The following is a 144,179-nucleotide window of genomic DNA, read 5'->3' as shown; positions in this document are numbered from 1 at the left end:
TTCAACTAATAGATGAATTTGGCAATGCACTGATCCACTTGAGCCCCAATCCTCTGATGAAATGGCTCAATGATAAAACCCTAGCCTCCATAAGCTCAATATAATCATGTGATTATCCCCATATCCATTATAGACCTCATCTCCTTGTTATGCCCTGATTGGCCCAATGCAGATGATTAGGGTTGACCAGTGGTCAAAACCCTAATCTCAAGATAGCTGATCAATCACTTGAACTTCTTGGATGATAACAAGACCATGATGATGATGATGTATCATTTCCACCAAGATGCAGACCAATCTCCTTGAGAATCAAAAACCCTAATTTGAACCACCATATCCTCAGATGATTAGTGATCCAATCCAATAAAACCCCAGCTTGCATCATGACCTCTTCATCTTCTGATCAAGACCTATGAGGATGACTTGCACCATATAACCACATGATATGCAATATGCAATAACTAATGACCTAAAAAGGCAATGCAATATGTTAAGCCAGTCCCAAGAGAGGAGGGCAAATTTTGAGGTGTTACAGCTGCCCCTATTCAATCCACTGTGAACCGGTCGATACGAATAGCCTCGGCTTTCAGATGATCAGGATGAAGAGTGATTGAATACCAAGAACAGACGAACAATTTGCACTCCGATGGGAAAATAATTAACACCGCCTATCAGAATCGGCGAAGAACACAATCTTGAAGACACATCCGTCTGGTACGGAAAAAGTCGGCCTGATCACCGAAACAACAACATCAACCTGGATACCAAAATAAATGGTAACGCAGGGATAACCTTGGCCTGAACACCACACATCCGCTGGGGATTGTCATCTCTTTTTAATGCTTTTCTTGAACCTCGAAATTTTCTTCTCTTGTCTTTTCCATTTTCTTGAACCCCGAAATTTTCTTTCGCGCAAATGATCCCCAATCACTGCATTTGAACCCCGACATCTTGTTTCCTTGTGATAATTCCGCTGACAACGTCGGAAATAACACCAATCACCACTCTGAGGGCGACATATCAGAGGGTACACCTTCCACCAGACACTGACTGATGACTGGGAAGAAACTCGACGTTTACGTGACATCGAACGATGATGTTTACAGGCACCAAAGGAAACTCGACCAGACACTTACTGATGACTGGAAGAAAACGCGACGTTTACTGGACATCGAATGATGATGTTTTACAGGCATCAAACAATGATGTTACAGGCATCAAACAATGATGTTGACAGGACATCGAACAATGATGTTGACAGGCATCAAACAAGGATGTTGACAGGACATCAAACAATGATGTTGACAGGCATCAAACAAGGATGTTGACAGGACATCAAACAATGATCGACCAGACATTAAACAATGACTGGGAAATAACTCGACGTTTACTGGACATCAAATGATGATGTTTACTGACACCAAAGAATGATGTTTACAGGCATCAAACAATGATGTTGACAGGACATCGAACAATGATGTTGACAGGCATCAAACAATGATCGACCAGACATTAAACAATGACTGGGAAATAACTCGACGTTTACTGGACATCGAATGATGATGTTTACTGACACCAAAGAAAACTCGACCAGACACTTACTAATGACTGGGAAATACTGTTGCTCCAAACTCACAATGCTGAACTCCTCGGAGTATCGTCTTCACTGTCCGGTAAAACCAAATCTCAAGCGGTAACCACGGCTCGAGTCGCGCTGATCGCGTAACATTTCTATCTCTGTCCGACGGAAAAGTTTCCTCCAGCATCGCACTACTGGGGAATATTGCTGATCTGACGTCATGATGCTAAACCCATCAGAGTAACATCTTCCAACTTCTGTCGAAACCACCTCTCAAACAATAACCACAGCTTGAGACTAGCCTATGCTTGCAATATGATGCATGATTGATTTTTCTGCGTAATGCTCCATAACTATGGAAATGCTACGCGATTTATTTTTCTATGCAACATGCTATGCTTATTTTACATGATGAATGCATAAAAAGCGTCCCCCTCAAGGGATTCTGCTGGGGAGCACGAGACACTCCGTTGAGGAACTCGTCAATTCTCCGATCTCCACCCCGCTGGGGAATAGCACTGCTGCTGCTGGGAAAAGGTAACCCTTGCTAGGGAAAGCCTCCTTTGCACCCGATCCACCTGGGAATTGCTGGGGGATAAGAACCACCAACACCCTGTGGGGATACCTCGATCCTTGACTTGCCGAGGATATACATCCCAACTCTGCTTGAGAAACCCTCACAGATACCTAGCGACTTCACTGGGGAAATGCTCACAGATAGCTCCACTGGGAAACAGCAACCTCCAGACCTGGCGACTGGAGAAGCATCGATCTGACACCTGCTGGGAATAACCATCCTAACCCTGCTAGGGAAACGAATGCTACTCCGCTGGGGACGACCCATCCAATCCATACGTAGGATACACTGCTGGAGATATATTTCATTGAAACCCGCTCCACTCGGGGATAGCAACCTTCGGGCCTGACTGCTGAGGAAACACCGTTTTCAACCTGCCGGGGATAACCATCCTGACTCGGCTAGGGGAACCATAGACCTTGGATCTGCTGGGGAGTTAGTCCTCCCAACTCTGCTTGGGGACTTAGCTGGGGAAATGAGAAAAGTTGGTACAGAACACCCGTCGACTCATCGAACCATGGTATCCACCTCCCAATCTCGTATCGGCTTTCCACTTTTGAGAACTCCCAGACTCGTCTGGACCTTTTCTGCTCCATCATCTTGTATTCTCAATCGCTCCGCGCTCGACGGAGAGCGAACTCCTGGGACTTGTACAGAAATTTCAATTTTCCGACTTTGAAGAGTCTTCTTGATTAATTCCAAGGATCGTCGTACGTCTCGACGTATTCTCATCGCTTCTCTACCCATTCATTCGTCCCTGATTGGACCCTGCGGGAAATTTCTACAGACTTTCCAGTCTTCCGATTTTGAAGAGTCTTCTTGATTATCATTCAAGGATCGGCGTACGTCTCAACGTCTCTTCGTCATTCCTTCATACATTCGTCCCTGATTGAACTCCCACGGGGATTTGTTTTGTCAAAAGCTTCCACATCACAACCTGCAAGTGAGTGAAAATACCTAACAGTACCTGCAAAAGAGATCGTTAGATAAAACCGTGCCCCAGGCGTGTCAAGATTTCAACACTTGGGTCACTCAACCTTCCGAATAAGATTTCAAGCTTTCAATCTTATAAACATGCATTGGAAGGGACCTGTATGTCTAAAAATGCAAAATTCTTTATCAAAAATATCTGGATGTTTTTTCCATCAAAGCGGTAGTGAAAAACAAAAACAAAATTATTTGACTGAATATGCATTTTATTGATTGAAAAGTGTGTGGCTCAAATGAGCAATACAAAGGAAGCAATTCCTGAAAAGAGGCAATCGCGCACAAAAGGAAAAATCTATCCTAATGGCAATGTGAAACCCGTGATCTCATCGAGTTCCAACTCGGTTACACCCCATATGTCCTCAGACTCTCCATGCTTTCTGCCTTCTGAACAAGACGCTTCTGACTGATCCCAACCGGGTATTATCCATGATGCTTTAACCAAAGCGCAAACGATCATGCGGGACGCAGTTGTTCGTTTCAATCCCTCCTTTGCCTGGACCGCCCTTTCGGGTTTTCAGTCCACCGGGATACCCATTTTTGCCCAAGTCGCCTTTTCAGGTTTTCGACTTACCGGGTGTACATTTTTCTTTTTATCCCTAATTTTTGCCCGAACCTCTCTTTCTGTTTTTTGGTTCGCCGGGATGCCCATTTTTGCCTGGACTATTTTATTCTTTTCGTCCAGCGGGTCTCTTATACGAAGTATTTTTTAACTGCGTCCGCATTCACAGGGGATGGAAAATCCTCGCCATCCATGGTCGTTAACAACAAGGCTCCACCAGAGAAAACCTTCTTGACCACAAATGGAGCTTCATAATTGGGTGTCCATTTGCCCCTTCGATCGTTTTGAGGAGGAAGGATCCTTTTCAGCACCATATCACCCACGTGATATACCCGAGGTCATACTTTCCTGTCAAAAGCCCGTTTCATCCTCTGCTGGTATAACTGCCTATGACAGATGGCTGCTAGCCTCTTCTCTTCAATCAGGCTCAACTCTTCATAACAGGTCCTTACCCATTCTGCCTCTTGTAATTTGACGTCCATCAGGACTCTCAAAGAGGGAATCTGAACCTCAACCGGTAGCACTGCCTCCATTCCATACACCAATGAGAAAGGAGTTGCCCCAGTAGATGTATCGAAGATCGATACCCAGGATACAAGCTTCATACTCAATCACACCATCGGTGCCTTCAAGCGTTATTCGGGCAGCAAAAGCTTATTCACCTTAACCTCCCCCATCAGACATCAGAATCCGTTCGGATTCAGGGTCAGGCCCCTCCTCCGGGATCGGTTACTCTCAATCTTTCGATCAGAGCACCTCGAGATGTCCTCATCAGGGAACTCAAACTTCCTCGGTTGATAATCCTCTACGGGCTGTTGGGCGAGGTAATCAGACAATACACTCCCCTCAATTGCTTTCTGAGAGCATCACAAATCAGTCAATATTCTTTTGCACTCTTGCAACCCGTCCGGTCACTGCTGGCTCTTTCAAAAATCTACCTGATCAGATCCATCTCGAAATCCATAAAGTGGTATGAACCAGCATATACTGTCTCAGCCGGCGAGCAGCCTATGCCAAAGTACATCAAGTTTTCTCGAACAGTGAATGTACTGTTTCACAGTCGGTAAACTTTTTGCTAAGGTAAATTGCATGCTCTTTTCGACAAGACTCGTCATGCTGCCCCAGTACACACCTCATAGACCCCTCGAGGGCTGTCAAGTACCAGATTAACAATTGCTCCTTAGGGAAACATCAGAATCAGAGGCTCCTGCAACTTATTCTTTTATTTTTTCAATGCCCCTTGGCAATCATTATTCCACCTGACCGTTTGATCTTTTTTCCCTTGAATGGGTTCCCACGTGGCTGTTAGGTGAGATGTGAACCATGACATGTAGTTCAATCTACCTAGGAGACCACGAACCTCTTTCCATCCTCGGTTCAGGTATTTCTCTTATTGTTTTTTTTTTTAAAGCAGGATCAACCTCAATTCCTCTCTTACAATGAACCCCCAACATCTTACCGGACTGCACTCTGATAGTGCACTTATCTGAATTCAACCTCAGTCTGAATTATCTCCACCGGTCAAACGACTTGCCCTGGTCTGCCAGATGCCCCTCTCCTGCTTGGGACTTTGCTATCATGTCATAGCATAGCATTCAACTTCATGATGAATCATATCATGAAACAAAGTCACCATTGCTCTCTGATACAGGCACTGGCGTTCTGCTTCTTTAGAGGACAATCTTCTCTCCATGGCAGCTTGTACACAACGACATCGGTATCCGACCCTGGCATATCCTGACCTGACCAGGCGAAGGTATCCACATGTCCCTTCAACAGGACTACCATTCTGCTCTCGACTCGCCTCTGAAGCGGCCCCAACTTTTTTCCTTCCTGACCTCGGCGGTGCTTGGAATAACAACCTCAACCCGCTCCTCGTGCGGCTGAATCACCTTCTCCTCTTGTTTTGACAACCTGGCTAATTCCAGCAAATCACAATCTTCTTCGCATTCTTCTTCGGCATGATAGATCGGTTTGTCGAAGTCATATGAGGTGTAACCAAATTGTTATCAACGAGATCCGGAGAATTATTTTTGAATTCGGAACGAGACAAATCAAAAAAAGAGAAAAATGAAAATAAACATTGCCATTCGCTGGACTTACATCGGCTTCCGAACCAAACAAACACAATCAGGATACGGACAGTCAATCGCCGGGCTTACATCCATATCCTGACACACAAGAAGATTAACAAGCAAACGCACACAAAAGAAAAAAAAGTGCCCGGAGAGACCTCGCTCAGTCTCCTGCCTACATACCTCGTCTGGAACGAGGATCAGGGCGATGTAGTTCCCCTGAAAGGGAAAGAAATTCTAGCCAGAAACCAAGGGGAGACACACTACCAGGGAGCTGTACTCGAGCCTAGTGTTATCATGCATCATTGCCCTATGTTATGGTTTCTACCTACTTGCACAACAGCAAGCTAATCCTATCCAGGAAAACAAGCATGCAAGCATCAATCAAAATAAATCAAACATTTCACATAGCACACACTATATCCAGTCAAGTGAGGCTCAAACAAGGGTGGACTGCCGAGGCAAGTCATTTGTACAAGGTAGAGTTAGCTCTTAACCTTGCTATTGAGAGGCTAAGGTGAAGCTGATGAGAGGTGAGCGAAGATTAGACTTCACAGCTCTTGTCCCTGGCCAGGGAGAGCTTCAGACAAAGGAGCGTGGGTCCAGAATGGAGGGACCCTTCTACGCTCAAGACTCTGACACAACTGTACAAAGTACAAGATCTTGGGTTTGTGTCCCAATGCGTCAACACTGTGGTGTGAGCAGAGGGACGACTCAACAGAATAGCGGGGGATAGATTGCATATCCCTTGGGTTCCGCCAATTGCCTCATAGAGGTCTTTACCTGCTTGGTACAAAAGTAAACAATCACAAACATCGCCTCTTAAGGAGGACTTCAGACAGTTGCCTGGCTAAATAACAAGCCAGGTCTTCCAGACTACATGGAGACAAGAGAGTCTACCTCAACTGGTTTATAAAACCAAGCAGCAGCAAGAAAGTTCTTAAAGAACTGTAAGCGACTAAATGTACCTGAAATCAATCAAGTATCATCAGTACTCAGACAAACCAACAGTAAACAGCAAATGTTAATCTGTACAGTCAAACACAAATTCATGCAAACAAGTGCAAGCTATGAGCCCAAGCTCAAGCATCAAACCCTACAACACCAAACAAGTTAGTTTACAACATCAAACAAACTCAAATTGCAACTTGCATTGTTCTCCTTAAGGCTTTTGCATTTCAACCTGAAAATCCAAACCAAATGTGAGAAACTAGACCACTAGGCCAAGCCTAGGGTCCAAAAGAGATGAAAAATCCAAAACAGCAAGTGAAAATTATCCAAAATCATATTCAAACAAATTAAAAACAAATGCAATTGGTCCCATGTTCATATCAATCACCATTATCATTTCATGCACAATTTAGCATCAATCATGTAATTTGCAACTTCAAATGACCAAACAGAACTATCTCAATCAAAAGCATACCAAAACAATTCAATTAATTCCACAAAAATTCACACCTAAACAGGACACATTCAATGCATAGCATGTCAATTTTCAGCTCAATTGGACAAAAGGAAGTAGGCCAATGAAAATCAAGAAGTTCAGACAATTTCAAACAAGCCAACACATGGTGTCCAAACAAACATCAACTTCCAAAAATCACAAAACAGTGTCACAACAAGATAAATGAATGGGATCAAAACCACAATGACCTGTAATGTGTCTACAATCCTCATACCAAATTTCACACTCATACAATCATTGATCAGAATTTCACAAAGCAAATGGTAACATGTGTCACACAATGTCAACAAAATGACCAAACAGAGGGAAAAATTCCAATCAATTAGAAAATGTCATCAAAACTTCCAGAAAAAATCTCATGTGATCTCAACATTCATATGTTCATTCATGTAAAATTTCAACTCAATACAACATCCCTAAGCATTTTAAATAAAATCATGAAGTTGACCTAGCTTGGTGTGACACAAATTGTCACACCTCTATTCAAAAATTTATATCTCTTCAACCAGGTATCCAAAAATCACAAACTCTACATGAAAATCACCATCAACATGTCCAGAACAAGCACAAAAAATTTCATCCATTTCTTTGAAAGTATCATCATTTCATGAAGGATATGGTAAGACATGTTCAAATGTGACACATACAATCAAACCCTAAGTCAATTAATTTTCTACACATGCAAAAATTCCACAAAAATCATGATTAAATTCTACACATCATCAGGAATATCATGAAAAAAATGTCACCAAAATTGGACAAGAAATGAGTGAATTATGAATTTTACAAGACCATGGATGAAATTGAAATAAAATAAGAAAAAGAAAATGAAATAACAAATAAATTAAATCAGGAATGGCATTTTTGTAATTTTTAAACGCCAGGCAAAAACGGCGTAGTTTCATTAATTTGGTGGCGTAACGCGATTGGCTCGGTTTTGGTGCTAAACAGGTTTTGAAAATGCAACGCGTGAGAAACGGATCAAACACCTAGAATTTCCAGAATTTGAACGTGTTCATCCGCTGTTCTTCGTTCATCATTCCAGAAACGGCCACAAGCAATTCTCAACCAAAATGAACGAACCTTATACCAATCTCTCCGTCTCTCAGCATAGGTCACGAATATGCAAACGAAATTTCCTAATTCCTACTGTACTGGACGGATCGAACACGAAAAGGTTTGACATCAAAAGTTCAAATCACAATTTCTCATCCTACACTTAACCAGATCACAAACCACGAATTGCATGTTGTTCTACGTTCAAAGATCTTTCTAAACCCTAGCTCAATTCAAGCAATGAAAGAATTTGAGGATTTACCTCTTGGAGATGACAGCTACGAATTTGCGCTTCTCAAGGTCCAATGATGCAAAACAGATGGAGATTAATGGCTAGGAAGGTGAATGAAGCAAGCAGCTTAGCTCAAAGATGCTCCAATTGGAAGAAATCTCACTTTGCCATTGATGACCTTGCTTTGAACAGTCCTTGATCTTGGAGCTTTTACCACGAATTCACCAAAACAGTTGCTCTATAAGGTTTTTGGAGAATGAATCCAAAAGGAATTGTCCAAAATGATGAAGAATTGATGAAGAAATCTTGAAAAATGCTTGATGAAATTTGAGAGGATTTTACAATTTTGGAGGGAAAGTTTGTTATGATTCTTGGAATGTGCAATGTAATTAACAAATTCTGTTACAGTTAACCATTTATAGCTCACACTAATCCATCTCTTAATCTCAATTATCCAAAACCAAGTGATTAGTGTTAATTCATTTTCAATGAAAGTCCAAAAATGACCTTGCCAAATATTGCACCATGACAGCTCATGACAGTTGGAACAAGTCACATTTTGCATTTGGAGAGTGTGGGAATTGGTTTCATGTCCATTGGCCTTGTATTGCTCAAATTCACTATCTCACACCAAAAATTCAACATAGTCCACTTGAAATTTGACTTTTTACATTGACCATTTTTGATGAATTTGGACCATACATCATGAAAGTACATGTGAAATGGGGTTTGCTCATAAAAAGATCACTCAATTTGGACATTCCATGTGAAAGTTATGCCACTTTGATTATAGGCATTTTTGGAAAATGAATGGACCATAACTTGTCAACCATACATGGGAATTCCAAGTTCTTGGACTTTTTGGAAAGGTGAGATCAAGATCTACAACTTTCATTTTGGACAAATTTTCATTTGAAGCTTTTTTGGACATGTAATTTTGTGGTGAAAAACTTTCCATTTTTGGAAACTTTCATTACAAGTCACTTTCTATTTTTGGCAATTTTTGTCCTGACTTTATTTTCTTCATTCTTGAGCTTTGACATGTCAAATGAAACTTGTTTCAACATGAATGAAGTGTATCCAACTCTCTCCCACCTCCAAATCCATAAAATCAAGCACAGTTGACCACAGTTGACTTTTTCAACTAATAGATGAATTTGGCAATGCACTGATCCACTTGAGCCCCAATCCTCTGATGAAATGGCTCAATGATAAAACCCTAGCCTCCATAAGCTCAATATAATCATGTGATTATCCCCATATCCATTATAGACCTCATCTCCTTGTTATGCCCTGATTGGCCCAATGCAGATGATTAGGGTTGACCAGTGGTCAAAACCCTAATCTCAAGATAGCTGATCAATCACTTGAACTTCTTGGATGATAACAAGACCATGATGATGATGATGTATCATTTCCACCAAGATGCAGACCAATCTCCTTGAGAATCAAAAACCCTAATTTGAACCACCATATCCTCAGATGATTAGTGATCCAATCCAATAAAACCCCAGCTTGCATCATGACCTCTTCATCTTCTGATCAAGACTTATGAGGATGACTTGCACCATATAACCACATGATATGCAATATGCAATAACTAATGGCCTAAAAAGGCAATGCAATATGTTAAGCCAGTCCCAAGAGAGGAGGGCAAATTTTGAGGTGTTACACCCGGTCTTACCGCAATGGAAGCAAGTGCCTTCCTTTGCTATGCCTCCACTAGGCTTCAAAGTAGCAATAGTGGGTTTGGATTTGGCAACTTCCTTGATTTTCCCTTTATCACCCTGCTTGGTGGGTCTTTTGTTCTGTCACTTTCCATTTCCGATCATCAGAATGGACTTCCCTTTTGACTTCAGATTCTGCTCAGCAGTTCTTAACATCGCTAGCAGTTCAGGAAGAGATTTGTCCATATCATTCATATTGAAATTTAGGACAAATTGACTGAATCTATCTGGAAACGATTGCAAGATTAAATCAGTCGCAAGTTCCTTTCCGAGGGGAAAACCCAACCTCTCAAGGTTCTCCACATACCCAATCATCTTGAGCACATGGGGACCTACAGGGGATCCCTCAGCTAACTTGCCTTGAAAATGGGATTTTGAAACTTCAAACCTTTCATGCCTTGCTTTCTCTTGATAGAGCATCTTCAAGTGTTTGATCATATCGAACGCTGCCATGTTCTCATGTTGCTTTTACAACTCTGAGTTCATGGTAGCTAGCATGAGACAAGCAGTTTCATTGGCATCATCGACATGCTTCTTATAAGCATCTCTTTCTGCCTTAGGTGCAGAACTAGGAGGTTCCTCTTCAGGAACGGGTTTCTCCAAGACATACAGCTTTCTATCATGTTTGAGGATAATCCTCAGATTTCGGTGTCAATCTAGAAAATTTGTCCCAAACAATTTTTCCTTGTCAAGGATTGATCTCAAAATGTTGTTAGAGGTGTTTGTTGTCATGGTAATCTACATGAAAATAATGAAAATATAAGTATCAATAACATATTTAATTAGGCCTTTAATTAAATATGCTCCCACTATTTTACTCGAAACAAATGACCCTCACCATTTGATTCGGAAAATCTCGTTGGAAGATTTTCTAGTGGGTCGAGATCCACATTTCACTTTGTTTTAAGTCTGCGTAGGCGGATTACACAAAACTAGGTTATTTAGGTAGGAACTCCTTCCAATTGTATCTAATACAACTCTCAAATATTTTAGTTGGGTGAATAACTCCTTATTCCAATCCATCACATGGATCATTTCCAACTCTTGCTTCTAAACATATATAATCTTATTATAATTTGTTTAGTTAAGTTTGACTCATTATTTTAGCAATTGGATATTACAATTATCCCATCGCACCTTACTAATATAGAACATGCACCTCGCGTAGGCGAGACCTACATTATCCGATACTAGTCTTGATGAGTGCTAAAACTTGGAAAGCATAAACTTAATATTTAATTTGAGGGAATTTGCAATTATTCTGATCTCACCGGCTTATTTATCATATAAATCGACTCTCACATGCATCAACATACATTCACATGCATCAACATACATAATGAAACAATTATGGCCCCTAGCGCAATTGTTCTCCTAAGCCAATGAGAGAACCTAAGCTAACCTAATAACGATCTAAGCTTCTCCAAGCAAGATCTTCAAGGTTGTGCTCCTTTGATATTGAATTCTTCTCTTTCTTCATAACATTACATTACATAAAAGAAACTCGTTTTACATACGAGGGAGTGAGATGAGAAAAGAATTTACATTAAGAGATTAAAAGAGAGGCCCGACACGCAGGTCGTATTTTAAAAACCCAAAATAAAATAAAGGAAAACTAAGGCCATAACCGATCACCACAAGACAATAATAATAAACAGATTATTATTATTATTAATTTTAATTCTTTTAATTAATTAAAACCAAATTAAATTTCGGCGACCAATCACACTACGCAGAGTTAGCCGGGGGTTCCGTTGCCCGCTCAAGGGGGCAGCGCCCCTTGCGAGGTTGTAGGGGCAGCGCCCCGCACTGAAAATATTAGTGAACAATTCATTTCAAATCGACGTCATTTTTCGCATCAACACTTGATACTTTAAGGCACAACTCTTGCGCAGTCACAACCCTAATCGCATAACTCTTTGACAACACAACCCTTGTGCCGTCATTAACCCTAATGCACCAATTTCAGACCGTCAAACACATCTCGATTGTTGATTCAGTATGATTGATCAACACGTCATTGCTTCACAATAATAATGTCGGATCAAGAAGCAAACGACCATTGATCGCTCAAACGAAAACAACCATTAAGTGTTTGAATGAACGAAATAGAAACAGTATATCATATATACCGTATTTTGCATAAGGATTACTTATATCATATATATAACTTGACCGATCTCAATTGCATAACCTATGGACGATCGATGTATCGCTGCTTCACCATACTAATGTCGGATTCCAAAGCATAGTCAACATCAATCATCCAAATCGTACACACATGATGCCAAATTTAATTACTCGTTCATTCTTTATTTCATTCTGTCTTTTAATCGTATTAATACAGAAAATACAGAAAATAAACAGCTATCAGATGCATGGTTTCGTAAGTGGCTCTGATACCACTGAAGGAGAATGGCGATCCAAAACGCAGCGGAATTTAAAATTTCTCCTTTAGTGATCCTTACGAATGGGCATGATCAATGATAGAATTATTACCTCTTGTGGCGATTGTAACCTTTGATGTAGATCTACGGAGCGATCACGAACGTTGAACGATGACAACGCCTCTACTCAGTCCACACAAATGGATTCCTTCGATCTCAGTGCTAGCTGCTACGAATGAAGGCTTTGAGTGAGTGAGTGAGAGAGAGAGAGAGAGAGAGAGAGAAACGAAATTGCAACTGCACAAATGCTTCTACACAGGGTTCTATTTATAGAACCACTTGTGTGGGATGCAAGCTAAAAATCCCACTCAAGTGTATGTGGCTCATATCTTATAATATGCCAAAATCACTTAAGCGCGTGGTACCTTACCATATTTTGTATTCTACTTAAGTACATCGTACCTTACGATGTTCTACAATTCACTTAAGGGCACCGTACATTACGGTATTCCTTAGTTACTCTATCTCTCATCAATCCGTCCTTTTGTGTGTGACCCTGTAGGTTTTCGCGGCATTGGCAATTATATTAAATCACATATTTAACATAATAAACAGTGAGCGGTATCTAGCAACACATCACTGCTACCCAAGACACAAAAATTTCATGTGATCTGACAAATCCTTTTGTGATAATACTTATATGTACAATTACCTTTTTGCCCTTATGTCTATATTGAACACAAGACATAGACCGTGTAATCCTTGTCCAGTTCAATATTGGGCCCATAGACATTTATCCTGTTACGCAGGATGGGAAAATTCCATCTAGGTCACTCATGTCCCTTAGCACGCTTCGTGGAGTACCCATCAACTATCTTTATGGTCATCCAGTTACGGACAATGTTTGATCAGCAATAAGACACTCGACTCTACATCTAAGGTCCATAGTGGTTTCAGGTCGAAGGGTGGTATACACCATTATCACCATGAGAATAACTTATGACACTTTGCATAACATTCTATATAGTATTCTCATAGTGGTTCAATCCAGTATAAATATTACTCTTAATATTCATACCTATGTTTAAGACTTGATAACTCCTTATCCATGATCCATGAGACGTGATCATCAGTCTATATACATAATAGTCTTAATACTTTAATGTTATCCCACTTCACAATAAAGCTCGATTATGGATACTTTAAGAATAATGTCCTTATGTTTAATGTGATCTCATGATTAAGTCACACTTGATACATTAAACGGACTATCTATTCTAGGGACTTTATTAGACAAACATAATAAAGAAAAAGCCTTTTATTATTAATAAATAATTCGATACAAGTACCAAAAGTATTGACCTCTAGGGCTTACACCAACACTTCATTCAACACTTCATTCTCTACTAATTCATTCTTCAAAGCTTAAAATTTGATGTTGTGAAAAATGAACAAGTATGCAAGAAAGAATTGAACAAAAACTAAAAGCATTGAAAGAAATTCTAAGCGTCAAAGAATGAGAGATGAATATTTAGTTATAGAATGCTCGAAAAATATTGATCAATGTAAGTTGTTTATTCAAATAAAACTTAAATTTTCATATTATTATTTTCTAAATCAATTTGATAGGTTATATGTTCAAATAGGGGTTAGTGAAACAAACAATCGACATTAGATATTATAAACTCAACTGTATTTTATGTCATTCTAATGTCCTCTTGACATGTTCCAAAAACTAGTTAAATGTTGCACAAAGAAAAAAGAATATCAATCTCAAACTCAATCATAACAACTAAACAACGATATATAACTTTCAAATTTTTGCTAAGTAGAACAAATAAACAACAAGAACAACAACTCAAAAACAATAATCTCAATCTCAACAAAACTACGTCAACATCAACAATAAACCTATTACGTACTTATTTCAATAAAACAACAATAACATACAACATTCAATCTCAGTCTAAACAACAATAACAACATTAAACAACAACTTAAAAACAATAATATCAATCTCTACAAAAATACAACAACATCAACAATAAACCTATTGCGTACTTATCTCAACAAAAACAACATCATATAACATTCAATCTCGGTATAAATAACAACAACAAAAATAACAACAATAACATTAAACCTCTAGAATTTACAGTCTTAACAATTAAAACAACAACATTAGTGTAATATGAGTAGTGATGTTTCACGTATAAGATATGTGAAGAATAAGTCAAAGAAATATTCTGTCTTTACATCTTACAAGTATCAAATAAGAGCCCTAAACACATATTATCTTCGTATTTCCTTTTTTTTACGAGTTGGAGAAGATATGAATATGGAGTTATGATATGACGATGAACAAGTTGATGATTGATCGGTCACCATTTTCACTATGTTTTCGTTGCTTATCCGACAAGAAACCAAGGATTTTGAGACACTGTGTACGCATTATGGTACCTTTAAAGTTAATTTTCATTCTCGTAAGTTGTTTAAGCAATTTTATTAATTGTCAGTTTTATTTTGTTTTCGTGATCTTACGCTTTGGTTGTCGTGTTTATGCCTTCCAAGTCAACGAAGAAGATCCAATGGACTTAATGCAATAAAGTGGAAAGTTTCAGCGATCGAAAAAAGAAGATTTCACAGTTTAGGAGGCCAGACACGGCCGCCCGTGTCACCTGACACGAGACGTGTCAGGAGGAAGGCCAAGAAAGAATAAGTAATGCCCAAGACAGTGGCCTGACACAGTCGCCCCTGTCAAGTCATCTGGGGCGTGTCGGCAAGGAAACCACAAGGCAGAGAGCTGACACGGCTGCTTGTGTCATCCTGACATGGCCGCCTGTGTCATCCTGACACGGTCGTGTCAACCCAAAACACTAATTTTCCAATTTTCGGGCTTTTTCACCGGGCTTGAGCTGCATGGATGTTTTGGAGATTTCCACCTTCTGCCAAGGGATTTTCACTATATTAGGAGAGTTTCTACAAGAGAAAAGATCATCTTGGAATGAGGCGAACATAAAATTTTTAGACGATCAAGGAATTCGGAGAACGGAAGGTTTTCATGAGCGGAAGCGATTGAAGATCCAAGTCATCCAATTACTTGTAATGTGTATTTTTTATCTTGAATTTGTTTTGAACAATATGAGTAGCTAAACCCCCCAATTCTAGGGGGTGTCCTTGATTTAGAGTTGTAATGACTATGACTTTACGGTTACATTTATAATATTGTTTTTACGGTAATCTTTTGATGTCTTTTAGTGCTTTCTCTTTTGGACCAATCAAGATTGTTGTATGGTTATCAATAAGACTAGAACGTCATTGATAAGGTTTTCATTAGATTACTCTACAGTAGATATCACCTAGGACTAGGGATATCCTGTATGAATCAGAGCATTCTTGATATACTAAAAGCTTAACTTCACCCTAATTGCCTATGGGCATAGAAATTAGGATAGAATGATTAAAGGTTTTCTCACCAAGGACTTGAGAGAAAATACCCTTGAGAACTGGTAGTATTTGATAGTTGTTGATGCAATAGTGACTCAGAGTTGTTACAAGGATAAATCATACACCTTCCCTGACATTGTTCCTCATACCTTGCAAACCCTTAATTTTATAGTATTATTTTCTTTTGCCTTTATTTTTATATCTGAATCTAAAAACCCCCTACTATAGTTTTTGTTTAATTGAACGATGAATTGAACTCAATATTAACTTGCAGTCCTTGAGATCTACATTAGGGGAATTTACCCTTTATTATTATAACAAGCAAAATAATACACTTGCTATTTTTCTGATCAAGTTTTTGGCGCCGTTATCGGGGACTGCCAAAATATAGAGTTTAATTTTAAGTTCAATTAAAATTTGGTTGCTCTGCAATAAAACTATTTTTCTGTCATTTATATGTTTTCATTCACTAATTTGTGTATGCGAGGAGAGCCCTCAGCAAAATTTCTTTTTGACGCAGAAATCGAGAGACACCTTCACTGGAGACGCATAAACGCTAGATTGGATTCTAAAGAAGAAGTTCCCTCTAATCACTCAGATTCAGAAAAAGAAACTATGACTGAAATTCCCCCAGTTCCACCGCCTCCACCTCCGAAAATACTCCTAGGTGACTATGGAGGTGCAAATGCATCGGGTGGTAGATTGACCATTATCAACCAACCGATAAATATGACAAATTTTCAACTGCATCCTAGCACAATCAATCAACTTGAGAGAAAATATTTCATCGGAAAGGTTAATGAAGATACCAACAAGCACCTATAGAGATTCCTGACCATGAGTACCACTTTGAAAATCGATGGTCATACTGATGAAGCAAAGAAGTTAAGAATGTTCCCGTTCACTTTATCTAAAGAGGCGGAAGAATGGTTCTACTCTCTTCCAGCTGGCAGTATTACATCATGGGAAGAGATGGAAACAACTTTCTTAAATGAGTATTTTCGAACATCAGTGTTTCTGAGAAAAAGGTATGAAATCTTGAACTTCAAACAGAAATATGGTGAGTCTTTGGGAGATACCTATAAAAGATTCAAAAGGGTCCTGGTAGCTTGCCCAACTCATAATATGGATCAGATTGAACAAATGAATATGTTTCTCAATGGGCTGAAAATAAAGACAAAACAGTTGATTGATACAGTAGTCGATGGCTCAACAAATTTCTCAACAACCATCGTTATTAAAAGGATCATTGAAGCGATAGCCACAAATGAGCATCTGGAATTATATGATAGATATACAAGAAAACCTAAAGGAGTCATTGATTTGAAAGTAGAAGCAAATAAAATTTGTTTGGAAGATACAATCGTTGCTGAAGTAGAAAAAAAATTGAAAGCGATGAATATAGGTACTCAACAGGTAGCTCAAATTCAACCTGCTCAAACCATCACTTGTGAAATCTGTAATGGACCTCACCACACTGTGTATTGCTTTGCAACTCCTCAACAAATTGAAGAGATAAAATTCTTAAAGCAGAATAACCCCTACTTCAACACTTATAATCCAGGTTGGAAGAATCATCCTAACTTCTCCTGGAAAGATCAGAAAGGGAATGTTCCAAATAGGGTGAAGGTCAATATCACACTCAATATCAACAAAAACAGCAACAACAAGCTCCAAGGAAAGCAGACTGGGAGATTTCCATTGAAAAAATGACCGCTCAATGTCTGCAATTCCAAGAAGAGACTAGAAACAATTATAAAAACAACACCACCTCTATAAAAAATCTTGAAGTTCAACTGGGTCAGATAGCACAACAACTAGCAAGTTCTCGAACACCAGGTTCCTTACCAAGTGAAACGATTCAAAATCCTAGAAATCAAGAGAATATTAGTACTGTCACGATGAAGAAGAAAAAGGTCACTAAAAAGGAAAAAGTTACACCACCTGGCAAGCCAACTGAAGATAAAATTAAAAAGGAAACTAAATCGGTGATTAAGTTGCCATATCCGCAAAGAGTGACAAAAAAGGAACCAAGCGAGTCAGACTATGAGAAATTCATGACTATGTTTAAAAAGGTAGAGGGCCATATGTCTTTGTTTGAAGCACTCAGGAGAATGCCTATATACAAGAAATTCATGGAAGAGGTAATGTCCGAAGAGAAACCAACAGCAAAAGAACCGGTAGCCTGGAAGGGAAAATATAGTGCAAGTTCACTGGAGCAGAAAATTCCAAACAAACAAATAGATCCTAGAACGGTAACAGTACCATGCACAATTAAAGACATAACCTTCAAAAGGGTACTCATAGATTTTTGAGCTAGTGTGAGTCTGATGCCATTATCAATCTATCACATATTGGGTATTAAAAATGTCAGTGATACGAAGACAAATATGAAGTTTACGGATCACTCGAGAAAGGATGCATATGGGATAGCAGAAGACGTGTTGGTAACAATAAAGGACTTGAGTTTTCCTATTGATTTTGTAATCCTAGACATACCTGAAGATGAAGAGGCACCCACCATTATGGGTCAACCTTTCATGCAGACAAGTCGATGCAATCTCGACAAGGACAAAGGCACGTTAACCTTGAAAGTTTATGATAAATAAATAACACTGAATGCTATTGAAGACCATGAGCTTAAGGAAGATACATAATATCACTATCAAGTAGGCTTAATCAGGACAGAGGCGAGAAAGAAACGTAACATACCAACATCAGAGAAAGATACAGGAAGGCCATCTCGACTCTCACCACTGCCATTAGCCACCCTGAAGGGAAAGACTGCCATCTCCATTCCAAAAACCAAGAGAAAGAAAAGAAAATGAAAACAAGGTAAGGAGATGGAGGTTAAAAAGGACTCGTGGCACAAAGGAATATATACTGATGAAAAAGACAACTTCCTAGTTTTGGACAAAATGTGCAATAAGGTTTGGAGGCTAAAGTACCCCCCCCCCCCCCCCCCCCCCATAATAAGGGAAAGGAACCGTCGAGCCATGCGACGTTAAACGCAGAGCTTCGTGGAAGGCAACCCATTCATTTTTATTTCTAATTATTGTTTGTGTTTGATTGTTATTTTAGGTTTGCAAAATGTCTTGCATCCCTTGAATGATCATTTTTCTTTGATATTCTTTTGACTATTCATCAATGGCAGTTACAAATTTTTCATTTTGTTTTATGTTTTAGTTGATTATTTCCCAATTTTTACCGTTTCCACATTTGGTTTATTTTTACTATCGGGTATCATGTGCTGCATGTATTTCAGTTTCTTGGTGTACTGTTGGATTAGGTTATGACCATTAGTGGTAGTGGATGAAAGAATCACTCCATTTACGGTTGCTTATTGTGAAGGATCTTCCCAAAAACTTGATACTGCGGAAGAAAAGATCGGACACAAGTTCTCCAGCTCGACTAATGTAGGCTCCCTGTGCATTCCGAGTCGAGTAAGAAGTCGCACAATACTAGAGGTACTATGGATGCTGTCAAGATTTACCTAACATGGTGAGTGCATAAAAAGCCAAACACATTGATCATCATGAGTGATATTCAGGTATGTATTTATCACTCTGAGTTTGCATAGGTTCTCTGGGATTATCACTACATATATACACACACTGAGGCACATTGTTTGAATATAGCCCTTAAGCCTTTCTAGCCATCCCTGTAATTTTATCCTTTGTTAACCCCATTTGATCATGTACCCATTGTTTGTTTAACCACGTAAATGTAACCTGCGGCCCCCTTCCTTACTCTGTTAAGAGTCAAGGTGATATTATTAAGCTACATTAAAATTCTAAGTTTGGGGTAAACCCCATAAGTATCGAAAACCAAGGTGAGTGCGAGAAAAAATAGAATAAGAAAAAATGATCATCGAAAAAAGAGAGAAAACGAAATGTACTCGATGGTTCAAAAGAAGCACTCACTGAAGGAAGAGCACTCGGTTGAAAAGAGAAAAAAAAGAATATCAAAGAAAAAAAACCGAGCGATTGAAAAAAGAAAAGAAGGAAAATGATTAAACATAGTGTAAAGAATATTGACATTGGCTCTGAACCCAAAACCACTTGTTTTCATTTTTGTTTGTATTTACCACACCATAACCCAAGCTCTGTTACAACCCGAAAGACCTCAAAAATGTGTATTGTGTTTAGTTGATATGAAAGGATAAACTATTCAAACATATGAGTTGATATTGCATATTCTGAATTGTGAGTGAAAACACTTCAACATTGAGAGACTTGGTGAGAGTGTGATATAAGCTTATAGGTGAAGCGTTACCTCGATGTGGAAGTGTAGCGGAAAACTCATTAGGGAAAGTAGGAAGTATGAACGGAAGAGTGAAGGCGTTGTCAAAAGATCTCAGCAGTATTCTGGTAATAATGAAAATTTTGGGAAGTTACACACTTTGTCGGATAAGATATTACTTGAGGACAAGCAATGAGCTAAGTTTGGGGTTGTGATCGGTCACCATTTTCACTATGCTTTCGTTGCTTATCTGACAAGAAACCAAGGATTTTGAGACACTGTGTATGCATTATGGTACCTTTAAAGTTAATTTTCATTCCCGTAAGTTATTTAATCAATTTTATTAATTGATAGTTTTATTTTGTATTTTCGTGATTTTACACTTTGGTTGTCGTGTTTATGCCTTCCAGGTCCACGGAGAAGATCCAACTGACTCAATGCGAGAAAGTGGAAAGTTCCGGCAATATAAAAATAAGATTTCACAATTCAGGAGGCCTGACACGACCACTCGTGTCACCTGACACGTGCCGCGTCAGGAGGAAGACCAAGAAAGAATAAGTAATACCCAAGACAGTGGCCTGACACGACCTCCCGTGTCAGGTCACCTGGGGCGTGTCAGCAAGGGGACCATAAGGCAGAGAGCTGACACGGGCTCCCGTGTCATCCTGACACAGTTGTGTTATCCCAAAACTCTAATTTTCCAGTTTTTGGGCTTTTTCATCGGGCTTGAGCTGCAGGGATGTTTTGGAGATTTCCATTTTCTGTCAAGGGATTTTAACTATATTATTAGAGTTTCTACAAGATAAAAGATCCTCTTGGAATGAGGCTGTCGCATTACGCGAAAAACCGGCGGGAAAACAAGAACAACAGAGCCGCCACCGTGCGTTATTTATCCCAAAAGAGGGAAAGGAAACGCTCGAAGTAAACCTAGGAAAGAACATGGTCTCGCGACCAAAGAGAATGGGTTCGGGAGTCGGTTATGCGAAGGGAAGGTATTAGCACCCCTACGCATCCGTAGTACTCTACGGGATCCACGCACAAAAGGAAAGAATATTGGTTGCTAAACACTGCTCAAACTCACACTGGCTGAAAGAGACACAAGAAAACAGACTGAAACTGACTCGGCAGGACATCGCGTCCTGGGCCTACTTAGTCTATCAGGCATAGACATCAGAGTCAAAGTAGTTCGGACTGGGGAAACGACACATGCTCGCTAGGATATCGCATCCTATGCATACGTATCTCCTTTGGACGAAGGAGAATCAGAGCATCCGTAGCTCGGCTAACACGCACACAAACAAACACAGGCAAAGGCAAACGTGGAGCCTGAATGCCAATCAATAGGCTTACATCAGCATCCGAACCAAAACACACACAAAAGGGCAAACATGGAGCCCAACAACCAATTGATGGAATTATGTCGGCATCCGAACCCAAAACACACTCAAAAGGGCAAACATGGAGCCCGACAACCAATTGATGGAATTATGTCGGCATCCGAACCCAAAACACATAACAGCATATAACAATCAAACAAACAGACAACAACATGCTAAGGAGTCGGGGACTCGAGCCTAGCATTTGTCAAACAACACACACAATAAAAGGAAAAGGCGCCCGGAGAGATCAACTCAATCTCCTGCCTACATACTTCATCTGGTGTGAAGATCAGGGCGATGTAGTTCCCCTACGCAGGGACAAGGATCTAGCCTAACCAGATAACAGAGGGAGACACAACTCTAGGGAGACTACGACTCGAGCCTAGATGTTGTCATGCAAAGTCAACCCTAAGTTAAGGTTTCTAGCTAAATGGCACAAGGGCCAACCTATCCTAGACACGGCTTGCACAGGAAGCAAGGGTCTCGATTGCAACTAGGGCAAGAGAAAAGGGAAGTCTCAATCGCAACGAGGGCGAGAGAAAAGAAAGATCTCAATCACACAGGGGTGAGAGAAAAGAGTTAGTGTTAGTGGTTAGTCAAACTCGGCAAGACATCGCGTCTCGTGCCTACGTATCTCACCTGAACGTGAGAATCAGAGTTGCCGTAGTTCGGCCAAACTATTCCTGTTGGTTTGTGGTTTTTAAGTGGACAACGTCACTACGCAATCTACCGGATGCTCGACCTTTGGAGACTTACTCGCCTGTAGTAGAAGGAGTGGACGTATCCTTAAGAGGGGATAATGTTTGTTTGTGTTTTAGGAAAGCTCAAGCAAGAAAGGAAGTCCTATACGAAGGAACCGTGCTACCTTAATTGTCATGCAAACGAGACTACGCGGAGTCTAGCAAACCTAGGGGATACAATCACACCACACAAACATATACAGCATGAAATAAACACACCAACAAGGGGCTCAAACATCAGGGCTAGGCTTTAGTCGAGGGGTCATATCAACCTCAACAAACAAGCCTCTGTATCGGGGTCAGGTTAGCTCTTAACCTTGCCATTGAGGGGATAAGGTGAAGCCAGATGAAAGGTGATGAGGGGTGTGCCTCATTGCTTCTATCTCAGGTCCGAGAGAGCATGTAAATATAAGAATGTGGGGGAGTTCAGAAAGATGGAACTCTTTCCCCGATTGGACTCGATAGATCTTGGGTTTGGATCTCAATGCTACAACCATGTAATGGGAGCAAGGAGAAGACTCACAGAATAGTGGGGGATAGATTGCTTATCCCTACCTTCCACCAATTGCCTCAAATGAGGACTTTTCCTGCTTGGGACAAATATAAACATACACAAGCATTGCCTCTTAAGGAGGACTTCAGACAATTTTGCCCGGCCCGGTAACAGCCGGGTCTCCAGACTACATGAAGAAGAAAGTTCTATACCTCAATGCCAATTGCTTATAAGCAAAGCAATGCAAGTTCTTAAGAGAACTGAGCAACTAAGTGTACCTGTACAAAAGTCAAACAGAATCAGCATCCCATTCATAATCAGACAACAATATAATGATCAATTAACGATCAACCAATGATGTGCATAGCACAAGTCCATGTGGACCAACATCCTACAAAACAGCCACATTAGTTTACAAGTATCAAGCAAAACATCCCAAATGTGAAACAATATCCTTAAGCCCTAACTTCTTAACCTGAAAAGCCAAAGACAAGTTCAAATGTAAGTGACAAGACCACTAGGACTAGCCTAGGGTCCGAAAGAAGGAAAAATCCTAAAACAACAACCAATTCATGATCAAAGTCAAGCTATTTCAATAACAAAGGGATCCCAATTGGTCCCATATCCAAACTATGTACACATTTTATTCTATGCAACATGTAAGGCAAAGTGAACAAACATGGATCATATAAGAGCAACCAGCAAGATCAAACTCAAGTAAATGCCAAATCAGCATGGAAAATTCCACAAAAATTGTATCCTAAACAGAGGACCTTCAACAAGCTATATGTCAATTTTCGAGCAATTTGGACTAATGGAACAATGGGAATTAATTCAACATGTCTAAGCATGCAAAAACACAATCAAATGAAGTCCAAAAATATACATCAACTTCAATCCAATGGTGAACAGTGATGGTCAATGGTAAATGGATGGGACCAAATCTAAATGCAAGCTTAATGTGTTAGGAAACACTCTATCAAATTTCATGTTCATATCATTCATCATGCTCATTCTATGCACAAGATAAGGCAAACTAGTTCAAAAGAAGCACTAAACATACAAACAGAACTATGGCATTCAAATCCACATCAACACAATCCCAAAAATTCTCAAATAATTTACACCTAAACAGGGGATATTCAAGGTCTACCATGTCAAATTTGAGCTCAATTGGGCAAATGGAACCATGTCAATGAAAATCAACAAAAACAGACACAATTATAGGCTCCAAATCACAACATCAACACATGCTTCCACTTCAAAAATTCATAACTCAATGAAAACAAAAAAGAAATGGATGAGACCAAAACAGGGATGTCCTAACATGTGTCTACTACAAGCATGCCAAACTTCATGATTATACAGTACAATATGAGCATTTCCCAACCAATCTACCAACCTAGGTCACATGAGCTTGCAAATTCAACCACCAGAAAGGAAAATTCACAATCAATTTGAAAATGCAGTGTAAAATTCCACAAAAATTCTCATAGCTTCCTAACATGTTAATCAACATTCATGTAAAATTTCATGTCATTCCATCAAGCATAAGTCAATCAAATAAATTCAACAAGTTGACATCAAGAGGTGTGACACAAATTGTCACACCTAAGTTCTAAAATTCATAACTCCATGGCCAGGTATCAAAAATTCAAGAAATTTACATGGAAATAAACCTCAGCCAGTCAACATTCATCACAAAAATTGGCAAGAATTTATTTTACACTATGAGAATTGCATGATCAAATTAATCAAAGGTACCAAAATTAAACATGTATGAAGAAACCCTAGGTCAAATGAAAAATATTCCATGCACAACTTTGACCAATAGGTCAAAAATCATCTAGACTCAACCACAAAGTCAACAAAATGATTTTCACATTTTTCTGATTTTTCTACATTTTTCTATGAGTTTTTTAAGGTGCTATGTGTTTTTTTAGAATTTTTTAGAATTAATTGAATTAATTAAATTAAAATCAGTAATGGCAATTTGGTAATTAAAGAGGCGGGGGCGGTAAACACGTTTTTGAACTTTCAAACCAGAAATCTGGATCAAACGACTTATTATCATCATCTTCAAAAAGGAAATTTCCAGAAAACTCAACGACAGCTCAAGAACACGAAATCCCAAACCATCACCAAAATGGACAATCTCACATCCGTTGGAACCGTATGATCGAGGAGAGTACGAATATGCATTCAAATCTTCCTAACAATTCCTAAATCATGTGAATCGAATGAGTTAGGGTTTTAGATCCAAACTTCAAACTTAGATTTCTTACGCTACAGTTCACCAATTGCAATTCTAAAAGTATCATCGTAATCTACATAACACGACCTATAGAACGCACATAAGCATGGATCAAATGGTGATATTCGAATCTGGAGGTACCTGAACTTGCAGTGATGAAATCAATGGAATTGGCACGTGATTTGATGAAACAGAAGCAGCATGGACTTGAGGAAGCAAGATGTGAAGCTCAGGTTTGCTCGATTGTGCTCCTAGCTCTCGGATCCGCGATTCACCATGTGAGGACCTTGAAAATGCAGCTGCGTTTGGCACGGTTTAGGAAGCTCAAAAGCACAAACAGATGAAGTACAAGCTGATGCAAGATTGATGCAACGAGAATTCTGCAGAACGATCAATGATTCGTGGAGTTTTGCTCGATTTTGGTTTTTGGTGTTCTTGGATGATTTGAGAGAATTGTGATGATTTTGATCTGGATTTGATGAAATGATGATTCTGTTATGCTTAGAAAGTGATTAGGCTTTTATATGGTAGCTTAAAACATGATTAGTTGTGTAATTAGCCAAATTGCCAAGATTAGTGAAATGTCAAATTTCAAGTGAGGGCCAAAATGCAACTTCCACATACAAGCCCATGCCAGCTCAAATTTGATTCAAGCAAGTCCAAAATACCATATGTGATGTGTAGAAACAAGTCCCATCTCCATTGGCCATGTATTTTGCAATTTCACCATGTGATAGCATTATGTCCAATTTTGCACTTTCATTTTTCAAGCCAAATTCCAAACCACAAGGCCTAGGCATGAAATGATGATTCCAACACATTTCAAATACCATTCATGAGGTGTTGCAAAAATCCCCACTCAAAAATTCCAATTATTTCACAAGTTGGACAATTTTGCCCCTGGTCCAATTTAATTGTCCAGTTGAAAAGTGACTTTTTGCCTTGGCCATTTTTGGGAAAATCCAATTATGCACCCTAAAAGTACATGTCAAATGGAGTTTGTGCATATAAAGAACTTGCAACTTGGACCAAGCATGTGGTAGTTATGGCCTCCTGATTACGGGTCATTTTTGAATTTCACTGAGCCATAATTTTCCAACCATACATTGGATTTACATGTTCTTGGATTTTTTGGAAAGGTGAGATCAAGATCTTCAACTTTCATGTTGGACAAAAATCCATTTGAAGCTTGTATGATGAAGTTATTTTGAAGGGAAAAAGTTTCCATTTTGGGCAGCTGAAATTACAGGTCACCTGCTATTTTTAGAAACTTTCTGTCTGACCTCCAAATCTTCAACCTTGGTCTTTGATATGTCAAATGAGACTTATATGGACATGAATGAGGCCTTTCAAACCATTTCCCACCTTCCAATCCATAAAATCAGGCACAGTTGACCACAGTTGACCACAGTTGACTTTCTAGGGTTTCTGGTTGACTGAACAATGACTGGTGACTTCTGAGCATCCAATCTTTGGCCGAACCACTTCAAAATGATCCTTGGACCATATGAGCTTGAAAAATCAACCCTAGGGCTTTGTCTCAATGAAAATGGCACTTGCTTGCTTGACTGACTGATTCTCCTGATCAGTTTGACCCAATCCATCAATTGAGCTTGCACTTGGGCAAATGGACAATGCAATGTTATGCAGTGGACATTGTTAATGCTATGACCTAGTATGCAATGAATGTACACAATGGTAGGGTGCAAATTTGAGGTGCTACAGCTGCCCCTATTCAATCAACTGGGAACCCGAATGGATGAGAGCTACGGCTGTCAGACTTTCAGGGTAAACAGGGATTGAATACCAAGAACCGTAGAAATTTGCACACTGCTGGGAATTATTTTTGTTTCTTTTTCTCTTCATAAGTACAACCACATCCAGACATCGACACACGATGAATGGGAACAGAAATCATCTCAACTAGATGCCAACGGACAACTAGGAAACACTCAACGTTTACCAAGACCAACGGAGAGGTAAATCAACTCTACTGGGGATAACCAGGAAAGGATACAACCATACGTCAGCGGACGTAATGGGAAAAACTCAACGTTTACCGAAACCAACGGAGAGGTAACCAGACATCATCGGATGAAAGGCGGGGATAGTGATACGACCATGCGTCAGCGGACGAAATGGGCAAAACTCAACGTTTACCGAAACCAACGGAGAGGTAACCAATCATCATCGGATGAATGGAAAGAGATATACAACCATACGTCAGCGGACGAAATGGGAAAAACTCAACGTTTACCGAAACCAACGGAGAGGTAGCCAGACATCATCGGACGAATGGGAAGACTCGACCAGACATCATAGGATGAAAGGGAGACCACAACCGGACACCAAATAGGACGTCTACTGGGGATTCTGGCTGGGAAATCAACCAGACATTAATGAATGACTGGGAATGAGGTATACAATCAGACGTTCATGGACGAATGAGAAAAACACAACATTTATCGAAACCAACGGGGAGGTAAATCCACTTGGGGAAAGGTACAACTAGACGTCATAGGACGCATAGGAAAAACTCGACGTTTATCGACACCAACGGAGAGGAGGAATATTTTGAGGGGAGTCATCTGGTATTACCAAATGATCTGCGGGGAATAAGCAACTAGACGTCATCGGACGACTAGGAAAAACTCGACGTTTATCGACACCAACGGAGAGGAGATTCAACTGGGGACGACCCTGTGGGGAATGATATCAACTATACGCCAACGGACGCATAGGAAAAACTCGACGTTTATCGACACCAACGGAGAGGAGGAAACTCTTCTAGGGAGAGTGAGAACACAACCAAATTATCATCGGATAATTGGGAAAAACTCGTCGTTTATCGACACCAACGGAGAGGAGTAAACTTCACTAGGGAAGGGACGACGTTACGAACATCGAAAGAGGATGTTTACCGACATCAAAGAAGACCAGACACTACGCATGACTGGGAAAGCACCGAAAGATGGTGTTTACCGACCCCAAAGAAATAACACACGCGGGTGCTAACGGGATACTGACATCTACAAGATGACCGGGCAAGGCTGATCACTTGCAAGGGATCTCACTGGGGAACAAGGTCACAACAGCGAGCAAACAGGAAGGAACACCAAGGATACCGGGTTGTAGGTATGAAACGGGTGACCGACCAAAGCGTGAATTGGTTTGTGTTCCAAAACACTCAACATCCTGAAGAGGGCTAGAAAAGCGGTCTTGTTAAAGGATGGACATTCGATTCCACGGGGAATACGAATCTTACTCGACTGGGGAGGACGACTTCGACCCAAGAGCGCATGAGACATATTATCTATAGCCGTCGGAACGTAGATAACATACTCGCATGGAAGATTGTCCATAACCGGGTTGGTTGTTAAATGGATAAATCAACCGACATCATCCTGAAGAGAGCAAAAGCAAACTTGTTAAAGGATGGACATTCGATTCCGAACAAAGGAATACGAATCTTACTCAACTGGGGAGGACGACTTCGACCCAAGAGCGCATGAGATACATTATCTATAGCCGTCGGAACGTAGATAATAACCTCGCATGGAAGATTATCCATAACCGGATTAGAGGTTGTTAGATGGATAGATCGACCGACATCATCCTGAAGAGTGCAAAGGCAAACTTGTTAAAGGATGGATATTCGATTCCACAAGGAATACGAATCTTACTCAGCTGGAGAAAACAATCAACAGACTGACCAGAGAGTGCATGAGATATATTATCTATAGCCGTCAAAACGTAGATAACACACTCGCATGGAAGATTATCCATAACCGGGTTGCAGGTTGTTAGATGGATAAACGACCGAAAATAAAGGCATCGGGGTACCAGACTAGGTATGCAAAAGATGACCAATCAAAAGGGATAAAGTTGCTTAATCGAAGCAAATATCCTAAAGGAAGGAGAAGACCCACCGGGGACAATACTGCTTGATCAAGGCAAGTATCCAGAGGGAACAAGACTATCAATACCGCCAACTGGGTACTGATAACTGCAAAGAGGGGATTACATCTACCGGTTCGTAGGCAGAAAACCAGGGAAAAGTAACCAGTCATCGATAGGATGAGCACACAGGGTTAACTCCACCAAGGGGATGAAAGTGGGATTTTACAACTACCGATTTGTAGGTAGGAAACCACAAAGATAGGACTTACAACTACCGGGTTGTAGGTAGAAGCCAACCGACAGAATGAACCACAAAGGTTACCTCTGCTAGGGGATGAAAGTGGGATTTTACAACTACCGGTTTGTAGGTAGAAAACCACGACGATAGGACTTACAACTACCGGGTTGTAGGTAGAAGCCCCAAATTCCGCTGAGTACCAGATGAACAAGTGCCGGTTAGTGAGCAACTATTCATTTATGCCCTAGGGAAAAACAGAAGACAGCCACAAGGAAGCCAATTCAGGATCGATCCAAAAAGGCAAACTGAACCAAGACATCCTAATGAGGAAAGAACTCACTAGGGAAAACCCATCCCGTGAGGGAGGGAACGGAAGCAACCGTCATCCACGAGGATCTAACTCGGTGGGGAGCGCAGAAAGAAATGGTAGACACTTTTCTGCTTAAGGGGTAGACTCTACATGGAGAGATTAGACACACCCACATCTGCTAGGGTAATTGTACTGCTGGGGATACCCGCTCGACTAAGGAGTCGCTTGTTGGGAAAACACCTCTCTCAACCCTGCTGGGGAACCCAATTCTGAAATCGATCCAAGCGATGCTAAACTCTTTCCAACGACCCATTCATGGTCAATTCACCACGGCCTCGGGCTAATGGATATGCTTGCAATGCAGATGCATGAGTTTTTTTTTTAGCGTAGTGCCCCATGATTATGGAAATGCTACGCACTAATGATGCAATATGCTATGCTTATCTACATGATGAATGCATAAACACGCGTCTCCTCCAGAGACAACACTGAGGAACTCCAGGAACTCTGCTGAGGATCTCATTACTAAGTCAATTTCCACCCTGCTGGGGAAAGACAAACCTTGCTGGGGATGACCTCCATCGAACCCATACTGCTTGGAGATTACTCCGCTAGGGGAGGCAACCAATGCTTACCTCTACTGGAGATGATTTCACCGGATCCGATCCGCTTGGGGACCTCGCTGAGGGAAAACCATCGACACAAACTCTGCTGGGAAGACAGCTTCAGACTTGGAAAACAACCACAACCCCGCTGGGGATATGGTAACCTTCAGGCTTGCTGAGGAGGCACTGATCTCGAATCTACTAGGGAGATGACACTCTCAAACCCATTGGGGAAATACGGCCTATCGGACACGGGCCGCCCTTCGATTCGTCGAACACTGGTGTTCACCATCATACCATAGTGTTGACTTTCCACTTTTGAGAACTCCCAGACTCGCCTGGACTCTTCTGATTCATCCCACGAGGATCGAATTCCTGGGATTCATACAAACTTTCCAGTCCTTAGACTTTGAAGAGTCTTCTTGATTAACTCTCCAGGATCGTCGTCCTTCTTTCGTCGTCCTTTCATTGTTCGTCCATCCCTTGCCCCTGGTTGGACTCTGTGGGGATCTTTTGTCAAAAGGTTTCATATCACAACCTGCTAGTGAATGAAGATATCTAACAGTACCTGCACAAGAGATTGTTAGATAAAAGCGTGCCCCAGGTGTGCCAACACTTCAACATCTTGGTCACTCAAACTTCCGAATAAGATTTCCAGATTTCAATCTTATAAGCATGCATCGGAAGGGACCTCCATGTTTCAAAATGCAAATATTCTTATCAAAATAAACGGATGTTTTCGTAATCAAAGCGGTAATGGAAACAAAAACAAAATTATTTGACTGAACACGCACTTTATTGACTGAAACAAAAAGGATGGCTCAGAATTGAGCAACACACAGGAGGCAAACCCTGGAAAGAGGTGATTGCGCATAAAAGGAAAAAATCTATCCTATTGGCAATATGACACCGTGATCTCATCGGGTTCCAACTCGGTTACACCTCATATGTCCTCAAGACGTTCCGCACTTTCGGCCTTCTGAACAAAACGCTTCCAATCGGTCTCTGTCAGAGATTAGCTGAGATGTCTTAACCAAAGCACAAACGATCATGCTAGACGCAGTTGTTCGTTTCAATCCCTCTTTTGGCTGGACCGCCCTTTCGGGTTTCAGTCCACCGGGATACCCTTTTTTGCCCAAGTCGCCCTTGTGGGGTTTTCGACTTGCCGGGTGTACAGTTTTTTTATTATCCCTAACTTTTGCCCGAACCTTTTCTCTTTTTTTTTCTTGGTTCGCCGGGATGCCCCTTTTTTGCCTGGACTCTTTTATTCTTTTTGTCCAGCGGGTCAATTTTTCACGAAGTATCTTTTAACTGCGTCCGCATTCACAGGGGATGGAAAATCCTTATCATTCGTGGTCATCAATCACAAGGCTCTGTCAGAGAAAACCCTTTTGACCACGAATGGACATTCATAACTGCTTATCCATTTGCCCCACGATCGTTGAGGAGGAAGGATCCTTTTCAACACCATGTCTCTTCCATGCTACCCACGAGGTCGCACGTCTCGGTTAACAACACGCTTCATTTATTGGGTACAACTGTCCCATGACAAGTAACTGTCAGCCCTCTTCCTCAGTCAGGCTCCAACGTGTCATACCGAGTCCTCATCCATTCGCCCTTTTCTAACTTCTCATCCATCTGGACTCCCCACAATGAGATCTAGCCTCCAGCAGGCAATATCACTTCCATCCCATACTGAATGAGGAAGGCGTTGCCCCAGTAGATGCACGTACCGAAGCACGACACTCAGGATACCAACTTCGTACTCAGCCACCATCGTTGGTGCTTTCAACTGTTATCGGGGAAGCACTAGCTCATTCACTTTAAACTCTCCCCATCAGACATCAGAATCCGTTCGGATTCAGGGTCAGGCCCCTCCTCCGGGATTGGTCACTCTCAATCTTTCGATTTGAGCACCTCGAGATGTCCTCATCAGGGACTTCAGACTTCCTTGGTTGAGAATCATCGATGGGTTGTTGGGCGAGATAACCATACAATACCCTCTTCTTGATTGCTTTCTGGGAGGTATACCGAATATCGTATTCAGTCGACGCCATTTGCTCCCTCGCAACCCGTTCGTTCAACGCCATCTCCTCAAGCACATACTTGATCAGATCCATTTTGGACATCCACAAGGTGGTATGAACCAGCATACTGTCTCAGTCGGCGAACAGCCTATGCCAAAGTACATCAAGTTTTCTCGAACAGTGAGTGTATTGTTTCACAGTCGATAAACTTTTTGCTTAGGTAAATTGCATGCTCTTTTCGACAAGACTCGTCATGCTGACCCACCACACACCTCCTAGACCCCTTGAGGGCTGTCAAGTACCAGATTAACAGTTGTTTCTTCCCTGGAAGGTATCAGAATCAGAGGTTCCTGCTACTCATTTTTTCTTTCCATGCCCCTTGGCAGTCATCATTCCACCTGACCATTTGATTTCTTTCTTATTCTCTTGTCTTCGGTTCAGGCGTTTCTTGTATTATTTTTTTTTTCTTTTTTTTTCCCTTTTTTTTTTTTTTTTTTTTTTTGCAGGATCGACCTCGACTCCTCTTTCGTTCACAATAAGCCTCGGCAGCTTACCGGACAGCACTCCATAAGTGCACTGATTCGAACTCAACGGTATGAGTTATCTCTACCTATCAAACCACTGGATCAAGTCCACCGGATGCCCCTCTTCTACTTGGGACTTTGTCATCATGTCATCAACATGGCATTCACTTTCACGGTGAGTCATATCATGGAACAAAGTCACCGTAGCCCTTTGATCCGTGGCACCGACCTTCTTCTTCACTAGAGGATAGTCTTCTCTCGATGGTAGCTCGTGCCCCACAACATGGGTATTCCACCCTGGTGTATCTTGATGCAACCAGGGGAAGATATCAACCTGCTCTTTCAACAAGGCTACCATTCTGTTCTTAACTTGCCTCTGAAGCAGCCTCAACTTTCATTTCCCTTCTGACCTCGGCGGTACTTGGGATGACAATCTTGACCCGCTTCTCGTGCGGTTGAATCACCTTCTCCTCTTGTTTCAACAACCTAGCTAATTCCAGTAGATCACAATCTTCTTCGCCTTCTTCTTCGGCATGATAGCTTGGATTGTCGAAGTCATATAGAGGTGTAACCAAATTGTTATCGATGAGGTCAGGAGGGTAATCACTTTTGTGGTTGGAACAAGACAAGTTCAAAAGAAAAACGAAAAACATTGCCATTTTTATTTTTTAAAACTGCAAAAAATGAAAAACAGGGAACACCGCTTTTGACCACAAAAACATCCATTTATTACTGATGAAAAATGTTGCAAAATGAAACACATGAGGTGGCCCTTACAATGGACCAGTACGTTTCGGGTAAAACGTATGGCTTTCATGCAAACAAAATGGAAACACAGAAATACTACACTTCCGGATGAGCGACAATGATGCTTTTGGAGGCCTTCCAATCGCCTGGTACGCACGACTTTATCCACAGCTCGAGCTCGCGATCGCGGTCGATCTCTTCACTCACTGAACAAGCATGATCAGAATCCAGCATTCCTGCACTGACAAAAATGTACGGTGGACGACGTCCTCTGTTAGGTCTAGACGACTCTTGATCTGGCCGATAACCGATCCCAAACATGTCTGCCTTTACCGGTGTTGAGTGGATCAATCAGTTTGGATTTGTTACCCCTACCAGGATGTCTGAGCAGACGATCTATGTGTACCGGTTGACACCTACAAAATAGCAAATGGGTTAGTATGACTCACGCATGCAGTGTCTACCCGTACCATGAATATCTGTCCTTTGATTCTAGCATCACAGAGACAAATAATTTTTCATCAATAACATTCCGACATCTGGATGTCTCTCAACCAGAATCTTAATCAAAACTGGACCCTGAGTACGGATAGACATGGATTGAATGCAGATGAATGCGAAATGAGACCGATGCAAATGCATGAATGCAGGTCACTGTGCCACCAAGTCATCTGAAGACCCATTCTCTGAACCAGTCACAGTCAACTGAGTCACCATAAATCCGACTTGGGGAGTTCCGAAATAAACGGAACTGGAGATTACATCACTATCATCACAGGAACATCCACTGAACGGATGACAATCAGATCCTCTGAACAAGTACTCTCAACTCAACCCGGGGATCCGAAATAAACGGAACCCGCTGATAAACCACAGACAGAACTCCGGCGTCCCAGAAATAAATGTCCATAATTCACAGTCACCATCAGTACCAAGAGTCACCAACAAGTCACCGACAAGTCAGCATCTGTACCTGTTAAAATGATCATTCCCTCCCCACTCACGGGTGTCATCTAGGCCAGGGTAAGGTCGAAAGAAACGCAGCATAAATAACCTTTTGCAGAATACCATCATATACACACCTGAAGTATGTAACGATGATACCCCACCAGGGTCTGAACTGCTCGTGATGTCGATGTTCCGCTAAGTGGCGCATACCACCCGCTTCCCATGAATCACTCTATTCCTAGGTTTCCTAGATTGCACTCATAGCCTGGGTATTGGGCCTTTTACCTCGAGTAACTCCCACCCCAAACAGAGAGAACACAGCACAACCAGCAGATGAATACGAATGAATGCAAACATTAATGCACACATTAAATGCAAACAATGAATAAATGAATGCAATAAATAACAGCAAATAGCAACCAAAGCCCTAACCTAGAGAGCGCTAGGAGAGACTCGCTCGGGGAAGATGGACCAGCACAGGTCAACTCATTAGTTTTCCCCAGCAGAGTCGCCAGCTGTCGCATTACGCGAAAAACCGGCGGGAAAACAAGAACAACAGAGCCGCCACCGTGCGTTATTTATCCCAAAAGAGGGAAAGGAAACGCTCGAAGTAAACCTAGGAAAGAACATGGTCTCGCGACCAAAGAGAATGGGTTCGGGAGTCGGTTATGCGAAGGGAAGGTATTAGCACCCCTACGCATCCGTAGTACTCTACGGGATCCACGCACAAAAGGAAAGAATATTGGTTGCTAAACACTGCTCAAACTCACACTGGCTGAAAGAGACACAAGAAAACAGACTGAAACTGACTCGGCAGGACATCGCGTCCTGGGCCTACTTAGTCTATCAAGCATAGACATCAGAGTCAAAGTAGTTCGGACTGGGGAAACGACACATGCTCGCTAGGATATCGCATCCTATGCATACGTATCTCCTTTGGACGAAGGAGAATCAGAGCATCCGTAGCTCGGCTAACACGCACACAAACAAACACAGGCAAAGGCAAACGTGGAGCCTGAATGCCAATCAATGGGCTTACATCAGCATCCGAACCAAAACACACACAAAAGGGCAAACATGGAGCCCGACAACCAATTGATGGAATTATGTCGGCATCCGAACCCAAAACACACTCAAAAGGGCAAACATGGAGCCCGACAACCAATTGATGGAATTATGTCGGCATCCGAACCCAAAACACATAACAGCATATAACAATCAAACAAACAGACAACAACATGCTAAGGAGTCGGGGACTCGAGCCTAGCATTTGTCAAACAACACACACAATAAAAGGAAAAGGCGCCCGGAGAGATCAGCTCAATCTCCTGCCTACATACTTCATCTGGTGTGAAGATCAGGGCGATGTAGTTCCCCTACGCAGGGACAAGGATCTAGCCTAACCAGATAACAGAGGGAGACACAACTCTAGGGAGACTACGACTCGAGCCTAGATGTTGTCATGCAAAGTCAACCCTAAGTTAAGGTTTCTAGCTAAATGGCACAAGGGCCAACCTATCCTAGACACGGCTTGCACAGGAAGCAAGGGTCTCGATTGCAACTAGGGCAAGAGAAAAGGGAAGTCTCAATCGCAACGAGGGCGAGAGAAAAGAAAGATCTCAATCACACAGGGGTGAGAGAAAAGAGTTAGTGTTAGTGGTTAGTCAAACTCGGCAAGACATCGCGTCTCGTGCCTACGTATCTCACCTGAACGTGAGAATCAGAGTTGCCGTAGTTCGGCCAAACTATTCCTGTTGGTTTGTGGTTTTTAAGTGGACAACGTCACTACGCAATCTACCGGATGCTCGACCTTTGGAGACTTACTCGCCTGTAGTAGAAGGAGTGGACGTATCCTTAAGAGGGGATAATGTTTGTTTGTGTTTTAGGAAAGCTCAAGCAAGAAAGGAAGTCCTATACGAAGGAACCGTGCTACCTTAATTGTCATGCAAACGAGACTACGCGGAGTCTAGCAAACCTAGGGGATACAATCACACCACACAAACATATACAGCATGAAATAAACACACCAACAAGGGGCTCAAACATCAGGGCTAGGCTTTAGTCGAGGGGTCATATCAACCTCAACAAACAAGCCTCTGTATCGGGGTCAGGTTAGCTCTTAACCTTGCCATTGAGGGGCTAAGGTGAAGCCAGATGAAAGGTGATGAGGGGTGTGCCTCATTGCTTCTATCTCAGGTCCGAGAGAGCATGTAAATATAAGAATGTGGGGGAGTTCAGAAAGATGGAACTCTTTCCCCGATTGGACTCGATAGATCTTGGGTTTGGATCTCAATGCTACAACCATGTAATGGGAGCAAGGAGAAGACTCACAGAATAGTGGGGGATAGATTGCTTATCCCTACCTTCCACCAATTGCCTCAAATGAGGACTTTTCCTGCTTGGGACAAATATAAACATACACAAGCATTGCCTCTTAAGGAGGACTTCAGACAATTTTGCCCGGCCCGGTAACAGCCGGGTCTCCAGACTACATGAAGAAGAAAGTTCTATACCTCAATGCCAATTGCTTATAAGCAAAGCAATGCAAGTTCTTAAGAGAACTGAGCAACTAAGTGTACCTGTACAAAAGTCAAACAGAATCAGCATCCCATTCATAATCAGACAACAATATAATGATCAATTAACGATCAACCAATGATGTGCATAGCACAAGTCCATGTGGACCAACATCCTACAAAACAGCCACATTAGTTTACAAGTATCAAGCAAAACATCCCAAATGTGAAACAATATCCTTAAGCCCTAACTTCTTAACCTGAAAAGCCAAAGACAAGTTCAAATGTAAGTGACAAGACCACTAGGACTAGCCTAGGGTCCGAAAGAAGGAAAAATCCTAAAACAGCAACCAATTCATGATCAAAGTCAAGCTATTTCAATAACAAAGGGATCCCAATTGGTCCCATATCCAAACTATGTACACATTTTATTCTATGCAACATGTAAGGCAAAGTGAACAAACATGGATCATATAAGAGCAACCAGCAAGATCAAACTCAAGTAAATGCCAAATCAGCATGGAAAATTCCACAAAAATTGTATCCTAAACAGAGGACCTTCAACAAGCTATATGTCAATTTTCGAGCAATTTGGACTAATGGAACAATGGGAATTAATTCAACATGTCTAAGCATGCAAAAACACAATCAAATGAAGTCCAAAAATATACATCAACTTCAATCCAATGGTGAACAGTGATGGTCAATGGTAAATGGATGGGACCAAATCTAAATGCAAGCTTAATGTGTTAGGAAACACTCTATCAAATTTCATGTTCATATCATTCATCATGCTCATTCTATGCACAAGATAAGGCAAACTAGTTCAAAAGAAGCACTAAGCATACAAACAGAACTATGGCATTCAAATCCACATCAACACAATCCCAAAAATTCTCAAATAATTTACACCTAAACAGGGGATATTCAAGGTCTACCATGTCAAATTTGAGCTCAATTGGGCAAATGGAACCATGTCAATGAAAATCAACAAAAACAGACACAATTATAGGCTCCAAATCACAACATCAACACATGCTTCCACTTCAAAAATTCATAACTCAATGAAAACAAAAAAGAAATGGATGAGACCAAAACAGGGATGTCCTAACATGTGTCTACTACAAGCATGCCAAACTTCATGATTATACAGTACAATATGAGCATTTCCCAACCAATCTACCAACCTAGGTCACATGAGCTTGCAAATTCAACCACCAGAAAGGAAAATTCACAATCAATTTGAAAATGCAGTGTAAAATTCCACAAAAATTCTCATAGCTTCCTAACATGTTAATCAACATTCATGTAAAATTTCATGTCATTCCATCAAGCATAAGTCAATCAAATAAATTCAACAAGTTGACATCAAGAGGTGTGACACAAATTGTCACACCTAAGTTCTAAAATTCATAACTCCATGGCCAGGTATCAAAAATTCAAGAAATTTACATGGAAATAAACCTCAGCCAGTCAACATTCATCACAAAAATTGGCAAGAATTTATTTTACACTATGAGAATTTCATGATCAAATTAATCAAAGGTACCAAAATTAAACATGTATGAAGAAACCCTAGGTCAAATGAAAAATATTCCATGCACAACTTTGACCAATAGGTCAAAAATCATCTAGACTCAACCACAAAGTCAACAAAATGATTTTCACATTTTTCTGATTTTTCTACATTTTTCTATGAGTTTTTTAAGGTGCTATGTGTTTTTTTAGAATTTTTTAGAATTAATTGAATTAATTAAATTAAAATCAGTAATGGCAATTTGGTAATTAAAGAGGCGGGGGCGGTAAACACGTTTTTGAACTTTCAAACCAGAAATCTGGATCAAACGACTTATTATCATCATCTTCAAAAAGGAAATTTCCAGAAAACTCAACGACTGCTCAAGAACACGAAATCCCAAACCATCACCAAAATGGACAATCTCACATCCGTTGGAACCGTATGATCGAGGAGAGTACGAATATGCATTCAAATCTTCCTAACAATTCCTAAATCATGTGAATCGAATGAGTTAGGGTTTTAGATCCAAACTTCAAACTTAGATTTCTTACGCTACAGTTCACCAATTGCAATTCTAAAAGTATCATCGTAATCTACATAACACGACCTATAGAACGCACATAAGCATGGATCAAATGGTGATATTCGAATCTGGAGGTACCTGAACTTGCAGTGATGAAATCAATGGAATTGGCACGTGATTTGATGAAACAGAAGCAGCATGGACTTGAGGAAGCAAGATGTGAAGCTCAGGTTTGCTCGATTGTGCTCCTAGCTCTCGGATCCGCGATTCACCATGTGAGGACCTTGAAAATGCAGCTGCGTTTGGCACGGTTTAGGAAGCTCAAAAGCACAAACAGATGAAGTACAAGCTGATGCAAGATTGATGCAACGAGAATTCTGCAGAACGATCAATGATTCGTGGAGTTTTGCTCGATTTTGGTTTTTGGTGTTCTTGGATGATTTGAGAGAATTGTGATGATTTTGATCTGGATTTGATGAAATGATGATTCTGTTATGCTTAGAAAGTGATTAGGCTTTTATATGGTAGCTTAAAACATGATTAGTTGTGTAATTAGCCAAATTGCCAAGATTAGTGAAATGTCAAATTTCAAGTGAGGGCCAAAATGCAACTTCCACATACAAGCCCATGCCAGCTCAAATTTGATTCAAGCAAGTCCAAAATACCATATGTGATGTGTAGAAACAAGTCCCATCTCCATTGGCCATGTATTTTGCAATTTCACCATGTGATAGCATTATGTCCAATTTTGCACTTTCATTTTTCAAGCCAAATTCCAAACCACAAGGCCTAGGCATGAAATGATGATTCCAACACATTTCAAATACCATTCATGAGGTGTTGCAAAAATCCCCACTCAAAAATTCCAATTATTTCACAAGTTGGACAATTTTGCCCCTGGTCCAATTTAATTGTCCAGTTGAAAAGTGACTTTTTGCCTTGGCCATTTTTGGGAAAATCCAATTATGCACCCTAAAAGTACATGTCAAATGGAGTTTGTGCATATAAAGAACTTGCAACTTGGACCAAGCATGTGGTAGTTATGGCCTCCTGATTACGGGTCATTTTTGAATTTCACTGAGCCATAATTTTCCAACCATACATTGGATTTGCATGTTCTTGGATTTTTTGGAAAGGTGAGATCAAGATCTTCAACTTTCATGTTGGACAAAAATCCATTTGAAGCTTGTATGATGAAGTTATTTTGAAGGGAAAAAGTTTCCATTTTGGGCAGCTGAAATTACAGGTCACCTGCTATTTTTAGAAACTTTCTGTCTGACCTCCAAATCTTCAACCTTGGTCTTTGATATGTCAAATGAGACTTATATGGACATGAATGAGGCCTTTCAAACCATTTCCCACCTTCCAATCCATAAAATCAGGCACAGTTGACCACAGTTGACCACAGTTGACTTTCTAGGGTTTCTGGTTGACTGAACAATGACTGGTGACTTCTGAGCATCCAACCTTTGGCCGAACCACTTCAAAATGATCCTTGGACCATATGAGCTTGAAAAATCAACCCTAGGGCTTTGTCTCAATGAAAATGGCACTTGCTTGCTTGACTGACTGATTCTCCTGATCAGTTTGACCCAATCCATCAATTGAGCTTGCACTTGGGCAAATGGACAATGCAATGTTATGCAGTGGACATTGTTAATGCTATGACCTAGTATGCAATGAATGTACACAATGGTAGGGTGCAAATTTGAGGTGCTACAGAGGCGAACACAGAATTGTAAGACGATCAAGGATTATAATGATCAAGGAATTCGGAGAACTGAAGGTTTTCATGAGCGGAAGCGATTGAAGATCCAAGTCATCCAATTACTTGTAATGTGTATTTTTTATCTTGAATTTGTTTTGAACAATATGAGTAGCTAAACACCCTAATTCTAGGGGGTGTCTCTGATTTAGAGTTGTAATGACTATGACTTTACAATTGCATTTATAATATTGTTTTTATGGTAATCTTTTGATGTTTTTAATGCTTTCTCTTTCGGACCAATCAAGATTGTTGTATGGTTACCAATAAGGCTAGATCGCCATTGATAAGGTTTTCATTAGATTACTCTGCAGTAGATATCATCTAGAACTAGGGATACCCTGTATGAATAAGAGCATTCTTGATATACTAAAAGGTTAACTTCACCCTAATTGCCTATGAACATAGTCATTAGGATAGAATGATTGAAGGTTTTCTAACCAAGGACTTTAGAGCAAATACCCTTGAGAACTGGTAGTAATTGATATTTGTTTGTGCAATAATGACTCTGAGTTGTTATAGGGATGAATCCTACACCTTCCCTGGCATTGTTCCTCATACCTTGCAAACCCTTATTTTGACATTATTATTTTCTTTTTCCTTTATTTTTATATCTGAATCTAAAAATCCCAAACTATAGTTTTTGTTTAATTGAACGATGAATTGAACTCAATATTAACTTGCAGTCCTTGAGATCGACATTCGGGGAATTTTCCCTTTATTACTATAACAGGTAAAATAATACACTTGCTATTTTTCCGATCAATGATGATGTTGCAAAAAAACAAAGCAGAGCATAGAGAAAAAATGGAACACAATCACAACACAAGAATATAACGTAGAAACTACAAAACTGAAGAAAAAACCACGGTCATTGTCAATAGACAAATACAGAATAACACTATGAGAAAATTGTTACAACACATAATATACTCTCAACTAACTCATGCCCCTAGTACACCCACACCCTCCAAAATAAATATTTAACTACATATCACAACACTCTAATACAAGAGTATAAGAGAACAAAGAAATTCAAATACAAGCTTAAAGTGGTTTTGACTGGTGCATCTTGAAATGAAGAACTTGAATACTATATATAACATTGAACTCCCTCTTCCTTCACAAAACTAAGCAATGTGGGACTTCAAAGAACTTGTATCCTATATATAACATTGGAATTTATCTTCATTCACAAAACAAAGTGATGTGGGACTTCTTCAACGTGTATATTTTTAACCAACCTCAACAAGTTTTACCTTGATTGAAAATAATACATAAGTTTTCATTGTCTCCACCGACAATCATACTCCACCATAAAGAGTATCAACATGTATATTTTTAATCAATCTCAATAATCTTCATCTTGATTGAAAATAATACATCATATTTCATTATCTTCACTGACAATCATACTCCATCATAAAAAGTATAGTCACTTAAAGCTACACCACTCCAAGAATTTTCACATTGTCTTCACCGACAATCATAGTCTTAAAACCTATCATACTCTCTCATGAAGAATATATTTCACTTGAAGATAAAGCACTTCAATAATTTCACATTGTCATCGTCGATAATCATATACTTTATCATGAAGAATAAATTTCACTTGAAGTTAAACCACTCCAAGAATTTCACATGTCAAAAACTAAGTTGAAAACTTATGGTGCAACTTCTTTGTTGGTAGGAAGCTATTTTACCACCTACATAATCATACACATTGTGTAATCTTGATTGTATGAACACATCTTTGACTTGAACTTTTCACAAATAAAAAAAAATCGTCCATCAATTTTCTCTAGTCCAAACTACACATCACAAACTAACAAGAACTAAAGATAAGAATAAAAAACCGACTCAAACAAATTGTTTATCCATTTTAATCCAAAAATAACTTATTCTGGGGGATAGAAAAATTCATTGACCCACTATCAATTAATAGTATCAACAATAGATTATAAATGAATTATAAAAAACTAACTAAACAAGCTCATAAAAACACTTCCTAAGTTCTACTTATTTGTGACTTAATATCTTCTCCTTTCAATACATGAATCACTCAACTCAAGGTATTTAAAAGTGTTTCTTAAACCTTATATAACCATAAAAGATCTTCCAATTCTTAAGATTATAAATCCCTAGGATCCCCCTTTTTGTCTTTGTAAACTTATGTCTCTAGAAATCACTCCTCTCATAAAAAATAGTTAAAAAACAACTTAAATATGACACGGGTTTTGAGACACTCGCCTCACACCTATGTAAACTTCCTTGCATCCTTCCAACATAAAATTTATTTGTCTCGTGTCTCACCTTAACTTCCTCACAAATGAGGCATAATCAAATGGTTTACAAGGTGAGGTAAAATGAAAATAATAAATTTGTTAAGATTTTAAAACACACTTTGCATGAAATTTATATTTTCAATTATTACTAGTTCATTTTGTAATAAAAATCTCCTACTAATCCAATTATTCTCAATTATTCACTTTGCATGAAGTTAATTATAATATTGTGGAAGACAATGGAAGCATTAATGTGTATGAGTTCTAACATTGAATGAGAATGATGAAGATAATAAAAGAATTTGATATTTGCGGCTAACAAACTTCTGTTAGCTTAACAAAATCGCTAATAAAAGCTACATACAATATCGGGGGTGGAAAAAAGGTATATCCACCTAGTTTAGGTTTGCCCACAAAACTTGCAAAAAAAACGAGATGAGACAAACATAGTTGAGGAAGCGGACTCAAAATCTTGGCTCAGCTAGCAAAAAATGAGTAGGTCAGGGCACCCTTAAAAGCTAAAAATTATAAAATTTTATTTAAATGTCTGTGGTAATAATAGATTGAAAAAAGTCCGAAAAAGACAAAGCGGGTCAAAGCGGACATACACTACCACGAAAAACCCCTTTTACATTGGTTGGAAATGGCTTTTACCTATGTTTCATATGCGAGGTAATGAAGGGTGTCATAAAAACTTGTCACTTCCCCCATCGATTATAGTTCCATTAAGGGAAAAGTTGTATTTGTCATGGGTTTGATCTCTAACAATAGCGTTTTGGAATTTTAAATGGCGAAAAACACATTTCCCCTCGCTTGTGGATTTTAACCAAGGGGAAAATACAATAGATTTTATTATATCTAATGTGCATTGTTTTTTCACCAAACCCTAACTGAACGTATAACCATTCAAATTGATTTAGAAACTACTTATATGAAAAATTATGTTATATTTGAAGAACAAGTAACACTAATAAATAATTTTCGAGCATCATGTAACTAATTATTTATCTCTCGTTCTTTAATGGTTAGAATTTCATTCAATGTTTCAAGTCTTTCATTCAACACTTCATTTTCTATTAATTCATTCTTCAAAGCTTAAAATTTGATGTTGTACAAAATGAACAAGTATGCAAGAAAGAGTTGAACAAAAACTAAAAGCATTGAAAGAAGTTCTAACCGTCAAAGAATGAGAGACGAATATTTAGTTATAGAATGCTAAAAAAATATTGATTAATGTAAGTTGTTTCTTCAAATAAAACTTAAAATTTCATATTATTATTTTCTAAATCAATTTGATAGGTTATATGTTAAAATAGGGATTAGTGAAACAAACAATCGATATTAGATATAATAAATGCAACTGCATTTTCCGTCATTCTAATGTCCTTTTGACATGTTCTAGAAACTAGTTAAAAGTTGCACAAAGAATCAAAAAATAATATATCAATCTCAAACTCAATCATAACAACTAAACAATGATATATAACTTTCAAAATTTTGCTAAATAGAACAAATAAACAACAAGAACAACAACTCAAAAACAACAATCTTAATCTCAACAAAACTACATCAATATTAACAATAAATCTATTACGTACTTATCTCAGTAAAACAACAACAATAGATAACATGCAATCTCAGTCTAAACAACAATAACAACATTAAACAATAACCCAAAAACAATAATATTAATCTCTACAAAAATACAATAACATCAACAATAAACCTATTGCGTACTTATCTCAACAAAAACAACATCATATAACATTCAATCTCAGTATAAATAACAATAACAACAATAACATTACACATTTAGGATTTACGATCTTAACAACAAAAACAATAACAACATTAATGTAATATGAGTAGTTATGTTTCACGTATAAGATATGTGAAGAATAAGTCAAAGAAATATTTGGTTTTTACATCTTGCAAGTATCAAATAAGAGCCCTAAACACATATCATCTTCATATTTCCTTACTTTTTTACGAGTTGGAGAAGATACGAATATGGAGTTATGATATGAAGATGAACAAGTTGATGATGATGTCATGAAAAAACAAAATAAAGCATAGAGAAAAAGAGGAACACAATCACAACACAAGAACATAACGTAGAAACTACAAAACAGGAGAAAAAACCACGTTCGTTGTCAATAGACAGCTAGAGAATAACACAATGTGAAAAATGTTACAACACATAATATACTCTCAACTAACTCATGTCCCCAATACACTCACACCCTCTAAAACAAATATTATAACTACATGTCACAACACTCTAATACAAGAGTATAAGAGAACAAAGAAAGCCAAAAATAAACTTAAAGTGGTTTTGACTAGTGCATCTTGAAATGAAGAACTTGAATCCTATATATAGCCCATATTCCTTCACAAAACTAAGCGATGTGGCACTTCAAAGAACGTGTATCCTATATATAACATTGGAATCTATCTTCATTCACAAAACTAAGTGACGTGGGACTTCTTTAACGTGTATATTTTTAACCAACTTCAACAAGTTTTACCTTGACTGAAAATATTACATAAGTTTTCATTGTCTCCACCAACAATCATACTCCATCATAAAGAGTATCAACATGTATATTTTTAATCAATCTCAATAATCTTCATCTTGATTGAAAATAATACATCAACTTTCATTATTTTCATCGACAATCACACTCCATCATAAAAAGTATAGTTACTTAAAGCTATACCACTCCAAGAATTTTCACATTGTCTTCACCGACAATCATAGTCTTAAAAACTATCATACTCTCTCATGAAGAATATATTTCACTTGAAGATAAAGCACTTCAAGAATTTCACATTGTCATCACCGATAATCATATACTTTTTCGTGAAGAATAAATTTCACTTGAAGTTAAACCCCTCAAAGAATTTCACATGTCAAAAACTAAGTTGAAAACTTATGGTGCAACTTCTTTGTTGGTAGGAAGCTCTTTAACCACCTACATAATCACACACATTGTGTAATCTTTATTGTATGAACACATCTTTGACTTGAACTTCCCACAAGTAAAAAAGAATCGTCCGTCAATTTTCTCTAGTCCAAACTACACAACAGAATTTGTGATTGCAGCTCAACAACTCTTTCACATCACTATCCTGATTTACTGATGTGGAAGATCAGACAAAACTGCAACCACAGAGCATACTGAGAAAACTTATCTCCTGATTGAACCAGACTCTAATACCAGTTGTTGGGAAAAAACAAACAACACATGGAGAAAAAGAGAAACACAATCACAATATAAAAACATAACGTGGAAACTCCAAAACGGAGAAAAAACCATTTCCGTTGTCAATAGACAATCAGAGAATAACACTATGTGAAAATTATTACAACACATAATATAACTTCAACTAAGACATAACCTCAGTACACTCACACTCTCTAAAATAAATATTTAACTACATGTCACAATACTTTAACACAAGAGTATAAGAGAACAAAGAAAGTCAAATACAAACTTAAGTATTTTTTATTGATGCATCTTGAAATGAAGAACTTGAATCATATATATATATAATTTTGGACTCACTCTTCCTTCACAAAACTAAGTGATGTGGGACTTCAAAAAACTTGTATCTCATATATAACCTTGAACTATCTCTTCATTTACAAAACTAAACAGTGTGAGACTTCCTCAACATATATATTTTTAATCAATCCCAATAATGATAGGTATTTAAGGCTCTTGTTGTAAATGAAAATGATAACTTTATTAGGATTTTGGACGAATTGTTTAAGGCGAGTGAAATTAATAAATCTCTCTCTCTCTCTCTCTCTCTCTCTCTCTCTCTCTCTATCTATCTATCTATCTATCTATCTATCTATCTATCTATCTATCTATCTATCTATCTATCTATCTATCTATCTATATATATATATGAATGATTGTGCACCGGTGTAAAATAAAATAAATGATTAAAAGAAAATAAAAATATAAAAATAAATTGTTAGTTATTTTTTCTTTCAACTTCCAACTCCAAAAGAAATAAATAGTATTTTTAACAAATAAATAAAATAAAACATGAGGCGTCTAAAAATTATAGATGGAAACAAATAGTCATTTAACTTCCGTTGATTCAATCATTTTGCTTAGCTAAAGCACATTACTTAAATTGGTTTCTCAATAATAATTTCCTTATGTTGATGTCTTTATAAATTACGCCCATGTATCAAAACGGCTTTGGAGTTTGAGCTTTTAAGGCGCAGGAATCTTTGTTCGTGAACAAAGAAAAACATAGGAGGACCAATCATGGAAAACAATTATATGCTGTCACGAAAATTGGTCTCAACAATGAACATGTTCCCTAACATGGATAAACAATAAAAGTGGATAAGATATTCATATAACTAAAGACGCGTCGTTACTGTGATAAAAAAAAATGTACCTCAATGCTCACCGAAGAATTAATCTCTTGAGTATAAGAAAACATGAATTATAAATCTCATCCTCAATACTTATAATGTTTACTACAACGTTGATGCTTATATTCAAAATTGAGACATATGTTTGGTTCTAGAATAACAAAAAAATCAATTGAATAAATGATTTATATATTTGAATATAAAATCATATTTGAAATTTTTAGCTATAATTTCTATAATTAAATTGAAATCAACTTTAAAGAAAAACTATTTTTACTGAAAAAATAAATGAATATATAAAAAAACAATTTTGGATATAATGATCAATTTTGGGATCTCAAAAATGAAACCACACACATAATAATAAATATGAACATAATATATGGTAATAATTAGTGTAGAAAAGTGGTAATAATTATTATAAATTCACAGAAATAATTGTATGATTTAAAATTCAAACTCTGGTGTTAGCGACAAATTTTATAATATTATTTACAAATCGTTTCATATTAGTTAAGTGTTATTGCTATAGTTAAGAAATGAAATTTGTCGGTACAGTATTCCTGGTGGGTAGGTGCATCCTTTGAGCATCGTGCATGTGTGACGTATGAACTCAAAAAATAGTTGAATATGTGTAGCAGTTGAGCATGTGGGGCTTGCGTAAGACATTTTAGCAGGTGATAAACTTTTGTGGGTGCAAATTGGGGAACTATCATTGTCACATGGGTGAGCTTCACATCAGAATTTAAAACTTATATTTTGGAACAACCACGTAATATACTTACTCAAGGATCTAGAAACCTCATTTTCTACATTTTCTTTTTTTTCAACATCGAGGATGAGTAACTTATTCATGGTGCCATATTTTAAAATTTGTCTCTCCTTCTTCACTTTTCATCTAATCTATAACTTAAGGATTTAAGGTTCATCTATACTCATTCATACTTCATTCATGTACATCATTCATTCATGATTAACACTTTCTAACAATCATCATAGATTTAAAGGTTTTAGATTGTTTATACTTAACAAGAGCCTAAGGTTTTCCCAAAGATCAAGCCTTAGGAATTGTGGTTTTGCAGTCAATGTGAGAAGCTTATTCTTGGACAAAACCTCTGGATGATGGTTTATTTGTTAAGCCTCATTGCTTGATTTTTTACTTTGGTTTGTTGATTTGCATCTTGATTGTGGTTTGTGCTTGAAGCCCTAATCAAGTATGTTTGACATTAGTGGATTGGTTGTTCTATTGACCTTTTATGTGAACTCTTAGTTCATTGAAGGGGTTTGTTTGGTCATTGTGATTTGCATCATGCCATTGAAATCATTCATTAAGTTCATCTGATGATCGTGGTTTCATAGCTTTGATTATTCAAGTTCTCATATGGTTCATTCAAGATTCATGCTTTGATTTAAAGGTCATGGTGAATTCAAATTTCATAGTCCATTTGGTCATGTTTTTCATGCTTCATTCATGATCCATTTTTCAATTTCATGATACGTTCAATTATGTTTTAGGATGTATTTAAGATCTTTGTTTCAAAGTAATTTCAAATTGAAATTTGGAGGGAAAATGATAATTTGAATTAAAGCATGTTTCATAAGAACATTTCTCATTTTTCATTCATACAAATCAATGTTATAATGTCCACACATGTGCATGCAAAAGAAATTACAAAAAAAAAATCTTGTACATATAGTTAACTTTGGTCAACTGTTGAGTATTTGATCAACCAGTTGACCAAAGTCAACTCATCTAATCATCAACCTAGTTCCTAGTTTCCATTTGGTTTCCTCGTGTTTTTCCTTCAATTTCATGGCATAACTTCACTTGTAAGCAAATTTCATTTTTCTTCATGTTCATCCATGACACCTCATGAGTCCAAGCTCAAGTGTGCTTTGCATCATTCAACATGTGACAAACACTTATAGACGGCCCTGAATTCAATGCAATTCAATTCATTAGCATTCCTAAACATCTGAGATCATGTTAATCATACATTCAAACAATGCATTTTAACCATCATTCACATGTTAACCATGTCATACCATCCAAAGCAATCTATTCACCAACCAATACAATGCAAGCATATCAATACATTCTCATAATTACCTAACAACAACCCATAGCATTCATGGCAAACACTCATAACATCTAGAATAATAGCTAGCAACCAAGCCAAAGTAATGATCCCAAATAGCCATGTACAAGCATTTTAAACATTTCTAACGGCCCATATCAACATCATCAATAACAGTCCATATAACATACTTCAAACAGGAATTTATTATCACCAATCCCTCATGGCAGGACTTACACTAGCATGGCAACACAATAAAACACAAAGCAGCAACAACATATACATGAAGGAGAATTGCCATCCAATGCGCAGCGGAATTTAAAAATTTCTCCATTTAGTGATCCTTACGAATGGGCATGATCAGTGATAGAATCGTTACCTCTTGTGGCGATCACGAACGTTGAACGACGACAACGTCTCTACTCAGTCCACACGAACGGATTCCTTCAATCGCAGTGCTAGCTTTTATGAATGAAGGCTTTGAGTGAGAGAGAGAGAGGGAAACGAAATTCCAAGTCTTCACTTGAGTGTTAGTCTGAGTGACAATGCTTCTACCCAAGGGTTCTATTTATAGAACCACTTGTGTGGGCTTCAAGCTAAAAAGCCCACTTAAGTGTATTTTGGCCCATATCTCATAATATGCCAAAATCACTTAAGTATTTGGTACCATACCATATTTCGTCTTCCACTTAAGTGCACCGTACCTTACGGTGTTCCTTAGTTACTCTATTTCTCATCAATCCGTCCTTTGTGTGTGACCCTGTAGGTTTTCGCGATGTTGGCAATTATATTAAATTACGCATTTAACATAATAAACAGTGAGCGGTATCTAGCAACACATCACTGCTACCCAAGACATGAAAATGTCATGTGATCTGACAAAACCTCCTGTGATAATAATTATGTGTATAATTACCCCTTTGCCCTTATGTCTATATTGAACACAAGGTATAGACCGTGTCATCCTTGTCCAGTTCAATATTGGGCCCATAGACATTTATCCTGTTACGCAGGATGGGCAAATTCCATCTAGGTCACTCATGTCCCTCAACATGCTTTGTGGAGTACCCATCAACTGTCTTTATGGTCATCCAGTTACGGACAACGTTGGATCAGCAACAAAGCACTCGACTCTACATCTAGGGTCCATAGTGGTTTCAGGTCGAAGAGTGGTATACACTATTATCACCATGAAAATAACTTATGACACTTTGCATAACTTTCTATACAGTATTCTCATAGCGGGTCAATCCGGTATAAATATTACTCTTAATATTTCATACCTATGTTTAAGACTTGATAACTCTTTATCCATGATCCATGAGATGTGATCATCAGTCTACAAACATAATAGTCTCAATGCTTTAATGTTATCCCACTTCACAATAAGGCTCGACTACGGATACTTTAAGAATAGTGTCCTTATGTTTAATGTGGTCTCATGATCAAGTCACACTTGATGCATTAAACGGACTAACTATTCTAGGGACTTTATTAAACAACCGCAATAAAGAAAAAGCCTTTTATTATTAATAAATAATTCGATACAAGTACCAAAAGTATTGGCCTCTAGGGCTTACACCAACAATACATTAGCAGGCTCAGTCCAAAACCCAATAGTTAACATACATTGCATCACACAAACCTCATAATGCCAATTCATTATAACAGCCAAGCACACTTCAAATAACATTCAATGCAAACCATACACTTAACACACCAATTGTTATCATTCATATTGACTCATAACAGGAAATTAGAAACTAACTAACCGTTCACAATAACTCATCAATAACTTGTAACTAACTTTCATCACTAACAGAAAAATCGAGTTTCTTTTCACTAATAGAAAATCAACATATTCTAATTGATTGAAACACATCCATTTCAACCAAAGCTAACTGAGTTTTTAACTGCATCAACTGACACATTAATAAAATAAACTGCATATCAGAAAATCACTAGCAATGCATAACATTTTCCATAAATCGAATTGAGCTAACCAAAATCATTTACAACTAAACTAATTTAACTGAATCATCTCATTTAACAGAATTTCACTCTGTTTTAGAAATCAATTAACATTTCACAAGCCTAGCTACCTTCTATTCTAACTAACTAACATTATGATTTAACACATAACAAACTTTGCAGCGATTTCCATCTATCAGATTAATAGAGTTTGAATCCTCTATTAACCCACTTCTATAAACTCATTCATTCATTCCAAAAGCGAAAGATTTGTCACTCTCTTATTTTTGCCAGATTCATTCAACTCCGCACACTCTTTAATTATCACTCCACAAACTCAGCCCAATCTCGAGTTTTCTCCCCTTCTAGAAGTCTCTGCACTCTCACGATTCACACCAAAGCATAGAAGAAGTTTAGAAGAGTCTTTAGAAGAAGAAGAAGAAGAATCAGACGAAGAGGAAGAATATCCAGAGATTCATACCTGATTTTCGGCTTCGGCTCCGGTGAGTGCTTCCTTTTTCTTCATCGATTCATAGCTTGCTGATTACTGTAAGACCCCAATTTTGACCCTAAGATCCCTCATGATATCTCATCATTTGCATTGGCTTTGGGATCACACCTTGGCATCCTCCTTACCCCTAATTCATTGGGTTTGCATTGGGAGAGGTCACCAAGCACATTTGATTGTATCATACTTTGTTTTTACTTATTTACTAACCAAAATACCAAAAATATGTCTATGTATAGTTTACTTCTTTTATAGGTAATGTGTGTGTATGTTCACCTTTTATAGGTAGTGTGTGTGTTCACTTATGCCTCATCAATCTCATATCTAGGGTTGAAGACCCTTAATGCAAAGAGACTAATTAGGAGATGGTTCACATTGACTCTAGACTTCATATATGGATTCCCTTTATCTTCATTTATCATTTTAATCAAGAATTCATCAAGAGTTTGAAACTTGTTTTCCTTGGAAGCCTTAATTCATCTTGGTATCTTGTGTGACTTCCTCAACAAGTTTCCTCAACATTTGATCAAATATTCCAAGGGTTATTGCATATCAAATCATCTTATACATATATGATCCTCCATGAGTCCAAAAGATCAAGAGAAATTCAATTCTGCAAGCTGGTTCATGGTGGTTGACCAGAGAAAGTCAACTGGTCAAAACTGGGGTTCCTTAGACCCTATCTCCTATAATTTTTGTCATATGAAAATGATTGCAAGAGCAAAGTTACTCCTTATGACATTCCAAAAAACTTTCATACTAAGGTCAAGAGCTATTTTTTCCTGTAAAGTCATTTTTTATTGTGAAAGATTATAGGTCATTTTGTCTGAACCCTAGTTAAGAGGTCAACTTCCAAGGACCATAACTTGCTCATTTTTTATGAGATGAAGGCCATTAAAGTTTAATGATCAAATTCAATATGTCCTCTCCAACTTTGTTATTTGAGAAACTTCAAATTCAACTTTCAAGGGCATGTGCCAAGAGGAAACATTATAGGTCACTTTGGGCCATTACCATTGAACAAGAGATTTTCCTCAACTTCTAAAACGCATACCTCCTTCATGCCAAATCCAAATGAGGTCAAATTTGTTACCAAATTGAATAAGATTGAAAGATCTACCACTTCGATGAAGGAACGTTTTCCATTTGAAGCCCATAGCAAAAGTTATTCAAGGTGGAAGAAGTGAACATTTGGCTTAGTACTTAGAAAAAATTGATTTATGTTTGATTTTCCAAACTTCCACCTCAAAATTAATCACGACTGAAGCTTCAAATGGAAAAGTGTTCAACATGAAAGTTTTTCCCCTTGATCTCACTCCAAAAAGACCAATATCACCTCATTTGGCCAAGAATTGGATGACTTACACATGGCTTCTCTTCAAGGCTCCATTTGGATGAATCTCATGATCACATTCCAATTTCCATTGCATGATTACATGACACACTTTCTACATTGCACATGATGAAATTTGGACCTAATTACATCATTTCATGGGCCTATCACATGCCCATGCAACCATTCAAGTGAAGTTTACTATTTTTGGCATTTTACGGAAGGGTGTGAAAACCAATTGCATAGCCTATAAATAAGACCCCTCATGCTCATAATTATGGACACCTTGCCCAAGCTTTGAACCTGCAATCCTAACCCTCACCATTAGAGGACAAACTTGAAGGTTTTCAATTGAAAATCGAGTTTCAATTTCACTTCAGTTTTGAAGTTGAATCTCCAAGAATCCAAGCCTTTCCTTGATCCAATTCAACTCCTGCAAGCTTCTAAAGTCAAGTCAAGGCCAATTGGAAGCAAGATCAAGCAAGATTCAAGCTCCCTCGAAGGTGAATTTTCAAAAACTTCATCTCTTCGATTCTCTCTCAATTCTTCACCATTCTCTTTGATTTTTGGTTGGCTGAAGTCCTAACAATGTACGCAATAAGATTGAGTTGCTTTGAGGTCAAATCGAAGCAACGCAGTTCATGATCCTCAAAATTCAAATCCATGTATCTTTTTATATATTTGGAATTGGAGAAAATTGAGGCCAGATTCGAGATCCTGAGCATTTTCTCTTTAAAATAGTGTCCTTGCTTTTCATTTTCCATTGAGATGAAGTTGGATCAGTCCGGTAGAGGTCGCTAGAGAAGATGACCGGAGCCCTAGCTCTGGTGGTGTGTTGGCACACCTTCTGGCCATTTGATCATGTTGGAATGTTTTAATCTTGGCCTTTGGTTTGAATTACTACGCATACATCACTTTGACTCGTGTCCACCAAGGAAAGCGCGTGTGTGGCCATCATATCTGCCACCTCAATTAATGAGGGAGATATGATGGCCCTTGTTTTTTCTAATTTCTTTTCTAAATTTTCATTTAATCATTTTATTTTGTTTAATTCATATTAATTTCATTTTTATTCCAAAAAAATATGGGATTTTCACCAAAAATCTTTAAATATTTTTCTCTTTCATATTATGAATTAAAATTATTTTTTGGATTAATTTTGATATTTTTCATGAATTAAATATTTTTGTGCATATTTTTAATTGTTTAAAAATACTTCTGACTTTTCAAAAATAGTGAAATTTTTTGTCTAAGGTCCTTTGACCTTGTTTGACCTAGGATAAACCCCTTGGCCATTTATTTGGTGTTTTGAAGATATTTTAGGTTTTGACCAAATTAAAATGTATTTTAATTCACTTTTAATTGAATTTTTAATTAATTAAATGCTTAAAAATTATGTTGAGCCATTTTTATGGTCTTATGATGTTTGACTTTCTGTTTGGGCCTTGGTCAAGATTGGTTTGACTTTTGTTGGATCAAAACCATTGGATTTAGGGGATTGATGAAATGTACATTTTATCTTCCAAAATGAATGAATGGTTTTGATTTGATAAAATTCTCCCTTGGTCAATTTATGTTTCTATCTTCCCCTCCCTCTTCATCTTCATCCCTATTCTTTCCTATTTCCTCATTTGACTAATGAAATCTCTAATGTCTTAAGGCTAATTGGTTCACCAATGACCTTGTGTCAGATAAACCAATACAAGTATGACTGAGATAGGTCCTTCCCATTTTCTTTTAGTGTGTGGTATGTTTTAGGAGTTTGGTTCTTCATACCAAATCTCTAACATGCATTAACACCTAAATATATATTGTCCGACCTCAGATAGTTGTGACTTCTATACAAGTCCAATTACGATTGCTTAACATATAGATAAATTTGATCCAGATGGCATATCATTCTTGTAAGTGAGATTGTAAGTTTCCCATTATTCATGGTATTATATGGAGACTTGACCTTTTTTTCCTTTCATGAGAGCTAGTGGCATACTTGGTAGATTATCCAAGTTGGAGTCCTTCTCATGGAAGATGTCTTGGTTTAAGGATTCATACTTGTGAATGAATGGTTGAGTGTTCTCCAAAGAATGACTTAATCAATTAAAAACCACCACTAACACTTGACTAACTCTTAACTAATATTTGACTAATTCTTATTAATGTTGCTTTACTTTCAAGTCATTTACTTTATGCAATTTAAATTTCATTCATTTATCAATCATTGTCATTTAGATTTCCTTTAACATGTTTATGTTTATGTCATTTTCACTTTAATATTTGTATATATTGTTTGTACATTTTGGTTTTGTTCATGGTCTTAGGACCTTAAAATACTTAATAACAACAAAAACCCTAAAAACATTTGGTGGACTGTTGATCTTGATCTGAATTCTTGGAGTTAGAACTAGGCAACATTTCTTATGCAAAAAGGACTTGGCCAATGCCAACATTTTGAGACCAAGCTATTGTGAGCTGAGCCTTCATCTGATGCAAGCCTTGGATCTTTTTTGAGTTCATCTGTTACTTTGTCTTTGTGCTAATTATTATTTTGACCTTGTGTCTGATGCTTTGCTTTGAGTTGATCAAGGAATATTTCACCTTATACATGAGAAGACAAAGAAGATTGCTAGCTTTTGGGATTGCTTGGATGTGGCTATCTTTATTTGATGCCTTGATCTTCACGATGTCTGGATATTGTTAATTGCTTATTGATTATTGCTTGATTCAAAGTCCAAAGGGAAAGTGGGTTTTCTATATGACATTCTTGTCTGTTGGATAGCATCCCATTGGTCAGATCTTTTCAACTCTTAACTTTTAATTTGTGCTTAGGATAACCTCTTCATCTCCTCCCACTTCTTAAATTTCAAAATCTCTCCCTCTTTTCAAAAAAACTTCTTTGCTTGTGATTTCAAACTTAGACTTTGTTTTAATGATTAGAAACTTTGGCCTTATGCCAATGAATTTTCAAACCTTTTTTCTTAAATCAAACTTGTAAACAAACTTAACCATATTGACTTAAAGTTTCAAAAGAAAAAATGAACTAACAACTTCATTCAACTTTTGGACCTTTTGTGCTTTTTTCCTATTAAACCTTTTGTTAAAAGCAATTCACTAACTTTGAAATTTTTACCACGAATTACGAGGTTTTGATCCTTCATTTTTATGTTGGTTTGTAGGCACAAGTCTGAAGGTCTTGTCAAACACAAAAATATAATAAATGAATTCTTCTCTCATCCCCACACTCTATTTTTCTCAATCATCTTTTATACCAAAAACATATGCACACATAAAAAGGGGCTCCCTAGGAGTACCTAGGACACTTTGGATGCTAACACCTTCCCTTTGTGTAACCAACCCCCTTACCTGTAATCTCTGGCATTTTATTAGTTTTAATTTGAAAACTTCTTATCTTTGGGTTTTGTTCGTTCTTTTCTCTTTTCCTTTGGAAACAATAAAAGCATGGTGGCAACTCTGGTTTTATTGACGTTAAGCTTATCCATAGCTTGATAGTCATGAATTTACCGCTACAAAAATTAAGTGGCGACTCTGCTGGGGAGTAGTCCTCAGTGGGTTTAGCCTACTTTTTATGTGTATATTTGTATATTTGATGTTTATATATTTGTTTGTGTGATATAATCTGTCTATTGTGCTTGGTGATCTCTGAGTGGTAAGATAAGTTCTAACTCGAACTTGAGTGCAATTAAGATAGGAGGATGGTATCGTCATGTTCAACTTGTGCGGAGTAGTCCTTAACAAGTTGGTTTGAGACCCATCTACTCAGGGGAGACCCTTTTGGAGTTACTAATTTCACACAAGTTATTTGTGGATAGGCATTGCTTTTTCTGATTTGGAGTCCGAGAAGCTGAGGACCATAGAACATTTAACCCAACTTGGCCTATTTAGAACGTAGTGCGGAGACTGTTCAGGTGTAGACCTGATAACAGTTGTTATGCGATATTACACTCAGACGAGTTTCTCTTGAGAATATTATGGGTTGATGAGTCAGTCATTCTAACCTATAATATCCGATAGGTGGGATCAAGACTTTGGGAACTCTTATAGAACATGATCTACAGGTTTTTATCCTTATTACACTCCTTAAGATGGTTCTTAACTTGACTTCATGCTCGTGACTCACAATAAACCCTTTGATTCTCGGTTGATTCGATCAAGTCTTGTCAATATCAATGGAACTTGGGTGTTGATAAGGTAAAAACCATAATCCACTCAAATGGATTATTGATCTTGATGATGACTTGATCCATCCCTTGACCTTTGTTTGTGTTTGCCTTATGTGTGATCCCTTGTTTGTGATTGTTGCATTCATGCATACATGCACATCATAACATTCATCACAGAAAAATAAATTTCAAGGAACTGAGGTCTTGTTTGCAAATATTTTCAGACCATGGATTATGGACGAAGGAACACTAAGAAGTACGGTTTCAGATGTCCTGGTTTGAATGAGCTAAGGAAGTTGTCATCTTTTGTATTAGATCCCTTGTACTTCAAGCAACGTCATGGGAACCTTTTGTCTGTATTATATCCCGATGTGGTTAAAGGACTTATGAGTGTTTTGGTTCAGTTTTATGATCCTCTCTACCAATGCTTCACTCTTACTAATTATCAGCTTGTGCCTACGTTAGAGGAGTATGCCCGTCTTTTGGGAATACCCGTATCTGACAAAGTACCTTTTAGTGGATTGGAGGAGATTCCCATATCTCATATCATAGCTGAAGCTCTTCCTTTGAAGAAATATGAGGTTGATGCTCATTTGGTGAAGAAATGAGGTATTCTTAGGTTGACTTCTGAGTTCCTCATTGGTAAAGCTACTGTCTTTGCTCAAGCCGGTAGTATGGATGCTTTTGAAGCCGTCTTTGTATTACTCGTTTATGGTCTAGCTTTATTTCCTAACATTGACGGTTTTGTTGATGTTAACTCCATTAGAATCTTCCTTATTGGGAACCTTGTTCCTACTCTGTTGCGTGACATGTATTTCTCTTTGCATTTGAGAAATTCTAAAGGTGGTGGTACTATTGTGTGTTGTGTTCCTCTTTTGACAAGTGGTTTATTTTGCACTTGCCTCGCACACCTGCTATTTTTGGAGAACAAACAATGTCTACGGTGGTCTCAGAGACTTATGTCTCTCGCTAATGATGATATTATTTGGTAAGATTATGCATTGAGTAGCTTAGATATTATTGATAGTTGTGGTGAATTCTCTAATGTGCCTCTCATTGGTACATAAGGAGGAATCAACTACAATCCTGCTTTGGCTCGTCATCAACTTGGGTTCCCCTTAAGAGATAAACCTAATTACACTCAGTTAGAAGGTCTTTTCTATCAAGAGGGTAAATATCCCCAACATTTTAAGTAGAGGATGATACATGCTTGGCATAATGTGCATAGGAAGGGAAGATCCGAGCTTGGTCTGTGCAACTGTGTAGCTTTGGAAGCCTACACTATTTGGGTGAAGAAGAGAGCTTTGGAGCTGAAGATGTTGTATGCTTGTGAAAGACCTATGTCTTTGGTTGTGGTTGAGACATCAACTCTACCTAACCAAGATGTGGAGGAGTTGGAAGATGCACTCATCAAGATGAAGCAAGAGAGAGATATGTGGGAAGAGCGGTTCCATGCTTTGAGGAAGAAGCATGAAAAGTTGCAGCTTGAGTCGAAAGACAGGGATACGCTTATTGAGATTCTTGAAGACCGAGCAGTGAAGAGACAGAGAGAGCCATATGGTCTAACTTTCTCTAGTATGCCTCAACCTTACGGTGCTTGGAAGAAGATTGTTGATCAACTAGTTCTTGATAAGGCTCAAATGAAGAGATCCTTTGAGTCTGAGATTTGACGCATCCGAAGGAAGTATTCACCCACAGCCAGATAATTTGATACTGTTGCTAAGGGATCCTTAGGATGATAGTTTCCTTTTCTCTTATATTTGTACTTTGGTTTTTGAAATTGTACTCAGTGTAATCCTTCCAAATTTTATGAATAAAAAGATATTTTTATGGTCAATCAAATTGTTGTTGTTATTATTATTATTATTATTATTATTATTATTATATATTTGCAAATAATGCTTCATATGTTCCTTGAAATTAAAAACAATAAAAAACATTGCATTTCATGCATTATTTGCATAGTAGGTTTTCTTCCGCCAGATGTCTTATCAGTTCTTCTTTTGTGCATCAACCAAGCTGACTCACCGTTATAACACTCGTGCTAATCAACCAAGGATCATGAAGCATCTAGAGAAAGAGAACCGAAAGATGAAGGATGAGATTTCCAGATTAACGACGCTGATGGAATCTGTCATTGCTGCACAGAACCAGTCATCACCAACTCCTACAACTCCTCCCTAGAGGACTGTCATTTCTGAGGTTGCTACCTCAACTGTTCCTGTTGTTGCTGCCAGTCAATCTATTCCCTCTATGCCTGCTGGATTCCTTTGGGGAATTCCATCAGACTTTATGCCATAAGGGTATGCGCCCACCTTTGTTTCTCTGTCGGCATCTATCCTGGTCATGTCAGTGCCATCCCCTGTTGTTCACACTCTACCTCGTGTTGAGGACACTATCTACCACTTTGAGCCGTCTGAGGGTCCGGATGTGTATGAGAAGATGGACGAGATGAAAGATCAATTCCTCGAGCTGCGTAAAGAGTTGAAGATTTTGAGAGGAAAAGATTTGCTTGGGAAGAGTGCTACTGAACTCTGCTTGGTCCCCAATGTTAAGATCCCGGTGAAGTTCAAGGTCCCCGACTTTGAAAAGTATAAAGGGAATACTTGTCCATTGAGCCATCTTGTGATGTATGCCAGGAAAATGTCCACTCAAACTGATAATGATCAGTTACTGATTCACTATTTCCAAGACAACTTAACTGGAGCAGCCTTGAGGTGGTATATGGGTTTGGACAGTGCAAGTGTCCATACTTTCAAAGACTTGGGAGAAGCCTTTGTCAATAAGTATAAGTATAACATAGATAGAAAACCTGATAGGGACCAATAGAGGTCTATGTCTCAGAAGGATAATGAGACATTGAAAGAATATGCCCAGATTAGTCCACCTTTAGAAGAAAAGGAAATGAAGAAGATCTTTATGAAGATGCCAATTTTGTTTTATTACGGACGTATGATTGCAAGTTCCCCCAATGATTTTACCAAAATGGTAAATATGGGGATGAGGCTATAAGAAGGAGTCCGTGAAGGACATTTATCTAAAGAAGAAGCATCATCCAACAAGAAGTATGGTGGGAGTTTCTCCAAGAGGAAGGAGGGAGAAACTAATTCAGTATCAATGGGGAGGAAGATGAGGCCTCATGTCAGAAAAAGTTCTCAACCTCGTCAACATCAACACCAAGTTTCATCAGTAATTCTTGTATTTTCCAACAACTCTAATCAATCAGTTCCGATTCAGCAACAACAACATCAACAACAACCGCAACAGAGAATCAACTACAACAACAACAATAATCATCAGCAAAATTTAGAGAGGAAGAAGGTCTCCTTTGACCCTATTCCTATGACTTACGCAGAACTGTACCCATCATTGGTCCTCAAAAATATGATCCAACCAAGGAATCCTCCGTAAATTCCTAAGCCACTACCATGGTGGTTCAAACCTGATTTACACTGTGCTTTTCACCGGGGACCCCCTGGCCATGACATAGAGAATTGATATCCGTTGAAGTACGAAGTTCAAAAGCTTGTGAAGAGTGGAATGGTGTCCTTTGAGGACATAACGCCAAATATGAAAGCCAATCCTTTGCCTACTCATGGTAATGTCACTGTCAACATGGTGGACGAATGTCCAGGGAATTTCCGAGTTTTCGATATGTGACGTATTCGTAGGTCATTGGTGGAAATGCATAGAACCTTGTGTTTAATCAGTGACTGTGAGCATGACCATGATGGTTGTGCAATCTGTAGCGTGAACCCCCGTGGGTGTATGGTTGTCAAGAGAGATATCCAGAAGTTGATGGATGAGAATGTAATCCAGATTCAACAGTCGAGGGATATAGATGATGTGAATGTGATTCTGCCTGTATTCAAGACCCCTGAGCGGATAGTTATCCAGTTTGATAGCAGCAACAATAATAATGTTAATAGATCGGTATCGCCATTGGTTATATGGTTAGCGGGCCCTGTTCCGTATGCATCCGATAAAGCTATGCCATATGAATACAACGCCATAATGATTGAGAATGGTCAAGAGGTTCCTCTACCGGTTGCCGATTCAATGGTGAATATTGCAGATATAGCAAAGGTGACCTGTAGTGGTCGTGTGTTTGGTCTAATTTTTCCAAAAGAAATTGAAAATGTTCCCGCAAGTAAGAAGGAAGAGATTCCAGTAGTGAATCCAATTAGTGCTTCAACGTGTCAGTCTAGTGAATCCAGCAAACTGAAGGCTAATGATGATGATGAAGTTTTAAAGCTGATTAAGAGAAGTGAGTTCAATATGGTAGAGCAGCTGCTCCAAACTCCGTCAAAGATCTCTATGTTATCACTATTGATGAGTTCTGAAGCGCATAGGGAGGCATTGCAGAAAGTGCTAGAGCAGGCTTATGTTGAGCATGATGTGATCGTGGATCAGCTTGACCACATAGTTGCCAATAATACTTCTATAATTTGAGTTTTTATGATGAAGAGCTTCTTGGGGAAGGCAGAAATCATAATTTGGCATTGTGTATTTCAATGAACTGTAAGGAGGACGCTTTGTCCAATGTGTTGGTTGACACTGGGTCATCTTTGAATATGTTGCCAAAATCAACTCTAGCAAGACTCTCCTATCAAGGCGCCCTAATGAGGTACAACAGCGTGCTTGTCAAGGTGTTTGACGGTTCTCGTAAAACTGTCATTGGTGAAGTGGACCTTCCAGTGAAGATAGGTCCGAGTGATTTCCAAATTACTTTCCAGGTAATGGATATCCATCCGGCCTACAATTGTCTATTGGGAAGGCCATGGATTCATGAAGCAGGAGATGTGATGTCTACTCTACACCAAAAGCTCAAATATGTGAAGAACGGAAAGCTTGTCGTTGTTGGTGGAGAAAAGGCATTATTGGTAAGTCACTTGTCATATTTCACATATGTTGATGCTGAGGAGGAGGTTGGAACTCCGTTCCAAGCCTTAACTATTGTTGATGAAATAAAGAAAACCGGGGCACCCATGTCTTCTTTGAAAGATGCACAAGAAGCCATTCTGACTGGCAGCATTTGTAACACCCCTTTTTCTACCCCAAAATACTTAACATTAATCAGAGTAAATAAGCACGCATATAAACAAAAGGGTGTCACATCGACGTTTTTAAAAACTAAAAGCTTTCAAAAACCAAACTCATTCATCATCAATACACCTGGTCATTTAAAATAACACATTTCAATTATCATGAATATTCAAGCATATGCGTTCGCAACGGAAAATAATAAATATCCATGCACTTCATAAAATGATCCATGTCCCATACCATGATCATCTCTCAATAATCACCTTAAAATAAAACAAGTAATAGCATAATGCATATCCAAATAATATATGAGTTCAATATTACTAATCTACCCAGTGTTACATGATTAGAGCATTGACTCATTACCTAATCTCAAACTAAAACACGGAAACTCTCCGGCTAATCTCGAGCGAGCTACCGTACACTTACTTCAGCAGTACTACTCTGGAGTATCTGCACGATACCCATGTAAAGGTAGCATTCAAATAGAAAGGGTGAGAATTCAAATCATTATGAAATAGCATAATAAGGCACAATGATTAAATCAACAATTAACGGAATTCATCACACCTTGTCAATAATATTAACCAACATTTATTTCACATGTTTCAAACATACATCAAAACTCAAGGAGTTAATATTCAAATTCAATGCTATATTCTCAAATATACACATAACCACAATTATCACATAATCACATATTTCACCAAGTTATGTATCCAAACATCACCAAATTCAATTACCACATCTCGAACACACATCAAAATCACATAAATACATACATTCAATTATCACATAACTCTAATGCGACTCAATGCAAGACATGTGACTCTATGCATGCGGTACCTCAATGTGAACCCAACGTTTCACCGCTTTCCGATTCAATATCTAGAATCCAAGCCACGCTTCCGATCCGGACAAGATCAAAGCAACTACCACGCCTATTTCCAATTAAGGATCAACGTGTGCTATGTCTATTTCCAATTAAGGATCACCGTCTACTACCACGCCTATTTCCAATCAAGGATCAACTTGTGCTACGCCTATTTCCATTCAAGGATCAACGTCTAATACCATGTGAACCCACAGTTTCACCACTTCCACTATGAAGTCGACCATGCCATGAATGAATGCACACATACCAACACCATATGCAATTAAGATCATCTCTACCATCTTAACAATCCACATATCAACATAATTCAACTCTATGAATTATCCACCAATGGTACATATACACATTCATAACAATATATCATTCACAAATATGCAATTAAGATCATCTCTACTATCTTAACATTCCACATATCACCATATATAACTAATTATCAATTACGCACAATTAGATTTCATTCCAAGATGATTACAACTTTTAAAATCTCAATTTTTCATTTTTTACAGCAAGTAACTGGTTAACGCTCGGTGGGTAACCGGTTAACATAAAACATAATTAATTTCCTGCGTAGATTTTCAAGCAAGTAACCGATTAATGCTCGGTGGGTAACCGGTTACCATAAAAACAGAATCACAGATTTTTAAGCAAGTAACCGGTTACCATAAAAACAGAATGTAGAGTTTTCTGCGTTTTTCATCGTTGGAGGACTTCCGGACCTCCGATTTCGATTCCGTAAAATGCTACACGTTCAAAAAATTATGACTCATACAATACACTAATTATATAACATTAATTTACAGTTTTAACACAATCAAATCACCATAAATCAAGAGTATTCATCAATACCTAACAATTCCAAAACCATGAAATTTAAGGATTTCAACCTAAACATGTTTCTACCCATTGCCCCAATCAAACTAACCCATAATAATAAGGATTCCCCCCTTACCTCTTCAATTTGATGGAAACCCTAGCTTCTCTTTTGTTCTTCCCCTCTTATCCTTCTCTTCCTCTTCTCTTTCTCTATTTTTGTCAAATGATCAAATGAATCCTATTCTCCCTCTCCTCTTACTATTTATATTATTATTCTATTTGGGCTTAAATCATGATATCTCTAATTTAATTAATAGGCCCAATAAGACCTAATATTTAAATATCTCTATTTAATTCAAATAAATCAAACCAACTCAATATACACACCAAGTTAATTAATATAATTATTTAATTATATCTCATATCAACTAAATAATTAATTAACACACCAATTCAATTAATATAATCAATTATTATACTACCTAACAACCAATTAATTACTTAACACTCCAAATAATTAAATAAAATGTAATAATAATAATATAAGAATTAATTACTAAAATTGGGTTGTTACAACTCTCCCCCACTTAAAAGATTTTCGGCCTCGAAAATACCTCAAACGAACAACTCCGGATACGATTCCTTCATCTTATCCTCGAGTTCCCAGGTAATATTGCCATTGGCGACCAGCCCCATATCACCTTCACTAAAGCAATCTCCTTACCACGAAGCCTTTTCACTTCTCGATCTTCAATTCGCATAGGTGATGTATCGACCGTCAAATTATCCCTCACTTGAACATCATCTAATGGAACGACATGCGATGGATCCGCAATGTACCTCCTCAATTGAGACACATGGAACACATCATGAAGATTAGAAAGTGACGGTGGTAATGCAATCCGATATGCCACTTCACCTATCCTTTCGGAAATCTGATAAGGACCAATGAAACGCGGCGTCAACTTACGCGACTTCAAAGCTCTACCAACACCCGTTATTGGCGTAACTCGAAGAAACACATGCTCGTCTTTCTCAAACTCAAGAGCTTTCCTCCTCTTATCATGATAACTCTTCTGACGACTCTGAGAAGCCTTCATCTTCTCTTGAATCATCTTAATCTTATCCGTAGTCTCTTGAATTAACTCGGGTCTAACCACAACACTCTCTTCCGATTCGTACCAACACAAAGGAGTTATACACCTTCCACCATAAAGAGCCTCAAAAGTTGCCAATCCAATACTCGAATGGAAACTGTTGTTATACGTAAACTCGATCAAAGGCAAGAAACTATCCCAATTTCCTCCTTATTCCAAAACACAAGACCTCAAAAGATCTTCAAGTGACTGAATAGTCCTATCCGTTTGACCATCAGTTTACGGATGATATGTCGAACTCAAACGCAACTTCGTACCCAAAGCACTTTGCAAACCTTCCCAAAATCTCGAAGTGAACCTCGGATCTCTATCCGAAACAATGCTCGACGGAATGCCATGCAAACACACAATCCTCTCGATGTACAACTTAGCAAGTCTCTCCATCGATTAATCCATCCTCATCGGAATAAAATGAGCATATTTCGTCAACCTATCCACAACGACCCAAATCGCCTCACAATTACTCAATGTCCTCAGCAAGCCCGAAAAAAAATCCATAGAGATACTATCCCACTTCCACTCGGGAATAGATAACGGTTGCATCAAACCAGACGGCTTTTGATGTTCAATCTTTGACTTTTGACAAGTCGAACATGCATACACAAATTCCGCTACATCCTTCTTCATACCTTGCCTCCAAAACATCTTCCTCAGGTCTTGATACATCTAGTAGCACCAGGATGAATACTCAAACCACTTCTATGCCCTTCCTCAAGAATCCTCTTTCTCAAATCCGTAACATCCAGAACACAAACTCGATCACGACACCTCATGAAACCATTCTCATCAATCCGAAAGTCACCACCTTTGCCTTGATTAATCAATGTCATAACATCGACTAATTTCAAATCTGACTTCTGACCTTCTCTAATCTCATCAAGAATGCCACACGTAAGCTTCAACATACCCAGCTTAACACACGAAGACGTCGCTTCACAACCCAAACTCAAATCTCTAAATTGCTCCAACAATTCAAACTCTCGAATCATCAACATAGACATGTGCAATGACTTCCTACTCAATGCATCGGCTACAACATTCGCCTTTCCAGGATGATAATTCAAACCAAAATCATAATCTTTCAAGAATTCTAACCATCTTCTTTGCCTCATATTCAATTCCTTCTGATCGAACAAGTACTTCAAACTCTTGTGATCACTAAACACATCAAATCGCGATCCAAACAAATAATGTCTCCAAAGCTTCAACACAAACACAACGGCGACCAACTCTGAATCATACGTCAGATAATTCCTCTCATGAACTTTAAGTTGCCTTGAAGCATAAGCTACCACTTGCCCTTTTTGCATCAAAACACCTCCCAAACCCAACAAAGAAGCATCACAATACACAACGAAAGTTTCTAACGGATCCGGTAAAATTAAAATAGGAGCCATAGTCAATCTTCTCTTAAGCTCTTGAAAATCCGCTTCACACTACGAAGTCCAAATGAAAGCTTGACCTTTCCTAGTCAACTGCCTCAACGGTAACGACAACTTAGAAAATCCTTCAATGAACTTCCTATAATAACCAGCCAAACCAAGGAAACTTCGAATCTCAGCAACAAACTTAGGAGCTTCCCACTGAGATAAAGCTTCAATCTTCGTAGGATCCACAGAAATACCACCACTCGAAATCGCATGCCCAAGAAAACTTACTTCACTCAACCAAAACTCACATTTAGAGAGTTTAGCAAACAACTTCTTCTCTTTCAACACCGATAACACAACCTTCAAATGCTCGGCATGATCTTCTTCACTCTTAGAATAAATCAATATATCATCGATGAACACAACCACAAACTTATCCAGATAATCATGAAAAATTCTATTCATATACTCCAGAAATACACCAGGTGCATTAGTCACACCAAAAGGCATCACGGAGTACTCGTAGTGACCATACCTTGTCCAAAAAGCAGTCTTTTGAATATCCTCAGCCTTTACACGAATCTGATGATACCCCGACCTCAAATCAATCTTGCTAAACACACAAGCTCCAACCAGCTGATCCATCAGATCGTCAATTCTCGGAAGTGGATACTTGTTCTTAATCGTCACTTTATTCAGTTGTCTATAATCAACACATAATCTCATAAAACCTTCTTTCTACTTGACCAACAGAACAGGTGCACCCCATGGCGACACACTAGGACGAATAAACCTCTTCTCAAGCAAGTCTTCAAGTTGACTCTTCAACTCTTTCAACTCCAAAGCAGACATTCTATAGGGAGCCATCAATACAGGACTAGTTCCAGGAACTAAATCAATCGAAAACTCAACCTCACGTTCCGGCGGTAAATCACTTATATCTTCCGGAAATACCTCCGCAAACTCACAAACTATTGGCAGTTCTTCAATCGTCCTCTTCTCACGAATATCCAAAGTTGCCAACAACATAAACAACTCGACACCACCTTGCACCGATTCATCAACTTGCTTAGCAGACACAAACCAATCTTCCTTAGCACCAACCTCAGGAAAATAACCATCTTCTCGAAACAGTTGATATACACCCGATTAAATTTTAACCAATTCATCCTCGAATCCGACCACTCTTCGGGTTCAGGAAAGCACAACATTCTCAAACAGGTTAACTAGCCAACACGGCACTCTTGCATGCAACAACATAATGTCCAAGCTCGATACAATTGGAACATCCAAGATAAGTAGACGCTTCTACCCCACTCATTTCCTTCCCAACCTGACAACGGAAAATAAAACAAGCATCGACAGTGTTCTCACACACATGTCGCATACCAGGGAACAGATATAACTAAACAACCTGGCCGGACGGACCGACCTGCTCTGATACCACTAATGTAACACATTAGTGACTATTGACCAACTGGTCGACCATGCTTTGATACCACTAATGTAACACCCCTTTTTCTACCCCAAAATACTTATTAATCATAGTAAATAAGCACGCACATAAACAAAAGGGCGTCACATCGACGTTTTTAAAAACTAAAAGCTTTCAAAAACCAAAATCATTCATCATCAATACACCTGGTCATTTAAAATAACACATTTCAATTATCATGAATATTCAAGCATAAGCGTTCGCAACGGAAAATAATGAATATCCATGCACTTCATAAAATGATCCAAGTCCCATACCATGATCATCTCTCAATAATCACCTTAAAATAAAACAAGTAATAGCATAATGCATATCCAAATAAGATATGAGTTCAATACTACTAATCTACCCAGTGTTACATGATTAGAGCATTGACTCATTACCTAATCTCAAACTAAAACACGGAAACTCTCCGGCTAATCTCGAGCGAGCTACCGTACACTTACTTCAGCAATACTACTATGGAGTATCTGCACGATACCCATGTAAAGGTAACATTCAAACAGAAAGGGTGAGAATTCAAATAATTATGAAATAGCATAATAAGGCACAATGATTAAATCAACAATTAACGGAATTCATCACACCTTGTCAATAATATTAACCAACATTTATTTCACATGTTTCAAACATACATCAAAACTCAAGGAGTTAATATTCAAATTCAATGCTATATTCTCAAATATACACATAACCACAATTATCACATAACCACATATTTCACCAAGTTATGTATCCAAACATCACCAAATTCAATTACCACATCTCGAACACACATCACAATCACATCAATACATACATTCAATTATCACATAAATCTAATGTGACTCAATACAAGACATGTGACTCTATGCATGTGGAACCTCAATGTGAACCCAACATTTCACCGCTTTCCGATTCAATATCTAGAACCCAAGCCACGCTTCCGATCCGGACAAGATCAAAGCAACTACCACCCCTATTTCCAATTAAAGATCAATGTGTGCTACGTCTATTTCCAATTAAGGATCACCGTCTACTACCACGCCTATTTCCAATTAAGGATCAACGTGTGCTACGCCTATTTCCATTCAAGGATCAATGTCTAATACCATGTGAACCCACAGTTTCACCACTTCCACTATGAAGTCGACCATGCCATGAATGAATGCACACATACCAACACCATATGCAATTAAGATCATCTCTACCATCTTAACAATCCACATATCAACATAATTCAACTCTATGAGTTATCCACCAATGGTACATATATACATTCATAACAATATATCATTCACAAATATACAATTAAGATCATCTCTACTATCTTAACATTCCACATATCACCATTTATAACTAATTATCAATTACGCATAATTAGATTTCATTCCAAGATGATTACAACTTTTAAAATCTCAATTTTTCATTTTTTACAGCAAGTAACCGGTTAACGCTCGGTGGGTAACCGGTTAACATAAAACAGAATTAATTTCCTGCGCAGATTTTCAAGCAAGTAACCGGTTAACGCTCGGTGGGTAACCGGTTACCATAAAAACAGAATCACAGATTTTTAAGCAAGTAACCGATTAACGCTCGGTGAGTAACCGGTTACCATAAAAACAGAATGCAGAATTTTCTGCGTTTTTCATCGTTGGAGGACTTCCGGACCTCCGATTTCGATTCCGTAAAAAGCTACACGTTTAGAAAATTATGACTCATACAATACACTAATTATATAACATTAATTTACAGTTTTAACACAATCAAATCACCATAAATCAAGAGTATTCATCAATACCTAACAATTTCAAAACCATGAAATTTAAGGATTTCAACCTAAACATGTTTCTACCCATTGCCCCATACTAACCCATAATAATAAGGATTTCCCCCTTACCTCTTCAATTTGCTGGAAACCCTAGTTTCTCTTTTGTTCTTCCCCTCTTCTCCTTCTCTTCCTCTTCTCTTTCTCTATTTTTGTCAAATGATAAAATGAATCATATTCTCCCTCTCCTCTTACTATTTATATTAGTATTCTATTTGGGCTTAAATCATGATATCTCTAATTTAATTAATAGGCCCAATAAGACCTAATATTTAAATATCTTTATTTAATTCAAATAAATCAAACCAACTCAATATACACACCAAGTTAATTAATATAATTATTTAATTATATCTCATATCAACTAAATAATTAATTAACACACCAATTCAATTAATATAATCAATTATTATACTACCTAACAACCAATTAATTACTTAACACTCCAAATAATTAAATAAAATGTAATAATAATAATATAAGAATTAATTACTAAAATTGGGTTGTTACAACTCTCCCCCACTTAAAAGATTTTCGGCCTCGAAAATACCTCAAACGAACAACTCCGGATACGATTCCTTCATCTTATCCTCGAGTTCCCAGGTAATATTGCCATTGGCGACTCTGCCCCATATCACCTTCACCAAAGCAATCTCCTTACCACGAAGCCTTTTCACTTCTCGATCTTCAATTCGCATAGGTGATGTATCGACCGTCAAATTATCCCTCACTTGAACATTATTTAATGGAACGACATGCGATGGATCCGCAATGTACCTCCTCAATTGAGACACATGGAACACATCATGAAGATTAGAAAGTGAAGATGGTAATGCAATCCGATATGCCATTTCACCTATCCTTTCGGAAATCTGATAAGGACCAATGAAACGCGGCGTCAACTTACGCGACTTCAAAGCTCTACCAACACCCGTTATTGGCGTAACTCGAAGAAACACATGCTCGTCTTTCTCAAACTCAAGAGCTTTCCTCATCTTATCATGATAACTCTTCTGACGACTCTAAGAAGCCTTCATCTTCTCTTGAATCATCTTAATCTTATCTGTAGTCTCTTGAATTAACTCGGGTCTAACCACAACACTCTCTCTCGATTCGTACCAACACAAATGAGTTATACACCTTCTACCATAAAGAGCCTCAAAAGGTGCCATTCCAATACTCGAATGGAAACTGTTGTTATACGCAAACTCGATCAAAGGCAAGAAACTATCCCAATTTCCTCCTTGTTCCAAAACACAAGACCTCAAAAGATCTTCAAGTGACTGAATAGTCCTCTCCGTTTGACCATCAGTTTGCGGATGATATGCCGAACTCAAACGCAACTTCGTACCCAAAGCACTTTGCAAACCTTCCCAAAATCTCGAAGTGAACCTCGGATCTCTATCCGAAACAATGCTCGACGGAATACCATGCAAACACACAATCCTCTCAATGTACAACTTAGCAAGTCTCTCCATCGAATAACCCATCCTCATCGGAATAAAATGAGCATATTTTGTCAACCTATCCACAATGACCCAAATCGCCTCACAATTACTCAATGTCCTCGGCAAGCCCGAAACAAAATCCATAGAGATACTATCCCACTTCCACTCGGGAATAGATAACGGTTGCATCAAACCAGACGACTTTTGATGTTCAATCTTTGACTTTTGACAAGTCGAACATGAATACACAAATTCCGCTACATCCTTCTTCATACCTTGCCACCAAAACATCTTCCTCAGGTCTTGATACATCTAGTAGCACCAGGATGAATACTCAAACCACTTCTATGCCCTTCCTCAAGAATCCTCTTTCTCAAATCCGTAACATCCAGAACACAAACTCTATCACGACACCTCATGAAACCATTCTCATCAATCCGAAAGTCACCACCTTTGCCTTGATTAATCAATGTCATAACACCGACTAATTTCAAATCTGACTTCTGACCTTCTCTAATCTCATCAAGAATGCCACACGTAAGCTTCAACATACCCAGCTTAACACACGAAGACGTCGCTTCACAACCCAAACTCAAATCTCTAAATTGCTCCAACAATTCAAACTCTCGAATCATCAACATAGACATGTGCAATGACTTCCTACTCAATGCATCGGCTACAACATTCGCCTTTCCAGGATGATAATTCAAACCAAAATCATAATCTTTCAAGAATTCCAACCATCTTCTTTGCCTCATATTCAATTCCTTCTGATCGAACAAGTACTTCAAACTCTTGTGATCACTAAACACATCAAATCGCGATCCAAACAAATAATGTCTCCAAAGCTTCAACACAAACACAACGGCGGCCAACTCTGAATCATGCGTCGGATAATTCCTCTCATGAACTTTAAGTTGCCTTGAAGCATAAGCTACCACTTGCCCTTTTTGCATCAAAACACCTCCCAAACCCAACAAAGAAGCATCACAATACACAACGAAAGTTCCTAACGGATCCGGTAAAATTAAAATAGGAGCCGTAGTCAATCTTCTCTTAAGCTCTTGAAAATCCGCTTCACACTGCGAAGTCCAAATGAAAGCTTGACCTTTCCTAGTCAACTGCGTCAACGGTAACGACAACTTAGAAAATCCTTCAAAGAACTTCCTATAATAACCAGCCAAACCAAGGAAACTTCGAATCTCAGCAACAGACTTAGGAGCTTCCCACTGAGATACAGCTTCAATCTTCGTAGGATCCACAAAAATACCACCACTCGAAATCACATGCCCAAGAAAACTTACTTCACTCAACCAAAACTCACATTTAGAGAGTTTAGCAAACAACTTCTTCTCTTTCAACACCGATAACACAACCTTCAAATGCTCGGCATGATCTTCTTCACTCTTAGAATAAATCAATATATCATCGATGAACACAACCACAAGCTTATCCAGATAATCATGAAAAATTCTATTCATATACTCCATAAATACACCAGGTGCATTAGTCACACCAAAAGGCATCACGGAGTACTCGTAGTGACCATACCTTTTTCGAAAAGCAGTCTTTTGAATATCCTCAGCCTTTACACGAATCTGATGATACCCCAACCTTAAATCAATCTTGCTAAACACACAAGTTCCAACCAGCTGATCCATCAGATCGTCAATTCTTGGAAGTGGATACTTGTTCTTAATCATCACTTTATTCAGTTGTCTATAATCAACACATAATCTCATAAAACCTTCTTTCTTCTTGACCAACAGAACAGGTGCACCCCATGGCGACACACTAGGACTAATAAACCTCTTCTCAAGCAAGTCTTCAAGTTGACTCTTCAACTCTTTCAACTCCAAAGCAGACATTCTATAGGGAGCCATGGATACAGGACTAGTTCCAGGAACTAAATCAATCGAAAACTCAACCTCACGTTCTGGTGGTAAATCACTTATATCTTCCGGAAATACCTCCGCAAACTCACAAACTATTGGCAGTTCTTCAATCGTCCTCTTCTCACGAATATCCAAAGTTGCCAACAACATAAACAACTCCGCACCACCTTGCACCGATTCATCAACTTGCTTAGCAGACACAAACCAATCTTCCTTAGCACCAACCTCAGAAAAATAACCATCTTCTCGAAACAGTTGATATACACCCGATTAAATTTTAACCAATTCATCCTTGAATCCGACCACTCTTCGGGTTCAGGAAAGCACAACATTCTCAAACAGGTTAACTAGCCAACACGGCACTCTTGCATGCAACAACATAATGTCCAAGCACGATACAATTGGAACATCCAAGATAAGTAGACGCTTCTCCCCCACTCATTTCCTTCCCAACCTGACAACGGAAAATAAAACAAGCATCGACAGTGTTCTCACACACATGTCGCATACCAGGGAACAGACATAACTAAACAACCTGGCCGGACGGACCGACCTGCTCTGATACCACTAATGTAACACATTAGTGACTATTGACCAACTGGTCGACCATGCTTTGATACCACTAATGTAACACCCCTTTTTCTACCCCAAAATACTTAACATTAATCATAGTAAATAAGCATGCATATAAACAAAAGGGCGTCACATCGACGTTTTTAAAAACTAAAAGCTTTCAAAAACCAAAATCATTCATCATCAATACACCTGGTCATTTAAAATAACACATTTCAATTATCATGAATATTCAAGCATATGCGTTCGCAGCACAAAATAATGAATATCCATGCACTTCATAAAATGATCCATGTCCCATACCATGATCATCTCTCAATAATCACCTTAAAATAAAACAAGTAATAACATAATGCATATCCAAATAAGATATGAGTTCAATACTACTAATCTACCCAGTGTTACATGATCAGAGCATTGACTCATTACCTAATCTTAAACTAAAACACGGAAACTCTCCGGCTAATCTCGAGCGAGCTACCGTACACTTACTTCAGCAATACTACTCTGGAGTATCTGCACGATACCCATGTAAAGGTAACATTCAAACAGAAAGGGTGAGAATTCAAATCATTATGAAATAGCATAATAAGGCACAATGATTAAATCAACAATTAACGGAATTCATCACACCTTGTCAATAATATTAACCAATATTTATTTCACATGTTTCAAACATACATCAAAACTCAAGGAGTTAATATTCAAATTCAATGCTATATTCTCAAATATACACATAACCACAATTATCACATAATCACATATTTCACCAAGTTATGTATCCAAACATCACCAAATTCAATTACCACATCTCGAACACACATCACAATCACATCAATACATACATTCAATTATCACATAACTCTAATGTGACTCAATACAAGACATGTGACTCTATGCATGCGGTACCTCACTGTGAACCCAACGTTTCACCGCTTTCCGATTCAATATCTAGAATCCAAGCCACGCTTTCGATCCGGACAAGATCAAAGCAACTACCACGCCTATTTCCAATTAAAGATCAACGTGTGCTACGTCTATTTCCAATTAAGGATCACCGTCTACTACCACGCCTATTTCCAATTAAGGATCAACGTGTGCTACGCGTATTTCCATTCAAGGATCAACGTCTAATACCATGTGAACCCACAGTTTCACCACTTCCACTATGAAGTCGACCATGCCATGAATAAATGCACACATACCAACACCATATGCAATTAAGATCATCTCTACCATCTTAACAATCCACATATCAACATAATTCAACTCTATGAATTATCCACCAATGGTACATATACACATTCATAACAATATATCATTCACAAATATGCAATTAAGATCATCTCTACTATCTTAACATTCCACATATCACCATATATATAACTAATTATCAATTACGCACAATTAGATTTCATTCCAAGATGATTACAACTTTTAAAATCTCAAATTTTCATTTTTTACAGCAAGTAACCGGTTAACGCTCGGCGGGTAACCGGTTAACATAAAACATAATTAATTTCCTGCGCAGATTTTCAAGCAAGTAACCGGTTAACGCTCGGTGGGTAACCGGTTACCATAAAAACAGAATCACAGATTTTTAAGCAAGTAACCGGTTAACGCTCGGTGAGTAACCGGTTACCATAAAAACAGAATGCAGAATTTTCTGCGTTTTTCATCGTTGGAGGACTTCCAGACCTCCGATTTCGATTCCGTAAAAAGCTACACGTTCAGAAAATTATGACTCATATAATACACTAATTATATAACATTAATTTACAGTTTTAACACAATCAAATCACCATAAATCAAGAGTATTCATCAATACCTAACAATTCCAAAACCATGAAATTTAAGGATTTCAACCTAAACATGTTTCTACCCATTGCCCCAATCATACTAACCCATAATAATAAGGATTCCCCCCTTACCTCTTCAATTTGATGGAAACCCTAGCTTCTCTTTTGTTCTTCCCCTCTTCTCCTTCTCTTCCTCTTCTCTTTCTCTATTTTTGTCAAATGATCAAATGAATCCTATTCTCCCTCTCCTCTTACTATTTATATTAGTATTCTATTTGGGCTTAAATCATGATATCTCTAATTTAATTAATAGGCCCAATAAGACCTAATATTTAAATATCTCTATTTAATTCAAATAAATCAAACCAACTCAATATACACACCAAGTTAATTAAGATAATTATTTAATTATATCTCATATCGACTAAATAATTAATTAACACACCAATTCAATTAATATAATCAATTATTATACTACCTAACAACCAATTAATTACTTAACACTCCAAATAATTAAATAAAATATAATAATAATAATAATAATAATATAAGAATTAATTACTAAAATTGGGTTGTTACAGCATTGACAAATGGGGTTGTATGGTTAAGATTGCCGAGAATAAGAATAGAGCAGAATTTGTGTTTCAACCAGGGTCGTTCAGCATTAGAACTAAAGTGGTGCAACCAAGTTTCCGCAGTGGAGGGTTCATTCATGGGAATGATCAATACTCAGCTGCCGTGATTGAAGACGATGGTGATGAAGACGAAGCTTGCGTCAACTTTGTGACGCATGACCAGACTTGCAACAATTGGGTTTCTGTTGACGTTCATACTGTTATTCATCTCTCTAAGTAATTTATTTTCATTTATTTTAAAGAAAAATCCTTCTCCTATGCCTAAGGGAGAAGCGAACAATGTTGGGCATTTTCCTGATTACCATCAATAAAAGACAATTTTATTCATCTATATCTATGATGTTTTATTTTTACTTTTTGCTTTTCTAAAAATGGTAATCACAAAAAACATAAATAAATAATAATATTTCATCTGCATAAAATTTGATCACACTCCACTTCTCTAAAATCAAAATATCAAATCATTATGCAGGTTGGTTCTCAAACCCATTGAATACAATGATCCTACTCCCTCTCCAAACTTTGATTTCCCTGTGTTTGAAGCTGAGGAAGAGATTGATGATGAAGAAGTATCTGATGAATTATCCCGTTTGCTTGAGCACGAAGAAAAATCCATTCATCAGTTTGAAGAGCAGATTGAATTAGTCAACTTGGGTTCCGAAGATGATGTGAAAGAAGTCAAGATTGGGTCTCAACTGTGTCTAGAGGCTAAGAAGGGGTTGATTGATCTTATTCGAGAGTATTCTGATGTGTTTTCTTTGTCATATCAAGACATGCCTGATTTGGTTTATGAGATTGTGGAGCATAGGTTTCCATTGAAGCTAAAATGCCCGCCGGTCAAGCAGAAGTTGAGGAGAACTCATCCTGATATGGTAGTAAAGATCAAAGAGGAAGTGAAGAAGCAGATTGATACTGGTTTTCTTGTTACCTCTGAGTATCCGCAGTGGATTGCCAATATTGTACCTATTTCTAAGAAAGATGAAAAAGTTCGCATGTGTGTTGATTATAGAGATTTGAACAAAGCTAGTATGGAAGATGATTTTCCTCTGCCACACATTGACACGTTGGTAGATAATACATCTAAATTCAAAGTCTTTTCATTTATGGATGGATTTTCTGGTTATAATCAAATCAAAATGGCACCTGAAGATATGGAGAAGACCACATTAATTACACCTTGGGGAACATTCTGTTATAGAGTGATACCTTTTGGTTTAAAGAATGCTGGTGCAACGTACCAGAGAGCTATGACCAGTCTTTTTCATGATATGATTCATAAAGAGATTGAAGTTTATGTTGATGATATGATTTCCAAATCAAGTGATGAAGAAGAGCATGTTGAGTATTTATTGAAGCTATTCCAGCATTTGAGGAAGTACAAACTCCGCTTGAATCCCAATAATTGTACTTTTGGTGTTCGTTCTGGTAAGTTGTTGGGCTTTATTGTCAGGAGAAGGGTATTGAAGTTGATCCTGCCAAGGTCAAAGCAATACAAGAGATGACTGCGCCCAAAACTGAGAAGCAAGTCATGGGATTTCTCGGCCGCTTGAATTATATCTCAAGATTTATGTCGCATATGACTGTCACATGTGCGCCTATATTCGAGCTTCTTCGGAAAGATCAGTCTTTTGATTGGACCGAAGTTTTCCAGAAAGCTTTTAATAGTATCAAAGAATATCTGCTTGAGCCTCCGATTCTGTCTCCACCTGTTGAAGTAAGACCTTTGATCATGTATTTGACTGTGCTTGATGAGAGTATGGGTTGTGTTCTTGGTCAACAAGATGAATCTGGAACGAAAGAATATGCAATTTACTACCTCAGTAAGAAGTTCACCGACTGTGAGACTCGATATTCTATGCTTGAGAAAATATGATGCGCATTGGCTTGGGTTGCTAAGTGTCTGCGCCAATATATGTTGAATCATACTACTTGGTTGATATCAAAAATGGATCCAATCAAGTAAATTTTTGAGAAGCCTGCTTTAACTGGGAGGATTGCCTGTTGGAAGATGTTGTTATCTGAGTATGATATTGAATACCTATCTCAAAAAGCAATTAAGGGTAGTGTCTTAGTTGACCATTTGGCTCACCAACCGATTGAAGATTACCAGTCAGTGCAGTGTGATTTTCCTGATGAAGAGATTTTGTACTTGAAGAGGAAAGATTGTGATGAACCATTGCTTAAAGAAGGGCCAGAACCTGGTTCCCGTTGGGTCCTGGTATTTGATGGAGCTGTTAATTCGTACGGTAATGGCATTGGGCAAGTGATAATTACTTCTCAAGGCACTCATTTCCATTTACAGCTAGATTAACCTTCAAGTGTACGAAGAATATGGTTGAGTATGAAGCTTGCATTATGGGGCTCGAAGAGGCCATTGATCTCAAAATCAAATATCTTGACGTCTACGGAGATTCAAATTTGGTTGTGAATCAGATCAAAGGTGAATGGGAGACGAATCAACCCGGTTTGATACCATATAAAGACTATGCGAGGAGGATTTTAACTTTCTTTACAAAGGTTGAGTTTCATCATATCCCTCGAGATGGAAACTGGATGGAAGATTCTCTTGCAACATTGGCTTCAAAGATTATGGTGAAATTTTGGAATGAAGTTCCTAATTTAACTATGATGCGTCTTGATAGGCCAACTCATGTGTTTGCTGTTGAAGAAGTCAAAGATGAAAATCTGTGGTATTTTGATATCAAGTGTTTCCTCCAAAGTCAGATTTATCCGCATGGGACATCTTTGAAAGATAAGAAGACTTTGAGAAGAGTAGCTGGCAACTTCTACCTAAATGGTGATGTGCTTTATAAGAGAAACTTCGATATGGTTTTTCTCAGATGCATGGATAGACACGAAGCAGACCTATTGATGACTGAAGTCCATGAAGGTTCCTTTGGTACTCATTCCAATGGACATGCTATGGCGAAGAAGATGTTGGGAGCAGGTTACTATTGGCTAACAATGGAATCTGACTGTTGCAAATTTGTGAAGAAATTCCACAAGTGTCAAATTTATGCAGATAAGATTCATATTCCTCCAAAACTGTTGAATGTCATTTCCTCTCCATGGCCCTTCTCCATGTGGGGAATTGATATGATTGGTATGATTGAGCCTAAAGCTTCGAATAGACATCGTTTCATTCTGGTGGCTACTGATTACTTCACAAAATAGGTTGAAGCGGCATCGTATGCAAATGTAACCAAGCAAGTTGTTGTGAGGTTTATCAAGAACAAAATTATATGCCAGTATGGTGTACCAAGTAAGATCATTACTGATAATGGATCGAACTTGAAAAATAATATGGTGGTAGCTCTTTGCAAAGAATTCAAGATTGCACATCATAATTCTTCTCCCTATAGACCCAAGATGAATGGGGTTGTTGAAGCTGAAAATAAGAACATCAAGAAGATCATTCAGAAGATGGTTGTGACATACAAAGACTGGCATGAGATGCTCCCATTTGCTTTGCATGAGTGTCGTACGTCCATCCGCACTTCAATAGGTGCAACCCCTTTCTCATTTGTTTATGGCATGGAAGTTGTCCTCCCAATAGAGGTTGATATCCCGTCACTGTGTATGCTAATGGAAGCCAAGTTGACAGAATTTGAATGGTGCCGCAGACCAGATATGATCAGTTGAATTTGGTTGAAGAGAAAAGATTGACTGCCATGTGTCATGGTCAGTTATATCAGCAAAGGATGAAGAAGGAATTTGATAAGAAGGTCATGAAGGTAGAGAAAAATAAGAAAGGGGGGTTTGAATTGTTTTCACAGATAATAAAAACTTTTTCAAATAAAACACACACGAAAGATAAGGCTATCAACACAGAATTTTATCCTGGTTCGCTTGAAATTCAAAGCTACTCCAGTCCATCCGGCCAAGGTGATTTCGCCTTCAATAAGACCTAATCCACTAATCTTGAAAGATTACAAAAAAAAATGTCTAAGAGAATAAACATCTTTTAGCCCTGTCAAGTTTACAGACTTCACAAGTCGCTTGAGGAAATATTCAACAACTATTTGAAAATACAATGAAGTGTTTAGTGCTTCTAGGTAAGCAGAGTAACACAATATAAGAACTGAAATGTTTCACACTTAGACCAACAACTCGTGTGAATAGATTTAAACAAGAATGAAAGAGATTATAGAGTTTTTGATTATAGTGTTCTTGTGTGTATCTTTCGTGTCTTGTATGATGATGATCCTGCCTTTATATAATGATTTGATCAAGAGACAGTTAGCTGAGGTATTCATGAATATCTTGGCAATGATGGACTTTTAATGTCATTAAGCTCGTTGTCCTTTCCATACCAATTTTGGAGAGAGTTTTAATCTTTTCCAAAAGTAGATTTATACCAAAAGTAGAAAACTTCGTAGCTAAGTCTTTGTGGGTGTTCTTAAATCAGAGTACGCGGAGTTCGGATGTTCTTGTTCAGCGTGTATATTTCAGATAGTTGTTGAGAGAAGGTTTACTTCAGAAGTTCTTGATATGTATTTTTGATAGTGCCTTCTTTAGAGTATAAGTCACCAGATCAGTTGTGTGGAACTCTTCAGATTCAGAGCGTCTGAGTCTTCTTTCGTCAGACTCTGTGAGCTTTCTTTTCTTCAAGGTCAGAGCATCTGCTTCACTTTATTCTAAGTTATCTAATTTGGACTTGTATGATGTCAGATGTTTGTCTATCTGATCCTTTTTTTGTTAGAGTCTTGCGCACTTAGATAAATTTGTCAGGATACCAATTTGTTTTATCCTTTGTTATCATTAAAACCTTAGAGGTGAATTATAGATACAAAATCTTGTTCTAACAATCTCCCCCTTTTTGATGATGACAAAAACCTCCGACTGATGATGAAACAAGGGTACTTCATAAAAATTTAAAGGAGTTATCTCAGAGTCAGATGTGTGACGACTCCCCCTGAGATAAATCATAAAAGTTTTAGATGTTCTTACCAGATCTCCTTGTGTAGGAGCCTGTTTTTAACTTAGATACTTCATGCATAGCTTAGGATTTGATAAAAGTTTTAAATGTGTACAGTGCAGCAAAAGGCTTAGATAAAATTTCATCAGAGTTGTTTTTATTCTCCCCTTTTCTTTCAGACTCAAAAAGACATAGTAAATAGAGTAGGAAAATCATAATTCATTGATGAAAGAGAGGTACAAATAAGATGACAAAATATGAAGAACAGAGGGGAAAACACTTAGATAAAACATTTAAGATAAGCAAGTAGAGAAAAAAACAAAAAATCCTAAGTGCCTAAGGGTTCGGAGGAGGCGGCATCCTCTGAAGCAACTGAGTCAGTAGGTTCTGAATGTTGGAGTTGACGGAGTCCTGTTGATCCAGTATTGCCCTCACAATATGTTGCTCTTTCTATAGCTCTTCCAGAGTCTTCAGCACTAGAGGAGCGAAATCAGAGTGAGATTGCTCCCCCTGAGTCAGAGCATCATCCCTAGCCTTTGCAGCTTCTTCCGCAGCTACGCGTGCTGCTTCTTCAGCACCAGCCTTGGCTTTGGCTTCAGCAGTAGCAGCAGCCTCAGCGACGACCTTTTCTGCAGCTTCTCTTGCTCTTTCTTCTTCCTCCAGACGAGCTTTTTTCTTCAGCTTCTCTGTGATCTCTCTTTTCTTCCTCTCTGTCCAGACGGTCCTACAACCTCTCTCTAGCTTCTTTGATGAAGCCGTTTCGGACTTGTTCAGAGAGGCCTTTCAGCTTGAAAGCCTCTGATGTCATCCATCTGATCACTATATTCCAGTGAATCCTCACTGCAGACGGATCATCACTAATTCTAGAGTTTTCAGATAGCGATTTGATATTCTCTACTAAAGACTCAGCAAATAAGGCTACTTCCTCTTCCAGGGTGGGAAAGTTGGGTTCAGGTTCAGAGGTGGGAGATGTAGATGCTGGCGGTGTTGGGATGTTTTCAATTAGAGGTTCAGATTGATGAGTAATGGGGTTTTTAGTGGGAGTTTCTATGTGTGGTTCAGATGGAGGTGTTGCTGGTTGTTTAGATGGTGAAGGAATATTGGTTTATGGGAGGAGAGGGTGTGAGCCTAGAGTTGAGCGAGAGTAGGGGATTAAGGGTTAGATGGGTCAGAGTAAGAGGGTATGGTATAGTAAGGTGGGGATGAGGGTGTTGAGGAGGGGGGTGATATGGGTTCATTGAACAATTGAGCTTCAGATATGGGCAGAGTTGTGGTTGTGAGATTGAATTTTTGAAGGGGGGGGTGATGGTGGGTTAAATGTGGTTGTTTTAGAGGGATTTGTGGTGGAGGTTATAGGTTCAGAGTGTGTATAAATTGGGGAAGGTTGAGGTAAGGAAGAAGACAGATGCCTTAATTGTAGAGTAGGAGAGTCAGAGGGTTGAGACTTACTTGGAGAGGAGGTGGAAACTAGAGGCACAGGTGGTCTGGATACAAAAGTTTCTCCCATATTCTGAGCTTTCTTCTTTGTCTTTCTTTCAGATGGCTCTCGCATCCTCTTCACGAAGTTTGGTGGATGTTCAGGTAGAAAATCCACCGAGAAATCAGAGATGTCTACCCCTTGATTTACCGGATCCTGCAGATAGTAGGCGATGACTTCTGGGGGGTCTATCTTGGAGAACAGGTAGAGACTATTAGGTATCTTCCTCTGATCCTTCAGAGCTTTCCAGGAGGTGTCCGGAGAGGGCTTGACCAGAACTCTCTCTATGATTCCCATGCTTTTTAGATTTCTTGAATTCAGAGGCCTTTCGGTGTCGACTTACACATCCTCCATCAGATTGCGGCGAATTATATGATCCACCAAGCCGCTCTCTATCAGAACATCAGAGATCATCCTTACCAGGGGAATGTAAGTTCTGGCCTTCATGTTGTTTTTGGTATCCCTGATAAAGTACCTTAGATATTTGAACAACAGAGCTGGCAGATTTAGCTTGAGACCTTTGTGTAGGCAGTAGAGGATGCATTTTTTATCAGTGTTGATGTAGTCTGACGGGTTGGATGTTGGGAGATGATGGATAGTCCATAGAATGATCTTCATCCAGACCTTTAGATTCTGGTGAAGTTCCTTATTCTTGGACGAGTTTCCCTCAATGTTCTGTTTGAAGATTGTTGGGATAAAATCCCGGGACATGTATTTTGCCCTAGGGTTTATGTTGTAAATTCTTTGTCCCCCTGTCTTCTCCATATTCAAAAGTTTGGCTATAGACTTCTTAGTGATCACCATTTTCACTCCCAGAACATGAGAGACTATGTAGTGGTCGTCTGAATCTACAAATCTCCAAAATTCCTTGACCAAATAGGTGTAGATTGGACCATAGAGTCAATGAAAATAGTTTTCCCACCCTTGCTTTCTTAATTCCTCAGTGAGGTCAATCCCGTTTCTCTTCATATAGTCAAAACCTACCAATGATTCGTAGAGAACTTCTAGTTTGTCGAATGGAGTTGCAAGATGAATGTGAGGCGGGCGATCAAAAATATGAGGTTCCTTATAGATAGGAGTAGAGATGGAAGTAGTTACAGTAGTTATTTGCTGGTGTCATACCCCGATTTTGGTCCTGAATTTTTTTATGCTTGGCCTGACCTTACTTTGGTTTTATATGAGGATTGGTCTTGGTCCAAAGTCATGGTGATGTTCATGTGATTGTTAATGCACATATGGTCTTGGTCATCCAAACAACCAACCTTCTTGTGTCACAAGCCAATTGCCAATCATGCCACTTGATTCATGAATACCCCTTTCAAATCCTAATCTTATACCATCATTTCATGGCCCTGTTAACATATATTGCCTGTCAAGTTATGTTCTTTTTTAAAAAAGGGTCAAGCACTCAAGTCGTAAACAAAACAATTTGGAAACCAACTTCAAACCATTTGTTAATCCATTTCAATCTATTTCATGTCATTGTAAACCATTACATGTGAGTCCATACAAGAAAATACAAAATTTGGCATTTTTGACCAACTGTTGACTTTGGTCAACAGTTGACTTTTTGGTCAACTTTGACCAAAGTCAACCCAAATCCATTAAACCCTAAATTCACCCATAATTGTCCATTGAATATCCCTTTACAAAGAAATCATAAAGAAAACACATTTTAACCATTTGTTGACTTTGGTCAACAATTGACTTTTGGTCAACTTTGACCAAAGTCAACTTTCACTTGCTTTTGCCCATCCAACTTGGCCCGACCTTTTTCTTTAATACATCACCCAATCTTCATTTGTTGTTGTTGATTTTTCTTGTTTTCTTCCATTGCTAGCAAGTCCCATTGTGCAAACCAGGATGTCTTGACCATGAACCAATAACCATGTTCCTTGGTTCTGCCCTAACCATTGGCCAAGGAGTTCAACTATTGTGCAGCAAATCCATGGATGCAGATGTTGTTGTCACAGCTCATGTCACATACCACCATCCTGTTAGCCTGCTACCACTCACTGCTGTCATGAACTCATCAGGAAATGGCATTGGATTAACATATCATATCAGTCTGCAAATAAACCTAAGTTAACATACATCCATGTGTCTGCCACCACAATAACCAAACCTGCAAAAAGAAACCAGTTGGCAGCATGTTATAAATGTGTGAGTCCTGTGGAAAATGTCGCTCCCTGCACAAGAAAAAAAACCAAAACTTCAAAACAAGAACATGAACAAAGGTTACTGCAGCAACATTATAGAACCAACAACCTGCCAAATGCAATCCTAAGAGTCATGTGAATTCTTCCATGACCCCTCAATGAAATCAAGTAATGTTGTATCTGCATTTCCTCAAAGTCTAGTACAGAGCAGCAACACAGTTGTTACACAGTCACCTCAGTGGAAGAATTCTGCAAGGGTAACTAACACTTCTCTGTCACCTCAGACTATGGCTTCTCCACCATCATCGTCCATTATGAACCCGCCACAGCAGCAGCCTCGTTCCCAGCAAGGCCTCACTCAAATTTCTTTTGCAGCAAATCCAAAATCGTCCACACAAGTGCAGACGGCAAGCTCCACCCAGTCTCCATCTCCTCCAGTTATGGTTGGCTCACCAACAAATTCCTCAATGTCCAAAAACACTAGCAGCCCAAGGACAACAATTCAACCTCAAGACCTGCAATAACAGTTCATTTTCAAACCACCAAACACGTTAAATCCTGGAATATGAAAAGGAAAATAAACAACAGTCCGATTCGCCACCGTTTCAACCTCGTCGTGCGCGTTCGAGAATCAACTTCGAAGTCTCTCCCCTGAAAAAGTAAGAGACTGTGATGAAGAGAAAGAGAATATTAAGCATTCAGCAAATAGGGTATCTCCAAAGAATAGGCCATGGGCTAGAAAAAACAGTATTGTTTTCCAACCCTTTATTCTCTTCAACTTCTTCGCATCAGCAAGAATTCTGCAAGACAAAATCACCTGTCGTGTCAACAACGCCACACGAGTTTCGAATCAAATCACCGTATAAGGTTCTGATCACATCACCAAGTAGCAGACCCTGCATAATCCTACATGGAAGCTTCAAAAACCAGTTCATTAAGGCAACAAGCAGGTGGGAAACAATGGACAATAATCCTTCATTGAAGCTTATTATAAGTCAGTGGAATCATGACCCTGAACGAGTCCCCAAAACATTAAACATAAACACCTGTGTGATGCCTACCAAGCCTGTACAACAAGACCAGCAGGGATACCTAAACGTCACATACTTAACATGGTCAATGCAGATCAAAGTCCATTAGCAATAGCTAACCATTCATCTTACCCAATGCAGCAAGCCAAAGCATAATGACAAATAGTCCAAGCAACCATGCAAACTCAGTCCCTACATCAGCCTAACAAATAACCATTTAACTGTTAACACAGGCATCCTGCAGACCTGAAGAAACAGAAAAATGGACAGCAAAACATCATAAACCAAAATGAAACCTATAGAGAAGACATGGAAAAGATGTTGAACCATATGGCAATGTTGAAAATCGAGCACAATTCAGAGGGCATACCATAACCACATGCTGAAGAAATCAATCAGGAAATGAACATTGAACATGCTGCAAAACCAGTGCACCATAAGTCAACAGGTTGTTGTGTAAAGATCCATTTGGTTAAGCTAACAATGCTCAAGGATTTTCTAACCTGCAATGAGGCCTTTAAACCAAGCTAAAAGTCTTGTTGCAACACACCAAGTCACAAGGCAAACTTCAGGTAAGCATTATGGAAGCCAAAACTTATCTGCAAAAAGCACAACATCATGCAACTGCATCACCATGGGAGGACACAATAGGATAATTCATCAAGGAAACAAGTGCCATACATGCATGGTGTGAAGCTTTGAATCCATGCCATGCACATTTGAAACCACTGGTTGCATGACAACTTGAAGCTTGAATTGAAATACTATATGTACTCACCTTCAATCCAGTGCCAAGACCAAGATAACTTGCAAACAGCAATGCAGCAGGTGACAGACCTAAAGTTAAACCAGGGCCACAATGCTACAAGTCAAGACCTGAATAGTGAGTGTATCCTTCAAGGCCATCATGAGACATCGAGTTGCAGAAGGCAAACCATGATGGATGCACAAACCAAGTCACAACAATTAGACATACCTCAAGGCCTGCAACAAGTCAAATGGAGCCACCAACACATTGGGTTTGTAGGACTAGATATCATGTTGCAATGGTTGTCTTTGAATCATGAATTTGGAAGCAAAATGCAATGGTGACTGTATCCTGCAGTGTCCAAAACTAACATGAGCCTAACACAAGAAAAAACAGGCTTATATACTTACCACCTGTTGAGCTAGACAAGGGTCCAACATAGTATGTCAGGCCAATAACAGAAGCACCACAGTCAATTGAGCCTACAACTTTGCAACCAATCCAAACCTGCTGTAATGTATAACAACAATGGTCATCAATATTCACTGCAATACAAGCTCAAGCAAGTCCACAAAATGCTTGCTGCTGCATCAAAAGTCATGACAAAACACAAGTTGTCACTACGATATGAGACCAACACCACACAACACCTAAAATGACAAACTTGGCATGGTACATCAACTGACAGTCAAAAAACTCACCATGTAAATGGCCATGGCAGAAGAAGTTGGTCGAGATTAGCAAGGTTGCATATCATTCACATCACCCTGCAAAAGAAAGGTTGAGATTAACAAGCTGAAGAACCAAAATTGAAATTCATCAGACACCATTTTCACTGCAGTAAAAAGGTAAAGTTAATTAGCCAACAGTCAAAATTCAAAAGTCAGAAAAATTCCCAAACTGGAATAGAGATAATTCAAGGAGGAAAGCATGAGCTCAGGATACCGTTTCTAGCCTAGCATCAAACAGGCAATTTGATCCTGAGAACACCAAAAGGGGTTTGCAAATTTACTCTTTTTGAACAACAAAGACCCCATTGGAAACCCTAATTCAGAGAAGATAAATAGAAGAGGCAAATCAGTGGGAGAAAAAAAAAGGAGAATCAGAGGCGGAAAATCTCAAACAAAGAAAACCTAAAGTCCCAAAATCGATTACCTGGAGGCCAGCTTCTTCACGTCCTTCACCACCACCGCCGCGACACTTTGTAATAACTTCTCTTTCTTTCCTTTTATCCTTCTCATATGCTTATTGATGAATATTGTGAGAGTTGAGAGAGATTGATTCTTTGAGTTTGAAAGCGTGAGAGGGTTCGTTGATGAGTGATTTTGAGGTAGAAAGACGTCGAGAGAAAGGTTTGAGAGATGATTGCGAGCGACTTCGTAAGAGGGACGAGAGAGGCGAGTTCGTACGAGAATGTCGTTGGGTGGAAAGGGTGAGTTCGTGAGGTTGGGGAGAGGGTGAAGGAAGACGAGCGTCTGTTTCTTCGTTCCCATTTCTTTTTTTTCTTTTTTTTCTTTTTTAATTTAATTTAATTTAATTTGTTTTAACAGAGATAAACAAAAAAAACATAAAAATGTTTATATGTTAGTATTTTCTTTTATTGTTCTTTTTATTTTTTTTATCTTAATCTTTTTTTATTTCATTTTTATCCCGGTTTATATATTTAACGTAGCATCACAATAGCAGATAATCATGAGTGGTTTGTTGGGGAAGGACAGTATTCTAGTTTGGAGTGGGGTGGGTTCAATACTCATGTGTGGCATTTTTTTGGCATTTTATTTCTTTTAGCTATTTTACTTTCTTTTAGCATTTTCATTTCTTTTTATGTTTATGCCTTTATTATACTCATAGTTTCATTTGTTAATAATGCAAATTTATTTTCTTTTAATTTCATCATTCATTCAAAACCATTTTTAAACTTATAAAAATCATATTTTTCTCGATTTAATATCGAGCCCATTTTCACACCCTTGTAAGTCGATTGCTTTTTAAGCATCGCCATCAACCTCACATAGCTTACTCTTGGGCTTTCTTACAATGAGTCGGTTCCTTTTCACTTACACTCATACATTGCATTATTTATTGTTTGGACCCGATTTAATTATTCCAATACTTTGAATCCCCATTCATAACAAATGTATCCCTCTCCCATGAAATGTATAATATTTATTCTTTCATTCTTTATTCATCTGTTAATACAAGAATTAAAATGAACATTCGATAACCATTTCAAAGCAAGATCAAAACCTCGATCCAACGTCGAGTAATCATTTTTCAAAATCTAACAGAACCAGCACGTATTCATCAACCTTGTAAGTCGATTGCTTTATGCATCGCCATCAACCTTGTAAGTCGATTGCTTCATGCGTCGCCATCTACCCTTATCCCTAGCACCTCTCCTTGCTCCACTCGTCAACTCTTGTTCCGATTAGGTAACACCCATTAGATAGAACCCTTTGTATGATAACATAGGTAAGATTCCCATATTCTTTTGTATGATAACATAGGTAGGATTCCCATATTCTTTTGTATGATAACATTAGGTAGATATTCCCATTTGTAAATCCTAAACACCTAAGTACATATTGCATGACAACTCTAGGGCAGAGCTTCCCCACTTCTAGACCTTTCCGAGCGCCTCCGATCTTGTGGCATGTAGTCCGTTCTATTGCAAAGAGGTAACTGCCTAAGACTCGATTCAGCGAGCTGCGACACCTGCTGCTAGGACGTGAATACATCGCCCACTCTCCTTTGACACAACTGGTGTCCTCCTTTGTAAGTCCATGTTCAGATGGCAATCCCTATGTAGCCGAACTACGGCAACTCTGATTCTCATGTTCAGATGAGATACGTAGGCACAAGATGCGATGTCTTGCCGAGTTTGACTAACAACTAACAACTAATCTTTGTTTGCTTTCGCCCTTGTTACGATCCTTTCTCTCGCCCTCGTTGCGATCGAGACCTTCCCTTTCTCTTTCCCTAGTTGCAATCGAGACTTTTGTTCCCGTAGTTATTTGAACTACGTTTTGCTCTGATTCTCATTCCCGATGAGATACGTAGGCATAAGACGCGATGTCTTAGCGAGCACACATCCCCCCAACCCATAGGTAGCCGAGCTACGAAGACTCTGATTCTCATATTCAGATGAGATACGTATGCAATAGATGTGATATCTGTGCGAGTCATTTTCTTTGACCCTTTCTTTTAGTAAATAGTACATTAGATAAACACACACCCTTTAGACAAGAACAACAAGAGTGGATCCCGTAGAGTACTACGGATGCGTAGGGGTGCTAATACCTTCCCTTCGCATAATCGACTCCCGAACCCAAGATTTGGTTGCGAGACCTTGTCTTTTCCTTTCCTCTCTTCAGGTTTACCTCGAGCGTTTCCTTTCCCTCCTTTGGGATAAATAACGCACGGTGGCGACTCTTCTGTCATCTTTTTCTTTCGCCGGTTGTTTTTTCGCACCTCCTGTATTTTTCAGGTTGTGACAGCTGGCGACTCTGCTGGGGACCCGGTTTCCCTAAGCGAGTCCCTCCTAGCTTTTGTAGGTTTCTTGTTTGTTGGGTGTTTATTCTTTTGTACAGTTATTTATTTTCAGCATTTACCTGCTTTACCTTATTGCATTCATGTACATATGTTTGTTGTATCTGTGGGTTCTGTGGGTTGTTTGTTTGTTGGGTTGGGATTGTTCTATGAGAGATAAGCCCACTACCCAGGCTTGAGTGTACACATAGGTGTTAGAGTGGATAGTCATGAGGCTTGTGTGGTATGTTGCTACGTTAAGTCGTTCATGAGACCCACATTCCAGACGAGGTTTCCGTTGGATATATTTTGTCCAATGGGTGTTCCATAACGACAGATATTCCTTTAGAAATCGTCGACTCTGGTGACCATTTCCCGAGAACTCAGTCGAGGCCTCTCCTCCGAGACGTGATTATGTTAGCTCTGGTGGGCGCATTCTCGCTGCTCAATCCGAGGACCCCGAGACTGGGAACTTGCTTTAGGATATCCTGTTGAGGGTGTCGCATCCGCGAAAAACAACCGACGGGCTAAAACAAAAACAACACAGAGCCGCCACCGTGCGTTATTTATCCCAAAAGAGGGAAAGGAAACGCTCAGAGTAAACCTGGAAAAAGCATGGTCTCGCGACCAAAGAGAATGGGATCGGGAGTCGGTTATGCGAAGGGAAGGTATTAGCACCCCTACGCATCCGTTGTACTCGACGGGATCCACGCTCTAAAGGAAAGAAAAGGTTGCTAAAACAAACATCACACACACACAAGAAACACAGGTGAGAGAAGAGGGGAAGAGGGCTCGCTAGGATATCGCATCCTATGCCTACGTATCTCGTCTGGAACGAGAATCAGAGCTGCCGTAGTTCGGCTCACGCACGCCGAAACAAAACACACGCACACAGGAAAACATGGAACCCGAACGCCAATCGTTGGACTTACATCGGCTTCCGAACCAAACAAACACAATCAGGATACGGACAGCCAATCGCTGGTCTTACATCCATATCCCGACACACAAGAAGAAACAAACAACAAGTTACTAAGGAGTCAGGCACTCGAGCCTAGCAACTGTCAAGCAAACACACACAAAAAAGAAAAAAAGGTTGCCCGGAGAGACCTCGCACGGTCTCCTGCCTACGTACCTCATCTGGTATGAGGATCAGGGCGACGTAGTTCCCCTGAACGGGAAAGAAATTCTAACCAGATACAAAGGGAGACACACTACTAGGGAGCTGGACTCGAGCCTAGATGTTATCATGCATATCATCCCTAAGTTATGGTTTCTATCCTAACTTGCACAGGTAGCAAGCTAAACCTAAACAGGCAAAACAAAGCATGCAAGCATAATCAAAACAAAGCAAACATTCGCAATTAGCACACACTATATCCAGACAAGGTGGGCTCAATCAAGGGTTAAGTTGCAAAAGCAACACAACTGTGTCAGGTGATGTTAGCTCTTAACCTTGACATTGAGAGTCAAGGTGAAGCCAGATGAAATGGGAGTGAGGGGTGTGCCTCACAGCTCTTATCCCTGGCCAGGGAGAGCTTCAGACAAAGAAGTGTGGGTCCAGAAAGTGGGAACCCTTCTACACTTATGACACTGACTCAACTGTACAACTGTACAAGGATCTTGGGTTAGGATCCACAATGCCTCAACACCAGTTGTGTGAGCAGAGGGATGACTCAACAGAATAGCAGGAGGTGGACTACACACCTCTTGTATCTGCCAATTGCCTTAATCAAGGTCTTTTCCTGCTTGGGGACAAAAATAAACAAGCACAATCATTGCCTCTTAAGGAGGACTTCAGACAGGTGCCTTGCCAAGTAACAGGCCAGGTCTTCCAGACTACATGGAGAAAAGAAATTCTACCTCAATTGGTTTATACAACCAAGCAGTAGCACAAGCGAGTTCTCAAGGAACTATTAGCAACTAATGTACCTGAAATCAATCAAATATAATCAGTATACCAATCACAAAGTCAAAACAGACAAGATAAGAGCCAACAGTCAACACAATCAATCACATGTGCAAAGCACAAGTCCAAAGCAAGTGAGCTAAGCATCCTACAAAATAGAACAATTTAGTTCATAACAATCAACCAAACTCAATCAACTTGCATTAATCTCCTTAAAGCATTTGCTTCTTAACCTGAAAAGCACATCCAAACGTGAGAAACAAGACCACTAGGACAAGCCTAGGGTCAAAAGGAGGTGAAAAATTCAAAACAGCAAGTGAAAATTGATCAAAACCAAGATTAAACAATTAAGAATCAAACCCAAGTGGTTCCACATTCATATCATTCATCATTATCATTTCATGAAAGAAAAGGCACCAAACATGCAATTTAGAACCTCAAAGGACCAAACAGAATGATCACAATCAAATCAATACCAAAACATTTCAATAAATCCCCAAAAAATTCATGATCAAACAGCATCCATAACATGTCAATCATACCAAATTTCAGCTCATTTGGACCAAGGGAAGCAAGTCAATGAAATTCATAAAATCCAGACAAGTTCAAGCAAGCTCATACATGACATCAAAACAAACATCAACTTCCATCAATCATAAAACAGAAATAAAACATGATAAATGAATGGGACTAAAACCATGGCAAACCTCAAGATGTCTACAATACTCATGCCAAATTTCACATTCATCCAATTAATAACCAGAATTTCACAAATCAAATGGAAACATGTCTCACAAAAGGTCCACAAATGACTAAACAGCAAATAAAATCCCAATCAAATAGGAAATGCCTTCAAATATTCCAGAAAAATTCACATGTATTCTCAACATCCATATGATCAATCATGCAAAAATCCAGCTCAATTCAAGTTCAACAAGCATAGAAAATAAAATCAAGAAAATGCACAAAACATGGCATGGCATAAAATGTAACACCTCCAAAGATCATGTCATAACTCTCAATCCAGGAACTCAAAAATTACAAACCACATATCAAAATGCCCAGGAACATGTCTAGAATATGCACAAAACATTTCAAGAATTTCTAATGAAGTATCATCATTTCATGAATGAAAGAGTGAGCATGGTGCACAAAATGACATGTTCAAACAAACCCTAGCCAATAAATTTTTCCACACGTGCACAATATTATTAAAAATCACCATAAAATCAAGCACATGACAAGGAGAATGATGCAAAAAATTGCATCAAATTTGGATTAAAAACGAGTGAGATATGGATTTTTGATGTTGAGAAAAAAATTAAAAAATGTTGAACAAGCATGTAAAGCACATGAAAGCATATGGAAATTAAATAGGCAAGGCAAAACGGAACCGCTGTACAGCGGGATCGAACCGAGGCCACGATTTGAATAAGGCCAGCGCGCACTACTGTTCATAACAGCATCCGCACGGCCAAACACGAATTTGAGGATCAAACAGCCTATTTTGAAAAATATTTCAAGTGTTCTTCATGTGTTCATACATTCATCACCACATTCATCACTCAAGAACTTTTTGTCACCAAATTGCACAAACCATACATCAATGGAAAGGTCTTTCAATGTACATTCACAATCTCAAATTAATTTTTTCTAATTCTTGATAAATAAAAAAAAATCGAAGCAAAACATGTTTGTGCACAAAACTTCAAATCATCATAACTTCCTCGTTTCTCAACCAAATTTAGTGGTTCAAAGTGCAGAATTCTCTACTAAACAAGATCTATCCAAAGCATCAATCAATTTCAAGAATCGTTGAAGTCGAAAACTCACCTTAATTTGAGGACAGTTGCTAAATCGCGCGTTCTAGGCCTTGAAATGTGAAAACAGAACTTCTATGATGCTTGTAGAAGTGAATGGAACAAGTCTTGTTGCTCAATTACGCACGATCTTGATGAAATCTTGAATTGCCATTGTTGCACCTCACTTTAACAGTCCAAAATTTGGCTTGGAAATGATGAAATCTTGCTTCAATTAGCTTCAATAATGCATGTAGATGATGAATTGATGAAGAACAATGCAATGTTTATGCAAATTTTTGGAAAAAAAGTGAGAGAAAAAGTGAAGAGGTTTTGGAGATCTAGATCTAGAATGTTGAATTCTGTTATGGTTAATCAAAAAACAGTTATGATTAGGCTTTTATATGTTATGTTAATGATGATTCTAATCCTAATTAGTGCTAATGAAATGGATTAGTGAAAATGCACTTTTATGCTAAATGGCAATTTGGTCAATTCACCCTACTTATGCCAAACAAATGTAACAGTAGAATTTTTTTGTTGCAGCAAGTTTCAAATGCTATATGTGAGCTAGTGCAAAAGGAACCATGTGAAAATAATGAATATTTCTCAAAAACACATTTTTCCCTCCACTTTTTAAAATTGGTTCACTTGAAAAATGGTCTTTTTATGTGATGAGTTTTGATGAAATGTGATGATGGATCATGATAGAGGACATCAAAAGAATTTTGCTCAAAGAAACCTCACTCCATTTGGCCTTGTGAATCAAAAGTTATGCCACTTTGAAATTCAACTTTTCTTGACAATGATCAATCCATAACTTGCCAACCACAAATGAGAAACTCATGTTTTTGGACTTTTTGGAAAGGTGAGAGCAAGATCTACAACTTTTATGTTGGACAAAATTTCATTTGAAGCATTTTTGGACATGTAATTTTGAGGTGAAAAACTTTCCATTTTTGGCAGTTTTCAATTACAAGTCACTTTCTATTTTTGGAAAGTTTCCATCTGATTTTATTTTCTTCATTCTTGATGTTTGAAATGTCAAATGAAACTTGTTTAGACATGAATGAAGTGTCTCTTACTCTCTCCCACCTCAAAATCCATCAATTCAGGCACAGTTGACCACAATTGACTTTTTCTGACTGATAGATGAATTTCAGTTTGACTGTTGAACTTGAGCTTCAAACTCCTGATGAAATGGCTCAATGATGAAACCCTAGCTTCCATAAGCTCAATATAACCATATGATGATCCCCATATCTATTGAAAACCTCATCCCCTTCACAAGCCCTGATTGGCCCAATGCAGTTGATTAGGGTTGACCAGAGGTCAAAAACCCTAATCTCAAGGTATCTGATCAAGCAATGAATCCCTTGGTGATGATAAGACCATGATGATGATGCTGTATCATTTCAACCAAGATCAAGCTCAACCCCCTTGAGGAATCAAGAAACCCTAATTTGTACCACACATCCTCAAATGATTAATGACCAATCCATAAACCCTCAGGCTTGAACCTTAACCTCTTTATCTTCTGACCAAGACTTATGAGGATGACTTGCACAATGTTACCACATGATATGCAAATATGTAATGCCTAATGACCTACAAAATAATATGCAATATGTAAAGCTAGTCCCAAGAGAGGAGGGCAAATTTTGAGGTGTTACAGCTGCCCCTATTCAATCCACTGTGAACCTGTCGATATGAATAGCCTCGGCTTTCAGATGATCAGGATGAAGAGTGATTGAATACCAAGAACAGACGAACAATTTGCACTCTGATGGGAAATAATTAATAATGCCTGTCAGAATCGGCAAAGAAGCAATCTTGAAAGAAAACCCGTCTGGTACGGAGAAAGTCAGTTTGAATACCAAACAGAATGTCGACCTGGATACCAAAATAAATGGTAACGCAGGGATAACCATGGCCTGAACACCACATATCCGCTGGGGGTTATCATCTTTTTTTTATGCTTTTCTTGAACCCCGAAAACTTTCTGATCGATAATCTTTTTCCTTTTCTCTGATTGAACTGTATTTTCGCGCTGATCGCGTAACGTCCTTTGATTTTATTCCCATCTCCGCCCGACGGAAAAGTTTCCTCCAGTATCGTACTACTGGGGAACATTGCTGACCTGACGTCATGATGTTAAACTCATCCGAGTAACATCTTCACCATCCGGTGAAACCAAATCTCAAGCGGTAACCACGGCTTGAATCGCGCTGATCGCGTCATGATGTTTAAACTCATCCGAGTAACATCTTCACCATCCGGTGAAACCAAATCTCAAGCGGTATCCACGGCTTGAATCGCGCTGATCGCGTCATGATGTTAAACTCATCCGAGTAACATCTTCACCATCCGGTGAAACCAAATCTCAAGCGGTATCCATGGCTTGAATCGCGCTGATCGCGTCATGATGTTAAACTCATCCGAGTAACATCTTCACCATCCGGTGAAACCAAATCTCAAGCGGTATCCACGGCTTAAATCGCGTTGATCGCGTCATGATGTTAAACTCATCCGAGTAACATCTTCACCATCCGGTGAAACCAAATATCAAGCGGTATCCACGGCTTGAATCGCGTTGATACTTGCAATGCAGATGATCTTCCAACTAGCGAAACCACTTCTCAAACGGTAACCACGGTTCGAGTAGCATCTTCACCCACTGGCAAAACCATATCTCAAACGGTAACCACGGCTTAAGTAGCATCTGCTTGCAACTATGATGCATGACTATTTTTAGCGCAATGTTCCATAATTATGGAAATGCTACGCAGTTTATTATGCAATATGCTATGATCTCCTAAATGATGCATGCATAAAAAAAGCATCCCCCTCAAGGGACTCTTCTGGGGAGCTCGAGACACTCTGCTGAGGAACTCGCCATTGCTCCATCTCCACCCTGTCGGGGAAAAGCGCTGCTGCTGGGAAAAGGCAACCCTTGCTGGGGAATACCTCCTTTGCACCCGATCCACTTGGGGAATTGCTGGGGATAAGAACCACCAACGCGCTCTGTGGGGAAACAACAGTCTTTGACTTGCTGGGGATATACATCCCGACTCTGCTTCGGGAAACCCTCACAGATACCTCCGCTGGGAAATAACAACCTTCAGGCTTGGCGACTGGGGAAGCATCGATCTAAAACCTGCTAGGGATAACCATCCTGACCCTGCTAGGGAAACCACAGACCTTGAATCTGCTGGGGGAAGTAGCCCTCACGACTCTGCTTGGAGAGGAGGAAACTCTGATACTGAACACCCGTCGACCCGTCGAACCTATGGCATTCATATCCAACTCCCATGTCGGCTTTCCAATTTTGAGAACTCCCAGACTCGTCTGGACCTTTTCTGCTCCATCATCTTGCATTCCTGATCGCTCCGTACTCGACGGAGAGCGAACTCCTGGGATTCATACAGACTTTTCAATTTTCAGACTTTGAAGAGTCTTCTTGATTGACATCCAGGATCGTCGTACGTCTCGCCGTCCTTTCACCGTTCTCCCATTCATTTGTCCCTGACTGGACTCCATGGGGATTATTTTGTCAAAAGCTTCCACATCACAACCTGCCAGTGAGTGAAAAATATCTAACAACACCTGCAAAAGAGATCGTTAGATAAAAACGTGCCCCAGGCGTGTCAAGATTTCAACACTTGGGTCACTCAACCTTCCGAATAAGATTTCAAGCTTTCAATCTTATAAACATGCATTGGAAGGGACCTGTATGTCTTAAAATGCAAAGATTCTTCATCAAAAATAATCGGATGTTTTTGCCATCAAAGCGGTAATGAAAAACAAAAACAAAATTATTTGACTGAATATGCATTTTATTGATTGGAAAAGTGTGGCTCAAATTGAGCAATACAAAGGAAGCAATTCCTGAAAAGAGGTAATTGCGCATAAAAGGAAAAATCTATCCTAATGGCAATGTGAAACCCGTGATCTCATCGAGTTCCAACTCGGTTACACCCCATATGTCCTCAGACTCTCCGTGCTTTCTTCCTTCTGAACAAGACGATTCCGATTGATCCCTACTGGGTATTATCCATGTGTCTTAACCAAAGCGCAAACGATCATGCCAGACGCAGTTGCTCGTTTCAATCCCTCTTTTGCCTGGACCGCCCTTTCGGGTCTTCAGTCCACCGGGATACCCATTTTTGCCCAAGTCGCCTTTTCAGGTTTTCGACTTGCCGGGTGTACATTTTTCTTTTTATCCCTAATTTTTGCCCGAACCTTTCTTTCTGTTTTTCGGTTCTCCAGGATGCCCATTTTTGCCTGGACTATTTTCTTCTTTTCGTCCAGCGGGTCTCTTTATACGAAGTATTTTTTAACTGCGTCCGCATTCACAGGGGATGGAAAATCCTCGCCATTCATGGTCATTAACAACAAGGCTCCGCCAGAGAAGACCTTCTTGACCACGAACGGACCTTCATAATTGGGTGTCCATTTGCCCCTTCGATCGTTTTGAGGAGGAAGGATCCTTTTCAGCACCATATCACCTACGTGATACCCGAGGTCGCACCTTTCGGTCAAAAGCACGCTTCATCCTTTGCTGGTACAACTGCCCATGACAGATGGCTGCCAACCTCTTTTCCTCAATCAGGCTCAACTCTTCGTACCGGGTCCTTACCCATTCAGCCTCTTGCAATTTCACGTCCATCAGGACTCTCAAAGAGGGGATTTGAACCTCAACCGGTAGCACGGCTTCCATCCCATACACAGCTAGAAAAGCTTTTGCCCCAGTAGATGCACTCACCGAGGTTCGATACCCAGGATACCAGCTTCATTCTTGCCACATCGTCGGCGCATTCAAATGCTAGTCAGGCAGCACAAGGAATGTGGGAATCTCTTTGGCATAACCAAAGCAGCACCAACTCCGCTTCCATTCATGTTAATGGCCCCATCAGACATCAGAATCCGTTCGGATTCGGGGTCAGGCCCCTCCTCCGGGATCGGTTCCTCACAATCTTTCGATATGAGCACCTCGAGATGTCCTCATCAAGGAACTCAAACTTCCTCGGTTGATAACCCTCAATAGGTCGCAGGACGATGTAATCAGACAATACACTCCTCCCTTGATTGCTTTCTAGGAGGTGTACCAAATATCGTATTCAATCAAAATCATTGGCCCTTTCGCAACCCGTCCGGTCATTGCTGGCTCTTTCAGAAATCTACCTGATCAGATCCATCTCGAAATCCACAAAGTGGTATGAACCAGCATATACTGTCTCAGTCGGCGAGCAGCCTATGCCAAAGTACATCAAGTTTTCTCGAACAGTGAATGTATTGTTTCACAGTTGGTAAACTTTTTGCTAAGGTAAATTGCATGCTCTTTTCGACCAGACTCGTCATGCTGCCCCAGTACACACCCCATAGACCCCTCGAGGGCTGTCAAGTACCAGATTAACAGTCTCTCTCCATAGGGAGGCAACAGAATCGAAAGCTCCCACAACTTATTCTTTTATCTTTCAATGCCCCTTGGCAATCAATATTTCACCTGACCGTTTGATTTTTTCTTTACAGCTTGAATATAGGTTCACACGTGGCTGTTAGATGAGATGTGAACCATGACATGTAGCTCAATCTACCTAAGAAACCACAAACCTCTTTTTCTGTTCTCGGTTCAGGCACTTCTCTTATTTTTTTTTTTTAAGCAGGATCAACCTCGATTCCTCTCTTACAATGAACCCCAACATCTTACCGGACCGCACTCTGATAGTGCACTTATCTGAATTCAACCTCAGTTTGAATTGTCTCAACTGGTCTACTCAGCTTGGCCAGATCTGCCAGATGCCCCTCTTCTGTTTGGGACTTTGCTATCATGTCATCAACATAGCATTCAATTTCATGATGAATCATATCATGAAACAAAGTCACCATGGCTCTCTGATAAGTAGCACAGGCGTTCTGCTTCTCTAGAGGACAGTCTCCTCTCCATGATAGCTTGTGCACAACGGTATCGGTATCCGACCCTGGCATATCTTGACACAATCAGGCCAATGTATCCACATGCTCTTTCCACAGGGCTACCATTCTGCTTTCGACTCGCCTCTAAAACGGCCCCAATTTTCACTTCCGTTCTGACCTCAGCGGTACTTGGAATAACAATCTCGAATCGCTCCTCGTGCGGCTGAATCACCTTCTCCTCTTATTTCAACATCCTGGCTAATTCCAGCAGATCACAATCTTCTTCGCCTTCTTCTTCGGCATGATAGATCGGATTGTCGAAGTCATACAGAGGTGTAACCGAATTGTTATCAATGAGATCCGGAGAATTATTGTTCGAAGTCGGAACGAGACAAATCAAAAGAGAAGAAAATGAAAACAAACATTGCCATTTTTATTTGTTTTTTAAACTACAAAAATAAATGAAAAACAGGGAGCACCGCTTTTAATGTGAAAAACATTCATTTATTTATGATGCGAAATGTTGCAAAATGAAACATGAGGTGGCCCTTACAATGGACCAATACGTTTCGGGCAAAACGTATGGCTTTCATGCAAATAAAACTAAAAACAGGAAAATATTACTCTTTCAGTAGAGTGACAGTGATGATCCTTTTAGGCCTTCCAGTTCTGGATCCCCATCCCTGGTACGCACGGTTTTATCCAACCATTAAACTCGCAGTCACTGTTAGTCTCTTCACTTACCGCACAGGCGTGATCCGAATCTTCAGCAATTGCACTCACCATCGCCTGACCATGCGCCGGCATGGGATTAGCATTAACATTCGACGACGGTGCAAAATTGATAGCCTTGGAATCCACCAGGTCCTGGACAATATGCTTAAAAGCTTTGCAATTCTCTACATCGTGTCCAGGGACATCAGAGTGGAGTTCACATTTGGCATTCTCATCATAACCGGCAGGCCTCTAATCAGGTTTCAACGGAGTCAACATCCTTGGCCGCACCAATCCAAGATCCATCAACTTCTTAAACAGAACAGCATATGTCACGGGCGGCTTATCGAAATGACGGTCAATCCCTTTTCCTCTCACTTGATACCCGACTTTCTGTTGAGGTGGCTGACGTTGCTGTCGTGCTGACTGACTACCAGCAGGGGTGGTTACCGCAGCAGTGTGCTGGTAGTAACGATCCCTACCGTGTCCTCTCTGGGCATACACAGCACTTGATTCACCCTCATTCTTCCTTTGGCCATTTCCGAAGGGCTTCTTCGATCCTGATGACGAAGCGTTACCATCCTGGATCTTCCCTATTCTCAGCCAACTTTCAATTCTCTCACCAGCCACCACAATGTCTGCAAAGTTGGTGACGGGACAACCCACCATTCTTTCAGCAAAAAACCCCTGCAGGGTACCCATGAATAGATCAGACATCTCCCGATCCACCAGCGGAGGTTGCACTCTGGCAGCCAACTCCCTCCACCTCTGAGCATATTCTTTAAACCCCTCGCCATTCTTCTGAGACATACCCTGCAGCTGGGTACGACTCGGAGCCATATCAGCGTTGAACTGATACTGTTTAAAGAAGGCATCGCCAAGATCTTGCCAGCTCTTGATGTCAGAAGATTTCAGCTTGGTATACCATTCCAAGGATCCTCCAGACAGACTGTCTTGGAAGAAGTACATCCAAAGCTTTTGATCCATAGTGTATGCAGAGATCTTGCGGACAAAGGCTTGAAGGTGAGTCTCCGGGCAGGAACTCCCATTATACTTATCAAATGTGGGCGCCTTGAACTTCTGTGGGATCACAATCCCCTCAACCAGCCCCATGTTTGACATATTTACCACACCGGGAGTGGCATAACTTTCAAGAGCTCTGATCTTCTCAGCCAGCAACTGAATCTCCTTATTCTGAGGTTGGGCACCATACTGACCGAACGGTTCGTTATGCATGGAGAATTGATCAGTTTCTCGGTCCTCCTCTCTATCGTCATCAACCCCAAAGAATGGAGGGAACAGACTATCTTTCAGATTAGGACCCATCGGACCAGGTTGACCCCCTGTGGCAGCACCAAAACCACCAGCATTATTCACTACACCCACAGTTGTTCTCTTGCCACCATCTCTAGAACCACCCAGCCCCTGGTCGGAGACACCATCCAGGTTGACACCGCTGTTAGCAGCTGAGGCCCGCTCGAGCTTCTCAACTTTGTCGGCCAAAGCTTTCTGACCAACTGCAAACCCTTGCATGATGTTGATCAGTTCGCTCATCTTATCCTTCAGCTCGAGAATATCGGTATTTGGGAGATCCATCAGTCTGGGAGTATTGCGTCGAGTAAAGTATCTGTGAGGGCGTGTTGAGTGCAAAGGTACAACTCTACGAGCACGAGCAATGATTCCTGAAACAATCACGCATGTTAGAACTGATACCTGCAAAACAGCAAACAGATTAATATGCATGAATGCAACGTCTATCCATACGAGGAAGCTTCTGTCTTTCGATCCTGGTTTCATCGAGACAGATAATATTTCGACAATAACATTCTGACATCAGGATGTCTCTCAACCCGAATCTCAATCGAGAATGTACCCTGAGTATGGATAGACGTGAGTTAGATGCCGATAAATGCAAAATGTGGATGATGCTGATGCGTGAATGCAATGCACTGTGCCATCCTCCAAGTCATCTGAACATCTGCTGCACTGAAGCCTGATCTCTGAACTGATCACAACCATCTGAGGTACTGATTAACCATAAATCCGACTCGGGAGCTCCGAAATAAACGGAACTGAAAGATACATCACCATCATCACCAGAGATTCACTGATCTGATAACCACAATCCTCTGAATCGGCCCGGGGAATCCTGAAATAAACGGATCCCCACTGATAAATAACACGGACAGCACTCCGGCGTCTCAGAAATAAATGGCCATAAATTCGACTTATAAATAGGACTCTGATCAACGGAACCATTAGTCACCATCAAAATCACCATCTGAACATGCATCTGTAAGAATCACCCTCCCCTCACAGGTAAATTCTAATCAGGTTATCCTAAGGCGGACAATAGCCTCGACAATCGGGCAAAGATACTCAATGGGTTTGCCCTTTCGGGTGTGCCATTGTAGCTCTCCTGAGATCGTCTAAACCAAAGATCTGGGAAATGATCGGTCACCGAAGTCAATAGCTCAGATGAAGTGACTCAACCAGAGTGGAGTACCCCACAAAGGAAGAGCACTATCAAATGAACCTCGTCCGGCTTGTGGTACATCACATTGCCAAGCACATGTTGACCTAACATGAAGGAGGCAACATGAGACCACACTAATCCTAGGTGTATACTCGGGCCTGGGTTTTAGCCCCACTCAGAACACCCACCCCAAAACAACGGAACCACCTGCACAGAGGACGGCAACATGATAGTATGATGCATGCAAGTATTTATGCAAATATATACACAGTCAGAATAATAAATGCAATAAATAGCAGCACAAGCAACCTAAACTATCCTAGAACGCTAGGAGAGACTCGCTTAGGGAAGATGGACCAGCACAGGTCAACATGACTAGTTCCCCAACAGAGTCGCCAGCTGTCGCATCCGCGAAAAACAACCGGCGGGCTAAAACAAAAACAACACATAGCCGCCACCGTGCATTATTTATCCCAAAAGAGGGAAAGGAAACGCTCAGAGTAAACCTGGAAAAAGCATGGTCTCGCGACCAAAGAGAATGGGATCGGGAGTCGGTTATGCGAAGGGAAGGTATTAGCACCCCTACGCATCCGTCGTACTCGACGGGATCCACGCTCTAAAGGAAAGAAAAGGTTGCTAAAACAAACATCACACACACACAAGAAACACAGGTGAGAGAAGAGGGGAAGAGGGCTCGCTAGGATATCGCATCCTATGCCTACGTATCTCGTCTGGAACGAGAATCAGAGCTGCCGTAGTTCGGCTCACGCACGCCGAAACAAAACACACGCACACAGGAAAACATGGAACCCGAACGCCAATCGTTGGACTTACATCGGCTTCCGAACCAAACAAACACAATCAGGATACGGACAGCCAATCGCTGGTCTTACATCCATATCCCGACACACAAGAAGAAACAAACAACAAGTTACTAAGGAGTCAGGCACTCGAGCCTAGCAACTGTCAAGCAAACACACACAAAAAAGAAAAAAAGGTTGCCCGGAGAGACCTCGCACGGTCTCCTGCCTACGTACCTCATCTGGTATGAGGATCAGGGCGACGTAGTTCCCCTGAACGGGAAAGAAATTCTAACCAGATACAAAGGGAGACACACTACTAGGGAGCTGGACTCGAGCCTAGATGTTATCATGCATATCATCCCTAAGTTATGGTTTCTATCCTAACTTGCACAGGTAGCAAGCTAAACCTAAACAGGCAAAACAAAGCATGCAAGCATAATCAAAACAAAGCAAACATTCGCAATTAGCACACACTATATCCAGACAAGGTGGGCTCAATCAAGGGTTAAGTTGCAAAAGCAACACAACTGTGTCAGGTGATGTTAGCTCTTAACCTTGACATTGAGAGTCAAGGTGAAGCCAGATGAAATGGGAGTGAGGGGTGTGCCTCACAGCTCTTATCCCTGGCCAGGGAGAGCTTCAGACAAAGAAGTGTGGGTCCAGAAAGTGGGAACCCTTCTACACTTATGACACTGACTCAACTGTACAACTGTACAAGGATCTTGGGTTAGGATCCACAATGCCTCAACACCAGTTGTGTGAGCAGAGGGATGACTCAACAGAATAGCAGGAGGTGGACTACACACCTCTTGTATCTGCCAATTGCCTTAATCAAGGTCTTTTCCTGCTTGGGGACAAAAATAAACAAGCACAATCATTGCCTCTTAAGGAGGACTTCAGACAGGTGCCTTGCCAAGTAACAGGCCAGGTCTTCCAGACTACATGGAGAAAAGAAATTCTACCTCAATTGGTTTATACAACCAAGCAGCAGCACAAGCGAGTTCTCAAGGAACTATTAGCAACTAATGTACCTGAAATCAATCAAATATAATCAGTATACCAATCACAAAGTCAAAACAGACAAGATAAGAGCCAACAGTCAACACAATCAATCACATGTGCAAAGCACAAGTCCAAAGCAAGTGAGCTAAGCATCCTACAAAATAGAACAAGTTAGTTCATAACAATCAACCAAACTCAATCAACTTGCATTAATCTCCTTAAAGCATTTGCTTCTTAACCTGAAAAGCACATCCAAACGTGAGAAACAAGACCACTAGGACAAGCCTAGGGTCAAAAGGAGGTGAAAAATTCAAAACAGCAAGTGAAAATTGATCAAAACCAAGATTAAACAATTAAGAATCAAACCCAAGTGGTTCCACATTCATATCATTCATCATTATCATTTCATGAAAGAAAAGGCACCAAACATGCAATTTAGAACCTCAAAGGACCAAACAGAATGATCACAATCAAATCAATACCAAAACATTTCAATAAATCCCCAAAAAATTCATGATCAAACAGCATCCATAACATGTCAATCATACAAAATTTCAGCTCATTTGGACCAAGGTAAGCAAGTCAATGAAATTCATAAAATCCAGACAAGTTCAAGCAAGCTCATACATGACATCAAAACAAACATCAACTTCCATCAATCATAAAACAGAAATAAAACATGATAAATGAATGGGACTAAAACCATGGCAAACCTCAAGATGTCTACCATACTCATGCCAAATTTCACATTCATCCAATTAATAACCAGAATTTCACAAATCAAATGGAAACATGTCTCACAAAAGGTCAACAAATGACTAAACAGCAAATAAAATCCCAATCAAATAGGAAATGCCTTCAAATATTCCAGAAAAATTCACATGTATTCTCAACATCCATATGATCAATCATGCAAAAATCCAGCTCAATTCAAGTTCAACAAGCATAGAAAATAAAATCAAGAAAATGCACAAAACATGGCATGGCATAAAATGTAACACCTCCAAAGATCATGTCATAACTCTCAATCCAGGAACTCAAAAATTACAAACCACATATCAAAATGCCCAGGAACATGTCTAGAATATGCACAAAACATTTCAAGAATTTCTAATGAAGTATCATCATTTCATGAATGAAAGAGTGAGCATGGTGCACAAAATGACATGTTCAAACAAACCCTAGCCAATAAATTTTTCCACACGTGCACAATATTATTAAACATCACCATAAAATCAAGCACATGACAAGGAGAATGATGCAAAAAATTGCATCAAATTTGGATTAAAAACGAGTGAGATATGGATTTTTGATGTTGAGAAAAAAATTAAAAAATGTTGAACAAGCATGTAAAGCACATGAAAGCATATGGAAATTAAATAGGCAAGGCAAAACGGAACCGCTGTACAGCGGGATCGAACCGAGGCCACGATTTGAATAAGGCCAGCGCGCACTACTGTTCATAACAGCATCCGCACGGCCAAACACGAATTTGAGGATCAAACAGCCTATTTTGAAAAATATTTCAAGTGTTCTTCATGTGTTCATACATTCATCACCACATTCATCACTCAAGAACTTTTTGTCACCAAATTGCACAAACCATACATCAATGGAAAGGTCTTTCAATGTACATTCACAATCTCAAATTAATTTTTTCTAATTCTTGATAAATAAAAAAAAATCGAAGCAAAACATGTTTGTGCACAAAACTTCAAATCATCATAACTTCCTCGTTTCTCAACCAAATTTAGTGGTTCAAAGTGCAGAATTCTCTACTAAACAAGATCTATCCAAAGCATCAATCAATTTCAAGAATCGTTGAAGTCGAAAACTCACCTTAATTTGAGGACAGTTGCTAAATCGCGCGTTCTAGGCCTTGAAATGTGAAAACAGAACTTCTATGATGCTTGTAGAAGTGAATGGAACAAGTCTTGTTGCTCAATTACGCACGATCTTGATGAAATCTTGAATTGCCATTGTTGCACCTCACTTTAACAGTCCAAAATTTGGCTTGGAAATGATGAAATCTTGCTTCAATTAGCTTCAATAATGCATGTAGATGATGAATTGATGAAGAACAATGCAATGTTTATGCAAATTTTTGGAAAAAAAGTGAGAGAAAAAGTGAAGAGGTTTTGGAGATCTAGATCTAGAATGTTGAATTCTGTTATGGTTAATCAAAAAACAGTTATGATTAGGCTTTTATATGTTATGTTAATGATGATTCTAATCCTAATTAGTGCTAATGAAATGGATTAGTGAAAATGCACTTTTATGCTAAATGGCAATTTGGTCAATTCACCCTACTTATGCCAAACAAATGTAACAGTAGAATATTTTTGTTGCAGCAAGTTTCAAATGCTATATGTGAGCTAGTGCAAAAGGAACCATGTGAAAATAATGAATATTTCTCAAAAACACATTTTTCCCTCCACTTTTTAAAATTGGTTCACTTGAAAAATGGTCTTTTTATGTGATGAGTTTTGATGAAATGTGATGATGGATCATGATAGAGGACATCAAAAGAATTTTGCTCAAAGAAACCTCACTCCATTTGGCCTTGTGAATCAAAAGTTATGCCACTTTGAAATTCAACTTTTCTTGACAATGATCAATCCATAACTTGCCAACCACAAATGAGAAACTCATGTTTTTGGACTTTTTGGAAAGGTGAGAGAAAGATCTACAACTTTTATGTTGGACAAAATTTCATTTGAAGCATTTTTGGACATGTAATTTTGAGGTGAAAAACTTTCCATTTTTGGCAGTTTTCAATTACAAGTCACTTTCTATTTTTGGAAAGTTTCCATCTGATTTTATTTTCTTCATTCTTGATGTTTGAAATGTCAAATGAAACTTGTTTAGACATGAATGAAGTGTCTCTTACTCTCTCCCACCTCAAAATCCATCAATTCAGGCACAGTTGACCACAATTGACTTTTTCTGACTGATAGATGAATTTCAGTTTGACTGTTGAACTTGAGCTTCAAACTCCTGATGAAATGGCTCAATGATGAAACCCTAGCTTCCATAAGCTCAATATAACCATATGATGATCCCCATATCTATTGAAAACCTCATCCCCTTCACAAGCCCTGATTGGCCCAATGCAGTTGATTAGGGTTGACCAGAGGTCAAAAACCCTAATCTCAAGGTATCTGATCAAGCAATGAATCCCTTGGTGATGATAAGACCATGATGATGATGCTGTATCATTTCAACCAAGATCAAGCTCAACCCCCTTGAGGAATCAAGAAACCCTAATTTGTACCACACATCCTCAAATGATTAATGACCAATCCATAAACCCTCAGGCTTGAACCTTAACCTCTTTATCTTCTGACCAAGACTTATGAGGATGACTTGCACAATGTTACCACATGATATGCAAATATGTAATGCCTAATGACCTACAAAATAATATGCAATATGTAAAGCTAGTCCCAAGAGAGGAGGGCAAATTTTGAGGTGTTATAGAGGGGAGTCAGCAGAGGTCTTTTATCCCGTAATAATGCCAAACCTTCAGTGGTAGACGTATTATTCTCGACTGAAGGGCTAAAGCTGACAAACTTCTGTTCTTAGAACCTACCAGTGAGGGGCGGGCTAAATTCAGGAAACCTTAACCTCCAACCAACCCGGTTTTCTGGAGCAGAGTTTTTGATCTTGTATTATATTCCTCAGTGGGTTTCTCTTCATACAGTGCGACCCGACAGTTGCTCAAGCAGATACAGCAATCTTGAATTCCATGACACTGCATTGCATCACATCATTCTGCATTCATATCATTTAACACATGTTTATCCATTTCTAGGGGGTTTACATCTTCTTCTTGATTCCGGTCGGGTTTTTCTGGTTCTCCTGAGATGGATATTGGCAGAAAGAGACACGTCGCTTACAAGTTTCCAGTGGTTTGTTTGGAGCCTATTCAACAACTGATGAAGTTAATGGATCACGATTCTCTAGAAGGATTCCGAAAGGATTACGGTTTGATTCTAAGCTTCGTCACGGTTCTCTCCAAAGATCAACACGATGCTCTCTTTACACTGCTGCAGTTCTATGACCCTCCATTGAGATGTTTCACATTCCCGGATTATATTTTGGTCCCTACTTTGGAGGAGATTTCCAGTTTTCTCAGAGTTCCTATCAAGTCACAGTTGTTGTTCTACAGTTCTGAGTTTCTGCCCGATCTCAGCATGGTTGCTTCGGCCACATATTTGGGGAAATCAGTCTTGAAGGCTAATATGTGTCAGAAGGGAGGAGTCAGTGGTTTTCATTTGAGTTTCTTGCTGGGAGAAGCAAAGAAGAAACTTGAAGATGGTGACCAGAGGGGTTTCAATGCTGTGTTAGCTCTTTGTGTGTATGGGATTGTCCTGTTCCCTAATGTTGCCAAATTTGTGGACATGGACGCAATACGCCTCTTCGTGTTGGGAAATCCAGTGCCGACCTTGCTAGGAGATTTCTTTCATTCGGTGCACCACAGGAATGAGAATAGAAAAGGAGGATTGTTGAATTGTTGTGCGCCTTTATTTTATAAGTGGTTCAGTTCTCACCTACCCAAATCAAGAGCGTTCGTTGATGTCGAGGACTCGTTGAGTTGGTCGAAGAGATTGATGGGGTTGAGAGCTGAAGATATTTCTTGGTGGTCTGACCGGAGCTTGCTTCGGGCGGATATTATTCACAGTTGTGGGAACTTCCCAAATGTACCGTTGGTAGAAAGAAGAGGAGGAATCAACTATAATCCTTCTCTAGTAGTCAGACAATTTGGATATGCTTTAAGAACTCCGCCTTTGGAAAAGGACGTGGAAGAATCACTGTTTTTCCATTCTTCGCCTGATTTGACTGTATCCCGTAAGGCAGCTGAGGCATGGCTCAAGGTGATCAAGAGAGGAAGAACTGTGCTTGGAAAAGGAGATTGTAGAACTTACCCTCAGTATGGAGAGTGGCTTCAAGGAAGAGTCGAAGAGTTGGGTCTGCCGTTTCCTATAGAAGAACCTCTGTATCCACCTACTCCTGCGCAGTCAACAATGGTGAGCCGAGAGGAGTATGACAAATTGAAGAAAGCCATGGAGGAGCTTCAAATTGAAAACTCGGAGTTAAGTGTAAAGTTGCAAGACTATATGCATCAATTCCATGAGGCAGAATATCAGAAGGGGGAAGCCGTCAGATTGCAAGGGGAAGCAGAAGGGAAATTAGCTGTGGAGGTGGACTTCTTCAGGAAGACAGACAAGGCCTTGGGATCATCCAGTTCTGAGTTGAAGCGAGTCAAGCAACAACTAATGGATGCTCATGGTAAATTGGCAGGGTGGCAAGAGCGATGGGATGCATTTTCAACTTCTCGGAAGGAAAAGGAGGAGGAGATGGTGACCGGACTGACTGGTCAGATGGAGAAATTGAAGACTTTGCTGAAGGAGAAGAACAGTGAGCTTCTGTGTGCCCGTTCTACCAATGGTTACATCACCGATCAACTCAATGAGGCTCGAGGACAGATTGAAGAACTTAAGGTGTTGGCAGGTTTGAAGAAATCCAGACTTGAAGAGGTATTCGGAGAAGATGATGGGAATTACTACAGAGAGCACATCAACGAGTTGGATGGAGTTATTCACCAGAGGAATCTGCTTATCCGGCGTTTGACAGAATCTCCAGATCATCCCGACACGATAGCATTACTGGCTGAAGCGAGGAGCAGTCCTTATGGTTTGTACACAGGAGGCTGAGTCCTGATTTTTGCTCCTCCCTTTACTTATTGCTTTGTTGTTGTGTAGTGATGATCCACAGGCTTGTTGTGGAGGTCCTCTTTTGATGTATTTTCGGCTAAGGCCCCTTTCCTTGAACTCATTTGTATGAAGACCTTCTCTCTATTGCATCTTGATCTCCGAAATTTATCTATGGCTCGATCTTCTCGTGAGACCGGAATCAAGGGGGTAGAATACCTTTTTGGAAGTGATAAATATGTCATTGCATTAACATATTCATTTGCATATTCTTGCATAACAGGTGTCGCTGCGGTGTTCTCATATTATTTGGTGTTCCACTAGCAGGATAGCTGATTCAGGAATCCACCGGTACGGAACCCGCAGAAACCAGCAGAAAGCAATGGAGGGTCTACAAGCAGAACTTGCTGAGATGAGAGTCCGTATGAACCAGTTCATGGATGTGGTTCAGGGAGTAGCTCAGGGACAGCAGGAGATCAGACAAATGATACAAAGGAATCCCGCAACTACTCAACCAGAGGTCGTGACTGATCCTCCAATTGCAGAGGTTAATGGACCGGGGCCTGTCCCGATCCCACATAACAACCACGATCAACAACCCATTCACGATGATCAAGATGATCAGTTCTTACTGCCAGAAGACTTTGGCATGGGCCATGGCATGGATCCCATGTTCAGGAGATTAGAGGAGAGGCTGAAGGCGGTGGAAGGACAAAACCCTCTGGGGTAGATGTTTCTGACTTGGGATTGGTCCCAGGCGTGAGGGTCCCACCGAAGTTCAAAGTCCCAATCTTTGACAAGTACAATGGTAGCTCTTGCCCGAAGACCCATGTGCAAGCCTACTTCCGAAAGATGGTTGCATATTCTGACGACGAGAAGCTACTTATGTATTTCTTCCAGGACAACCTAGCTGGGGCATCCCTGGAATGGTACATGAGGTTGGATAGAGCCCACATCCGTTGCTGGAGGGATTTGGCGGAGGCTTTTGTAAAGCAATACCAGTATAATGCAGACATGGCCCCAGATAGAACTCAACTCCAGAACCTGTCTCTGAAAAGCAATGAGTGCTTCAGGGAATACGCTCAACGCTGGAGGGAGACAGCTTCCCGTGTTCAGCCTCCCATGTTGGAAAAGGAAATGGCCAACATGTTCATGAATACGTTGCCTGGACCTTACCTAGAGCGTCTGGTGGGGTGCAATGCCTCCAACTTCGCTGATGTGGTCTCCACCGGAGAGAGGGTAGAGAATTACCTGAAGACCTACAAGAGCCACAATGGAGTTGGATCTTCATCAGGAGTAAAGAAGCCATTTATGGGAGGACAGAAGCAGAGGGAAGGGGGTGTGAATTCTGTGTCTTCATATCAAAATAGGAATAACCAAAGGAATAATTTTCAAAACTATCATCAGCGACCGTATGTTGCGGCTGTGACCATTCCAGCTGCAGCACCACTACAACAACAACCACAACGTCAGCAAGCTCAGTATCAACAACAACAACAGCCAGGTAACAGACCCGCCTATCAACAGAGGCAGAGGATGATGGACCGGCGTTTCGACACTCTTCCAATGTCGTGCGCTCAACTGCTTGCTAGTCTTCAACAGCTACAACTTGTGCAGCTACGCACTCTGGCTCCTCCTGTTGGTAGACTTCCGGTGGGTTACGATGCCAATGCTAGGTATAGTTTCCACTTTGGGGCACCTGGCCACAATATTGAGAACTGCAAAGCTTTTAAGCACGTAGTTCAGGACCTCATAGATTCAAAGGCTATCAACCTTGCACCGGCTCCTAATGTCGTTAACAATCCCATGCCACAGCATGGTGGTGCAAACGTTAATATGCTGGAGGAAGAAGCCAAGTTTGTTAAGGATGTGTTGAAGTCGAAGACTCCGTTGTTGGAAATTAAGGAATGCTTGCTGAAGGCCGATGTTTTCCCCGGTTGTGGGAAAGGTTGTTCGGAATGCGCTACACAGGGTAAGGATTGCTTGAAGCTGCAGCAGGGTATCCAGGTCTTGCTTGACAATGGTACCCTCCAAGTTGAAGACTTGACTGTCAAAGAGTTTGCTGAAGGGGTAGTTGAAGAGGTATTTGAAGATGCTGTTGAAGAATTCTCATATGTTGTTCCTGCTGATTGTGTATTTCCCATTGATGCATTTAATTTTTCAAATGTTGTTGTTGATATACCAAACAATGTGTCTGATCTTGATGTAACTGAACTTAATTCCGGTGTTCCGGATGTTTTTGTTTCAATGAATGAAATTCCCGAGTATGACTATGATGTCGCTACTATCACCATCTTTTACCCGACTAATCAGATCAGTGTGCCAGAAGCACAACCAGTGCCACCAGTGCGACCGGCCGCCATGACAATCACAACCCCTGGTCCTTTACCTTTCACAAGTGAAAGGGCCATTCCGTGGCATTATGGGGGGAGTGTATACACACACGATCATGGGGTGGAACGACCTTTGAAGGTAGAAGAGGGTCAAAAGTCTGAACTCGAAGTTGAAGGTCCCGCAGTGGACAATGTTGGTGGAATCGGGCGATTCACCAGGAGTGGCAGACTATTCTCGCCACCCGTTACCCAAGCTGAGAGCACTGATGTCGCGGCTAAGGCCAAAGGTAAACAAGTTGTAAATGAGGGCACTTCTGCACCCCAGACTGGCTCAGAGCCCACTTTTGTGAAGGATGTGGACGAGCTTCTGAGAATCATAAAGAAAAGCGATTACAAAGTAGTCGATCAGTTGATTCAGACGCCGTCTAAGATATCCATTCTCTCACTCCTATTGTGTTCAGAGGCACACAGGGAGGCACTTCTGAAGGTCCTTAATGCTGCATATGTGCCTCAGGAGATCTCAGTAAACCAGCTAGAAGGGATCATTGCAAATGTTCATGCAAGCAACGGGCTGGGCTTTACTGATTCTGACTTAACACCAGCTGGACGCAATCATAACAAGGCTTTGCATATCTCAATGGAATGCAAAGACACCATGTTATCTCACGTTCTGGTGGATACAGGTTCCTCTCTCAATGTGCTACCCAAGAGAGCCCTGTCAAAGTTAGAAGTAGAAGGTTTGATCTTGAAACCTTCCGATCTCATGGTGAGAGCCTTCGATGGTTCTAAGAGGTCGGTGTTTGGAGAGGTAGAATTGCCAATTCAGATTGGATCACAAACCTTCAACACCGTATTCTATGTGATGGATATCAGCCCCTCGTACAATTGCCTTCTGGGTCGTCCTTGGATCCACAATGCTGGGGCAGTCTCCTCAACACTGCATCAGAAGATCAAGTTCCCAGTCAATGGAAGAATTGTCACCGTCTGTGGTGAGGAGGACATACTGGTAAGTAACCTGTCTACCTTCAAGTACGTAGAGGTAGAAGGTGAAATTCATGAGACTCTCAGTCAGGCCGTTGAGTCAGTCCAGATCAAGGATGCAGCTCCGGTGGAAGGGGCTAAAGCAGGAGCCCTCATCTCATCTTTCAAGCAGGCGCAAGCCTTGGTGGATTCAGGTGTTGCTCCTGGTTGGGGGCGTCTTTTGGAGTTACCAATGAAGGACGACAAGTTCGGGATTGGGTATCAACCAGCGTTGACTTCTACAACTTCAGCATTTCAGACTCGTCAGGGGCCGATTACTTTCTCCAGTGCTGGAGTCATCCAATATGGCCAGATATCAGCGATCAACGATGAAAATGGAGATAGTGATTGCGACATCGACAACTGGGTGCGGCCGAGGATCCCTGGTGAAGTCATCAACAATTGGTCTTCCGAGGAAATTGTCCAAGTCACTCTTCTAGAGGAGTAATTTTTCTTTGTTTATTCATGCATGTCCAAGTCTTACGTTCCGCCCAGGGCGTAATGACTCATTGTAGGGCTCATCTATGTGAATACCTGCATTGTTTATCATAAATGAATGACGTCTTTTGCATTCAAAATCTTGTTCACTGTTTTTCTATTTTTACAGTTTTCAAAATTTCAAAAGAATAAAAATATTTGGCAATGTTTTGTTTAGTTTTCACTCACTGTTCACACTCATAAGCACATACCATCACTCATGCAGATGCACATCACCGGATCCTATTGATAACAGTTCTGCTATGGCTCGCTTCGACTTTGAAAATCCAATCTTCCAAGCTGAAGAAGAGGGTGATGAAGACTGTGAACTCCCTGAAGAACTTGCCAGGCTGTTAAAACAGGAGGAAAGGGTCATTCAACCGCATCAAGAGTCTACTGAAGTGATTAATCTTGGCACCGAGGACGTCAAGAAAGAAATCAAGATAAGGGCTGCTTTGGAAGATGATGTGAAGAAGGGGTTGATTGAACTGTTGCAAGAGTATGTTGACGTCTTCGCTTGGTCTTATCAGGATATGCCAGGGCTTGACACAGACATCGTGGTACACCACTTGCCTCTCAAAGAAGGTTGTCCTCCGGTCAAGCAGAAGCTCAGAAGAACAAGACCAGAGATGGCTGTAAAGATAAAGGAAGAAGTGCAGAAACAGTTGGATGCAGGGTTCCTAGCGGTTACCAATTATCCGCCATGGGTCGCAAACATCGTTCCAGTGCCTAAGAAGGATGGAAAGGTACGGATGTGTGTCGACTACCGGGATCTGAACAGAGCTAGCCCTAAAGATGATTTCCCATTACCTCACATCGACGTTTTGGTGGATAACACAACTCAGTTCTCGGTATTCTCCTTCATGGATGGCTTTTCTGGCTATAACCAAATCAAGATGGCACCAGAAGACATGGAGAAGACAACTTTCATAACCCCGTGGGGCACCTTCTGCTACAAGGTGATGCCGTTTGGTCTGAAAAACGCTGGGGCAACATATCAACGAGCTATGGTGACTCTATTCCATGATATGATTCATCATGAAATCGAGGTTTATGTGGACGATATGATTGCCAAATCTCAGACAGAAGAAGAACATTTGTTGAATTTGCAGAAATTGTTTGAACGGTTAAGGAAATTCAAGCTGAGGCTTAATCCGAACAAGTGCACTTTCGGGGTGAGGTCTGGAAAATTGCTGGGTTTTATTGTTAGCGGAAAAGGGATTGAGGTGGATCCTGACAAAGTGAAAGCAATACAGGAAATGCCTGAGCCAAGAACGGAGAAGCAAGTCCGTGGTTTCTTAGGGAGGTTGAACTACATTGCAAGGTTCATCTCTCACCTAACAGCCACGTGTGAGCCAATTTTCAAATTGTTGAGGAAAGATCAGGCTATCAGGTGGAACGACGATTGTCAAAGGGCTTTTGAAAAGATAAAAGAGTATTTGCAGAATCCTCCTATCCTTATGCCTCCAGTCTCAGGGAGACCGCTGATTATGTACTTGACAGTACTTGACAATTCTATGGGTTGTGTTCTTGGTCAACACGACGAGACAGGTAGAAAAGAGCATGCCATCTACTACCTGAGTAAAAAATTCACAGACTGCGAGTCGAGATACTCAATGCTTGAAAAGACATGTTGTGCACTTGCATGGGCTGCTAAGCGATTGAGACAATACATGCTTACTCACACAACTTTACTGATCTCCAAGATGGATCCAGTCAAGTATATATTCGAGAAGCCAGCTCTCACCGGAAGGGTTGCTCGTTGGCAAATGGTATTGACAGAGTATGATATCCAGTATACATCCCAGAAAGCCATCAAGGGGAGTATTCTGTCAGACTATCTTGCTCAACAACCGATTGAAGACTATGAGCCGATGAAGTTTGATTTTCCAGATGAAGACATCATGTTCCTCAAGATGAAAGACTGTGAAGAGCCAGTTGTTGGGGAGGGACCTGATCCAGATAAAAAGTGGATTTTAACGTTTGATGGGGCTGTCAATGCCAGAGGAAGTGGAATTGGTGCTGTCATTACCACTCCGAAAGGTGCCCACATGCCTTTCACCGCTCGTCTGACTTTCGAGTGCACCAATAATGAAGCTGAGTACGAGGCTTGTATCTTAGATATTGAGCAAGCCATTGATTTGAGAATCAAGACTCTGGACATCTTCGGAGATTCAGCTCTAGTGATCAATCAAGTAAATGGTGATTGGAACACTCTCCAACCTACCCTGGTCCCGTACAGAGACTACACGAGAAGACTGTTGACTTTCTTCACAACAGTAAAGCTGTATCATATACCTCGCGATGAGAACCAGATGACAGATGCTCTTGCTACTCTATCCTCCATGATCAAGGTGGTTCGGTGGAACCATGCTCCCAGGATCGATGTAATGCGCCTTGACAGGGCCGCGTATGTGTTTGCTGCTGAACTGGTAGTTGATGATAAGCCCTGGTATCACGACATCAAGTGCTTTCTGAAGAATCAAGAGTACCTTGCAGGGGCGTCCAACAATGACAGAAAAACTTTGAGAAGATTGGCAGGCAGTTTCTTCTTGAACAAAGACGATGTGCTGTATAAGAGGAACTTCGACATGGTTTTGCTCAGATGCGTGGACAAACACGAGGCGGACATGTTAATGCAGGAAGTTCATGAAGGTTCCTTCGGTACTCATGTCGGCGGACATGCAATGGCTAAGAAATTGTTGAGGGCGGGTTATTATTGGATGACCATGGAATCAGATTGTTTCAAGTATGCTCGGAAGTGTCATAAATGCCAGATTTATGCTGATAAGGTACATGTACCGCCGAATCCTCTGAATGTGATGTCTTCGCCGTGGCCGTTTGCTATGTGGGGCATTGACATGATTAGAAAGATTGAGCCAACTGCTTCCAATGGGCATCGCTTCATCCTTGTTGCCATCAACTATTTCACCAAGTGGGTCGAAGCAGCGTCGTTCGCGAATGTCACCAGACATGTGGTTGCCCGTTTCATTAAGAAGGAAATCATTTGTCGCTATGGGATTCCCGAGAGAATCATTACTGATAATGGTTCCAATCTCAATAACAAAATGATGAAGGAGTTGTGCCAGAACTTCAATATTCAGCATCACAATTCTTCCCCCTATCGTCCTAAGATGAACGGTGTTGTTGAGGCAGCAAATAAGAACATAAAGAAGATCGTGCAGAAGATGGTCGTTACGTACAGAGATTGGCATGAGATGCTACCCTTCGCCTTGCATGGGTACCGCACTTCAGTACGTACATCGACCGGGGCAACCCCTTACTCCCTTGTGTATGGTATGGAAGCGGTCCTGCCTGCCGAAGTGGAGATTCCATCTCTAAGAGTCCTGTTGGATGTCAAGTTAGATGAAGCTGAATGGATTCGGACAAGGTTCAATGAGTTGAGTCTTATCGAAGAGAAGCGAATGGCAGCCATTTGTCATGGGCAGTTGTATCAGAGTCGGATGAAGAGAGCCTTCGACCAGAAAGTGCGCCCTCGATGTTTCCAAGTCGGAGATTTGGTGTTGAAAAGGATCCTTCCTCCTCAGACAGATCACAGGGGCAAGTGGACTCCTAACTATGAGGGGCCGTATATCGTCACCAAGGTTTTCGATGGTGGGGCCTTAATGCTTGCAACGATGGATGGTGAAGACTTCACTTCCCCGGTAAACTCAGACGCAGTTAAAAAATACTTCGCATAAAATAGACCCGCTGGACGGTAAAAAGAACAGTCCAGGCAAAAATGGGCATCCCGACGAACCAAGAAAATGAAAAGGTTCGGGCAAAAGTTAAGGATTAAAAATGAAAAGATCGTACACCCGGTAAGTTGAAAACCTGAAAAGGCAACTTAGGCAAAAATGGGTATCCCGGTGGATTGAAAACCCGAAAAGGGCAATCCAGGCAAAAGTTAGGGATCAAGCGAATGACTGCGTTCTGATTTAGTTCTGAATCTCATCTCATGTCGATGACTGGAAACTTTCAAAAGGAAGAAAACAATCTAATCACCTTTTCAGAAGGCTGATCATCTGGAAGATCTTGAAGACGGGCGAGTCATAGCAGAATTGGAACCCAATAGAAATCCATTTCACATTGCCATTAGATTATTTCTGTTTTTATCTTTTGTGCAATTACCTCTTTCCAGGGATTGCTTCCTGATGTAAATGCCTATTCAGAGGCCATTCAATCAATAAAATCATGTGATTCAGTACATCTCTGTGTTCATTGTCATTTTACTGTTTTGTTTGCAAAAATGACGTCCGAATTTTTGATAAACATTGCATCATGAAACATAAGAGCTTTACAGGTACATGCTCGATGAACATTTAAAATTGCTGTAAATTTTAAGTATTTTGAATCATCTATTCAGAACAGGTACACTCGGGGCATTTCCTTAAGATTCCCAGCAGGTTCTCACTACGGTGCTTCCCAAGCATGTGTTTCAGACTATACACTCCCTAGTAGAGTTAACAGTGCCAGACTGTATATCCCTAGTAGAGTTGACAGTGCCAGACTGTATATCCCCAGTAGAGTTGACAGTGTCAGACTACACTCCCCAGCGGAGTTGACAGTACCAGATTGTATCTCCCCAGCAGAAGCAGCTGCTCCTCGGAGTTCGATGCCAGATCGATGTTTTCAATCCCAGATCGATGATCTCTTTCCTGGAAGCATAACCTCGGTACCAGATCGGTGTTTGCCTCCCCCTGCTGAGTCATCTCTCGTAGATTATGGTTTCCAGAACCACTATCGCTTCCCCCAACAACAGGTTTCCAGCGCCGTTCTCTCCCCAGTCAGAGTCTCGGTATCTTGCCATTGCCAGAACACCGCGCGGCCGGTCATTTCCCCACATAGTTCATTATGCTGTGCATCTCCAACAGTAGTGCCAGGGTCCGGAAGATTATAATCATTTCCCCAACGGGATTCCTTGCTTCAGCTTGGCATTTTCCCCAGCATTTCGCATCCCTGCATGTAGAATCATATTGCATTGCATCCTCCCAAATCGTGTAGCATTTCCATTCTCATGGAGCATTACGCCATTGAAAAATTCAAACATACGCATGTAAGCATAAAACATTCTCGGCATCCCAAGTGACAAGCCAGAAGTTTGTTTCCAGTGCACAGACTGAAGGTTGTTCATGACTTATTATCCCCAGCAGGGATCGTTAGCCCACGTGCCGCCTCAATTATCATTTTCTTTTTTGCCGATGCTGACAGGCATGAGAAGTTTCCGGTATTCAGACCGAAGTGGCATTCAGGCCAATTTTCCGGTATTCAGACCGAAGTGGCACTCAGGCCAATTTTCCGGTATTCAGACCGAAGTGGCATTCAGGCCAGTTTTTCCGATATTCAGATCGAAGAAGTTTCCGACATTCAGGTCAATGCAACTTGTGGCATTCAGGCCAGTTTCCTATCCAGACCGAAGTGGCATTCAGGCCAGTTTCCGATATTCAGATCGAAGAAGTTTCCGACATTCAGGTCGATGCAACTTGTGGCATTCAGGCCAGTTTCCGATATTCAGATCGAAGAAGTTTCTGACATTCAGGTCGATGCAACTTGTGGCATTCAGGCCAGTTTCCGGTATCCAGACCGAAGTGGCATTCAGGCCAGTTTCCGGTATCCAGACCGAAGTGGCATTCAGGTCAGTTTCCGATTTTTAGATCGAAGAAGTTTCCGACATTCAGGTCGATGCAACTTGTAGCATTCAGGCCAGTTTCCGGTATCCAAACCGAAGTGGCATTCAGGCCAGTTTCCGATTTTCAGATCGAAGAAGTTTCCAACATTCAGGTCGATGCAACTTGTGGCATTCATGCCAGTTTCCGGTATCCAGACCGAAGTGGCATTCAGGCCAGTTTCCGATTTTCAGATCGAAGAAGTTTCTGACATTCAGGTCGATGCAACTTGTAGCATTCAGGCCAGTTTCCAGTATCCAAACCGAAGTGGCATTCAGGCCAGTTTTCGATTTTCAGATCGAAGAAGTTTCCGACGATCAAGTCGAAGTACTTGTGGCATTCAGGCCAGTTTTCCGATTTCCAGATCGAAGTGGTGTTCAGACCAGATTTCCGGTGATCAGACCAACATTGATACTCTCATATTCCGATGCTTAGTGTTCAGACTAATGTGCGGCGTTCAGGCCATGGGTATTCTTGTGCTACCATTTATTTTGGTATCCAGGTCAACTTTCTGTTTCGGTACTCAGGCCGATTTTCACCGTACCAGACAGATTCTTCTTTTGAGATTGCTTCTTTGCCGATTCTGACAGGCATTGTTAATTATTTCATAGGGATTTAGGATCAAAATCCAGGTCTTCTTAATATTTAACCATCTCCCACTATGATCATATGAAGAACGTCCTGCTTCATATTCTCTAGTTGAAGACGCTTAAATAGGGGCAACTGTCATACCCCGATTTTGGTCCTGAATTTTTTTATGCTTGGCCTGACCTTACTTTGGTTTTATATGAGGATTGGTCTTGGTCCAAAGTCATGGTGCTGTTCATGTGATTGTTAATGCACATATGGTCTTGGTCATCCAAACAACCAACCTTCTTGTGTCACAAGCCAATTGCCAATCATGCCACTTGATTCATGAATACCCCTTTCAAATCCTAATCTTATACCATCATTTCATGGCCCTGTTAACATATATTGCCTGTCAAGTTATGTTCTTTTTTAAAAAAGGGTCAAGCACTCAAGTCATAAACAAAACAATTTGGAAACCAACTTCAAACCATTTGTTAATCCATTTCAATCTATTTCATGTCATTGTAAACCATTACATGTGAGTCCATACAAGAAAATACAAAATTTGGCATTTTTGACCAACTGTTGACTTTGGTCAACAGTTGACTTTTTGGTCAACTTTGACCAAAGTCAACCCAAATCCATTAAACCCTAAATTCACCCATAATTGTCCATTGAATATCCCTTTACAAAGAAATCATAAAGAAAACACATTTTAACCATTTGTTGACTTTGGTCAACAATTGACTTTTGGTCAACTTTGACCAAAGTCAACTTTCACTTGCTTTTGCCCATCCAACTTGGCCCGACCTTTTTCTTTAATACATCACCCAATCTTCATTTGTTGTTGTTGATTTTTCTTGTTTTCTTCCATTGCTAGCAAGTCCCATTGTGCAAACCAGGATGTCTTGACCATGAACCAATAACCATGTTCCTTGGTTCTGCCCTAACCATTGGCCAAGGAGTTCAACTATTGTGCAGCAAATCCATGGATGCAGATGTTGTTGTCACAGCTCATGTCACATACCACCATCCTGTTAGCCTGCTACCACTCACTGCTGTCATGAACTCATCAGGAAATGGCATTGGATTAACATATCATATCAGTCTGCAAATAAACCTAAGTTAACATACATCCATGTGTCTGCCACCACAATAACCAAACCTGCAAAAAGAAACCAGTTGGCAGCATGTTATAAATGTGTGAGTCCTGTGGAAAATGTCGCTCCCTGCACAAGAAAAAAAAACCAAAACTTCAAAACAAGAACATGAACAAAGGTTACTGCAGCAACATTATAGAACCAACAACCTGCCAAATGCAATCCTAAGAGTCATGTGAATTCTTCCATGACCCCTCAATGAAATCAAGTAATGTTGTATCTGCATTTCCATAAAGTCTAGTACAGAGCAGCAACACAGTTGTTACACAGTCACCTCAGTGGAAGAATTCTGCAAGGGTAACTAACACTTCTCTGTCACCTCAGACTATGGCTTCTCCACCATCATCGTCCATTATGAACCCGCCACAGCAGCAGCCTCGTTCCCAGCAAGGCCTCACTCAAATTTCTTTTGCAGCAAAGCCAAAATCGTCCACACAAGTGCAGACGGCAAGCTCCACCCTGTCGCATCCGCGAAAAATCAACCGGCGAGCTAAAAATAAAACACACACAGAGCCGCCACTGCGCGTTATTTATCCCAAGATAGGGAAAGGAAACGCTCAGAGAAACCTGGAAAGGAAATGGTCTCGCGACCAAAGAGACAGGGTAAGGGAGTCGGTTACGCAAGGGGAAGGTATTAGCACCCCTCACGTCCGTCGTACTCGACGGGATCCACGTCCTAGAATAAAGAATAGGTTGCTAAACATCACACACACACACGGGGAACGCAGGTGGGGTTAAGAGAAGGGAGCTCGATAAGACGTCGCGTCTTATGCCTACATATCGTGTCTGGAACAAGAATCAGAGCCTCTGTAGTTCGGCTTACGCACGCCAAACAACACAAAACACACAAACAGACGGCAAACATGGAGCCCGACAACCACTGGATGGAATTACGTCGGCATCCGAACCAAAACACACTCAAAAGGGCAAACGTGGAGCCCGACTGCCAATCAATGGACTTACGTCGGCATCCGAACCAAAACACACAATCAGATAACAAGCAAACACAAATATAAAGAAAAAGGTTGCCCGGAGAGGTCTCGCACGACCCCCTGCCTACATACCTCGTCTGGAACGAGGATCAGGGCGATGTAGTTCCCCTGAAAGGGACTGAATTACTAGCCAGAAACCAGGGGAAGACACACTACTAGGGAGCTGGACTCGAGCCTAGTGTTGTCATGCATCGTTACCCTAAGTTCAGTTTTCTATCCTACTTGCATAAGCAAACTACTCCTATCCAGGAAAGAAGCAAGCATACAAGCATACAAAATAATTCAAGCATACATCAAATGAGAACAAGCATCTCAAACAGACATCCACATAGCACGCACTATAACCAAACAAGTGGGCTCACACAATAGGTTTGACTGCCTCAGCAAGTCATCTGTACGGGCTGTGTTTGCTCTTAACCTTGCCATTACGAGGCTAAGGTGAAGCAGATGAAAAGTGAAGTGAGGATCAGACCTCACAGCTCTTATCCCTGACCAGGGAGAGCTTCCGACAAATGAGCATGGGTCCAGAATGGGGGAACCCTTCTATACTCAGAGACTCTGACACAATGTGCACTGCACAAGATCTTGGGCTTGTGATCTCAATGCTACAACCATGTAATGGGAGCAAGGAGAAGACTCAACTGAATAGTGGGGGATAGATTGCATATCCCTACCTTCCACCAATTGCCTTGATTAAGGACTTTACCTGCTTAGGCACAATATTAAACAATCACAATCATCGCCTCTTAAGGAGGACTTCAGACATTTATTTGCCCGGCCAAATAACAGACCGGGTCTCCAGACTACATGAAGTTAGGAAGTTATACCTCGATGCAAGTTGCTTAAGCAAAGCAAAGCAAAAGTTCACAAGGAACTGAGCAACTAAAAGTACCTGGAAACAGTCAAACACAGTTAGTACCCAGACAGACAAAAATAAACAGCAAGTATTAATCAGTCAGACTATACAAACTAATGCACAACAAAGGCAAGCTATGAGCTCAAGCCCAAACTTCACAACCTACAAAACAAAGTTATGTTAGTGTAAAAACATCAAACAACATCAATTGAATTGACTTGGATCATTCTCCACATACATCGCACCTTTTCATCCTGAAAAATCAATCAAATGTTAGAAACTAGACCACTAGGCCAAGCCTAGGGTCCAAAGGTGACAAAAATGTCTAAACAGAAAGGGATCTCTAACCAAAGTCAAATTAATGTCAAACAAAAGCCAACACAATTAATCCCATGTCCATATCATTCATCATGTTCATTTTATGCACAAAACAAATCAAACTAGTTCAAATGGAACACAAAACATCCAAACAGAACTATTGCATTCAATTCCATATCAAAGCAATTCCAAAAATCCTCAAATAAATTACACCTAAACAGGACCTAATGAAGGTCTAGCATGTCAAATTTTAGCTTAATTGGACAAAGGAAACCATGTCAATGAAAATCAACAAAAACAGACACAATTACATGCTCCAAATCACAACATCAACACATGCATTCACTTCAAAAATTCACAAGTCAATGAAAACAGTAAAGAAATGAGTGGGACCAAAACAGGGATGTCATACCATGTGTCTACAACAACCATACCAAATTTCATGATCATTCAATACCATATGAGCATTTCACATTAAATCTACCAACATGTATCACATGAGCTTGCACAATTGACCAATCAGAGGTGAAAAATAGCAATCAAATTGAAAATGCAATGGAAAAATCCAGAAAAATACACATAGCATCTTAACATGTTAATGAACATCCATGCAAAATTTCATTCCATTCTAACAAGTCTAGGTCATGAAAATAAATCCAGCAAGTTGACATAATGAGGTGTGACACAAATTGTCACACCTAGGTTCCAAAATTCATAACTCAAACACCAGGAATCCAAAATTCATGAAATTTACATGTAAATAAACATTAGCCAATCTACAATTACCACAAAAATTTTCAAGCATTTATTTGTAAGCATGAGGATTTCACAATCAAAATGGCCAAAGGTACCAAAATTGCACACATGTTAATCAACCCTAGGTCAAACTAAATTCTCTCCAAGCACAACTTCCAAAAATAGGTCAACAAAATTCTACAGGGAATTAGGAAGTCATAGAAAAAATCCTCACATTTTTCTGATTTTTATTAATTTTTTATGAATTTTTTAAAGTGTTTATGATTTTTAAGAATTTTTTAGAATTAATATAATTTAAATGAATTAACCAGTGGCAGAGTTGTAAATATGGAAACGCGGGGGCGGTAAACAACATATTTGAAAATTCAAATGGAAATGAAGATCAAACACATGAAATTTCCAGAAACTTCATCTTCCAAGTCCAGCAATGCCAAGAACACGTGGATTTCAAATCATCACCAAAATGAACAAGTAAACATCCGTTAGAACCGTCTTAACATGTAGATCTCAAATATGAACTTAATTTAACCTAAAAGTTCTTAAATCATCTGAATCGATCGCCCTAGGGTTTTGGTTCGAAACTTAAAATCCAGATTTCATGAGCTACGGTTCACCATTCGCAAAACTACAAACATCACCATGATCTACATGAAACAAACTATAGAACGCATATACCAATTCATAGATTCGTGACGGTCGAATTTCGATATACCTGGAAATTACAGTGTTGTTCTTGCTGTTCTTTGCGTGCTTCGACCTCAAACAGATGGAGTAAAGGCTTGTGGAAGTTAGATGCAAGGCTTAGGTTCCATTGACTTCACTTCTAGTACACGAAAACTCGGTTTGCCATGAATGATGCTTGCTTGGACAGTTGAGCTTTGGTGCGAATTGGATGATGAAATGCAAAAACAGTTGATGATGATGATGAGAGAAGATCAACACAACAAGAATTTCGAAGATTGAGCAAGAGTTGAGGAAGATTTTTGGATTTGAAGTTCAATGTGTTCTTGAGAATTTGAGAGAATGTGGAAAGTTTTTTGATCTGATCTTGATGAATGTGCATTCTGTTATGATTAGAATGTGATTAAGAATATATATGCCACCTTAATCCAAGCTTAAACATGTTAATTAACCAAATGGAATGTGTTAGTGAAATGTTAATTCAAGCAAAGGGCAAAATTGGAACTTCCCATGCCAGCTCATTGCCACCTCATGGACAGCTCACACACTCTCTAAATGACATGTGTGAGCTGTTGCAACTTGTTTCACTCTCATTGGATGTGTATTTTGAAAAATCACATGTGAATGGTTATGTGTCCAATTTTGCAATTTCATTTTACAAGTCAAATTCCAAACCACAAGGCCTAGGCATGTAATGATGATTCCAACAAGTTTCAAATGCCATTTATGAGGTGTTGCAAAAATCCCCACTCAAAAATTCCAATTATTTCCCAAGTTGGACAATTTTGCCCCTGGTCCATTTTAACTGTCCAGTTGAAAATTGACCTTTTGCCTTGACCACTTTTGAGAAAATCCAATTATGCACCATGAAAGTACATGTCAAATGGAGTTTGTGCATATAAAGAACTTGCAATTTGGACAAACCATGTGGAAATTATGGCCTCCTGATTATGGGTCATTTTTGAATTTCACTGAGCCCCAATTTTCCAACCATACATGGGATTTTCAAGTTCTTGGACTTTTTGGAAAGGTGAGAACAAGATCTACAACTTTCATGTTGAACAATTTTTCATTTGAAGCTTCCTTGGACACGTGGTCTTGAGGTCAAAAACTTTCCATTTTTTGGAAACTTCAATTACAAGTCACTTTCTATTTTTGGCAGTTTTTGTCCTGACTTGATTTTCTTCATTCTTAAGCTTTGAGATGTCAAATAACACTTGTTCCAACATGAATGAAGTGTATCCAACTCATTTCCACCTCCAAATCCATCAGATCATGTACAGTTGACTTTTTTACTGACAGATGAATTTGGCAATGCACTGATCAATCTGAACCCCAATCTCCAACTGAAATGGCTCAAGGGTGAAACCCTAGCCTCAATAATCACAAAATAACCAAAGAATGAACCCCATATCCATCATAAACCCCATCTCCTGATTATGCCCTGACTGGCCCAATGCAACTGATTAGGGTTGACCAGTGGTCAAAACCCTAATCTCAATGAATCTGATCCAACACTTGATGAAATCAAACCATGATGATGATGATGTATCATTTCCAACAAGATGAAGACCAATCTCCTTTGAGAATCATAAAACCCTAATTCATAGCCCAATCCTCAGATGATCAATGACCAGTCCAATGAAACCTAGGCTTGCACTTTGATTTCCTCATCTTCTGATCAGGACTTGTGAGGATGACTTGCACAATGTAACCACATGATATGCAATACGCAATGCCTAATGACCTAAAAATAATATGTAATATGTTATGCTAGTCCCAAGAGAGGAGGGCAAATTTTGAGGTGTTACACACCCAGTCTCCATCTCCTCCAGTTATGGTTGGCTCACCAACAAATTCCTCAATGTCCAAAAACACTAGCAGCCCAAGGACAACAATTCAACCTCAAGACCTGCAATAACAGTTCATTTTCAAACCACCAAACACGTTAAATCCTGGAATATGAAAAGGAAAATAAACAACAGTCCGATTCGCCACCGTTTCAACCTCGTCGTGCGCGTTCGAGAATCAACTTCGAAGTCTCTCCCCTGAAAAAGTAAGAGACTGTGATGAAGAGAAAGAGAATATTAAGCATTCAGCAAATAGGGTATCTCCAAAGAATAGGCCATGGGCTAGAAAAAACAGTATTGTTTTCCAACCCTTTATTCTCTTCAACTTCTTCGCATCAGCAAGAATTCTGCAAGACAAAATCACCTGTCGTGTCAACAACGCCACACGAGTTTCGAATCAAATCACCGTATAAGGTTCTGATCACATCACCAAGTAGCAGACCCTGCATAATCCTACATGGAAGCTTCAAAAACCAGTTCATTAAGGCAACAAGCAGGTGGGAAACAATGGACAATAATCCTTCATTGAAGCTTATTATAAGTCAGTGGAATCATGACCCTGAACGAGTCCCCAAAACATTAAACATAAACACCTGTGTGATGCCTACCAAGCCTGTACAACAAGACCAGCAGGGATACCTAAACGTCACATACTTAACATGGTCAATGCAGATCAAAGTCCATTAGCAATAGCTAACCATTCATCTTACCCAATGCAGCAAGCCAAAGCATAATGACAAATAGTCCAAGCAACCATGCAAACTCAGTCCCTACATCAGCCTAGCAAATAACCATTTAACTGTTAACACAGGCATCCTGCAGACCTGAAGAAACAGAAAAATGGACAGCAAAACATCATAAACCAAAATGAAACCTATAGAGAAGACATGGAAAAGATGTTGAACCATATGGCAATGTTGAAAATCGAGCACAATTCAGAGGGCATACCATAACCACATGCTGAAGAAATCAATCAGGAAATGGACATTGAACATGCTGCAAAACCAGTGCACCATAAGTCAACAGGTTGTTGTGTAAAGATCCATTTGGTTAAGCTAACAATGCTCAAGGATTTTCTAACCTGCAATGAGGCCTTTAAACCAAGCTGAAAGTCTTGTTGCAACACACCAAGTCACAAGGCAAACTTCAGGTAAGCATTATGGAAGCCAAAACTTATCTGCAAAAAGCACAACATCATGCAACTGCATCACCATGGGAGGACACAATAGGATAATTCATCAAGGAAACAAGTGCCATACATGCATGGTGTGAAGCTTTGAATCCATGCCATGCACATTTGAAACCACTGGTTGCATGACAACTTGAAGCTTGAATTGAAATACTAGATGTACTCACCTTCAATCCAGTGCCAAGACCAAGATAACTTGCAAACAGCAATGCAGCAGGTGACAGACCTAAAGTTAAACCAGGGCCACAATGCTACAAGTCAAGACCTGAATAGTGAGTGTATCCTTCAAGGCCATCATGAGACATCGAGTTGCAGAAGGCAAACCATGATGGATGCACAAACCAAGTCACAACAATTAGACATACCTCAAGGCCTGCAACAAGTCAAATGGAGCCACCAACACATTGGGTTTGTAGGACTAGATATCATGTTGCAATGGATGTCTTTGAATCATGAATTTGGAAGCAAAATGCAATGGTGATTGTATCCTGCAGTGTCCAAAACTAACATGAGCCTAACACAAGAAAAAACAGGCTTATATACTTACCACCTGTTGAGCTAGACAAGGGTCCAACATAGTATGCCAGGCCAATAATAGAAGCACCACAGTCAATTGAGCCTACAACTTTGCAACCAATCCAAACCTGCTGTAATGTATAACAACAATGGTCATCAATATTCACTGCAATACAAGCTCAAGCAAGTCCACAAAATGCTTGCTGCTGCATCAAAAGTCATGACAAAACACAAGTTGTCACTACGATATGAGACCAACACCACACAACACCTAAAATGACAAACTTGGCATGGTACATCAACTGACAGTCAAAAAACTCACCATGTAAATGGCCATGGCAGAAGAAGCTGGTCGAGATTAGCAAGGTTGCATATCATTCACATCACCCTGCAAAAGAAAGGTTGAGATTAACAAGCTGAAGAACCAAAATTGAAATTCATCAGACACCATTTTCACTGCAGTAAAAAGGTAAAGTTAATTAGCCAACAGTCAAAATTCAAAAGTCAGAAAAATTCCCAAACTGGAATAGAGATAATTCAAGGAGGAAAGCATGAGCTCAGGATACCGTTTCTAGCCTAGCATCAAACAGGCAATTTGATCCTGAGAACACCAAAAGGGGTTTGCAAATTTACTCTTTTTGAACAACAAAGACCCCATTGGAAACCCTAATTCAGAGAAGATAAATAGAAGAGGCAAATCAGTGGGAGAAAAAAAAAGGAGAATCAGAGGCGGGAAATCTCAAACAAAGAAAACCTAAAGTCCCAAAATCGATTACCTGGAGGCCAGCTTCTTCACGTCCTTCACCACCACCGCCGCGACACTTTGTAAGAACTTCTCTTTCTTTCCTTTTATCCTTCTCATATGCTTATTGATGAATATTGTGAGAGTTGAGAGAGATTGATTCTTTGAGTTTGAAAGCGTGAGAGGGTTCGTTGATGAGCGATTTTGAGGTAGAAAGACGTCGAGAGAAAGGTTTGAGAGATGATTGCGAGCGACTTCGTAAGAGGGATGAGAGAGGCGAGTTCGTACGAGAATGTCGTTGGGTGGAAAGGGTGAGTTCGTGAGGTTGGGGAGAGGGTGAAGGAAGACGAGCGTCTGTTTCTTCGTTCCCATTTCTTTTTTTTCTTTTTTTTCTTTTTTAATTTAATTTAATTTAATTTGTTTTAACAGAGATAAACAAAAAAAACATAAAAATGTTTATATGTTAGTATTTTCTTTTATTGTTCTTTTTATTTTTTTTATCTTAATCTTTTTTTATTTCATTTTTATCCCGGTTTATATATTTAACGTAGCATCACAGTAGTAGATAATCATGAGTGGTCTGTTGGGGAAGGACAGTATTCTAGTTTTGAGTGGGGTGGGTTCAATACTCATGTGTGGCATTTTTTTGGCATTTTATTTCTTTTAGCTATTTTACTTTCTTTTAGCATTTTCATTTCTTTTTATGTTTATGCCTTTATTATACTCATAGTTTCATTTGTTAATAATGCAAATTTATTTTCTTTTAATTTCATCATTCATTCAAAACCATTTTTAAACTTATAAAAATCATATTTTTCTCGATTTAATATCGAGCCCATTTTCACACCCTTGTAAGTCGATTGCTTTTTAAGCATCGCCATCAACCTCACATAGCTTACTCTTGGGCTTTCTTACAATGAGCCGGTTCCTTTGCACTTACACTCATACATTGCATTATTTATTGTTTGGACCCGATTTAATTATTCCAATACTTTGAATCCCCATTCATAACAAATGTATCCCTCTCCCATGAAATATATAATATTTATTCTTTCATTCTTTATTCATCTGTTAATACAAGAATTAAAATGAACATTCGATAACCATTTCAAAGCAAGATCAAAACCTCGATCCAACGTCGAGTAATCATTTTTCAAAATCTAACAGAACCAGCACGTATTCATCAACCTTGTAAGTCGATTGCTTTATGCATCGCCATCAACCTTGTAAGTCGATTGCTTCATGCGTCGCCATCTACCCTTATCCCTAGCACCTCTCCTTGCTCCACTCGTCAACTCTTGTTCCGATTAGGTAGCACCCATTAGATAGAACCCTTTGTATGATAACATAGGTAAGATTCCCATATTCTTTTGTATGATAACATAGGTAGGATTCCCATATTCTTTTGTATGATAACATTAGGTAGATATTCCCATTTGTAAATCCTAAACACCTAAGTACATATTGCATGACAACTCTAGGGCAGAGCTTCCCCACTTCTAGACCTTTCCGAGCGCCTCCGATCTTGTGGCATGTAGTCCGTTCTATTGCAAAGAGGTAACTGCCTAAGACTCGATTCAGCGAGCTGCGACACCTGCTGCTAGGACGTGAATACATCGCCCACTCTCCTTTGACACAACTGGTGTCCTCCTTTGTAAGTCCATGTTCAGATGGCAATCCCTATGTAGCCGAACTACGGCAACTCTGATTCTCATGTTCAGATGAGATACGTAGGCACAAGATGCGATGTCTTGCCGAGTTTGACTAACAACTAACAACTAATCTTTGTTTGCTTTCGCCCTTGTTACGATCCTTTCTCTCGCCCTCGTTGCGATCGAGACCTTCCCTTTCTCTTTCCCTAGTTGCAATCGAGACTTTTGTTCCCGTAGTTATTTGAACTACGTTTTGCTCTGATTCTCATTCCCGATGAGATACGTAGGCATAAGACGCGATGTCTTAGCGAGCACACATCCCCCCAACCCATAGGTAGCCGAGCTACGAAGACTCTGATTCTCATATTCAGATGAGATACGTATGCAATAGATGTGATATCTGTGCGAGTCATTTTCTTTGACCCTTTCTTTTAGTAAATAGTACATTAGATAAACACACACCCTTTAGACAAGAACAACAAGAGTGGATCCCGTAGAGTACTACGGATGCGTAGGGGTGCTAATACCTTCCCTTCGCATAATCGACTCCCGAACCCAAGATTTGGTTGCGAGACCTTGTCTTTTCCTTTCCTCTCTTCAGGTTTACCTCGAGCGTTTCCTTTCCCTCCTTTGGGATAAATAACGCACGGTGGCGACTCTTCTGTCATCTTTTTCTTTCGCCGGTTGTTTTTTCGCACCTCCTGTATTTTTCAGGTTGCGACAGCTGGGAGGAGGTTGAGTGTTGTTCTGTTGATTCCATTTGTTGAGAAAAGTTGTATATTGACTGTTGTTGAGAATCCATGTAGAAGATGAAGACTACTTGAAGAACACTTGAATAAGCTTGAAGGTTGTGAGAGAGTAGAGAGCGAGGGTTTGTGTAGGATGTAAGTGAAAGTGTGAGAGTGAGAATTGTGGCAAGTATAAGTACACAAGGTTAGCATGCAACACGACACCGTTTCATGGGAATATTAAACAACAAATAAATGATGGCACAGAAATTTGAGTTGACACGCTAAGGAGAAAATTAATTACAGCTACTAATGGATGTCTAACCCCACAAATCTGCACACTGCTCGAGGAGATCTCAATAGTATGTCTCTTGAGTTTTGTGCTATCTAGAAGATCCAAGGTCACACGCAAGAGAGGCCACATGTTGATCTATCTGATCTTCAAGAATACCAAGAGATTGGGTCCTGAGGATTTCTGATTCAGATAACTTCTAACTAGTAGAAATATCAGAGTCAGATTCAGACGCCAGATGTTAAGTTAGAGCCTATTTTGCCATTTCAGAGAAGCACATATATGACTCATTCTTGGTAATTTTCCATGTTAAAATGTTTCAGAATGAATGAGAATCTATCTTCAGCAAGGGGTTTTGTGAAGATATCAACCCATTGGTGGTCTGTATCTATGAATTTTAAAATGTGATATCCAATTGGTGCGAGATGTTATAGGATATTTAGATATTGTTGGTGATAATTAACCATTGTAAAATTTCTCTATTTGTAATGGTTATTCAGAAAAAAAGTAAGTAAAGGGTTATGTTCATTCCTTATAAAATTGCTCTATAATGGGATATTTTAAACCAAACAGTAAATTATTACGTACTTCTAATTCACTTGATTTACTAAAACAATGGAATAAAGACTAACAAAAACGTAACTATAGTAAATAAGGATTTTAAAAATGTCTTCAAATGAAAATAATCATTTCAAATTAAAGATAATTATAACAATATTAAATTTTAATAAAATTTTGAAAGATAAATCTTGCGTAACTTCTTCCATTCTTCTTTGCGTTCTGCTTCATTTGAAGTTTCATCTTCCTCGTCTAAAAATTTGTTTAAATCTATCAATCCATTATCCGGAAGGATATTTTAATCAATGGGATCTTCATGATCTTGTTCATCCTCGGAGTCTTGTATGATTTCTTGAAAAATTGGATCTTCATCATTTTCATTATCGGTAACCTTATCAGAATCTATAGAATCTTTTACTATTTCTATCGATGGGTTTTTGGGATATTTCATTGCCAATTTTTTAAAGGTTTTTTGTTATGATAGGAAGAAGGATTAAAAAATGCAAAATATATAAAACTTGAGAATTCACGTTGAAGCGAGATATTTCTGAGTTTTAATTGGGAGTTATATTTTTAAGAGAGAGAAATTTTGAAAAAATCACAAATTAATATAGAGTTGTATGAGAGGAAGATTTTTTTCTCTAAAAAGTTGGACTAATGCATTGAAAAACAATATTCAAAATGTCACTCTGCATTGGAATACATCATTCATTGAATTATGAAAATTGTAGAAAAAAGAGAGGGATTAAGGGTATTTTAGGAAGAGAAAAATTAATTCTACATAGAAATTACAAAACGACTTATATTTCGGCACAAACATTTTTTCCAAAACGACATATAATAAAAAACGGAGGGAGTATTTTGCAAGACTAAGTCCTAACTCCAATGCAATCTGCAACTAAGGTTAAGCACATCAAGATGGAGTGATCATATAAGACAAACATCATTTTTTGATGCATTTATATGTTTTATTGACATCATTTAATTTAATGTTGACTACCATCCTTTAAGAACTATGTCTATTTATTGGTGTCTTTATGTGATATGTATAACTTTACAATGTTACATTGACTTGACAAATTAATTACTTCATGTTTATGTCAGTGTATATGAAATTTTATTGATCATCTAAGTGTTATAAATGATCTAAATGAATTTTTTCTTTCTCTTATACTAAAGTTTTAAAAGCAGTATTCACTTATAAATTAATTCGCTTGACATAAGTATACTTATTCGACTTATATTATTAACAAATGTATAACATGTTTAACAACCTAACCAATTTATAGTTTGTTTAACAACTTAACCAATTCATTTTGCATTATTCTACAACTTAACAAGTTTATCACTTAAAATGGGAAATTGACTTGATTATGCTACTTGAGTAATTATACGAAGCTTTTTATTTTGACAGCAATGTTATGAGTTTATTAATTGATTACAACAATTGTACCTTAATGTTTGCATGAATGCACAAATATATCATTACAAATGAGAATTTAACATGAATTTGATTTTTACACATACAATAATGGAAAACTTATTATTAATCGCTTTTGCTGAGACATCCAAGTATATGCATTTACCGACCATAGTAGGCTCAATTCAATAACCTTACTTATTCACTACTTCTACTATCATAATTAATCAAGAAATGCCCCATTTTTTATGATAGGACTCAATTGCAACCTCACAACGACTGGTTATGTTCCACGGGTTTTGTTTTGTTTTAGACTCCTGAGATTAATGACTAGATCATATGCATATTAACTCTTAGACTAAGTTCACCATTGTGTTCAAGGCTCTATGAACAATGTTGCCCATTTTCACACTCTACCATGTATAAATTTGTGTTATGACCATCTAATTCCTGATACCTTATGTCACAACATATCCTGATGTTGTCATTTGTTGTTTATCGTGCATTGTACCAACACAATTTTACAGACTATCAAGTGCTAGACAGACTCATGGTTTTGGGGATAACATGCTACCACTGCTCAACTCACCATTTAATAGAACCTGCATCAGCCTACTCCTTTCAATTCCTACTGTCATTTTTTGCACGAATTCAGGTATATCTTGATACAAGGTGGATCAACCTTTTCTCATATAACCATCTATGAATACCAAATATGCTAGGCTTAATGCAATATCTATTTAGATTTGCTTTCGAGTCTATGAGGGATATAATACCGCTTTTTTGTTATATTTCATTATGACATCGTGAACAATGAAATTAAATTGCAACCTGACTTGCAAGACATGTTTCCATCGTGCCATGTTATGCATTAGGCACTAATGCATACATGCTAAGACCTATATGTATTTACTATTGCCCTACAAGTATTAACCATTGTTTTTTGCATTGTGATTAAGTGCACAAACTCCTTATTTCACATTAAACTAACTAAATTTCATTATATTAGACTAACTAACTTTTATGACTACTTTCACATTAATATAAAACAATTTAGTTGATTTTAGTTATTGTAGGGACTACTTTGTTAATAAAATTACTATTTTATCACAATTTAGTCCTTATTGTTTCCTAAAATATCACAACATATGTAATTTTACAATTCAATAATCGATTGACAAAGTATTAAGTTGTTCTTAATGTTATGAATATTTGGTTTAGGTCCTCTACAACACATAAATATTAGATTCAAGGTGGAATTTCTGCAATTGTCATGCTTATTTTCTAAGGTGAGTAACTCATAGGTTTTAATACAAGAACTTGGATGCCTTACATACATAATAGTCATATTCTTATAACTGTATTATTATCTATCAGGAAATTCGATTCTTTACATACATGACTGAAATGCATTATGTTGTTGTTTAGAAGCAAGTTGAGACATTATGATTAAGGAACATGTTTATATGCAACTTGACAACACTGTTTTTGGCCCAACATTTCTAAATGCATTTTGACATTATGTTGTTTGTTAGATTTGAGAACACAAGCCTGCATTTTGTGTAATTTGGAACAATGGTGTAGCTATGTATGAATAGTATGGTTCATGTGTTTCCCTCGTATGGCTAAGACCTAGAAAGAAAAACCTCTTGTATATAAGGTTAACATTCATATTTTTCTTTATCATAAAGTATTTATTACAATCATTGAATGGATTGTTATATACTTTATATTTTTTTTTGTTTTCAGGTGGGAACTTTAAAGCCAACTTGAAGAGTTATGTAACTTTTGTAACTTTTATATTTATTGTTTGTAAGACATGTTGAAATTGCACTTTTCTTTTAATCATAATTACCATATTAGTCATATGTTATTAACTTTACAACTTCTTTTAATGAAATGCAATACAATTCTTTTGTGGCAAAAATTCAATTTCATTGCTCTTGGTTATGTTTTCTCTCTCCATTTAAGTATTATACTGATATATCGAAACAATTGATCTACAACATTGATCTATTATAAGTTAAATTTACTCGTGCGTCAGCTGAAGGTAGAGAAAAACAAGAAAGGGGGGTTTGAATTGTTTTTACAGATAATTAAAAACTTTTGCAAATAGAACACACACGAAAGATAAATTTATCAACACAAAAGTTTATCCTGGTTCGCTTGAAATTCAAAGCTACTCCAGTCCACCCAACCAAGGTGATTTCGCCTTCAACAAGGACTTAATCCACTAATCTTGAAAGATTACAATAAAAAGCGTCTAAGAGAATAAAGATCTCTTAGCCCTCTCAAGTTTACAGACTTCACAAGTCACATGAGGAATTATTCAACAACTATTTGAAAATACAATGAAGTGTTTAGTGCTTCTAGGTAAGCAATAGTAACACAAAATAAGAATTGAAATGTTTCACACTAAGAGCAACAACTCATGTGAATAGATTTAAACAAGAATGAAAGAGATTATAGAATTTTTGATTGCAGTGTTCTTGTGTGTATTATTCGTATCATGTATGATGATGATTCTGCCTTTATATAATGATTTGAACAAGAGACCGTTAGCTGAGGAATTCATGAATATCTTGGCAATAATGGACTTTTAATGTCATTAATCTCGTTGTCCTTTCCATAGCAATTTTGGAGTGTTTAATCTTTTCCAAATAGAGATTCATACCAAAAGTAGAAAACTTCGTAGCTAAGTCTTTGTGTTTGACCTTGAGTCAGAGTACGTGAAGTTCAGATGTTATTGTTCAGCGTGTATACTTCAGATAGTTGCTGAGAGCAGATTTACTTCAGAAGTTCTTGATATATTTTTTTTGTAGAGCCTTCTTCAAAGTATAAATCATCAGATCAGTTGTATAGAACTCTTCAGATTCAGAGTGTCTGAGTCTTCTTTCATTAGACTCTGAGAGCTTTCTTTTCTTCGGAGTCAGAGCCTCTTTTTCAGTTTATTCTAAGTTGTCTATTTTGGACTTGCGTGATGTCAGATGTTTGTTTATCTGGTCCTTTTTCTGTTAGAGTCCTGCACACTTAGATAAATTTGTTTGGGTACCAATTTGTTTCATCCTTTGTTATCATAAAAACCTTAGATATGAATTGTAGACACAAAATCTTGTTCTAACAATCTCCCCCTTTTTGATGATGACAAAAGCCTCATATTGATGATGAAACAATGATACTTCATAAAAATATAAAGGAGTTATCTTAGAGTCAGATATGTGACGACTCCCCCTGAGATAGATCATAAGAAGTTTTAGATGTTCTTACCAGATCTCCTTACGTATTAGCGCTTGTTTTTAACTTAGATACTTCCTCCAGAGCTTAGGATTTCATAATGAGAGTTTTAAATGTGCGTAGTGCAGCAAGAGGCTTATATATTATTTCATCAGAGTTATTTTTATTCTCCCCCTTTTTTGTCAGACTCAAAAAGACTTAGTAAATAGAGTAGGCAAAACATAATTCATATATGAAAGAGAAGTACAAATAAGATGACAAAACATAAAGCACAAAGGGAAAAACAATTAGAGAAGACATGAAAGATAAGTACGTAGAGAAAACAACAATAAAATCCTAAGTGCCTAAGGGTTCGGAGGAGGCGGCATCCTCTGAAGCAACTGAGTCAACAGGTTCTGAATGTTGGAGTTGACGGAGTCCTGTTGATCCAATCTTGCTGGCAAGATCTGCTTCTCTTTCTATAGCTCTCCCAAAGTCTTCAACACTAGAGGAGAGAAATCAGAGTGAGATTTCTCCCCCTGAGTCAGAGCATCATCCCTAGCCTTGGCAGATTCTTCCGTAGCTATGCGTGCTGCTTCTTCTGCATCAACCTTGGCTTTGGCTTCAGTAGCAGCAGCAGCCGCATCGGCGACCTTTTCTGCAACTTCTCTTGCTCTTTCTTCTTCTTCCAGGCGAGCTTTTTCTTTAGCTTCTCTGCGAGCTCTCTCTTCTGCCTCTCTGGCCAGACGGTCTTGCAACCTATCTCTAGCTTCTCTAGTGAAGTTGTTTCGGACTTGTTCAGAGAGGCCTTTCAGCTTGAAAGCCTTAAATGTCATCCATCTGATCACTCTATTCCAGTGAATCCTCATTGCAGAGGGATCATCACTGATTCTAGAGTTTTCAGATAGTGATCTGATCTTCTCTACTGAAGACTCAACAAATAAGGCCATTGCCTCTTCCAGGGTGGGAAAGGTGGGTTCATGTTCAGAGGTGGGAGATGTAGGTGCTTGTGGTGTTGGGATGTTTTTAGTTAGAGGTTCAGATTGATGAGTGATGGGGTTTTTAGTGGGAGTTTCTATGTGTGGTTCAGATGGAGGTGTTGGTGGTTGTTCAGATGGTGAAGGAATATTCGTTTCTGGTTCGGGTTAGTTTTGGGTGGAGAGGGCGCGAGCCTGGAGTTGAGAGAGAGTAGGGGATTGAGGGTCAGATGGATCAGAATTAGAGGAGGTGGTATAGTAAGGTGGGGATGAGGGTGTTGAGGAGGGTGGTGATATGAGTTCATTAAACAATTGAGCTTCAGATATGGGCAGATTTGTGGTGGTGATATTGAATTTTTGAAGGGGGGTGATGGTGGGTTAGATGTAGGTGTTTCAGAGGGATTTATGGTGGAGGTTGTAGGTTCAGAGTATGTATAAATTGGGGAAGGTTGAGGTAAGGAAGAAGACAGTTGCCTTAATTGTAAAGTATGAGAGTCAGAGGGTTGAGACTTACTTGGAGAGGAAGTGGAAACCAGTGGCACTGGTGGTCTAGATACAGAAGTTTCTCCCAGCTTCTGAGCTTTCTCCTTTGTCTTTTTTTCAGATAGCTCTCGCATCCTCTTCATGAAATTTGGTGGATGTTCAGGTAGACAATCCACTGAGAAGTCATAGATGTCTACCCCTTGATTTGCCAGGTCCAGCAGATAGTGGAAAACAACCTCTGGGGATCTATCTTGAAGAGGAGATAGAGTCCATTTGGTATCTTCCTCTGATCTTTCAGAGCTTCCCAGGAGGTTTCCAAAGAAGGCTTGACCAGAACTCTCTCTATGATTCCCATGCTCTTCAGATTTCTTGAGTTCAGAGGCCTTTCGATGTCGACTATCACATCCTCCATCAGATTGTGGTGAATCAAGTGATCCACCAAGTCGCTCTCTATCAGAGCATCGGATATCAGCCTTTCCAAGGGAATGTATGTTTTGGGCTTCATGTTATTTCTGGTGTCCCTGACAGAGTCCCTCAGATATTTAAATAACAGAGTTGGAAGATTCAGCTTGAGCCCTTTGTGTAGGCAGTAGAGGATGCATTTTCGGTCAGTGTTGATGTAGTCTGATGAGTTGGATGTTGGGCGATGATGAATAGTCCCTAGAATGATCTTCAGCCAGACTCTTAGATTCTGGTGAAGTTCCTTGTTCTTGGACGAGTTTCCCTTAGCGTTCTGTTTGAAGATTGTTGGGATAATCTCCTGGGATATGTATTTTGACCTAGGGTTGATGTTATAAATTCTTCTTCCCCCTGTCTTCTCCAAATTCATAAGGTTGGCTATGTATTTCTCAATGATAACCATCTTTACCCCTAGAACATGAGAGACGATGTAGTGGTCATCTAAATCTGCGAATCTCCAGAATTCCTTGACCAGATACGTGTAGATTGGACCATAGAATCTTTGCAAATAGTTTTCCCACCCTTGCTTTCTTAAGTACTTAGTGAGGTCAGTCATGTTTCTCTTCATATTGTCAAAGTCTACCAACGATTCGCATAGAACTTCTAGTTTGTCGAATGGAGTTGTAAGATGAATGTGAGGTGGGAGATCCAAAATATATGAGGTTCCTTGTAGATAGGAGTAGAGATAACAGCAATTACAGTAGTTATTTGCTGGGAAGAGGTTGAATGTTGTTTCGTTGATTCCATTTTTTGAGAAAAGTTGTATACTAACTGTTGTTGAGAATCCATGTAGAAGATGAAGACTGCTTGAAGAACACTTGAAGAAGCTTGATGGTTGAGAGAGAGTAGAGAACGAGGGTTTGCATAGAATGTGAGTGAAAAGTGTGAAAGTGAGAATTGTGGCAAGTATAAGTACACAAGGTTAGCATGCAAAACGACATTGTTTCATGGGAATATTAAACAACAAAGAAATGATGGCACATAAATTGAGTTGATACACCAAGGGGAAAATTAATTACAGCTAATGATGGATGTCTAATCCCACAAATCCGCACACTGCTCGAGGAGATCTCAACAGTCTGTCTCTTGAGTTCTGTGCTAGACAATTGTCTAGAAGACCCAAGGTCATGCGTAAAAGAGGCCACGTGTTGATCTATATGATCTTCAGGAATACCAAGAGATTGGGTCTTGAGGATTTCTTTATTCATATAACTTCTAAGTAGTAGAAATATCAGAGTCAGATCAGACGCCAGATGTTAAGTTAAAGCCTATTTTACCATTTCAGAGAAGCACATATATGACTCATTCTGGGCAATTTTCCATGTTTAAATGTTTCAGAATGAATAAGAATCTATTTTCAGCAAGGGGTTTTATGAAGATATCAGCCCATTGGTGGTATGTATCTATGAATTTTAAAGAAATTATCCCTTTCTGAACATAGTCTCTGACAAAATGATGTTTTATTTCTATGTGCTTTGCTCTGGAATGCAGAATAGGGTTCTTACTTAAGCATATGGAAACAGTATTGTCACAAAAGATAGGAACGTTACTCTCATATATCTGAAGATCTTCTAGTTGATTCTTCATCCAGAGCATCTGAGTAGTGCATAATGAAGCTGAGATATATTTTGCTTCTGCAGTAGAGAGTGCAATGGTTGATTATCTTTTGCTAGCCCAAGATATAAGATTGTTTCCCAAAAGTTGACAGTTTCCAGATGTGCCTTTTCGTTCCAATGCGTCTCCAGCATAATCTGCATCACAATATCCAGAGAGCCTATACTCTGATGTTTTCTCATACATCAGGCTAAGGTTAGGTGTTCCTTTCAAATACCTTAAGATTCTCTTAACTGCTGTTAAATGAGATTCCCTTGGATCTGATTGGAACCTGGCACAAAGACAAACGCTGAAGAGAATTTCTGGCTATGTAACCGTCAGATAGAGAAGAGGGCCTATCATACCATGATAGAGCTTCTGATAAACCTTTTGACTTACTTATTCTTTTTCTAGAATGCAGGTAGGATGCATGGGAGTCTTTGCTGGTTTGCTTTCTGACATTTCAAATTTCTTCAGAATGTCTTTTATTTATTTGCTTTGACATACATATGTGGCTTTTGAAGTTTGGTTGATTTGAATTCCCAGAAAAAAATTTAGTTCTTGCATCAAACTCATTTCAAATTCTGCTTGCATTAACTCAGAGAATTATTGACAAATAGAGGGGTTAGCTGAACCAAAAATTATATCATCAACGTATATCTGACATATCATGAGATCATTTCTGATGTTTTTACATAAGAGTGTAGAATTAACTTTGCCTCTAATAAAATCATGTTCTAGAAGAAAGGTGCTTAATCTTTCATACCAAGCTCTAGGAGCTTGTTTTAGACCATACAAAGATTTTTTCAGGTTAAAAACGTGTTCTGGACATTTAGAGTTTTCAAAACCTGGAGGTTGGTGAACATACACTTCTTCAGAGATATAACCATTCAGAAATGCGCTCTTGACATCCATCTGATATAGTTTGATGGAATGATTTACAACAAATGATACAAGCAAACAAATAGATTCTAACCTGGCGACTGGAGTAAAGGTTTCGTTATAGTCAATGCCTTCTTGTTGACTATAACCTTGTGCTACCAGCCGTGCCTTGTTTCTGACTACTTCTCCTTTTTCATTTAGTTTGTTTCCGAACATCCATTTTGTTCCAATGACGTGGGTTCCTTTTGGCTTTGGTACCAGATCCCAGACGTCGTTCTTTGCAAATTGATCAAGTTCTTCTTCAATTTCCAGGATCCAATCATTGTCTTGAAGTGCCTCATCATAGGATGTAGGCTCTATCAGAGAAACTAATCCTAGAGGGGTTTCCTCGGATACTTTGAATGTAGACCTTGTTATGACAGGTTCATCCTTGTTTCCCAAAATCAATTCTCTAGAGACGGTTGGGCGATTTCTTGATCTTTTCTATACAATTGAGATTTCAGTTGTTTTTGGGCTTTGCCTTTTAGTTCCCTCAGATTCTTTGGTCTTTTTCGTCAGAACCTGCAAGTGTTATCTCCAGATCTGTAAGTTTTCCAACTAGCTTTAACTTTTCAGAGTCAAACTTATCATCAAATCTGACATGTATTGATTCTTCCATAATTTTAGTTTCTGTATTGTATACTTTGTAGCCCTTATAGCACTCTGAGTATCCCAACATAATACCTTTTTGTGCTTTTGAATCAAACTTATTCAAATGTTCTTTAGTGTTAAGGATAAAATAAGAGCATAAAAAGGGATGAAAATAAGATATGTTGGGTTTTCTTCCCTTACACAGTTCATAAGGAGTCTTCTCCAAAATAGATCTTACAGAGATTCTATTATGAATATAGCACGCTATATTTACTGCTTCATCCCTGAAGCGCCGCAAAAAATACAGAGTCGTCACCGGATTTTATTTATTCCAAAGGAAAGGGAAAATAACGATAAAACCCTAAATAAGAGAAACGGTCTCGCAACCAAGAGCAGATTCGGAAGTCGGTTATGCAAGGGGAAAGTGTTAGCACCCCTCACATCCATGGTACTCCATGTGAACCACTTGCTCGTATCAAATGCATATGGATGTTTGTTTATCTGTAAGTTGCCTGCTATCGGGAGTGAGATGAAAGAATAAGATAGGGAGAAAATAAGTTTTAAATTAGTGTGCTCACCAAGGATTTGGGCCCTTGTGCCTACGTATCCTCATACGTGCAATAAGGAAGTTAGAGCTTCGTAGTTCAGCTCACAAACAAAACATTTGTTTGGTTGTTTTTACTGAACAATATTGACGTTCGCGTGCTATTGTTCACCTGCTTGTATACTCTATAATGGGAGCGGAAAGTATTTTATTGTATGCGGTAAAGTGGATACGTTCTGTTTGCACTCTAGCAGTTAAACATTACTTGCTCGCACATAGAGGCTTAAGCTTTGTTCACGGTAGAACAGAAGTAACACGTCCTTATTGAAAGATTTTGAAGAGAAATTCATAAGGCAAAATATGATTTAATTTGTTAGGGTTGATTTTATGTACGGAGACAAGCATCAAAACCTTGGCTAGATACAACCAACGTGCCAATAAATCGGGAGTTGAGAGGACAATGTTGTCCTAACTACTCTTTTTCATCCAAAAAAGAGATTTGAATTGTGAAAAGAGTTTGGCAAGTCTAATAATTGGAACTTAGAGGGAAACAAGTATCTGACCCTTGACTAAGTACAGTCAACAATCAAAGTACTTGGGAATCGAGAGGACAACAGAGTCCTAACTACTCTTTTTCTACCTCATAGCACCTAGATCTAACTTTTTTGAATCATTAGATGTTTTAAGGGGGAAAGTCAAGTGTCGGGTCCTCAGGCTAGGTACGACCGACAACTAATTACTTGAATGTTATGTACAAACATGTACACCCCATTTGGCATTCCAATTTGTTATGAAAATGGTTTTGAAAAAGGAACTTGACGTTGGATCAAACGTTTGAATTTATTATGAAAAACATGTGTGAAGAATGGAGGTGAGAGATAGAATAAGGTTGCGAAGAGAATGGAGAAGAGAT

The sequence above is a fragment of the Lathyrus oleraceus genome, chromosome 3 (assembly GCF_024323335.1).
Source record: "Lathyrus oleraceus cultivar Zhongwan6 chromosome 3, CAAS_Psat_ZW6_1.0, whole genome shotgun sequence".
Classification (NCBI taxonomy): Eukaryota; Viridiplantae; Streptophyta; class Magnoliopsida; order Fabales; family Fabaceae; genus Lathyrus; species Lathyrus oleraceus.
Note: the sequence above shows the minus strand (reverse complement) of the source record.